Source organism: Arachis hypogaea, chromosome 20, assembly GCF_003086295.3.
Source record: "Arachis hypogaea cultivar Tifrunner chromosome 20, arahy.Tifrunner.gnm2.J5K5, whole genome shotgun sequence".
NCBI classification, from domain to species: Eukaryota; Viridiplantae; Streptophyta; class Magnoliopsida; order Fabales; family Fabaceae; genus Arachis; species Arachis hypogaea.
The window spans coordinates 33,465,520-33,609,698 of NC_092055.1; the positions used below are offsets into that span (position 1 = coordinate 33,465,520).

General features: G+C 37.9%; 2 long non-coding RNA genes and 4 other non-coding genes across 23 annotated transcripts; 3 read left to right on the forward strand and 3 right to left on the reverse strand.

The window, feature by feature from the left end:
* Positions 1–5,658: 5,658 nt before the first annotated feature.
* LOC112787838 (small nucleolar RNA R71) lies at positions 5,659–5,766 on the reverse strand. The gene has a single exon (XR_003195227.1). It is a non-coding gene; the product is annotated as a small nucleolar RNA R71 (small nucleolar RNA).
* A 33,945-nt stretch (positions 5,767–39,711) lies between these two features.
* On the forward strand, positions 39,712–45,817 carry LOC112783681 (uncharacterized). 18 transcript variants are annotated; one of them, XR_011878489.1, is made up of 11 exons: positions 39,712–40,074; positions 40,397–40,443; positions 40,533–40,664; positions 40,776–40,913; positions 41,064–41,108; positions 41,639–41,761; positions 41,852–42,003; positions 42,518–42,574; positions 42,707–42,886; positions 43,184–43,249; positions 44,053–44,261. It is a non-coding gene; the product is annotated as an uncharacterized lncRNA (long non-coding RNA). The 18 variants fall into 18 exon arrangements; XR_011878495.1 differs by lacking the exons at positions 41,064–41,108; positions 42,518–42,574 and adding an exon at positions 45,178–45,817 and having other exon boundaries at positions 44,053–44,125; XR_011878488.1 differs by lacking the exon at positions 42,518–42,574 and having other exon boundaries at positions 41,843–42,003.
* A 3,217-nt stretch (positions 45,818–49,034) lies between these two features.
* On the forward strand, positions 49,035–51,685 carry LOC140182623 (uncharacterized). Its single transcript, XR_011878575.1, has 3 exons — positions 49,035–49,152; positions 49,266–49,376; positions 51,501–51,685. It is a non-coding gene; the product is annotated as an uncharacterized lncRNA (long non-coding RNA).
* Positions 51,686–62,329: 10,644 nt separating this feature from the next.
* LOC112787200 (small nucleolar RNA R71) lies at positions 62,330–62,436 on the forward strand. Its single transcript, XR_003194626.1, has one exon. It is a non-coding gene; the product is annotated as a small nucleolar RNA R71 (small nucleolar RNA).
* Positions 62,437–64,718: 2,282 nt separating this feature from the next.
* LOC112787517 (small nucleolar RNA R71) lies at positions 64,719–64,826 on the reverse strand. The gene has a single exon (XR_003194927.1). It is a non-coding gene; the product is annotated as a small nucleolar RNA R71 (small nucleolar RNA).
* Positions 64,827–95,205: 30,379 nt separating this feature from the next.
* LOC112788328 (small nucleolar RNA R71) lies at positions 95,206–95,313 on the reverse strand. The gene has a single exon (XR_003195696.1). It is a non-coding gene; the product is annotated as a small nucleolar RNA R71 (small nucleolar RNA).
* Between the last annotated feature and the right edge of the window lie 48,866 nt (positions 95,314–144,179).

Sequence of the window (144,179 nt, forward strand, 5' to 3'; positions counted from 1 at the left end):
GGATTTTCTGTGCCTCTTCTCTAGGCACGCATCTACGGATCATTCCGTCTGCACACCTCTTAAAGAGATATGGTTCATCCCACAAGTAGTACTTTGCATCAATAACCAATTTTTTTGTTTGCTGCTTACTGTACTCCTTGGGTATGAATCTCACAGCTTTATAGTTTGCAATGTCTGCAAACCACAGTACTTCCTGAATGGCAAAGAGTTGCTCATCCGAAAAGGTTTCAGAGATCTCAGTAGGAGGGAGGGACGCTCCTACTACTGGTTCTATCTGGGACAGGTGATTAGCTACTTCGTTCTCTGTCCTTTTTCTGTCTCTGATTTCCATATCAAACTCTTGCAAAAGCAACACCCATCTTATGAGTCTGGGTTTTGAATCCTGCTTAGTGAAGAGATATTTTAGGGCAGCATGGTCAGTATACACAATTACTTTTGATCCTACAAAATAAGATCTGAACTTGTCAATGGCATAAACCACTGCAAGCAACTCCTTTTCGGTGGTTGTGTAATTCTTCTGCGTGTCTGATGAGCGGATAATTCATACGCTTTTTGGCATCGTTTTTAGTATGTTTTTAGTATATTTTAGTTAGTTTTATTATGTTTTTATTAGTTTTTAAGTAAAAATCACATTTCTGGACTTTACTATGAGTTTTTGTGTTTTTCTGTGATTTCAGGTATTTTCTGGCTGAAATTGAGGGACCTGAGCAAAAATCTGATTCAGAGGCTGAAAAAGGACTACAGATGCTGTTGGATTCTGACCTCCCTGCACTCGAAGTAGATTTTCTGGAGCTACCGAAGCCCAATTGGCGTGCTCTTATTTGCGTTGGAAAGTAGACATCCTGGGCTTTCCAGCAATATATAATAGTCCATACTTTGCCCAAGATTTGATGGCCCAAACATGCATTCCAAGTCAGCTCAAGAATTTTGGCGTTTAACGCCAGAACTGGCACAAAAGCTGGAGTTAAACGCCCAAACTGGCACAAAAGCTGGCGTTTAACTCCAAGAAAAGTCTCTACATGTGAAAGCTTCAATGCTCAGCCTAAGCACACACCAAGTGGGCCCAAAAGAAGATTTCTGCATTAATTACCTATTTCTGTAACCCTAGGCTACTAGTTTCTATAAATAGGACCTTTTGCTATTGTATTAAAAAAAAATCTTTTGATCATCCTGGAATCATGTTTTGATGATTGAACCCTCTTTGGGAGGCTGGCCATTCGGCCATGCCTAGACCTTTTGTTCTTATGTATTTTCAACGGTGGAGTTTCTACACACCATAGATTAAGGTGTGGAGCTCTGCTGTTCTTCATGAATTAATACAAAGTACTATTGTTTTTCTATTCAACTCAAGTCTATTTCTTCTCCAAGATATTCATTCGCACCTAAGAACATGATGAATGTGATGATTATGTGACACTCATCACCATTCTCACCTATGAATGCGTGACTGACAACCACTTCCGTTCTACATGCAAACAAGCTTGAATGTGTATCTCTTAGGTTTCTAATCTAAGATTGGAACCTTCATGGTATAGGCTAGAATTATTGGCGGCCATTCCTGAGATCTGGAACGTCTAAACCTTGTCTGTGGTATTCTGAGTAGGATCTGGGAAGGGATGACTGTGACAAGCTTCAAACTCGCGATTGTTGGGCGTGTGACAGACGCAAAAGGATTAATGGATCCTATTCCAACATGATCGAGAACCGACAGATGATTAGCCGTGCGGTGACAGCGTGCGTAGAACATTTTCACTGAGAGAACGGGAAGTAGCCATTGACAACGGTGATGTCCAACATAAAGCTTGCCATGGAAAGGAGTATGAATGATTGGAAAAAGGCAATAGGAAAGCAGAGGTTTAAGAGGAACAAAGCATCTTCATACGCTTATCTGAAATTCCTACCAATGAATTACATAAGTATCTCTATCTTTATCTTATTTTATGTTTTATTCATCTTTTAATTATCAATCCTCCATAACCATTTGAATCCGCCTGATTGAGATCTACAAGATGACCATAGCTTGCTTCAAGCCGACAATCTCCCTGGGATCGACCCTTACTCACATAAGGTTTATTACTTGGACGACCTAGTGCACTTGCTGGTTAGTTGTGCGGAATTGTGACAAAGTGTGATTCACGTTTGAGAGCTCCAAGTCTTTGGCGCCATTGTTGATGATCACAATTTCGTGCACCAAGTTTTTGGCACCGATGCCGGGGATTGTTCGAGTTTGGACAACTGACGGTTCATCTTGTTGCTTAGATTAGGTACTTTTCTTTTTAATTTTCAGAATTTTTAAGATTGGATTCTAGAGTTTTAAGGTGATGTTTTTATCATCACAAAAGCTGATTGATTCTCATCAATTTAGCTGCTGAATGTAATGTCCTGCTGAAGCTTTAGACTAACATTGCATGATTCCTGGAATTCTTATTAAAAGTTTTGAATCTCTTTATTCTCTTTTCCATATAATTTTCAAAAAATCACACAAAAAAAAATTATAAAATCATAAAAATAAAAAATATTTTATGTATGTTAGTATCAATTCTTAAGTTTGGTGCCTTGCATTCATTGTTTATTTGATCTTAGTTACATGTTTTATTGTTTCTCATCATTAAAAATTCAAAAATATTTTCAAAATTGTGTCTTTTCAAGTCAATAATATAGAGAATTGAAGATTCAGAACATTCAGAAGAAGAATTAAACAGAAAAAGCTGGGCGTTCAAAACGCCCAGTGAAGAAGGAAAACTGGCGTTTAAACGCCAGCCAGGGTACCTGGCTGGACGTTTAACGCCCAAAAAGGTAGGATTTTGGGCGTTAAACGCCAGAATGGATGCTATTCTGGGCGTTTAACGCCAGGAGGACACTAGAGGGAAGATTTTGTTTTTAATTCAAACTTTTTTCAAATCTTCATAATTTTTCAAAATCAAATCTTTTTCAAATTATATCTTTTCAATCATATCTCTTCAAAATCAAATTTTTTCCATTTTTTTATTTATTATTATTTTCGAAAATCCTTGCTACAATTAATGATTTACTTCAAAATTTTCAAGTTGTTACTTGCCTATTAAGAAAGGATCAAATTTTAATTCTAGAATCATATCTTTTAATTTCTTGTTAGTCAAGTAATCAACTTTAGTTTTGAAAACTTTCTTCTTTTTAATTTGATTTTCAATTATAACTTCTCAATCATATCTTTTCAAATCACGTCTCTTTCAAAATTAATTTTCAATCATATCTTTTTGATTTCTAATCTCAAAATCTTTTTCAAAAATCACTTAATTTCTTTCCCAATCTTAGTTTTCGAAAATCATCAATCAAATTTTCAAATTTTTTTTTAATTATTTCAAATCTTTTTACTTTAATTTCGAAAATTCTTCCCCTCTTCTCACATCCTTCTATTTAAGGGACTAACACTCCTCCTCAAGGTGCAATTCGAACTCTATCCTTCTTGATAAGTTCGAATTCTCTTCTATCTACCTTCTCCTTCTATTCTTCTTTTCCTCTGACACTTCAAGGAATCTCTATACTGTAACATAGAGGATTCCATACTTTCTTGTTCTGTTCTCTTTCATATGAGCAGGAGCAAGGACAAAAGCATTCTTGTTGAGGCTGATCCTGAACCTGAAAGGACCTTGAAGCGAAAGCTAAGAGAAGCTAAAGTACAACTCTCTGTAGAGGACCTAACAGAGCTTTTCAAACAAGAAGAAGCCATGGCAGCCGAAAACAACAACAATGCCAACAATGCAAGGAAGGTGTTTGGTGACTTTACTATACCTACTCCTGACTTCTATGGGAGAAGCATCTGGTGCACAAATTGTGAATCACACTTTTCACAACTCGTACCACTAACCAGCAAGTGCACTGGGTCGTCCAAGTAATACCTCACGTGAGTAAGGGTCGAATCCCACGGAGATTGTTGGTTTGAAGCAATCTATGGTTATCTTGTAAATCTTAGTTAGGAAGTCAATTATGTTTATCAGTTGAATTGCGAATAAATAAGAGAGCATGGATTAAAGGTTACTTGTTATGCAGTAATGGAGAATATGTTGGAGTTTTGGAGATGCTTTGTCTTCTGAATCTCTGCTTTCCTCTGTCTTCTTGTTCACGCACGCACGTCCTCCTATGGCAAGCTGTATGTAGGGGTTCACCGTCGTCAATGGCTACATCCCATCCTCTCAGTGAAGAATACGCTCACATGCTCTGTCCCAGCACGGCTAATCATCTGTCGGTTCTCGATCATACTGGAATAGGATTCTTCGTCCTTTTGCGTCTGTCACTAACGCCCAGCACTTGCGAGTTTGAAGCTCGTCACAGTCATTCGATCATTGAATCCTACTCGGAATACCACAGACAAGGTTTAGACTTTCTGGATTCTCATGAATGCCGCCATCAATTCTAGCTTATACCACGGAGATTCTGATTAAGGAATCTAAGAGATACTCATTCAATCGTATATAGAACGGAGGTGGTTGTCAGGCACACGTTCATGGTTTGAGGAAGGTGATGAGTATCACAGATCATCACCTCCATCACATTTAAGCGCGAATGAACATCTTAGATAGGAACAAGCGTGTTTGAATGGAAAACAGAAATACTTGCATTAATTCATCGAGACACAGCAGAGCTCCTCACCCCCAACAATGGAGTTTAGAGACTCATGCCGTCAAAGAGTACAAAGTTCAGATCTAAAATGTCATGAGATACAAAATAAGTCTCTAAAAGTTGTTTAAATACTAAACTAGTAGCCTAGGTTTACAGAAATTGAGTAAACTATAACAGATGGTATAGAGATCCACTTCTGGGGCCCACTTGGTGTGTGCTGGGGCTGAGACTTAAGCAATCCACGTGCATAAGGCCATTTTGGGCGTTCAACGCCAGGTTTGGATCCATTTCTGGCGTTGAACTCCAACTTTTAATCCTTTTCTGGCGCTGGACGCCAGAATTGGGCAGAAAACTGGCGTTGAACGCCAGTTTACGTCATCTATCCTTGAGCAAAGTATGGACTATTATATATTTCTGGAAAGCTCTGGATGTCTACTTTCCAACGCAATTGGAAGCACGCCATTTCGAGTTCTGTAGCTCCAGAAAATCCACTTTGAGTGCAGGAAGGTCAGAATCCAACAGCATCAGCAGTCCTTTTTCAGCCTGAATCAGATTTTTGCTCAGCTCCCTCAATTTCAGCCAGAAAAATACCTGAAATTACAAAAAAATACACAAATCATAGTAGAGTCCAGAAATATGAATTTTTCCTAAAAACTAATGAAAATAAACTAAAAACTAACTAAAACATACTAAAAACTATATGAAATTAACCCCAAAAAGCGTATAAAATATCCGCTCATCAGCATCTCAATCCCTACCATTGGAGCAAACAACTTTGAGCTTAAGCCTCAATTAGTTTCTTTGATGCAACAGAATTACAAGTTTCATGGACTTCCATTAGAAGATCCTCATCAGTTCTTAGCTGAATTCTTGCAAATCTGTGACACTGTCAAGACCAATGGGGTTGATCCCGAGGTCTATAAACTCGTGCTTTTTCCCTTTGTTGTAAGAGACAGAGCTAGAACATGGTTGGATTCACAACCTAAAGATAGCCTGAACTCTTGGGAAAAGCTAGTTAATGCCTTCTTGGCAAAGTTCTTTCCACGTCAAAAATTGAGCAAGCTTAGAGTGGAAGTCCAAACCTTCAGACAGAAGGAAGGTGAATCCCTCTATGAAGCTTGGGAAAGATACAAGCAATTGATCAGAAGGTGTCCTTCTGACATGCTTTCAGAATGGAGCATCATAGGCATCTTCTATGATGGTCTATCTGAACTATCCAAGATGTCATTGGACAACTCTACTGGAGGATCTCTTCATCTGAAGAAGATGCCTGCAGAAGCTCAGGAACTCATTGAGATGGTTGCAAATAACCAATTCATGTACACCTCTAAAAGGAATCCTGTGAATAATGGGACAAATCAGAAGAAAGGAGTTCTTGAAATTGATACTCTGAATGCCATACTAGCTCAGAACAAAATATTGACTCAACAAGTCAATATGATTTCTCAGAGTCTGTCTGGAATAAAAGCAGCAACAGGCAGTACCAAAGAAGCTTCATCTAAAGAAGAAGCTTATGATCCTGAGAACCCAGCAATGGAAGATGTGAGTTACATGGGAGAACCCTATGGAAACACCTATAATCCTTCATGGAGAAATCACCCAAACCTCTCATGGAAGGATCAACAGAGGCCTCAACAAGGATTCAACAACAATAATGGTGGAAGAAATAGGTTTAGCAATGGCAAACCTTTTCCATCATCTTCTCAGCAACAGACAGAGAATTCTAAGCAGAGCCACTCTGACTTAGCAACTATAGTCTCTGATCTAATTAAAACCACTCAAAGTTTCATGACTGAAACAAGGTCCTCTATTAGAAATTTGAAGGCACAAGTGGGTCAGCTGAGTAAGAAAATTACTGAACTCCCTCCTAGTACTCTTCCAAGTAATACAGAAGAGAATCCAAAGAGAGAGTGCAAGGCCATAAACACGTCTCACATGGCCAAACCTGGAGAGGAGGAAGAGGCAGTGATTTCCACTGAGGAAGACCTCAATGGACGTCCATTGACCTCCAAGGAGTTCCCTAATGAGGAACCATGGGAATCTGAGGCTCACACTGAGACCATAAAGATTCCATTGAATTTACTTTTCCCATTCATGAGCTCTGATGAGTATTCTTCCTCTGAAGAGGATGAAGATGTTAATGAAGAGCAAGTTGCTAAGTATCTTGGAGCAATCATGAAGCTAAATTCCAAGTTATTTGGTAATGAGACTTGGGAGGATGAACCCCCTTTGCTCATCAAAGAACTAGATGACTTGACTAGGCAGAGATTACCTCTGAAGAGACAAGATCCTGGAAAGTTCTCAATACCTTGTGCCATAGGCACCATGACCTTTGAGAAGGCTCTGTGTGACCTAGGGTCAAGCATAAACCTCATGCCTCTCTCTGTAATGGAGAAGCTAGGGATCATTGAGGTACAAGCTGCAATAATCTCACTGAAGATGGCAGACAATTCAAAGAAACAGGCTTATGGACTTGTAGAGGATGTCTTGGTAAAGGTTGAAGGCCACTACATCCCTGCTGATTTCATAATACTAGAGACTGGGAAGTGTGTGGATGAATCCATCATCCTTGGCAGATCCTTCCTAGCCACAGCAAAAGCTGTGATTGATGTTGGCAGAGGAGAATTGATCATTCAAGTGAATGAAGACTCCTTTGTATTTAAAGCTCAAGGATATCCCTCTGTAACCATGGAGAGGAAGCATCAAGAGCTTCTCTCAACACAGAGTCAGACAGAGCCCCCACAGTCAGACTCTAAGTTTGGTATTGGGAGGCCACAACCAAACTTTAAGTTTGGTGTTGAACCCCCACATTCAAACTCTAAAGTTTGGTGTTGGGAGGTTCCAACATCGCTCTGAACATCTGTGAGGCTCCATGAGGGCCCACTGTCAAGCTATTGACATTAAAGAAGCGCTTGTTGGGAGGCAACCCAATTTTTACTTATCTATGTTAAATTTCAATTTTCTTTTGTTAATTTATGTTTTCTGTAGGTTGATGACCATGTGAAGTCACAAAAACAATTGAAAAAGCAAAAACAGACTGAAAAACAGAATTAAAAATAGAAAACCCTAGAGGAGAAACTTACTGGCGTTTAAACGCCAGTAAGGGTAGCAGAATGGGCGTTAAACGCCCAGTCTGGCACTATTCTGGGTGTTTTAACGCTAGAAATGGGCAGCAGCCTGGCATTTAACGCCAGGATTGGCAGAAAGGGGCATTTTTGCACGCCACTTGGTGCAGGGATGAGATATCCTTGACACCTCAGGATCTGTGGACCCCACAGGATCCCCACCCACCCCACCTCTCTCTCTCTTCTTCACCCATTCACCAATCACCTCAATACCTCTTTCCCAAAAATCCCTCACCTATCAAATCCCACCATTCTCTTCACCACTCACATCCATCCTTCATAAAACCCCACCTACCTCACCATTCAAATTCAAACCACTTTCCCTCCCAAACCCACCCATAATGGCCGAACAATACCCCCCCTCTCCACTCCTATATAAGCCCATCTTCACTCCTTCATTTTCACACAACATATACACTACTTCTCCCCCTTGCCTGAAATACTAAGCCCCCTCTATCTCCTCTATTTCTTCTGCTACTCTCTTCTTTCTTCTTTTGCTCGAGGTCGAGCAACCTTCTAAGTTTGGTATGGTAAAAGCTAAAGCTTTTTTGTTTTTCCATAACTATTAACAGCACCTAAGGCCGGAGAAACCTCTAGAAAGAGGAAAGGGAAGGCAAAAGCTTCCACCTCCGAGTCATAGGAGATGGAGAGATTCAGCTCAAGGGTGCACCAAGACCACTTCTATGAAGTTGTGGCCAAGAAGAAGGTGATCCCCGAGGTTCATTTTAAACTCAAAAAGGGTGAATATCCAGAGATCCGACATGAGATTTGAAGAGGAGGTTGGGAAGTTCTCACCAACCCCATTCAACAAGTCGAAATCTTAATGGTTCAAGAGTTCTATGCCAATGCATGGATCACCAAGAACCATGATCAAAGTGTGAACCCGGACCCAAAGAATTAGCTTACAATGGTTCGGGGGAAATGCTTAGATTTTAGTCCGGAGAATGTAAGGTTGGCATTCAACTTGCCCATGATGCAAGGAGATGCACACCCATACACTAGAAGGGTCAACTTTGATCAAAGGTTGGACCAAGTCCTCATGGACATCTGTGAAGAAGGCGCTCAATGGAAAAGAGATGCAAGAGGGAAGCCGGTTCAACTAAGAAGGCATGACCTCAAACCCGTGGTTAGGGGATGGTTGGAGCTCATCCAACGCTCAATCATTCCCACTAGCAACCGGTCTGAAGTTACTATAGACCGAGCCATCATGATCCATAGCATCATGATTGGAGAGGAAGTAGAAGTTCATGAGGTTATCTCCCAAGAACTCTATAAGGTGGCGGACAAGCCCTCTACCTTGGCAAGGTTAGCCTTCCCTCACCTTATTTGTCAACTCTGTAATTCAGCTGGAATTGACATAGAGGAAGACATCCTCATTGACGAGGATAAGCCCATCACTAAGAAAAGGATGGAGCAAGTAAGAGAACCTCACCATGAGCATGAGGAAATTCCTCATCATGAAATCCCTGAGATGTCTCAAGGGATGCATTTTCTTCCACAAAACTATTGGGAGAAAATCAACACCTCCCTAGGAGAATTAAGTTCCAACATGGGACAACTAAGGGTGGAGCACCAAGAGCATTCTATCCTCCTCCATGAAATTAGAGAAGACCAAAGAACCATGAGAGAGGAGCAACAAAGGCAAGGAAGAGACATTGAGGGGCTCAAGCACTCCATTAGATCTTCAAGAGGAAGAACAAGCCGCCATCACTAAGGTGGACCCGTTCTTTAATCTCCTTGTTCTTTATTTTCTGTTTTTCAAATTTTTATGCTTTATGTGTATTTATGCTTGTGTCTTTATTACATGATCACTAGTGTCTAAGTGTCTATGCCTTAAAAAAATGAAAATGAATTCATCACCTTTCTTAAATGGAAAATATTTTTAATTGAAAAAGAAAAAGAAGTGCAGGAATTTCGAATTTTATAACAGATTAATTATTTTGATGTGGTGGCAATACTTTTGTCTTTCTGAATGAATGCTTGAATAGTGCATATTTTTTAATTTGATTTTTCATGAATGTTAAAATTGTTGGCTCTTGAAAGAATGATGGAAAAGGAGAAATGTTATTTGATAATCTGAAAAATCATAAAATTGATTCTTGAAGCAAGAAAAAGCAGTGAAAAGCTTGCAGAAAAATATATATATGCGAAAAAAAAGCAAGGGGAAAAAGCCAATAGCCCTTTAAACCAAAAGGCAAGGGTAAAATAAAAAGGATCCAAGGCTTTGAGCATCAGTGGATAGGAGGGCCCACAGGAATAAAATCCTGGCCTAAGCGGCTAAACCAAGTTGTCCCTAACCATGTACTTGTGGCATGAAGGTGTCAAGTAAAAACTTGAGACTGAGCGGTTAAAGTCGTGGTCCAAAGCAAAAAGAGTGTGCTTAAGAGCCCTGGACACCTCTCACTGGGGACTTTAGCAAAGCTGAGTCACAATCTGAAAAGGTTCACCCAGTCATGTGTCTGTGGCATTTATGTATCCGGTGGTAATACTGGAAAACAAAATACTTAGGGTCACGGCCAAGACTCATAAAGTAGATGTGTTCAAGAATCAACATACTTAACTAGGAGAATCAATAACACTATCTGGATTCTGTGTTCCTATAGATGCCAATCATTCTGAACTTCAAGGGATAAAGTGAGATGCCAAAACTGTTCAGAAGCAAAAAGCTAAAAGCCACGCTCATCTAATTAATACTGATCTTCATAGATGTTTTTGGAATTCATTGTATATTCTCTTTTTTTTATCCTATTTGATTTTCAGTTGCTTGGGGACAAGCAATAATTTATGTTTGGTGTTGTGATGAGCGAATAATTTATACGCTTTTTGGCATTGTTTTTAGTATGTTTTTAGTATATTTTAGTTAGTTTTTATTATGTTTTTATTAGTTTTTAAATAAAAACACATTTCTAGACTTTACTATGATTTTGTGTGTTTTTCTGTGATTTCAGGTATTTTCTGGCTGAAATTGAGGGACCTGAGCAAAAATCTTATTCAGAGGCTGAAAAAGGACTGCAGATGCTGTTGGATTCTGACCTCCCTGCACTCGAAGAGGATTTTCTGGAGCTAAAGAAACCCAATTGGCGCGATCTAAATTGAGTTGAAAAGTAGACATCCTGGGCTTTCCAGCAATATTTAATAGTCCATACTTTGTCCAAGATTTGATGGCCCAAATAGGCGTTCCAAGTCAGCTCAAGAATTCTGGCGTTTAACGCCAGAACTGGCACAAAAGCTGGAGTTAAACACCCAAACTGGCACAAAAGCTGGCGTTTAACTCCAAGAAAAGTATTTACATGTGAAAGCTTCAATGCTCAGCCCAAGCACACACCAAGTGGGCCTGGAAGAAGATTTCTGCATTAATTACCTATTTCTGTAACCCTAGGCTACTAGTTTTCTATAAATAGGACCTTTTGCTATTGTATTAAAAAAAATCTTTTGATCATCCTAAAATCATGTTTTGATGATTGAACCCTCTTTGGAAGGCTGGCCATTCGGCCATGCCTAGACCTTTTGTTCTTATATATTTTCAACGGTGGAGTTTCTACACACCATAGATTAAGGTGTGGAGCTTTGCTGTTCTTCATAAATTAATACAAAGTACTATTGTTTTTCTATTCAACTCAAGTCTATTTCTTCTCCAAGATATTCATTCGCACCTAAGAACATGATGAATGTGATGATTATGTGACACTCATCACCATTCTCACCTATGAACGCGTGACTGACAACCACTTCCGTTCTACATGCAAACAAGCTTGAATGTATATCTCTTGGGTTTCTAATCTAAGATTGGAACCTTCGTGGTATAGGCTAGAATTATTGGCGGCCATTCCTGAGATCCGGAATATCCAAACTTTGTCTGTGGTATTCTGAGTAGGATCTGGGAAGGGATGACTGTGACGAGCTTCAAACTCGCGATTGTTGGGTGTGTGACAGACGCAAAAGGATCAATAATGGATCCTATTCCAACATGATCGAGAACCGACAGATGATTAGCCGTGCAGTGACAGCATGCGTAGAACATTTTCACTGAGAGGACGGGAAGTAGCCATTGACAACGGTGATGCCCAACATAAAGCTTGCCATGGAAAGGAGTATGAATGATTGGAAGAAGGCAATAGGAAAGCAGAGGTTCAAGAGGAACAAAGCATCTTCATACGCTTATCTGAAATTCCTACCAATGAATTACATAAGTATCTCTATCTTTATCTTATTTTATGTTTTATTCATCTTTTAATTATCAATCCTCCATAACCATTTGAATCCGCCTGACTGAGATTTACAAGATGACCATAGCTTGCTCCAAGCCAACAATCTCCGTGGGATCGACCCTTACTCACGTAAGGTTTATTACTTGGATGACCCAGTGCACTTGCTAGTTAGTTGTGCAGAATTGTGACAAAGTGTGATTCACGTTTGAGAGCTCCAAGTCTTTGGCGCCATTGTTGATGATCACAATTTCGTGCACCAGCGTCATTCAGAACAGGCTAGCATAGTAAATAACGTGCAGAAGCTTGTTATGCCTCTGTCCCAATACTGCACCAATGGCATGCTCACTGGCATCACACATTAGTTCAAATGGTAATGTCTAGTCTGGTGCAGAAATGACTGGTGCTGTGACCAGCTTAGCTTTCAGATTTTTAAACGCCTGCAGATACTTTATGTCAAAAATAAATGCCGTGTCAGCAGCTAGCAGATTGCTCAGAGGTTTTTCAATTTTTGAAAAATCCTTTATAAACCTCCTATAGAATCCTGTATGCCCTAGAAAGCTTCTGATTGCCTTAATATTGGCAGGTGGTGGTAATTTTTGAATTACGTCTACCTTAGCTTGATCCACCTCTATTCCCTTGTTTGAAATTTTGTGCCCAAGGACAATTTCTTCAGTCACCATTAAGTGACATTTTTCCCAGTTTAAAACCAGGTTAGTCTCTTGGCACCTTTTCAGAACAAGTGCTAGATGGTCAAGATAGGAGCTGAATGAGTCTCCAAATACTGAAAAGTCATCCATGAAGACTTCCGAAAATTTCTCTACCATATCAAAGAAGATAGAGAGCATGCACCTCTGAATGGTTGTAGGTGCATTGCACAGACCAAATGGCATCCTTCTGTAGGCAAATACTCCAGAAGGGCATGTGAATGCTATTTTCTCTTGGTCCTGAGGATCTACTGCAATTTGGTTGTAACCTGAATAGCCATCCAAAAAGCAGTAATAATTATGACCTGCTAGTCTTTCTAACATCTGTTCTATGAATGGTAAAGGAAAATGATCCTTTCTGGTGGTTGTATTGAGTCTTCTGTAGTCAATACACATACGCCACCCTATAACTGTTCTTGTAGGAACTAGTTTATTTTTTTCATTATGAACCACTATCATGCCTCCCTTCTTGGGGATAATTTGGACAAGGCTCACCCAAGGGCTATCAGAAATAGGATAAATAATCCCAGCCTCTAGTAACTTAGTGACCTCTTTCTGCACTACCTCCTTCATGGCTGGATTCAGCCGCCTCTGTGGTTGAACCACTAGCTTAGCATCATCCTCCAATAGGATCTTATGCATGCATCTAGCTGGGCTAATGCCCTTAAGATCACTTATGGACCACCCAAGAGCTGTCTTGTGTGTCCTTAGCACCTGAATTAATGCTTTCTCTTCCTGTGGTTCTAAAGTAGAGCTGATGATCATAGAAAAGTGTCATCTTCTCCTAGAATTACATATTTCAGGGATGGTGGTAGTGGTTTGAGCTCGGGTTTAGGAGGCTTCTCCTCTTCCTGAGGAATTTTTAGAGGTTCTTCTGTTTTCTCTGGTTCCTCCATATCAGGCTGAACATCTTTAAAAATGTCCTCTAGCTCTGATTTGAGACTCTCAGTCATATTGACCTCTTCCACCAGGGAGTCAATAATATCAGTGCTCATGCAGTCTTTTGATGTGTCTGGATGCTGCATAGCTTTGACAGCATTCAACTTAAACTCATCCTTATTGACTCTCAGGGTTATCTCCCCTTTTTGGACGTCAATGAGGGTTCGTCCAGTTGCTAGGAAAGGTCTTCCTAGAATGAGAGTTGCACTCTTGTGCTCCTCCATTTCTAGTACTACAAAGTCAGTGGGAAAGGCAAATGGCCTAACCTTGATAATCATGTCCTCAATTACGCCTGATGGAATCTTAATGGAGCCATCAGCAAGTTGGAGGCATATCCAGGTTGGTTTAACCTCATCAGTCAAACCAAGATTTTTGATAGTTGATGCAGGTATTAGGTTGATACTTGCCCCAACATCACATAGAGCTGTCTTGGAACAAGCACCCTTTAATGTGCATGGTATTATAAAGCTTCCGGGATCTTTAAGCTTCTCTGGTAAGCTTTTCAGAATGACTGCACTGCATTCTTCAGTGAGGAAAACTTTTTCAGTTTCTCTCCAATCCTTCTTATGACTTAAGATCTCTTTCATGAACTTAGCATAAGAGGGTATTTGCTCAAGTGCCTCTGCAAACAGAATATTTATTTCAAGAGTCCTGAGATAGTCTGCAAAGCGGGCAAATTGTTTATCCTGTTCTGCTTGGCGGAGTTTCTAAGGATAAGACATCTTGGCCTTATATTCTTCAACCTTAGTTGCTACATGTTTATTTCCTACAGAAGTGGTTGGAGAAGCCTGCTTAAGGGGGTTGTTATCAGCACTTGCAAGTGTCTGATCCCTTATTGGCGTTTGAACGCTAGAATTGGATGCTGCATGGGCGTTTAACGCCAGATTGCCACCCTTTTCAGGCGTTTAGATGCCAGACCTTGCCATCCCTTGGGTGTTTAACGCTACTTTCTTACCCTTTTCTGGCGTTTGAACGCCAGAATCATTCCTCTCTGGGCTCTTACTGTCCTCAGAGGGATTTTGGGCAGTAGGTTGGTCATCCTCTGTCAGTTGTTCCTTTCTTGGCTTTCTGCTGCTTTGAGGTGAGACATTCAATGTCTTCCCACTCCTTAATTGAACAGCTTGGCATTCTTCTGTTATCTTTTTAGATAGTTGCTGTCTTGTCTGATCCAATTCTGCTTCTATATTCTGGTTAGCATTTTTAGTGTCTTGGAGCATCTCTTTGAATTCTACGAACTGTTTTGTTATAATAAGCAATTGCTGATTGAGTTCAGCAACTTGTTCTTGAGGACTAAGTTCAGTGGATACTGCTTTAGCTTCTTCTTTTATGGAGGACCCACTACTTAAGTATAGATATTGATTTCTAGCAACTGTATCAATGAGCTCTTGAGCCTCTTCAATTGTCTTTCTCATATGTATAGATCCACCAGCTGAGTGGTCTAGAGATATTTGGGCCTTTTCTGTAAGTCCATAGTAAAAGATGTCTAACTGCACCCATTCTGAAAACATTTCAGAGGGGTATTTCCTTAGCATCCCTCTGTACCTCTCCCAGGCATTATAAAGGGATTCATTATCCTCTTGTTTAAAGCCTTGGATGTCCAGCCTTAGCTGTGTCATCCTTTTTGGAGGAAAATATTGATTCAGGAATTTGTCTGATAACTGTTTCCATGTTCTTATGCTTGCTGTGGGTTGGTTATTTAACCATCTCTTAGCTTGATCTTTTACAGCAAATGGAAACAGTAATAAACTGTAGACATCCTGATCTACTTCCTAATCATGTACTGTGTCAGCAATTTGTAAGAACTGTACCAGAAACTCAGTAGGTTCTTCCTGTGGAAAACCGGAATACTGGCAATTTTGCTGCATGATAATGAGCTGAGGGTTTAGCTCAAAACTGCTGGCTCTGATGGGGGTATACAGATACTACTCCCATATGAGGCAATAGTGGGGTTAGCATATGACCCCAGAGTCCTTCTGGACTGTTCATTTCCACTTAGGTCCATGATGGAAAAAAAGGGAGATGATGTGGATTGTGAATAAAAATTTTATCCCCCCTTTTTTTAATTTAACGAAATTAAAAATAAAGTAAATAAATAAAAAGATGCAAGTTTCAAAAAAAAAAAAAAAAGAAAAACAAATAAACGAAATTAGAAAACTAAATTAATTAATTAATTAAAAAGATTTAAAAATTTTTGGGTGAGGATTTTCGAAAAATGAAGAGAGAGAAAGTGGTTAGGAAGTTTTGAAAAAGATATGTCTTAAAGTTAAAGATACTTGTAAGAAAATAAATAAGAGAAAAGATTTGAAAAAGATTTAATTTTAGGATTTGAGATTAGAAAAGATAAGATAAGTTAGGTAAGAGAACATAAGGAATTTAAGAGAAGATAGGTTTTTAAATTAAAAAGTTTTTAATTTTAAATTTTAAATTTGAAAATTAAATTTTGAATTTCAAATTTTGAATTTTGAATTTTGAAAAAGTCAACAATATAAGATAAAGATTTGAAAAAGATTTAAATTTTGAAAAATGTTTGATTTTTTAAAATTTTAAATTTAAATTTTGAAATTTGAATTTTGAATTTTGGATTTTAATTGAAATTTGAAATTTGAATTTGAAATAAGATAAGATAAGATTTTGAAAAAGATATGATTTTTGAAAAAGATTTGAATTTTGAAATTTAAAACTAAGATAAGATAAGATAAAAATTTTAAAATAAAAATCTGAATTTTTAAATGTAATTTTCGAAAATTCAATTAAAATTAAGAGAAAAGATATTTTTGAATTTAATGAGGAGAGAGAAAAATAAGTAAAAGACACCAAATTTAAAATTTTTAAGATTAAAACAGAAAGAGAAACAAGAACACTTTGAATGTCAAGATGAACACCAAGAACACTTTGAAGATCAAGATGAACACCAAGAACAAATTTTAAAAATCTTTAAATTTTTTTTTATATTTTGGACACTAATAATTCAAAAAATGTATAAGATAAACAGCAACAAACACCAAACAAGAAATTTTAAAGATCAAATAAGGAAAATTATCAAGAACAATTTGAAGATCAATACAGAACTAAGAACATGTAATTAAAAATATGAATAAAAATAAAAACATGCAATTAACACCAAACTTAAAACATGAAACTAAACTTAAATAGACGACTCAATTATTAGTTTATTGATTTTATCTATTTATTAAAAGTTTTCGAAAATTATCTAGAAAAAGAAAACAAGGATTTTAAAATTTTAACAAAAACAATAATAGAGGACGCAATTTTAGTGACTCTAAACCAAAAAGATAAATTTTTCCTAATCTAAGCAACAAGATAAACCGTCAGTTGTCTAAACTCGAACAATCCCCGGCAACGGCACCAAAAACTTGGTGTGGGAAATTGTGATAACACTTTTCATAACTCCGCACAACTAACCAGCAAGTGCACTGGGTCGTCCAAGTAATACCTTACGTGAGTAAGGGTCGATCCCACGGAGATTGTCGGCTTGAAGCAAGCTATGGTTATCTTGTAAATCTTAGTCAGGAGATTTAAATGAGATAATTGAATATGTTTACAAAAAGTGAATAACATGAAATAAATGGTACTCGTGATTCAGTAATGAGGAACAGGTTGAGGTTCTGGAGATGCTCTATCATCTGAATCTCTACTTTCCTACTATCTTCTTCTCCAAACACGCATGGCTTCCTTCAATGGCAAGCTGTATGATCCTCTCGGATTAAAAATACCAGGTACGATCTCTGCACGGCTAATCAACCTCGGATTTCTCGCCTCGGATGACAAATACTAGGTACAGCTACTGCACGGCTAATCATCTGTTGGTTCTCACTAGCGTCGGAATAGGATCTCTCTATCCTTTTGCACACTGTCACTGCGCCCAACATTCGTGAGTTTGAAGTTCGTCATAGTCATCCCTTCCCAGATCCTACTCGGAATACCACAGATAAGGTTTAGACTTTCTGGATCCCAGGAATGCTGCCAATTGGTTCTAGCCTCTACCACGAAGGTTCTAATCTCACGGACTCGGTCCGTGGATCAAAGACCCAAGAGATACGCACTCAAGCTATCGCCCAATGACTACGTTGAGCTCAGATAGAATGGAAGTGATTGTCAGGCACGCGTTCATAGAATTGAGAATAATGATGAGTGTCACGGATCACCACACTCTCTATATTGAAGTACAAGTGAGTATCTTAGAATAGAATCAAGCGTGATTGAATAGAAAACAGTAGTAATTGCATTAATCCATTGAAACACAGCAGAGCTCCTACTCCACCTATAGGGTCTAGAGACTCATGCCGTAGAAAATACAATATGAGATGTAAAAGGTCATGAGTTACAAAGTGAATCTCTAAAAGTAGTTTTTATACTAAACTAGTAACTTAGGTTTACAGAAAATGAGTAACTAAGTGTAGATAGTGCAGAAATCCACTTCCGGGACCGACTTGGTGCGTGTCTGGGCTGAGCTTTCAAGCTTTCATGTGGATATGCCCAAAGTTGGAGTTAAACGCCACCCTGGGTGCCAAAATGGGCGTTTAACGCCAAGAATTATGCCAGTTCTGGCGTTTTACGCCAGAAAGTTTTTGGCTGGCTTTTAACGCCAGTTTGGGCCATCGAATCTCGGGCAAAGTATGAACTATTATATATTTCTGGAAAGCTCAAGATGTCTATTTTTTAAGGATTTTGAGATCGCACCAATTGGGCTTCTGTAGCTCCAGAAAATCCATTTCGAGTGCAGGAGGGTCAGAATCCAACAGCATCTGCAGTCCTTTTTCAGCCTCTGAATCAGATTTTTGCTCAAGTCCCTCAATTTCAGCCAGAAAATACCTGAAATCACAGAAAAATACACAAACTCATAGTTGAGTCCAGAAATGTGATTTTTGAATAAAAACTAATAAAAATATAATAAAAAGTAATTAAATCATACTAAAAACTATGTAAAAACTATGCCAAAAAGGGTATAAATTATCCGCTCATCACAATCATAGAAAGAGAACAACACATACAAGAATGAAAATAGTGGTCATATGATGCAACCACACAATTAGGCTCAAACCTCACAAGGTTGTGTGTTCTTAGCTCTAAGACTATGTTCCACAAAATAATTCAAGCAAGATTGAAAAACAATATGTTGAATCTAATCAATGGAATGCCCTAAAAGAGATTTCTTGAAAATTTTTGTTGTTTTTGCCAAAATTATTTCCTATGTATGTATGTAGGCTGCGATGGATGCAATTTTAAAAATTTCTAGTTCTTTTCCTAATTTTCATTATCCAAAAATCATCATGAACATTTAGAACAAAATAAACTAGGTACTATACTATTCACAACATCCAATCACAACTTCTATCTATAGCATATATACCAAGCAAAAGCAAAAATACCAAATGCAATAGCTAGAAATAAACTATGAATAAGTTAAGGTATATGTACCAGAAGAAAATGCAATGCCATAGTCAAAATTACTCCAAATATCTACAAAAAATATAATAAAAGAAAACAAATTAGAGTGCAAAGTGTTTGGAAAAGAAAATTTACGCCCCAAAAGTCGTAAATCCTTCTCCACACTTAAGTGTTGCACAGTCCTCCGTGCATGTACACAATCCAGGGGGATAGAAGCTCCAAGTTCCTCCACCTTGAGCTGGTGGACGCAGGGGGGCTCGAGCTGCTGTATAAAACAAATAAACATGAATTGAGGAAGAGTTCATAGTAATGTGGTATGATAAAAGACAATGTATGTATTCGAAATGCGCACGATTAGAACACATACATTGGACGGTTAAAACGGGAACCCACACAAGAAAAAATTAAGCATGTGCTCCTCAATTAAGTGGCCTAAGTTGCAATCAAAAAATAAGCAAAGATTAAAGCACAAGCAAGCTTAGGCAGACACAACAAAAGTGAATCGAATTTTAGAGAATATTAGATATTGAGATTATGCAAGTGAAAGCGCAAAATTAATATAAAATACAACAAATAATAAACAATTCAATGGTGAAAAGAAAACTACTTATTCATCCTCAAGAATAAGGAAATAATCACACGGACAAGGTGCTTGTTGCAAAAAGGGAAGAATCAAGTCAAGTCACTTAAACAAATGCAAAGTATTGAGGAACAAGAACCTTGGTATGTGATTATATCGCTTTGAAAACCTTGATGACAAGTAATTTAATTCAATTCACTAATATTCAATGCACTTACTAAAAAAAATTTACTTAAGATGCAACAAAACATACATGTTCAAAGCCATTAGGTACTAGTAATTCAAAGCATAGTATAAGTGCACTAATTAATTTCAATCTAAAATAGCATCAATGATCATCTAATGTGCATAATTCACAAGTTAATTGCCAAACAAGGATATAGTTTAATGCATATGGTAGCTATAACATATAAATTAAACTCAAATTTCATTTAGGCAATTAAACAAACACTTGGTGCTCAGTGCACATATTCATCAAATTTAAGCCAAATTTCAGCAACAATCAACCAAATAAGCAGCAAACAAACACTTGCAACTCATTCTAATCAACAAACAACTAAACTAAACCTAATATAATTACTAAAATCAAAATAAAATACAATTAAAAATAACTAGAATAAATAGAAAACAAGGCAAAAGCAAGAACCTGACTTAAGAGAACAGAGAGATAGAGAGGGAACGGAAGTGTGTTCGGGCTTAATTCAAAATGCAATCAAAATTATGCCCAAAACTGCACTTATGCGTACACAAACTAGGTGGAAAGTGGAGAGTGTGCGTAACCATACGCATGTGCGCACGCATCCAGCAGGGAGGCAATTAAGAAGTGTGTGTACGCACAGCCTGGTGCGTATGCACAGAAAGCCTTTTTTTTAACAAAATAGGGTCATGTGTGTGCACGCATAGGTCTATGCGTGTGCACCCAGAAGGGAGCAAAAATTGGGGTGTGCGTATGCAACTATGCATGCATATGCACACATCAATGGAAATGGGACTTTTGTGCGTACACACAGGTGTGTGCGTATGCACACTGCCGTGTTTTTGCAAAATTTTGATGCTTCTAAGGCACCAAGCATGATATCAATCAAAGATTTTGAATCCTAAAATATATTATTCCTCAAAATCACATGATCAAAACTAAAATGCAACTAAACTAAGCCTAGAATCAAATTAAACTAAACTAGCCAAAAGAAACAAAATTTAATAAGCAAAAGCAAAAAGAAGAGAGGAGTTAGAAGGATGTTACCATGGTAGGGTATCTCTCCTCTAGAACTTTTGTTTATTGTCCTTAAGTTGGATAATTGAATGAAGCTTTAATATGGTGGCTTGTGCTTAAATCATTCCTTGAATCCCCACCAATGCTTGCATTTCCAATGTCCTCTGGTGCACAAAATTGTGATGTCAATGTTCACATTACTCTCTTACAATTTTGCACAACTAACCAGCAAGCGCACTGGGTCGTCCAAGTAATACCTTACGTGAGTAAGGGTCGATCCCACGGAGATTGTTGGCTTGAAGCAAGCTATGGTTATCTCGTAACTCTTAGTCAGGATATAATATCAATAATAATTCTTAATTTGAATTGTGAAAAGTAAGAAGGGCAGAACACAAATTATACTTGTATGCAATGATGGAGAATATGTTGGAGTTTTGGAGATGCTTTGTGTTTTGAAATTCTGCTTTCCTCTGTTTCTAATTCACGCACGCACGTCCTCCTATGGCAAGCTGTGTGTTGGTGGATCACCGTTGTCAATGGCTACCATACATCCTTCCAGTGAAAATGGTCCAGGTGCGTTGTCACCGCACGGCTAATCATCTGCAGGTTCTCGATCGTACCGGAATAGGATTTACTATCCTTTTGCGTCTGTCACTACGCCCAGCACTCGCAAGTTTGAAGCTTGTCACAGTCATTCAATCCCTGAATCCTACTCGGAATACCACAGACAAGGTTTAGACTTTCCGGATTCTCTTGAATGCTGCCATCAATTTAGGTTATACCACGAAGATTCTGATTAAGAGATCCAAGAGATATTCATTCATTCTACGGTGAACAGAAGTGGTTGTCAGGCACGCGTTCGTGGGGGAATTATGATAATTGTCACGTTCATCACATTCATGTTGAAGTGCGAATGGATATCTTAGATAGGAACACACATGTTTGAATAGAAAACAAAAATACTTGCATTAATTCATCAGGACACAGCAGAGCTCCTCACCCCCAACAATGGAGTTTAGAGACTCATGCCGTCAGAGATTACAAAGTTCAGATCTAAAATGTCATGAGATACAAAATAAATCTCTAATAGTTGTTTAAATACTAAACTAGTAACCTAGGTTTACAGAAAATGAGTAAACTATGATAGATAGTGCAGAAATCCACTTCTGGGACCCACTTGGTGTGTGCTGGGGCTGAGACTAAAGCTTCTCACGTGCCTGGGCTGTTTTGGGAGTTCAACGCCAGGTTGTAACATAATTCTGGCGTTGAACTCCAACTTGTAACGTGTTTCTGGCGCTGGACGCCAGACAACAACATGGAACTGGCGTTGAACGCCAGTTTACATCGTCTATCCTTGAGCAAAGTATAGATAATTATATATTTTTGGAAATCCCTGGATGTCTACTTTCCAACGCAATTGGAAGCGCATCAATTGGACTCCTGTAGCTCCAGAAATTCCATTCCAAGTGCAGAGAGGTCAGGATCTAACAGCATTAGCAGTCCTTTTTCAGCCTGAATCAGATTTTTGCTCAGCTCCCTCAATTTCAGCCAGAAAATACCTGAAATTATAGAAAAACACACAAACTCATAGTAAAGTCCAGAAATATGAATTTTGCCTAGAAACTAATGAAAATAAACTAAAAACTAACTAAAACATACTAAAAACTATATGAAATTAACCCCAAAAAGCGTATAAAATATCCGCTCATCACAACACCAAACTTAAACTGTTGCTTGTCCTCAAGCAACTAGATAAATAAATTAGAATACAAATGAGTCAAGAAACAATAATATCTCAGAGTTTTTGAGTGAAGCTCAGATTCTAATTAAATGAGCGGGGCTAGTAGCTTTTTGCCTCCAAACAGTTTTGGCATCTCACTTTATCCATTGAAGCTCAGAATGATTGGCATCTATAGGAACTCAAAATTCAGATAGTGTTATTGATTCTCCTAGTTCAGTATGTTGATTCTTGAACACAGCTACTTTTATGAGTCTTGGCCGTGGCCCTAAGCACTTTGTTTTCCAGTATTACCACCGGATACATAAATGCCACAGACACATAATTGGGTGAACCTTTTCAGATTGTGACTCAGCTTTGCTAAAGCCCCCAATTAGAGGTGTTCAGGGTTCTTAAGCACACTCTTCTCTTTGCTTTGGACCTTGACTTTAACCGCTCAGTCTCAAGTTTTCACTTGACACCTTCACGCCACAAGCACATGGTTAGGGACAGCTTGGTTTAGCCGCTTAGACCAAGATTTGATTTCCTTAGGCCCTCCTATCCACTGATGCTCAAAGCCTTGGATCCTTTTTATTACCCTTGCCTTTTGGTTTTAAGGGTTATTGGCTTTTTCTGCTTGCTTTTTTTTTTGCAAGCTTTGTATTCACAACTTTTTCTTGCTTCAAGAATCATTTTTATGATTTTTCAGATTGCCAATAACATGTCTCATGTTTATTATTCTTTCAAGAGCTAACATATTTAACATTCAAGAACATAAAATTCCAAAGACTTATGCACTGTTCAAGCATTCATTCAGAAGGCAGAAAGCATTGCCACCACATGTAAACAATTAGAATTTGTTTTATTAAAAACTCAAAAATTATTGCCTCCTTGTTCTAAAGAAAATCTTCTATTTTATTCATGTTTAATGATGATGAGAAAAATAAATTATAGCTTAATTGGGGATAAAATCAAAATATAAATACTTATTGCCATTATATGACTCCTAAGGTGAAACTCAAATAATAGAAAAGAAAGTTATCATAGGGTTAAGGTTAAGATCAGAACTCAACAACCTTGACTTTGGGAAGCGGATGCCTCTTTAGTCTGTGGGGTGCTTGGCCCTTCAAGAGATAGTTTCTGACGCTTTAGTTCTCTTAATTCACGCCCTTGCACCTCTTGTTCTCTGAGCAGTTTGCAAAGCATGCTATTTTGATTTTGCTGTTCTTCCTTCAATTGATCCATAGTTTCTTGCAACTTAGTGACAGATGCCTCAAGATGCTCCCAATATTCAAATTGAGGGAGTTCTGGTAGAAATTCTTGCGCTCTCCTCTTGATGGGGTCATCCTGCATTTGTTGTTTTTCCATTGTGATTTTTGTGATTGGTTGCTCCACTGAGATATACTCTGTTATTCCCATCTTTATTCCAGTATCTTTGCAGAGCATAGAGATTAGGCTTGGGTAAGCCAACCTGGCATCCTTGGAGTTCTTGTTGGCAAGTATGTAGAATTCGGATGGGATCAGTTGATGAACTTCTACTTCTTTTCCCAACATAATGCAATGGATCATCACTGCTCTTCTTATATTGACTTCAGAACGGTTGCTGGTGGGCAATATAGAACGCCCAATGAAGTCCAGCCATCCTCTGGCGACTGGTTTGAGATCTTCTCTCTTGAGTTGACTTGGGGTACCCTTCGTGCTGGTGGTCCACCTGGCTCCAGGGATGCATATATCCTCTAGAATCTTATCCAGGCCCTTGTTTGTTCTCATCATTCTCCTATTGAAGGAGTCTGGGTCATCTTTCAGCTGAGGTAGCTTAAAGATCTCCCTGATTTTGTCAGGGTGGATGTGAACAATCTTTCCTCTGACCACAGTCCTGTAGTCATAGAGGGCAGCTCCAGATATTCTCTGCCTGTTTGTTTGCCACAGATTAGCGTAGAATTCTTGAACCATATTCCTTCCCACTTTCATTTCAGGATTAGCTAGGACTTCCCAGTTCCTGTTTCGAATCTGCTCTTGGATCTCCGGATATTCATCTTCTTTCAGATCGAACTTGACTTCTGGGATCACAGATCTTAGACCCATTATTTTGTAGTAATGGTCTGAATGTTCTTTGGTTAAGAACCTCCCTTGATTCCAAAGTGGTTTTGGAATACTCTCTTTCTTGCCTCTTGGAGTGGGTTATTTTCCTTTAGGAGCCATGATCTTTAGTGGGTATAGTTTAGTGATCACGGATAAACACACCAAACTTAGAGGTTTGCTTGTCCTCAAGCAAAAGAAAAGAAAGGAGAGGGATAGAAGGAGAGCTAGTGTAGAATGGTGGATGAGAGGAAGGAGGCCGAATGGGTTTTTAAAAGGGAGGGGGGTTTTCGAAAATAGGGAGAAAGATAAGATAGAAGATATGATTTAAAAAAAAGATAAGTATGATAAGAAGAGATATGATTTAAAATTGAAAAGATATGAAAGATATTTGAAAAAGATAAAATTGGATTTTTGAAAAAGATATTGATTAGTTAAAAAGATTTTTGAATGAAAAGAGATAGATTTGTTTTGAAAATTTTGAAAAAGAGTTGAATTGGATTGAAAAAAGGATTTGTGCTTATGGATTAAGATACATTTAATATTTTTAAAGAATGGTTTTTAGAAATTAGGGATTTTAGAAATCAGGGTTTGTAACATGTTTATGCAAGAAATCATGAATTGAAACATGAAAATTAAGATTAAAATGAAAAATATGAAGAGAAAACGAATTTACCTCCTCCCCACCATCCTGGCGTTTGAACGCCCAAACGCTGCATGTTTTGGGCGTTCAACGCCCAACTGCTGCTTCTCCTGGGCGTTCAACGCCCAGCTGTTGCTTCTTTCTGGCGTTGAACGCCAGGAACTCCTTTGTCACTGGGCGTTTTTCTGAACGCCCAGGACGCTGTAAATCTGGCGTTAAACGCCCGGAAGGAGCTTCTTTCTGGCGTTCAACGCCCAGAAGATGCTTCTTTCTGGCGTTTAACGCCCAGTGAATGCTTCTTTTGGGCGTTAAATGCCCAAAATAGACTTTTACTGGCATTTTCTTGCCAGTGAGCTCTTTTTCTCTGTTTTGTGTGCAGAATCCTTCTGTAACCCTGTAAACTTATACAATTGACTATTTATCTTAGTATCAATGAACTTTATATAAACAAATAAAATCAAGAATAGGGCAAAATGCTTATAGGAAGTGATGCCCCATGGCTGGGTTGCCTCCCAGCAAGCGCTTCTTTATTGTCTTTAGCTGGACCTTGCTGAGTTCTTAATCTAGTCTCAGCCTTGAGTACTCTTGCTCAACATTGCCTTCAAGATAGTGCTTTATTCTCTGTCCATTAACAATGAACTTCTTATTAGAATCAATATCTTGAAGCTCCACATAACCATATGGTGATACACTTGTAATCACATATGGTCCTCTCCACCGGGACTTCAGTTTCCCAGGAAATAGCCTGAGCCTAGAGTTAAACAACAGAACCTTTTGTCCTGGTTCAAAGATTCTAGATGACAGCTTTCTGTCATGCCACCTTTTGGATTTCTCTTTGTAAAGCTTGGCATTTTCGAAAGCAGTAAATCTGAATTCCTCTAGCTCATTCAGCTGGAGCAATCTTTTCTCTCCAGCTAATTTGGCATCAAAGTTAAGGAATCTGGTTGCCCAGTAGGCCTTATGTTCTAGTTCCACGGGCAGGTGACAAGCCTTACCATACACAAGTTGGTATGGAGAGGTCCCTATAGGAGTCTTGAATGCTGTTCTGTAAGCCCACAGAACATTATCCAAGCTTCGTGCCCAATCTTTTCTACGGGTATTCACAGTCCATTCCAGGATTCTTTTTAGTTCTCTGTTAGAGACTTCAGCTTGTCCATTTGTCTGCGGATGATATGGAGTTGCCACCTTATGGCGAATCCCATACCGGACCATGGCAGAGTAAAGCTGTTTGTTGCAGAAGTGAGTGCCCCCATCACTGATTAGTACCCTAGGGACACCAAACCTGCTGAATATATGTTTCTGGAGGAACTTTAGTACTGTTTTAGTATCATTGGTGGGTGTGGCAATGGCCTCTACCCATTTTGATACATAGTAAACTGCCACCAGAATATAAGTGTTTGAGTATGATGGTGGAAAAGGCCCCATGAAATCAATTCCCCATACATCAAACAACTCAATCTCCAAGATTCCTTGTTGAGGCATGGCATAACTATGAGGCAAATTACTAGCTCTCTGACAACTGTCACAATTACGTACAAACTCTCGGGAATCTCTATAGAGTGTAGGCCAGTAGAATCCACATTGGAGGACCTTGGTGGCTGTTCGCTCACCTCTGAAATGGCCTCCATATTGTGATCCATGGCAATACCATAGGATCCTCTGCGCTTCTTCTCTAGGCACACACCTACGGATTATTCCGTCTGCACATCTCTTAAAGAGATAGGGTTCATCCCACAAGTAGTACTTTGCATCAGTAATTAATTTTTTCTTTTGTTGCCTGTTGTACTCCTTGGGAATGAACCTTGCAGCTTTGTAGTTTGCAATGTCTGCAAACCATGGTAATTCCTGAATGGCGAACAAATGCTCATCCAGAAAGGTTTCAGAGATCTCAATAGAGGGGGAGGACGCCCCTTCCACTGGTTCTATCCGGGACAGATGGTCAGCCACTTGGTTTTCTGTCCCTTTTCTGTCTCTTATTTCTATATCAAACTCTTGCAGAAGTAACACCCATCTTATGAGTCTGGGTTTTGAATCCTGCTTTGTAAGTAGATATTTAAGAGCAGCACGATCTGTGTACATAATCACTTTTGATCCTACTAAGTATGATCTAAACTTGTCATGGCATAAACCACTGCAAGCAATTCTTTTTCTGTGGTTGTGTAATTTTTCTGGGCATCATTCAAAACACGGCTAGCATAATAAATGACATGCAGAAGCTTGTCATGCCTCTGCCCCAGTACTGCACCAATGGCGTGATCACTGGCATCACACATTAATTCAAACGGTAATGTCTAGTCTGGTGCAGAGATAACTGGTGCTGTGACCAGCTTAGCTTTCAGAGTTTCAAATGCCTGCAGACACTCTGTGTCAAACACAAATGGCGTGTCCGCAGCTAGCAGGTTGCTTAGAGGTTTTTCAATTTTTGAAAAATCCTTTATAAACCTCCTATAGAATCCTGCATGCCCCAGAAAGCTTCTGATTGCCTTAACATTAGCAGGTGGTGGTAATTTTTCAATTACCTCTATTTTAGCTTGATCCACCTCTATTCCCTTGTTTGAAATTTTATGCCCAAGGACAATCCCTTCAGTCACCATAAAGTGACATTTTTCCCAGTTTAAAACCAGGTTGGTCTCTTGGCATCTTTTCAAAACCAGTGTCAGGTGATCAAGACAGGAGCTGAATGAGTCTCCATATACTGAGAAGTCATCCATGAAGACTTCCAGAAATTTTTCCACCATATCAGAGAAAATAGAGAGCATGCATCTCTGAAAGGTTGCAGGCGCATTACACAGCCCAAAAGGCATCCTTCTGTAAGCAAATACTCCAGATGGACATGTGAATGCTGTTTTCTCTTGATCCTGGGGATCTACTGCAATTTGGTTGTAGCCTGAATAGCCATCCAAAAAGCAGTAATAATTATGACCTGATAGTCTTTCTAACATCTGTTCTATGAATGGTAAAGGAAAATGATCCTTTCTGGTAGCTGTATTGAGCCTTCTGTAATCAATACACATGCGCCACCCTGTAACTGTTCTTGTAGGAACCAGTTCATTTTTTTCATTATGAACCACTGTCATGCCTCCCTTTTTAGGGACAACTTGAACAGGACTCACCCAGGGGCTATCTGAAATAGGATAAATAATCCCAGCCTCCAGTAATTTAGTGACCTCTTTCTGCACCACTTTCTTCATGGTTGGATTTAGCCGCCTCTGTGGTTGAACCACTGGCTTAGCATTGTCCTCCAATAAGATCTTGTGCATGTATCTAGTTGGGCTTATGTTCTTAAGGTCACTTATGGACCACCCAAGAGCTATCTTGTGTGTCCTTAGCACTTGAATTAGTGCTTCCTCTTCCTGTGGATTTAAAGCAGAGCTTATGATCACTGGAAAAGTATCACCTACTCCCAGAAATGCATATTTCAGGGATGGTGGTAATGGTTTGAGCTCGGGTTTAGGAGGTTTTTCCTCTTCCTGAGGAAATTTCAGAGACTCTTTCAATTCCTCTGAATCCTCTAGATCAGGTGGAACATCTTTAAAGATGTTTTCCAGCTCTGATTCGAGACTCTCAGCCATGTTGATCTTTTCTACCAAAGAGTCAATAAGATCAACTTTCATGCAGTCTTTTTGTGTGTCTGGATGCTGCATGGCATTGACAGCATTCAACTTAAACTCATCTTCATTGACTCTCAGGGTGACTTCTCCCTTTTGGACATCAATGAGAGTTCGTCCAGTTGCTAGAAAAGATCTTCCTAGAATGAGAGTAGCACTCTTGTGCTCCTCCATCTCTAGCATTACAAAGTCAGTGGGAAAGGCGAATGGCCCAACCCTGACAATCATGTCCTCAATCACGCCTGATGGGTATTTAATGGAGCCATCAGCAAGTTGGAGACATATCCGGGTTGGTTTAACTTCTTCAGTTAAACCAAGCTTTCTGATAGTGGATGCAGGTATTAGGTTGATGCTTGCCCCAAGATCGCATAAAGTTGTCCTGGTGCAATTTCCCTCTAATGTGCATGGTATTAGAAAGCTTCCGGGATCTTTAAGATTTTCAGGAAAGCTTTTCAGAATGACTGCACTGCATTCTTCAGTGAGGAGAACTCTTTCAGTTTCTCTCCAATCCTTCTTATGATTCAAGATCTCTTTCATGAACTTGGCATAAGAAGGTATTTTCTCAAGTGCCTCTGCAAACGGAATCTTAATTTCAAGAGTCCTGAGATAATCTGCAAAGTGAGCAAATTACTTATCCTGCTCCTCTTGGCGGAGTTTTTGAGGATAAGGTATCTTGGCTTTATATTCCTCAACCTTGGTTGCTGTAGGTTTATTTCCTATAGAAATAGTTGAAGAAGCCTTTTTAGAGGGGTTGTCATCAGCACTTGTGTGTGTCTGATCCCTCTCTGGCATTTGAGTGCCAGAGTTAGAAGCTGGAGTGACGTTAGATACCAATTCCTCATCTGTTCCTGGCATCTGAACGCCAGAACTGTGCTTCCTTTGGGCGTTCAACGCCAGTTCCTTGCTTGTTTCTGGCGTTGAACGCCAGTCCTGAGCATGGTCTGGGCGTTCAGCGCCAGCCTTCTACCCAATTTCTGGCGTTTTAATGCCAGAATTATTTTTTCCTAGGCTCTTACTGTCCTCAGATGGATTTTGGGTGGTTTGCTCATTTCTTGGCTTCCAGCTACCTTGAGGTGGGGTATTTAATATTTTCCCACTTCTTAATTGAACTACTTGGCATTCTTCTGTTATTTGTTTTGACAGCTGCTGTTTTGTCTGCTTCAATTGTTCTTCCATATTTATATTAGCCATCCTTGTCTCTTGTAGTCTATCTTTGAATTCGGCTAACTGTTGTGTTAGAAAGTCCAATTGCTGATTGAATTCAGCAGCTTGTTCTATAGGACTGAGTTCAGCAGTTACTATTTTAACCTCTTCTTTCATGGAAGGGTCACTGCTTAGTTACAGATGCTGATTTCTGGCAACTGTATCAATGAACTCTTGAGCTTCTTCAATTGTCTTTCTCATGTGGACAGATCCACCAACTGAGTAATCTAGAGAGATCTGAGCTCTTTCTGTAAGCCCATAATAGAAGATGTCTAACTGAACTCACTCTGAAAACATTTCAGAGGGGCATTTTCGTAGCATCTCTCTATATCTCTCCCAGGCATCATAAAGAGATTCATTATCTCCTTATTTAAAGCCTTGGATGTCCAGCCTTAGCTGTGTTATTCGTTTTGGAGGAAAGTATTGATTCAGGAATTTTTCTGTCAGCTATTTCCATGTCCTTATGCTAGCCTTAGGTTGGTTATTTAACCACCTCTTGGCTTGGTCTTTTACAACAAATGAAAATAGTAATAATCTGTAGACATCCTGATCTACTTCCTTATCATGTACTGTGTCAGCAATTTGTAAAAACTGTGCCAGAAACTCTGTAGGTTCTTCCTGTGGAAGACCGGAATACTGGCAGTAGAGGGTTCAACTCAAAGCTACTAACTCCAATGGAGGGTATGCAGATACTACTCCCATATGAAGCAGTAGAGGGGTTAGCATATGACCCCAGAGTCCTTCTGGACTGTTCATTTCCACTTAGATCCATGATGGAGAAAGGGAGATGATGTAATAAAAGAAATTATTTTTATTTATTTATTTATTTATTTCGAAAATAAAATAAATTAAAATAAAATAAATAAAAATGGGTGAAAATTTTTGAAAAAATATGAGGAGAGAGAAAGTGGTTAGGAAGTTTTGAAAAGGATATGATGATTTTTGAAAAAAGTTTTAAATTTTGAAACAAAAATCTGAATTTTAAAGGTAAGTTTCGAAAATTTGCTTTAAAATAGAGAGAAAAGATATTTTTGAATTTAAAGAGGAGAGAGAAAAATAATAAGATAGCACAAGATTTAAAATTTTTAGATCTAATGGTCCTTGTTTTCAAAAATTTTGGAGGGAAAACACCAAGGAACACCAAACTTAAAAATTTTAAGATCAAGACACAAGGAAAACTCAAGAACACTTTGAAGATTCACAAGAACACAAGAACATGAAGAAAGAACACCAAACTTAAAATTTTTAGAAAACCAAAATAAGATTTTTCGAAAACCAAAGAAAAATCAACAAGAAAACACCAAACTTAAAGTTTGGCACAAGATTTAATGTAAAAATTATTTTTGAAAAAGAATTTTAAAAAGAAGGTACCCAATTTACCAAGAACACAGACCAACGCTCTAGCCAAATGGGCAGTAAATGTAACACTTGTTTTGAAAAATATTTTTAATAACTAAGAAAAAATATTATTTTTATTTTTATTTTATTTTATTTTTTTTAAAAAGAATATAAAAGACTCTGACCCAAAAGACAAAATTTTCCTACTCTAAGCAACAGGATTCACCGTCAGTTATTCAAACTCAAACAATCCCCGGCAACGGCGCCAAAAACTTGGTGCACGAAATTGTGATGTCAATGTTCACATTACTCTCTTAAAATTTCGCACAACTAACTAGCAAGTGCACTGGGTCGTCCAAGTAATACCTTACGTGAGTAAGGGTCGATCCCACGGAGATTGTTGGCTTGAAGCAAGCTATGGTTATCTCGTAACTCTTAGTCAGGATATAATATCAATAATAATTCTTAATTTGAATTGTGAAAAGTAAGAAGGGCAGAACACAAATTATACTTGTATGCAATGATGGAGAATATGTTGGAGTTTTGGAGATGCTTTGTCTTTTGAAATTCTGCTTTCCTCTATTTCTGATTCACGCACGCACGTCCTCCTATGGCAAGCTGTGTGTTGGTGGATCACCGTTGTCAATGGCTACCATCCATCCTTCCAGTGAAAAGGGTCCAGGTGCGCTGTCACCGCACGGCTAATCATCTGCAGGTTCTCGATCGTACCGGAATAGGATTTACTATCCTTTTGCGTCTGTCACTATGCCCAGCACTCGCGAGTTTGAAGCTTGTCACAGTCATTCAATCCCTGAATCCTACTCGGAATACCACAGACAAGGTTTAGACTTTCCGGATTCTCTTGAATTCTGCCATCAATCTAGCTTATACCACGAAGATTCGGATTAAGAGATCCAAGAGATATTCATTCATTCTACGGTGAACAGAAGTGGTTGTCAGGCATGCGTTCGTGGGGGAATGATGATGATTGTCACGTTCATCACATTCATGTTGAAGTGCGAATGGATATCTTAGATAGGAACACACATGTTTAAATAGAAAACAGAAATATTTGCATTAATTCATCAGGACACAGCAGAGCTCCTCACCCCCAACAATGGAGTTTAGAGACTCATGCCGTCAGAGATTACAAAGTTCAGATCTAAAATGTCATGAGATACAAAATAAATCTCTAATAGTTGTTTAAATACTAAACTAGTAACCTAGGTTTACAGAAAATGAGTAAACTATGATAGATAGTGCAGAAATCCTCTTCTGGGGCCCACTTGGTGTGTGCTGGGGCTGAGACTAAAGCTTCTCACGTGCCTAGGCTGTTTTGGGCGTTCAACGCCAGGTTGTAACATAATTCTGGCGTTGAACTCCAACTTGTAACGTGTTTCTGGCGCTGGACGCCAGACAGCAACATGGAACTGGCGTTGAACGCCAGTTTACGTCATCTATCCTTGAGCAAAGTATAAACTATTATATATTGCTGGAAAGCCCTGGATGTCTACTTTCCAAGACAATTGGAAACGCGTCAATTGGACTTCTGTTGCTCCAGGAATTCCATTCCGAGTGCAGAGAGGTCAGGATCTAACAACATCAGCAGTCCTTTTTCAGCCTGAATAAGATTTTTGCTCAGCTCCCTCAATTTTAGCCAGAAAATACCTGAAATTACAGAAAAACACACAAAATCATAGTAAAGTCTAGAAATATGAATTTTTCCTAGAAACTAATAAAAATAAACTAAAAACTAACTAAAACATACTAAAAACTATATGAAATTAACCCCAAAAAGCGTATAAAATATCCGCTCATCATCCTCCGAGATCCCAAATCTTGTACACCCAATCTTCTTGTTGATTCTCATCGCTCCATCTGGGTGGCAAACACTTGAAATCCTCCCGTAAACACACAAACACTTTTGTAAATCCACTCAATTGAGCTCTACACCAACCATGAAGATTAAACCTTGAAAATTCAAGCTTAATGAGACTCAGATGGTGTTCTCTTTTGATTAACCCCACCTCGCATTCAATTCTTCCTTCATCAACTTCTTCTAGTTCTTCCCCATTACTCAAGTCATAATTTGGAGGTTGTATGGAGTCTACCTCCAAATCACTCTCAAACTCAATGGGAAAAGGTTCATCAAAATCATTGAGGAGATTGACCAAGGTGGACAAAAAAACATTAATGATAGAATCTACTTCTTGATTAATTTTCCTTAATTCTCCCTTTACCTCCTCCAGTTCAAATCATTCACTTTCCTCCTCTTGTTGCAATTCATGCTCTAACTCTTATTCTTTTCCTTGAGGCTCCATGTTCTCCTCTTCACTACACTCTTTAGATGATCCTCCACATTCCTCAAGGGAAGTGCTATGATTGCTTGAGTGGAGTAGAATTAAGCGGTTCACCGCTTCGGCTATGATAGCCATGGATTGCCCTTACCTACTGATGACATGTTATCATGTCATATTTTTCTATGCTTTTTTATACACGAAATTGATAATTAGTGCTTAAATATTGCATTCTTTTGTGCTTAAATGGTATACTTCTTTGATCTTTTGGTTTGATAAACTTTGTAGGAAATAAGAAGAAATGAAGTAAAAAAAAAGTATAAAATAAGCTAAAAAGGAAAAAAAAAAGAATTTTGGGGCACGCTTTGAAAATTGAGTACGCTCTGGAGCCTTAGGCCATGCTTTTAAAAGCGTGGCCCAAGACCATAAAGCCGTGGCATTTAGTTAATGCCTTAAGCATGCAAGTAATGCATTATTAATTAAAGTAAATGCATTGGCAAAAGAACTTTAACGTTAATACATTGGCTTTATTAATTAAAATGCAAGCATGCATGCATGAAACATTAAATCATTAATGCCAGGTGAATAAAATGCATGCATTATTAATTAAAGCCAATGGAAGAATGCATGCAATAAACGTTAATACATTGGTTTTATTAATTAAAGTAAAGCATGCATGCATTTAATTTATTAATACCATCATGCATTGGCATTATTTGGAAATGAATGGAATGAGAACTTAAATGAATGAACGCTAGCGTTCATTAAAGTAACGGAGCGCTACTTTAAAATTTAAAGGGAAGCCTAGCGTTCATTAACAATGAGCGCCACGTTACTTTTCTTACCTTTATCGTGACTATTGAGCTTGGAACCAAGGAAACAAGGCTAGGCAAGGAAGGTATGCATGTAACGTTCATTAAATGAACGCAGCGCACCATGAGGAACCACCCAAGAAAGGGAAGCCCATCAAGCCAAGGAGGTAGCGTTTAAAAATTGAGCGCTACGTTAACTTTGTTAACGTTTTCGGGCCTCCCCAAAGATAAAAGTGAAGCGAGACACTCATAAAGGGAGCCAGCAAGGCTTGAAGAGGGGAACAAAAGAAAAAGCAAGGGGCACTACGTTGGAATTTCCAACTGAGCGCTACTTTGGCCTGAGGCCTGGTTCGAAGGCTTGACACTAAGCATGGGAGCGCTACGTTTCCTTACCAAACTGAGCGCTCCCCTAGAAGGTTCCCATACACCAAACCAACTTGAACCAAGGCAATCCGGATCCATATTCATACAAAGCCAAATCCAAATCAACCCATTGAAGCCCCAAAGCAAGCAAAGCCCATGGACATCACTCAAAGGAACAAGAACAAGTTAGATTAAGAATTTCATTTAATTTGTAATTTGTTTTCAATTTCAATTTCATTTTCATTTTGTAAAGCCTATAAAAAGGCATCAGTTTTATTTCATTAAGGAGGTTGGCTCCATTAGAGAGCAGTAGGAGTAGGAGTAGAGTAGAGAACTCTCTTTTAATTTTCCTGTTTGAATTTGAGAATTGGAAATCAGATCTAAGTTCTCTTTTCTTCTCTGCTTCATTTTCTTTCCAATGCAATTTCGCTTATACACTTTCAATCTCTACAATTCTCTCTTCTGCAATTCCTTTTCTGCACTTTTACATTTTGCTTGAGCTGAGTCTGCTTTCTATGCAATTTAAATTCTCTACCTCCTTCCTAATTTACATTTGAGCTTGCTGTGATCTGAATTTAATTTTTCTGCAATTCAAATTTCTTGTTCTGAGTTCTGATTTACTGTTTCTTTAATTCCCAGCACCCAAATCCCTTTTATTCTTCAAGCAATTTAAGATTCCCAGCAATTTAGATTCAGCAATTTAATTTTCTTGCACTTTAAGTTTCATTCATTTACTTTTCTTACAATTTAAGTTTCAGTTATTTTACTTTCTTGCTCTTTAAGATTCTGCTCATTTACTTTCTGCAACTTTAAATTCACTGCTATTTACATTCTGTTGCTTTAAATTTCACCTCAATTCACCAATGTTAGCTTGACTAAACTAATCACCCACTAAAGTTGCATGATCCATCAATCCCTGTGGGATCGACCTCACTCTAAGTGAGTTTTACTACTTGATGCGACCCGGTACACTTGCCGGTGAGTTTTGGTGTGGAATCTGATTTCCAACCCATCAAGTTTTTGGCGCCGTTACTGGAGATTGATTAGATCGACAATGTTTAAGTGGGTGAGAAGTCTAGATCAAGCATTTTTTTATTTTTGTTCTCTGTTTTAAATTGAAACCAAGGTGTTTGTGTTTCTACCTCACTAAGAAATTCTTCTCTGAGATATGAATTTCAATTTTTATTGGTGTTGGATTTTACAAAATTCAAATGGAGTTTAACTCATCTTATTATCAAACAAATTTTATGGGATATTACCCACCATCACCAATTTCTAATGGTGGCTGGGAATGTCACCAAGAAATGATAGTTGATGAAGCAATTCACATGAGATATGATCCAGAACCACCAAATGATTCATGTCATTTTTCTCATGGTGTCGGTGCATATCAAAAAGAGTGTGAACAATCAAGTGAAAGGAATTTCCTCCCAGAGCCACAAAGTAAATCATACTGTTATGATGCTAACACTAACTATGGCTGGGAAGGAAATTCTGGTGCTCCATATGACACTCAGCAAGAGACATCATCTCTTGATTATGCCTCAACACACAGTTTCCTCTAAGATCCATACAACTCATCTCACCAACCACAAAATTCATTCCACAACTCACAAAATTCACTCCATAACCCTCAAAACAACTTCACTACAACACGTTCATGTTCAAAAAATTACTCTCAACCTTCAGAGGATCTCCTTCAAAAGTCCAGAGAATTTTTTGAAAAACAAGAACAATCCTGGAAAAGACAAGAAATCCTCAACAATAAGATGAATGGAGGTTTGGAGCAAGCAAGAAGAAACAGAGAATTGCTAAGCAAGGAAGGTGAAGATCAATTGGTGGATAAAAAGGAAGAAGTGGAGAAGGAAGATGAAGAGGCCCCTGTGTCAAGCAAAATGTTAATGAAGAATGAGTTGGAGGAGGCATTTGAACCTAAAACTCCATATCCACAGAGGCTGATTGAAGTGACAATGGAACATGAAAATTCACCTCCAAAGGATTTAATGGAAAATCATGAAGAAGGAATGGAGGAAGAGCTCATGGAACGAACAATTAAAAAGGCTCTTGATGAAGAAAATACTCCAACAATCACACAACCACCAACTCTTAACATCCAAGAAGTGAAGGCAACTAACAAGAGCACCAATCCTGTCCCTGATCCAACAAGCAAGCTCAATCAAGCCATTTACAAAAGGAAGCTTGCTGAGGAGAGACCAAAACAAGGGATAATAGCTGAATCTTCTCCCTCCTTTAGGTCATTCCTCTTAACAAACTGGAAGAAGAGGAACAAAGTAAAAAACATGTCAACTGTAGGTAACATTTCTTTGCTTTGTTTACTTTCTTTGTCTGATTTGTTTAATTTCAATAAATTGGCATCTAATTACATTCTAAGTTTGGTGTTGCCTTGCAACAATTTGTTTTCAATTCTTCTGGATGATTGCATCAAATCAAAAATGAAAGTGTCACACTAAGATTCTAAGTTTGGTGTGCCACTTAATTTTCTATGCACTTTATTCAGCAACACCACTTGTCTGCATAATCATAATGCCCTTTGCAGTGTTATTTTTCTTTTTAGTTTGACAATTTTAGTTTTTTCTTTGTTTTAGTCATTTACTTGTTTTTAATGCTTTCTTTTATTAACTATTTTTGTTAATACATCACCAAAACATCCTTATTCATGACAGATTCTTGGCTTGGTGACTGTATTTAACATATAACAGTTCCTTTTGCTTAGTTTTAATTCAAATAAATTGACATATGATTGCATTCTAAGTTTGCTATTGCTATGCAACAAAATTTAGTTCCAATCCTTACTAGATCTTGCATCAATCCCAAGTGAAAGTGTCACACTAAGTTTGGTGTGCCACTTATCTTTTATGCCATGTATCATGCACACTCTCTTATATTTGCAATCACAATGTCTCTGTCTCTTGTGCCTTGATTGTTATCTTTAATTTAGCTTGCTTAAAACACATGTACTGCTAACACTCCATTGTGTAAGACATTAATGATCCATCTTAGCCCCAAAGCCATTGTTCTAATTGTTGCTTGAGGATGAGCAAGCATTATGAGTTTGGCAAGGGAAGAAGGAAGAATAGATGGAAAATGACAGCAATAGAGAAGATGAATTACAAGATTGTAAAGTTCCTTTTCCTCTCATTTGTTTCCAGCACTTTAAATTGCATGATTGTCCTTATCTTATCTGTTTACATGTGTGTATGAATAAGCATAGCCTAAATTTTGATTTGCAACATGTTGCTGTGACATTATGACTACCAACTTGAGTTTTGTGAATTCAAAAGTAATAAAGTATCATGATCATAAACAAACAAGGTCATTAAAGAAGAATTTAGCATGTGCATACAAGTATTGGAAGGCTAGTATGGTTAATTTTTGCTCAATTGCATTGGAATGTATTTAATTGAAGTTTTTATCTAGGACATTTTATGAAATTTTTGAAATAATGAAAACCTTGAAAAAGAAATTGCAATTAAGACAAGAAAAGAAAAATGGAAAGAATGAGAAAGATGAAGGCTCTAAGTACCAATGATAATTCCATTGTTAAGTACATGTGGTGTTTCTGTATCAAGGCAAAAAGCTTGAAAACAAAACACTTAGAGTCAAGGCTAGGCTCAAGTGCAAAAGCACTCCCTCAAAGCTCAAGGCTCTGAGCATCAATGATTAGAGAGTCAAGAAAAGAAACAAATGAGCTTAATGAAGTCCTCTAATTAAATGCTTGTGGTGCTTATGTATCAAGTGGTAATGCTTCAAAACAAAACATTTAAAGTCGTAGCTTTGTTATCAACTCATGGGGCAAAGCACCCAAAAGGAGAAGCTAATAAGACAATCAAAAGCTTGTTTCAAGGAAGAAATATAAGAAAAAGATTTCATAAATTGAGCTAGATAGAAGCATCAATCATTTATATTTCTTTTGTGATTGTAGAATGCATAGAAAACTAGCCTACCATGAACATTGAGTTGCTATTCTTCTTACCTTGGATTGTCAATCTCTATTGCATGATTCTTTTCTTGCTTGGGGACAAGCAAGGTTTAAGTTTGGTGTTGTGATGACATGTCATTATGTCATATTTTTCTATGCTTTTTCATACAAGAAATTGATAATTAGTGCTTAAATATTGCATTCTTTTGTGCTTAAATGGTATACTTCTTTGATCTTTTGGTTTGATAAACTTTGTAGGAAATAAGAAAAAAAAAAGCAAAAAAAGCACAAAATAAGCTAAAATGGAGAAAAAAAGAATTTTGGGGCACGCTTTGAAAATTGAGCACGCTCTGGAGCCTTAGGCCACGCTTTTAAAAGCGTGGCCCATGACCATGAAGCCGTGGCATTTAGTTAATGCCTTAAGCATGCAAGTAATGCATTATTAATTAAAGTAAATGCATTGGCAAAAGAACTTCAACGTTAATGCATTCGCTTTATTAATTAAAATTCAAGCATGCATGCATGAAACATTAAATCATTAATGCCAGGTGAATGAAATGCATGCATTATTAATTAAAGCCAATAGAAGAATGCATGCAATAAATGTTAATACATTGGTTTTATTAATTAAAGTAAAGCATGCATGCATTTAATTGATTAATACCATCATGCATTGGCATTATTTGGAAATGAATGGAATGAGAACTTAAATGAATGAACGCTAGCGTTCATTAAAGTAACGGAGCGCTACTTTAAAATTTAAAGGAAAGCCTAGCGTTCATTAACAATGAGCGCCACGTTACTTTTCTTACTTTTATCGTGACTATTGAGCTTGGAACCAAGGAAACAAGGCTAGGCAAGGAAGGCATGCATGTAATGTTCATTAAATGAACAGAGCGCACACTACAAAAAAATATGATTAAAATGGCATTAATATTAAGGCGATTTAATATAACCGCCGTATTATCCCCTTATTTCAAGATTTTTCTCTTATGCCATAATGTCTATGTTAAAAGCGCTACATTTTGGCATTTGTTGTACCCGCCACCCTCTCCATTTGTTTTATTATTTTTTTTAATAAAACTAAAAGAGCAGATGAGAGTGAGTGAAGTGATGCTGACATATGAGAGTGAGAATACGAAACCTTAACAATCGTGTCACCGTTCATCTCCACAACGAAGTCATTGTTGCCTCCGATTGAGCTTTTGCGACTTGGTTCTTTGGTCTCGATCTGAAGTTTGCCACCACCATAAGCGATGTCGTTGTTGCTGGCCTCCGATTGTGCTTCTGCGATTTGGTTTTTCTTCTTTGTGAATCACTAATTACTAATTCGATCTACTTCATCTTCTTATTTGGATTTTTCTAATTAGATCTTCATATTTTTTGATCTGGTTCATGTCTATAAAGCTGACGAATTTGTTGCTAATATATTCCCAATTGCAGATTTTTAGTTTCGCAACTGATTTTTCATTTGATTATTAGATCTCTGTTTGTAACTGATATTTCGTAACTGATTGCTAATATTTTTCATTTGATTTTTAGTTTCGTAACTGATTGTGATATTTGAATTATTAGATCCATTTTCTGATTCTCAATTTTTGTTTCAATGTATCGATTAGCTTCCAAGCTAGCCTCCTCCATCACTTCGTTGACCTCAAGGAGCATTGTATGAACAATTATACTCTCCTTCTCCATTCTTGTTTCTTCCGTTTATACGAATTACAATCTTCATTTTTGTTTGTGTTGCTGGAACAGATACGCTACAGTGTTATTTCAAGTAGAAACTATACGAGCAAAGACATCAACTTTGGCGTTGGAGCTCCTGCTGCAATTCTTCAGGGTGCCACTAAGGTTGCTGATGCTGTCAAAGTTACCATGGGACCCAAGGTATTCTTGAGTTTGTTTGGGATTGAATAATAAAATTGACATGATTACTGTGAAAATTTGCTTTATTTAGTTATTTTTTGAATGTTTGTTGTTTTTGGTTGGTTGAATTAGGGTCGTAATGTGAATTAGGGTCAAGCAACAAGGATCATCATCATAGTCTAGGTTAGAATTGATCTGGAACTATTTAGAAGATGGAAGCTACTTAAATAAGAAGTACTTGAAAATAGACATCATCTTTTCATTCATCTGGTGAGTATTAACATCATGAACTTAAATAATCACTTTATTGAATCCAACAAGTAAAAATACATGTTGCGGGGGAAACTTGTATAATACATGTTACGTATGCCATAATCACTTTGTGGTCTAGTGATCTTTATGATTTGAGGATTTTACCAGATGCAGGCCAAGATTTGTACATTAGAGTGCCAGCTTTAGAGTTAGGTATGCCATTAATTTTAGCTTTTAATTTTATGGACTAACATCTTTGCTGTTTCTATTATATAAAATGCTTCTTTGATTATCTCCTTTGAAAGTTAGGTGCTTCCGTGCTTTAGTAAATGGTTGACTTGACTCTTGATAAGTAGTTACAATTTAAAATTTACAATTTACTGGTACTGCTTAGATATTTGAGTTGGCTTATGTTGTAGTTGGCTTCCTAAACTTTTTCTTAATCAAATCTTGCAATCAAAGTTTTTTTCTGAAATATCATTTGAGCTATGTGTACTTTATGATCCAGTTACATTTATACTTATGGTTATATATAATACATATTCTCATGTCTATTTACCTTACGTTTTGCAAGATCTTTGTACCCAACATAAATTATCTCACTGTTAGGACTAGGGTGTGTTTGATTTTATACAAACTGAGGTCCATGGTTTTAATTTTGAACTATGCCACATGGTTTCTGGAATTTTCACTGTCTCATGAATAAATGTTTGTGTTCTCTGCTGACATTAAACCATTGTAAGAGTCAAACAATGGACACAAGGTCAAGATAGGAGTTGGAGTTGGAGTCTCAGTTGGCATATTATGTGGCCTTCTCTTAGCATTCTGTTTGATATGGAAAAGACGAAAAAGGGCCACTCTGAAAGGTAAGAGTTCTCTGCTTTTCTTGAGCATAAAGTAACTTCTTGAATTATTATAATTAAGATTAATTAATAACTTGTCTTAAGATCATGTAGAGACTAATGCAGCATTAAAGGATCAGTCCAAGGAAGAACAAGAGGAAGATCCAGAGGTTCCATTATATGACCTATCAATTATAGCTTCTTCCACTGATAACTTTTCACACAAAAATAAGCTTGGAGAAGGTGGTTTTGGACTTGTGTTTCAGGTAATTAGACATATAAAGCCACTTTTCTTTTTAACAATCTTAGAATAACAAATGAAATTCTCGTGTCTCTTACAATAGTTGAAATTGATACTGTAATTGGTATTTTGTGGGAAGTATGAAGGGTTATCAGATTATTTCCAAGATCCTTTATTAACTTAGCTTTCTATTTTCTGCCATTGACTTGAGTTGTCAATTCTAAGCTGTAAGAAGTTTTGTTAGCTTAATTTAAGCCAAAGGGTTATTGCTGGGTAGAGAAAGCAGAGTCTCGTTTGTTCTTAAAGCCATGGCAGTTATCTTGCCATGGCAGTTATCTTTGCGTGCATGTGTGCGTGTGTGTATGTCTCTTGAATAATTTAGATTTCAATCACATAGGCTGATCTGCACATAGGCTGTAAGAAGTTTTTTAAATTATCACATAGGCTGATCTGCACATTTAGCTATTTATGACATTTAGCTCCGAGCCACCAGGTGCTCATATCCTTTTGTGAATTTACAGTGATACCATTCTTTGCAGGATGACATCAGTCCAGGAGCAAATTTATTAGCTTCAGTTGAAATCCTTGTGTCTGGAGTATGCTTCTTGAAATATTTTTTGAAAGATTTTTTGAAAATTTTTTTGAAAGATTTTGTGTTTCCATCGTTGTAAATTCCTTGATTCTTCATAAGCATTAAGTGGAGTTTTTGTGTGTGCATTTTTCTGCAGCCTATTGACAAACAATCTCTACTTGATTCTGGGATATTTTGTTGTCTCATTCATGTTCTAAATGGCCTTCTAAATCCTGATGTAACCAGTCAATGAGCAAATACTGCTATTGATGATGAAGAGCAGTTGGTATTACAAAAAGATTATAATGGTGATATTGGGGAAGGGCGCCAACTTGAGGTTCCTTTCTCTCCGTACTATGTATATTTTATGCGTGTTTTTGTGTTTCAATACACGAGTGGGTGGCATCTAATCATGTTTTAAATATTTGAATTTTCTTGTGTGTGACAAACTTAGGCCTAGCAGCCTTTGTTAATTTGAAAATATTAAACAATGATTTGGACACTAAATTCTAGTTGCTATTGCAGCACAAGGCATAATTATATTAAATGCAGACTTGCATTCATAAACAATGGTATTTGTTTCCATCTATATTGTGTCTCAAAAAGTGATTTTTGTGGTTTTATTATGTGGCAGTGGTCATGGAAAATGATACTAATGTGAATTTGCTTCTTGATGCTACTATTACTGGCAAGACACATTGTACGTTATTTAATTTCCCTCCTATTTTTATTTTTCTTTCTGCTATGTATTTCTACTGCCAGAAATTACTGTATGCTTACAAAATACATTTAAAGAAAAACTTCTCTCATACAATAACTTTTCCTTTACATAGTTAATTACAATTTGTGTTATTTATTTACAGCTTTTATTAATCAATTATACCATTAATTTATATTTAAATATTTTACTTGAAAAATGATTTTAAAATAATCCATTTGGTTTTAATTATATAAAAAAATGTTCATATTTATAATATAAGTACATGTTTTTGGGATATTTAATACTTTAGGTTTATTTGGTAACAGGATAGCACTTAAAGATATAACCTAAGTATTAGTTAAAAATTTCTCTCTGAAACATATGTAACTACCTTCAAGTCCAAGAGTAGCAATAAGACAAGGCCATTAAGACAACGTTAAAAGATGAAATCTTTATGGAAGGAGAAATCAAACACCTGTTTGCTCTTCACTTCAGAGTTCAGGCTTTAATTCCTGTGACCGAATTTAAACATGCCAGAGTGGGTTCAGAGTCACGGATTTCGTAGTAACCTCTTGAGTTCAATGCATTTGCACTTTTGTTCTCTTCTTGAAAAAAAATATTTAAATAAATTGGGCAATTTTTTACACCTTATCAGTAACTTTAATCATCTAAATGAATAGTTAGGTAAATAAAAAAATATAATTGGATGAGAATGTAAAATTTATTTGTACTGCACCTGAGTTTTGTAAATTTTTTTATAAAATTTTGATATTGAGATTTGAGTTTCTTCCATTTTGCAACAGCTTGAAGCATGAGCTGGACTTCATTGAGAGAGTTGAGGAGCTGAAAGGAAAGGGTTTGGATGAATCAATTTAGGTAAAAGAAACATTTGTCGTATATTATTTTTTATTCGTGGACAGTCTCACCTAATTTCAGTCTTGGTGGGATATCTTATATATAAACAAATATTGATGAATCAATTTAGGTTCTGATTCTTTTTAGTTATTTTTAATATTGAATTGTCATTACTAATTTTTTTTTAGTATTTTTCCTTGGCAAATTACTGATAACTTGGAACAAAGATTTTACAAGGATTTATGTAATGAAAACTTGGCTTCAATGAACGTTGTCTTGTGTATATATAAAAAATTGTTATAGTTGTATATTTATAGTTAAAAAATCTTGTTATATTTGATACTTTGTATATGAATTATTATTTTTTATTTCCAATACTAAAAAACATACATCATGTTTAATACTTTGTTTATGAGTTATATAATATTTTGTTTATGAACAATGATTTTTTGTTATTGTAAAATTTTAATAAAAAAATTTGTTTAACGCAATAAAAAAGACTGTAAAAATTGTCTTTTAAACGATAAAAATTGTCACTTTTATCCGGTAAAAAGGGCAGTTTGTAGTTGCCATTTTAAACATGAAATGTCATTTTAATTCGGTAAAAATGGCAGTTTCAAATGCCATTTTAACCAATAAAAATGTCTTGTCAGGGAAAAATGGCGGTTCAAAATGCCGTTTTAACCTGGTAAAAATGGTGGTTTCAAACGCCATTTTAACCAACCAAAAAAGTCACTCTACCAAGGTAAAAATGGCAGTTCATAAATGCCGTTTTAACCAACAAAAACTGCCGTTTTATCCTGGAAATAATGACGGTTTGAACCACCGATTTAACCAACAAAAAAATGCCATTTTATCTGGAAATAATGGCGGTTTGAACTGCCGTTTTAACCCAACTCAAAAACCGCCGTTTTAACCAGGTAATTGTGGCGGTTTTTCAAAAACCGCCGTAATAACCAAATGGCGCTTCAAATTATGGTAGTTTTTCTTGAGCGCCGTTCAAGGTAATAATGGCGGTTCAAACCGCCGTAATAACTCTAAAAAACCGCCGTAATTACCAAGTTTTTTTGTAGTGGCACCATGAGGAACCACACAAGCAAGAGAAGCCCATCAAGCCAAGGAGGTAACGTTTAAAAATTGAGCGCTACGTTAACTTTGTTAACATTTTCGGGCCTCCCCAAAGATAAAAGTGAAGCGAGACACTCATAAAGGGAGCCAGCAAGGCTCGAAGAGGGGAACAAAAGAAAAAGCAAGGGGCTCTACGTTGGAATTTCCAACTGAGCGCTACTTTGGCCTGAGGCCTAGTTCGAAGGCTTGACACTAAGCATGATAGCGCTACGTTTCCTTACCAAACTGAGTGCTCCCCTGGAAGGTTCCCACACACCAAACCAACTTGAACCAAGGCAATCCGGATCCATATTCATTCAAAGCCAAATCCAAATCAACCCATTGAAGCCCCAAAACAAGCAAAGCCCATGGACATCACTCAAAGGCACAAGAACAAGCTAGATTAGGAATTTTATTTAATTTGTAATTTGTTTTCAATTTCAATTTTATTTTTATTTTGTAAAGCCTATAAAAAGGCATCAGTTTCATTTCATTAAGGAGGCTGGCTCCATTAGGGAGCAGTAGGAGTAGGAGTAGAGTAGAGAACTCTCTTTTAATTTTCCTGTTTGAATTTGAGAATTGGAAATCAGATCTAAGTTCTCTTTTCTTCTCTGCTTCATTTTCTTTCCAATGCAATTTCGCTTATACACTTTCAATCTCTACAATTCTCTCTTCTGCAATCCTTTTCTGCACTTTTACATTTTGCTTGAGCTGAGTCTGCTTTCTATGCAATTTAAATTCTCTACCTCCTTCCTAATTTACATTTGAGCTTGTTGTGATCTGAATTTAATTTTCCTGCATTTCAAATTTCTTGTTCTGAGTTCTGATTTACTGTCTCTTTAATTCCCAGCACCCAAATCCCTTTTATTCTTCAAGCAATTTAAGATTCCCAGCAATTTAGATTCAGCAATTTAAGTTTCTTGCACTTTAAGTTTCAGTCATTTACTTTTCTTGCAATTTAAGTTTCAGCTATTTTACTTTCTTGCTCTTTAAGATTCTGCTCATTTACTTTCTGCAACTTTAAATTCACTGCTATTTACATTCTGTTGCTTCAAATTTCACCTCAATTCACCAATGTTAGCTTGACTAAACTAATCACCCACTAAAGTTGCTTGATCCATCAATCCCTGTGGGATCGACCTCACTCTAAGTGAGTTTTACTACTTGATGTGACTGATAAACCACTATTTTATGGTTTATATTGTGTTTAATTGTGTGGTTTTATCATGATCTTTACCCACTTATTCATATAATCAGCATGCATTTATATTTCCTTCCTAAAATTATTACACGATTGAAAACTTACTTCCTAGAGACTTTTGATTATGTATTTTAATTCTCCTTTATTCCATTCGATGTCGTGATCTGTGTGTTAAGTGTTTCAGGCTTTATAGGGCACGAATGAGTTGGAGATTGGAAAGGAAACTTGCAAAAATGGAAGGAACACAAGAAATTGAGGAGATGACCAGCGAGAAGTGACGCGGCCGCATGGATCACGCGACCGCGCGAAAGAGAGAAAATTGCATTGATGCGGCCGCATGGCTCACGCAACCGCGCGGATGGAATAGCACAAGCGACGTGGAGGCGTGGACGACGCGCTCGCGTGGAGAAGCAAAACGCGGAATGACGTGTTCGCATGAATGACGCGATCGCGTGACGTGCGCGATCTGCATAATCTGCAGAATTGCTGTGGGCGATTTTGGGCCCTGTTTTGACCCAGTTCTCGGCCCAGAAAAGCAGACTAGAGCCATGGAATTTGCAGAAACCAACAACAACATTCATTCCACATAGTTTTAGTTTTTCAGATCTAGTTTTCCTCTCCTCTAGGTTTTCTCTCTACACATTCATAGTTCTTAGGATTTTTAATTGCTTTTTGCATTGGGATATTGAGAAGAGTTGTTACCTCATCAAGACTTCGTCATTCTAGTTCATTTTCTTTACTTTTACTCTTCCATGTCCTTTAATTTATTTCAATCTTACTGTTGGATTATTTTAGAATTTATCAATACAAGAGTTATTTTTATTTTTAATTAATTCCTTTGAGGTTTTATTTATCATGTCTTCCTTTAATTCCCTTTTCTATGTTATGAATTCCACATTCACAATGAGCGAGTAGTTCCCTAACTTGATGGGGAGTTGATTGAAAGGAACCCTTGAGTTGGAGTGCTCAAGGGGAAAATTGTAATTGGGTTTATTATTGGTTTGCTCTCTAGTCACTAACGCCAATCCTTCCAAGTAAGCGGATTGGGACTTGTGAATAGAAACAGCATTCCAACTTGTTTGACTTTCCCTTACCTAGTAAGGGATAACTAAACAGAACAAACCCAATTATCAATTAATCTTGAAAGTACTGAAACAAGAATAGGGCTTCCAACTAATCTACTCCCAGTCAAGGCTTTTATTTAAATTACATTAATTATCTGATTTAATTTCCTGTCATTCAACTCAAATCTTTTTGAAAACCATCTGATTAATAAAATAGCACACTTTCCTGCAACTCGTTGGGAGACGACCTGGGATTCATACTCCCAGTATTTTAACTTTAATTTCTGTGACATCCTTTTAAATTGATAAGCGAATTTCTGGTTGGTTGAGAACTATACTTGCAACACATATCTTATAACAATTCTTAACTCGCCAATTTCTGCCACGTCAATTTTTGGCGCCGTTGCCCGGGAGTTGCAATAGAGTGCTAAAATTATTAATTGGAATTTATTTATTTGCATTTTTTTTTTATTTTGCTACTATGAGCTGCTTGTTTCTTTCGCTAGATGACGCATTCACTTCCTGATCCAAGCTTGCCAGTATTTGTAAGACCCAAGACTTTTGAAAAGTCCTATTTTGAACTAATCTCAAACCATATATTTATTTACAGTTTTATTTTCAAGAAATTATTTTATTGAAAATAATTTGTAAAATTGATGCACTATCATTGTTGGGTTAAAATTCATTTCTAATTACTGTATTATCCCTACTTTTATTTGGAATTACTAAAATGCCCATAACCCTAATTTTTGAAAATGAAACCCTAACCCTGAAACCCTAACCCAATAACTCGATTCCCTTTTAGCCACATCCAAACCCTCTCTTGCTCTCAGCAAGCATGCACACACACCTAGCTCCTTCAATTTGAAAGAAAGAAGGAAAGGAAAATAAAAAGAAGGGGAAACGAGGAGAGGGGCTGCAATCGTAAGAAGGGAAGGAAGGAGAAAATGTCGCCGCCGTTCAGCCTGTCCCTGCCGCCGTCGTGCTGCCACCGAACCGCCGAAGTGCCATCACCGTTCTCTCGTCGCCGCCGCGGTTGACAGAAGAAAGAGTGAGATCCGAGAGAGCTGTGAAGGAAGGGCATCGTCGGAGGAGAAGCCTGGCACCACCGCCGCCACTGTTTGTCACGCCGTCACCACTAGCCGCGCCGTCACCAGTCGCGAGAGAGAGAGATCGGGCAAAGAGAGAGAGGTGTCGTGAGGGAGAAGAGGCGCCGCTGCTGCTGCTGCCTTGCCGTCGCCGCTACCTGGGTCCTGTGGTCCAAGCCACCATTGATGGAGCTCCGTTTCTGCTTCTCTGGTCTGCTGCCACGGCTGGAGGTCTGCCCGACCTGATCGGAGGGAAAGGAGAGGTTCAGGCCGTCGCTGCTACTTGCGTGGTGAGCTGCTGCACCAGCCACCGCCGCAGGAATCGCTGCTGGAGAAGGGAGCTGCGCTTCTGTGTTTCTGGCCGCCGGAAAAACCTTGCCGCCGTCACCGGAAAATCTTGCCGGTAAGGGTTTAAGTTGATCTTCGTTTTCTTTGGGTTTCCGGAAGCTTTATTGTGGTTGTATGATTGGTTTCAGTTTTCATTGCTAGAGTCCGGGTCGCCGCTGCTGCTTGAGGTGGCTGCCGGGCTGCCGCCAAACCGGTTCAGAGACCGTCGCTGTATCGGTTCAGCCGTTCCTTCTTCGTTCGGTAAGCGTCTTCGATTTGAAAAGCCCTCTGGTTACTGTTCTGTTATCATACGCTGAGGTTTGTTACGTTAATTGCTATAAGATTGCGTTTTGGTTGTTATGTGTTGCGATTAGAGTTGCTATGGCTACTGCGAAAGTGACTTGGACCGATGTTTTGGTTGTTGATTTCGGGTTGAGGCGAAAAGGACTCTGTGACGCGTTTGGGTTATGGTTATGCGTTTTGAGGTAGGGGCTTTTGTACAAACTAGTTTTATTTAAATTAGAAATTGTTATAAATAGATATGCTGTACAAAATGTATTTTAGGTGGTTATGTGAGTCTTATGAATTGTCTGGTTTTATCTTGAATGAATATGGTTGCCTGTTTGATTGTAACAATGTATGATTTTGATAAATTGGAGATTTCTGGATTGGTTGATTTGAATGATTTTTGATAATTTGAAAGTTGAGTTTTGTTTTATTGGAAACTAATTTGGTCTTGAACCTGTTAGAAAGAGTTGATGATTGGTTTTGTTGGGACCCGAAAAGGGTGGCAAAGTCCAAGTTTTAGGGGAGATGCTGCCGAAATTTCTAGAAAATATGAAATTTTGATTGGAATTGTTATTTTGGAAAAGAATAAATTATGCTTTGACTTAAATGTTTGAAAAATAAATTATGTTTGAACTTGCCTTATTAGGAAAATCTCTATATTTTTGATGTAATTATTAAGAAAGGAATTATGCCTTAAAAATCAATTTAAATATGAAATTTTTTTATGTTTTGGAATTTGATTTACATAAACAGATTTTGGAGGGGTTTTAATGGATTTAAAATAAACCTAGTTTTCAATTAATCTATTTCACTTTACGACATTTAGGAAGAGCTTGAAGTATTTTCTGGAACTTTGATTTATTAAAATCGAAACACTTCCCGAGCCCTTGGAAACAGATTTAAGAATGAAACTGAAATTGGTTTTGGCTTAAGTTTGGTTGGTCTTAAAATTGGTTCGGCATAATTGGAAACATGATTTGGTTTTGGGTTTAAACCCTATTCTATTTATTCAACTCAAGAAGTTAAAGTTTCGGAGGTTTTCAAGGAATTTAAGAAATAAGTTAGGTTATTCTCCCCTGAAGTCTTGGGACTCTGCTGAGGAACCTTACGACCAAATCTTGATTTAGAAATAAATGATTGAGTCTTTCAAAGAGATTTTGAACTTGGCATGGTTTTGAGATTTTTGGAAGTGTTGGAAAGATGTGGAAAGTGGCTCCGTTTTGAAAAGTGATTCTTGGCTAGCTGTGATTTGACTACGTTTGTTATTTAAAAGTAAATGGGCCAAGAATGATTTTAAAATAAGGTATTGAGTCTAATTGATTGTGGATATCATCAAGATTGATGAGTTATTGTTTGGTAGGCGTAAGGGCCGGGTTCGTCCCGCTTATGCTGAGAGATTTGATAATTTGACGAGATTGTTGATAAGTCGCTTGCGCCTGGCAAGGACGGTGGTTAATCCGGCTTGTCGAGGTTGCGGCGCCCGCGTAAGGACGGTGGTTAGTCCCGCTTACGTGTAGATGTGAGGTCGGATGCAAAGTATCCCGCTCACATCCTTTCGGATCACAAGAGTGTGCAGGCACTGACATCCTGGACCGTGTGGCGGGCACGTTATCCCAGAGGGTTCCCATTTATATGTGACCGAAGGACAACATTCCCATGGGAATGTGTCGGGTTGGCAATTGAACCGACAATGTGATATCACAGCCAGTAGGACAGGCATTCATCATTTGCATCTATGTAATATTGTTTGGGTGTGCATATTGTATTTGGTTTGCTTATGTGAATACTTATGTTAACTGTTATACTTGTTGTAATTGCTCTTGATTGTGTTTGAACTACATTATTTGTTATTGTGTTTGATTGGTTGACTTGTGATGAATTGGTTGATGTTTGAGTTGTTTGGGCCGGGGGCCGTGTTGGATTGGATGGGCTTGAGGCCGTGATTGGTATATTGAGTCCTAGTTCTGTATAAAGTATCTGATCGGTTCAGCATAGACTTAATGAACCTATGCTTGGAACGAGATGATCATTTATACCGCGTAGGTAACTGCTTTCATGGTTGCAGTCTAGGAAAAACTTTTCAGACATTTTCTTTAAGAAAGGAAAAAGGTTTTGTTTTAGAATATTTGAGAAACTTAGCAAGTCTTCAAAAAGGAATTTTCTGGATTTCGAATGTGAACCTATGGTTTTTGGAAAGACTCATAAGACGAGCAATGATCACTGAACTCTAAGAATGATTTTATCTTTACGTATCTTGTTATTGCAATTTCTGTAATTCTATAGTGAGAACAAGCGAGGACGACGTTCTCACTCCCCTACAGGTTATTCCTTTTCAGGATATGGAAGATGAAGCTTCAGGAGAGTTATGTTTATTTTCTGTTTACTCGGTTTTTTTGTATTACCGTAGCTATTGTTTTTCCCTCACCTTTATCTTTATTAAGTTTGTAAGAGGGATAGGAAATTATGATATGTATATTTGTAAACTAGTGTTATGTATATATATAGCTTAAGGTTGTATCTGATTTGTATGTACATGTATGTTTATGTTTTCACGAAAAAGAGTTATCGAAAGGTTATGCGGTTTTAAGTTTTAAGCAGGCTCATATTTTTGTGTTAAATATTATAAGAGTCGTGGTAATACTCGAGCTATCAGAGTGGCGCAGCCGGAAGCGTGACATTTTGATAGTTAGGGTGCTACATTTGTGGACCGACTATGCTTCAATTGCATACTCTGAGCGTTTGTCATGTAATAGGTCTTGTTGAATGACGAAAATTAGAGCTTTATGCACATGACTGTCTATTGATTAATGCCATTAGTCTTGCGTTGCATAATTCCTGATATTAAGTTTGGCCGGCTTAATACTAGTGAATTATGTATATGAAAGCACTGATGGGTTATCATAGATGATATACGAGTTTTGAGTAAAGTAAATCGCGGGTTTTGGAAACGTTAGAAACTATTTCTCGAGGTTACTCAGTTATGTGCTTTGGATTCTGTTGGATGTCATGTGACTTATTATTTCTTAGCCTATTTTGATGTTCTTGTCAATTCTTTTGGGAAGCAGTTTGATGTTTTCAATCCTATTTTTCTGTTCATATGCATTCTTCTTGATTCTAAATTGCATATGCCGGTTTGAATTTCTTGGTGTATCCGTCTTTCTCTGTTTGAGCTCTTTTCTTGATTCATGTAATTTTTCGACATGATTTTGAACTTGTCTTGATGCAACGTGTCTTTTTATGTCCTTACTTCTAGTCTTTAAAAAAAATGGTGATTCAGTTTTTCTCTTAATTGACTATATTTATAACCAATTTTCAAACTTTTATAAAATCGCTTTTCATTTGATATACACCTATCTATATAAAACTTTGAAAATTCCTTATGCAATTTAAAAACTATTTATTTCTAATACCTCGCATGTTCTTTTACTAGTTTACGGAACTACACTTACTTTAAATACAATTTGACTTTTCAAAATAATTTTATTACGGTCCCTATACGTAACTCTATTTGATTACGTACTTAGGTATTTTTAAATTCTTAAAGGAAAGGCTTTTCACTTTATTTCCAGTTAGTTTTCGTTTGACAAATTGACTTTAATTTAGTATGATACATTATTTACGTAATTGTTGTTCTTTTGAAAATATTAGGTTCATACCTTTCCTCTCAAGTATGGGCTAATTCTTTAAGCTTGTGTTTCTATGGTCATGGTACTTGATTTTGTTTTTAACTACTCTTTTTCTTTTATGAACACCACTAGTAGTCGCAGTTTTCCTTCTCTTGTGAATTTCATGCTCCTCTAAGTCAACTTAAATTGTTTCTATCTAGTGTGTTGTTTGTCCTCCCAATTGTCCTTCTTTAGTCAAAGGTTCTTTCTTGAAAATTCACTGTTGATTGAGTTGTTTTTCCTGACGAGTGTTGCATCATTTTGAACTAATGGAAAGCTTGTTTGTTGTCCCATGCTTCATGGATCTTGTTTGAACTCCATTGACTTGAGATCCTTTCTTGTTTGGTCTAATTCCCTTTTAAGTACATCTTAATACTCTTGAATATTCTTATGTGATGGCAATTTCAAGTGTATTCTTAGAGTTTTGATGTGAACTTTTGAAGCAAGTTTTGGATTCTCTTAAGAAACTTAAATCAATTCTTCTCGCTTAAAAATTGCATCCATAGCTATCCTTTAAATTGGAAAAGTTATTTTGGAGTTGACATGCATTATTTTAAATAAAGTTTTGAAACCGACTGATAAGTAAATTTTTACCTCAGGGTTTCCTTTTCTAAATAGAGTTTAACTTGTTCCATATTTGCTATAAAATTTTATACACACTTGTTTGAATTTAGAGTTTGAGAGTTCTTGAACAAACGTTTGATTTTCTTACAACCCTGCCACAATATCAGTGTATACTTTTAGCTGATTGAGTACCTAAATGTCTTTCAGGATTTTCGAAAGATTGTTTTGGCCTTAACCCAATTGACTTTCAATTTTCAACCCTCACCTATTCTATCTTTTACTTGGAAACTATTTGGACAAAACGCAATTTAGTTTTCTTTTAACCATATTGCAGTTTTGATATATGTTTATGTTACCCTTTTGTGAACTGCGAGTTACATACTTTTCTTTTAGCACAGGAGGTGATCTTCTTTCAGTTTTTCATTCTTTATATTAAAATGTATTATGTGAACTTGATCAAAAATTTTAAATCTTGAGAGTGTCATCACTAGCTTTAGTTGACCTTCTTCTATGATTTTATACTTGTTAACTCAGCTTGATTTAGTTCCAAATTATTGTCTTGCTTATCCTTTTGTGTTCCTATCAGTTGTCTCTGATTCAGGAGTCATCTTTGAGGTTGTTAAACTGAATTTCTTTCCAATACTCTTCATCGATTGTACATCCTTGTTTACTTGTAGATTCAGCAGTTCTTTCAGAACTCTTGCGGAGATTATCCTTGTTGTTTGTCCTTCTTTTTTCAAAGTCTTTTATCTTTCTGGTAAACTCGAGAATTGTTTGATGTCACGTGCGATCTTTAGGTATAGTAATGCGATGCGTTAGTTCCTTAAAGCCTGTTTGTGGATCCGGAAGGTGAAGCGGCAAGTGTGCAACGTTATGAGACATTGTGAGAGTTTCGTTCCTTGCAGACAAGTTTGAAGATGTTATGCTTGCGAATGGTTATGGAGTTGTGAAGTGGTTGATGGAGTTAGGAAGTTGAAGCTTAGAGACGGGTACGAGATACATGAGTGAAAGCTATATCTGTTGTTAGATACCAACCTGCTTTGTAGCCTTTTTGCCATGAAAACTATATCCTTACTTTGTGACCGCCTATCTTGACTTGCACCTATTTGGTTCCTCCAAGCTTTTGTAGAATTTTGAAACCATATAAACTTTTTGCATTGAGCCTACCTTGTATCTTTCACCTAACACTATACCTTACCCTTATGTTTAAATCTTATGGTTATTCGGTATTTGAAATTTTATATGTGTTATGATTTCTTACCTTCTTAAAAAGTATTTAAAAAGTAGAGTGCTCAGCCTATGTATTATCTTATGTAATACTTCAATTTTCGAGGACGAAAATTTTTATAAGGTGGGTGGAATGTAAGACCCAAGACTTTTGAAAAGTCCTATTTTGAACTAATCTCAAACCATATATTTATTTACAGTTTTATTTTTAAGAAATTATTTTATTGAAAATAATTTGTAAAATTGATGCACAAATAGTATTTTTATATATTATCATTGTTGGGTTAAAATTCATTTCTAATTACTGTATTATCCCTACTTTTATTTGGAATTACTAAAATGCCCATAACCCTAATTTTTGAAAATGAAACCTTAACCCTGAAACCCTAACCCAATAACCCGATTCCCTTTCAGCCACATCCAAACCCTCTCTTGCTCTCAGCAAGCACGCAAACACACCTAGCTCCTTCAATTTGAAAGAAAAAAGGAAATGAAAATAAAAAGAAGGGGAAACGAGGAGAGGGGCTGCAATCGGAAGAAGGGAAGGGAGGAGAAAATGTCGCCGCCGTTCAGCCTGTCCCTGCCGCCGTCGTGCTGCCACCGAACCGCCGAAGTGCCATCACCGTTCTCTCGTCATCGCCGTGATTGACAGAAGAAAGAGTGAGATCCGAGAGAGCTGTGAAGGAAGGGCGTCGTCGGAGGTGAAGCCTGGCACCACCGCCGCCACTGTTCGTCACACCGTCACCACTAGCCGCGCCGTCACCAGTCGCGAGAGAGAGAGATCGGGCAAAGAGAGAGAGGTGTTGTGAGGGAGAAGAGGCGCCGCTGCTGCTGCTGCCTTGCCGTCACCGCTACCTGGGTCCTGTGGTCCAAGCCACCATTGATGGAGCTACGTTTCTGCTTCTCTGGTCCGCCGCCACGGCTGGAGGTCCGCCCGACCTGATCGGAGGGAAAGGAAAGGTTCAGGCCGTCGCTACTACTTGCGTGGTGAGCTGCTGCACCAGCCACCGCCGCAGGAATCGCTGCTGGAGAAGGGAGCTGCGCTTTTATGTTTCTGGTCACCGGAAAAACCTCGCCGCCATCACCGGAAAATCCTGTCAGTAAGGGTTTAAGTTGATCTTCGTTTTCTTTGGGTTTCTGGAAGCTTTATTGTGGTTGTATGATTGGTTTCAGTTTTCATTGCCGGAGTTCGGGTTGCCGCTGCTGCTTGAGGTGGCTACCGGGCTGCCGCCAAACCGGTTCAGAGACCGTCGCTGTATCGGTTCAGTCGTTCCTTCTTCGTTCGGTAAGCATCTTCGATTTGAAAAGCCCTCTGGTTACTGTTCTGTTATCATACGCTGAGGTTTGTGACGTTAATTGCTATAAGATTGAGTTTTGGTTGTTATGTGTTGCGATTAGAGTTGCTATGGCTACTGCGAAAGTGACTTGGAGCCGAGATTTTGGTTGTTGATTTTGGGTTGAGGCGAAAAGGACTCTGTGACGCGTTTGGGTTATGGTTATGCGTTTTGAGGTAGGGGCTTTTGTACAAACTAGTTTTATTTAAATTAGAAATTGTTATAAATAGATATGCTGTACAAAATGTATTTTAGGTAGTTATGTGAGTCTTATGAATTGTCTGGTTTTATCTTGAATGAATATGGTTGCCTGTTTGATTGTAACAATGTATGATTTTGATAAATTGGAGATTTCTGGATTGGTTGATTTGAATGATTTTTGATAATTTGAAAGTTGAAGTTTTGTTTTATTGGAAACTGATTTGGTCTTGAACCTGTTAGAAAGAGTTGATGATTGGTTTTGTTAGGACCCGAAAAGGGTGGCAAAGTCCAAGTTTTAGGAGAGATGCTGCCGAAATTTCTAGAAAATCTGAGATTTTGATTGGAATTGTTATTTTGGAAAAGAATAGATTATGCTTTGACTTAAATGTTTAAGAAATAAATTATGTTTGAACTTTCCTTATTAGGAAAATCTCTATATTTTTGATGTAATTATTAAGAAACGAATTATGCCTTAAAAATCAATTTAAATATGAAATTTTTTTATGTTTTGGAATTTGATTTACATAAACAGATTTTGGAGGGGTTTTAATGGATTTAAAATAAACCTAGTTTTCAATTAATCTATTTCACTTTACGACATTTAGGAAGAGCTTGAAGTATTTTCTGGAACTTTAATTTATTAAAATCGAAACACTTCCCGAGCCCTTGGAAACAGATTTAAGAATGAAACTGAAATTGGTTTTGGCTTAAGTTTGGTTGGTCTTGAAATTGGTTCGGCATAATTGGAAACACGATTTGGTTTTGGGTTTAAACCCTATTCTATTTATTCAACTCAAGAAGTTAAAGTTTTGGAGGTTTTCAAGGAATTTAAGAAATGAGTTAGGTTATTCTCCCTTGAAGTCTTGGTACTCTGCTGAGGAACCATACGACCTAATTTAGAAATGAATGATTGAGTCTTTCAAAGAGATTTTGAACTTGGCATGGTTTTGAGATTTTTGGAAGTGTTGGAAAGATGTGAAAAGTGGCTCCGTTTTGAAAAGTGATTCTTGGCTAGCTGTGATTTGACTACATTTGTTATTTAAAAGTAAATGGGCCAAGAATGATTTTGAAATAAGGTATTGAGCCTGATTGATTGTGGATATCATCAAGATTGATGAGTTATTGTTTGGTAGGCGTAAGGGCCGGGTTCATCCCGCTTATGCTGAGAGATTTGATAATTTGACGAGATTGTTGATAAGTCGCTTGTGCCTGGCAAGGACGGTGGTTAATCCTGCTTGTCGAGGTTGTGGCGCCCGCGTAAGGACGGTGGTTAATCCCGCTTACGTGTAGATGTGAGGTCGGAGACAAAGTATCCCGCTCACATCCTTTCGGATCACAAGAGTGTGCAGGCACTGACATCCTGGACCGTGTGGCGGGCACGTTATCCCAGAGGGTTCCCATTTATACGTGACCGAAGGGCAACATTCCCGTGGGAATGTATCAGGTTGGCAATTGAACCGACAATGTGATATCACAGCCAGTAGGACAGGCATTCATCATTTGCATCTATGTGATATTGTTTGGGTGTGCATATTGTATTTGGTTTGCTTATGTGAATACTTATGTTAACTGTTATACTTGTTGTAATTGCTCTTGATTGTATTTGAACTACATTATTTGTGATTGTGTTTGATTGGTTGTCATGTGATGAATTGGTTGATGTTTGAGTTGTTTGGGTCGGGGGCCGTGTTGGATTGGATGGGCTTGAGGCCGTGATTGGTATATTGAGTCCTAGTTCTGTATAAAGTATCTGATCGGTTCAACATAGACTTAATGAACCTATGCTTGGAACGGGATGATCATTTATACCGCGTAGGTAACTGCTTTCATGGTTGCAGTCTAGGAAAAACTTTTCAGACATTTTCTTTAAGAAAGGAAAAAGGTTTTGTTTTAGAATATTTGAGAAACTTAGCAAGTCTTCAAAAAGGAATTTTCTGGATTTCGAATGTGAACCTATGGTTTTTGGAAAGACTCATAAGACGAGCAATGATCACTGAACTCTAAGAATGATTTTATCTTTACGTATCTTGTTATAGTAATTTCTATAATTCTATAGTGAGAACAAGCGAGGACGATGTTCTCACTCCCCTACAGGTTATTCCTTTTCAGGATATGGAAGATGAAGCTTCAGGAGAGTTATGTTTATTTTCTGTTTACTCGGTTTTTTTGTATTGCCGTAGCTATTGTTTTTCCCTCGCCTTTATCTTTATTAAGTCTGTAAGAGGGATAGGAAATTATGATATGTATATTTGTAAACTAGTGTTATGTATATATATAGCTTAAGGTTGTATCTGATTTATATGTACATGTATGTTTATGTTTTCACAAAAAAGAGTTATCGAAAGGTTATGCGGTTTTAAGTTTTAAGCAGGCTCATATTTTAGTGTTAAATATTATAAAAGTCGTGGTAATACTCGAGCTATCAGAGTGGTGCAGCCGGAAGCGTGACATTTTTATAGTTAGGGTGTTACAGTATTCGATCCTGAGATTGAAAGAACTATTTCACGAATAAGGCAAGCTCGGCGTCGGTTAGTCCTCTCTCTGAGGGCGGATCTGAAACGTCATTTGAGGAAGAAACCAGCCCCCGTTCTACTGATTCTGTTGATTTACGTATAGGTGACATGGCAGCACCTAGGAGAGTTACTATCCAGGAGGCTGGAGCCCCTGATTTTACAATGCAACCGTTTCAAGCGCATCATCCAGCGGTGGCTACAGACTTTGAAATAAAGACCGCACTGCTCAATTTGATGCCCAAGTTTCATGGCTTACCTGCTCAAGAGCCTATTAAGCACCTGAGAGATTTTCAAGAAGCCTGTTCTACTGTCAGGCGTGATGGTGCAGATGAAACTTCAATTTTGCTGAAAGCCTTTGATGAGGCGCAGAAGTTGGTGAATTAAAAATTATTAAAATAGTTACGTTGCAAGTATAGTTCTTAACTCACCAAAAATCTGCCTATCAATTTAGAAATATGTCACAGAGAGTTTAAATTAAAAATTACTGGGAGTTGGAGTCCCAGGTCGTCTCCCAACGAGTTGCAGAAAAGTGTGCTATTTTATTAATCAGATGTTCCAAGAAGTTGAGTTAAGTAGAGGGAAAATTAAAAAGAGGAAATTTAAATAATATGAATAAAAGCCTTGACTGGGAGTTGATTAGTTGGAATCTCTATTATTGATGGGATGATTTCAAGATTAATTTATAATTAATGGTTGTTCCGTCTAGTTATCCTTTACTAGGTAAAGGAAAATCAAACAAATTGGAATGCTGGATCTGTTCACGAGTTGCAACCCACTTAGTTCAAAGGGATTGGTGTTAGTGATTAGATAACAATCCAATAGTTAACCCAATTACAATTTTTCTTTCAATCCTTCCAACTCAAGAGTTCCTTTCAATCAATTCCCCATCAAGTGAGGGAACTACTCACTCATTGTAAATAATAAATCCATAACACATGAAAGGGAATTAAAAGAAGACATGATTATTGGAATGGAAAAATAAATTAAAATGGAAGAAATAATCCTTGTATCAAATAATCATGAAAGTATTCAAATGACAAAATTGAACAAAGCAAAGAACATGGAAGAATAAAACCAAGTTAAGAGAACGAACTAGAATAACGAGGTCTTGATAATCCATCTAAGCAAAGGCTAAAAGAATCACCATAAACGCTAAAATCATCCATAAAAACTTCCATACAGTCCTCAATAAGATCATAGAAAAGACTCATCATGCACCTTTGGAAAGTAGCTGGTGCATTGCACAAGCCAAGGGGCATTCTCTTATAAGCATAAGTCCCAAAAGGACATGTAAAAGTAGTCTTTTCCTGATCCTCAGGAGCTATATGAATCTAGAAATAACCTGTGTAACCATCTAAAAAGCAATAATGTGATTTACCTGACAGGCGATCCAGTATTTGATCAATGAATGGAAGTGGGTAGTGATCCTTACGGGTAGCTTGGTTGAGACGCCTGTAATCAATGCAGACTCTCCAAACATTCTGAACTCTAGTTGCTATGAGCTCTCCATGCTCATTCTTCACTGTAGTGACTCCAGACTTCTTGGGCACCACTTGTACTGGGCTTACCCATTCACTGTCTGAAATGGGATATATGATACCTGCTTCCAACAGTCTGGTCACTTCCTTTTTGACAACTTCCAAGATGGTGGGATTCAATCTTCTTTGGGGTTGACGGACAGGTCTTGCTTCCTCTTCTAAAAATATTCTGTGCTCACATACTTGAGGGTTGATGCCTACTATATCTGCCAAGCTCCTCCCAATTGCCTTCTTATGCTTTCTCAGCACATCAAGTAACTGCTCTTCTTGTTGAGAAGTAAGTTCCCTTGCAATGATAACTGGAAACCTCTGCTCATCTTCGAGATAGGCATATTTGAGATGTGGAGGGAGGGGTTTCAATTCTAACTTTTGATCATGGGCAGGCTCTGGATTATTTGGAGCTTGTGAAAATGATGAAGTGCCCTCATTGTCAGTTAAAAGGGTCCCCACACTTGGACCTTGTCCAGTGTGCCTCTCTTCTAACTCTTCCTTGTGAACTTCAGCTACACTTTCATCTATGACATCACACTGGAAGATAGAACGATCTTCTGGGGGATTGTCAATGACTCCATTCAGATTGAAGATTATTATGCGGCCATCTATTTCAAAGGAGTATGTTCCTGAAAAAGCATCCTATTTGAATTTTGATGTCTTCAGGAATGGTCTTCCAAGTAGGATTGATGATGGCTTATCTGAATCATTATGGGGCATCTCCAAAATATAAAAATCAGTGGGAAATGTAAGTCCTTTAATGTTCACCAAAACATCTTCAGCAACTCCAGCCACTGTAATAATACTTTTATCTGCTAACACAAAACGAGCTGCCGACCTTTTTAAGGGAGGGAGCCTCAAAATATCATATATAGACAAAGGCATTATACTGACACATGCTCCTAAATCACACATGCAATCATAAATTACTACACCACCAATCAACCTTTTTGAATATTTCTACCATTTTGGGGTCGGGTTCCAGCTGCTTCCTAGGCTTCCTTGCAAGTTGTGGAAATGGAATAGGAGTGGTGTCTTCTGTGGTGTCTGCGCCTTTTGGTGCTTCCTTCTGTGGTTGAGCTATTTCTTCTTCAGCTATGTCCTGTATGTCCTCTTCCTCTTCAATATCTTCTATTTCTACTACCTCTTCAGCTGAGGTGTGTTCTGGTGGGCTTGGTTCCTCCTGACTCCTCTCTTGCAGTGTGGTTCCAGACCTTAGGGTGATGGCATTAATTCCTCCCTTTGGATTGGGTAATGGTTGAAAGGAGATTCCAGTGGAGCTTGAAGGTTGGTTACTGGAATTTTGCATTGATCCAAGCTGTGACATAAGAGCTTGCAAAGTAGAGGTGAGACCATTCAGACTGGCGTTAATACTATTCATGTTATTTTCCATGGTCTGTTGTCTTCGCTCAAAAGATTGTAGTAGCTCTTCATTAGGAGATAAAGAAGAATGAGTAAATTGAGATGTCTGCTGTTGATTGTTCTGTGGTCCTTGGTTTTGCCTTAGGTAAGGTGCTCTGTAAGGTTGATTCTGCTGCCTGTTGTTGTTATTATTCCACCTCTGATTTCCCTGATTATCTCTGCCTCCTCTGTTATTGTTGTTCCTCCAATTCTGGTTAGAATTGTCCTGCCATCCATGGTTATTATTTCCACTTTGATTGTACCCTTGGTTGGGGAGGTCATAGAAGTTATGAGTGGATGCCACCATGTTGTCTTCTTGTTGGAGCTGCGGGCATTCATCAGTGTAATGGCTGTAATCAGCACAGATTCCGCAAATTCTTTGCGGGACTAATTGTTGGCTTTGCTGTGGCGAAGGAGGTTGAGCTTGCTGAGCTTGTTGTTGATTCAATTGCATCTGCTTCAGCAAGTTGGTCATCTCACATATACTTTGAGTTAGTGCAGTAGTCTCTCTGTTAAAGGATACTTCTGCAACGGCTTTTGAACGGCCTTGCTTTTGCCTGTGGTTCCTAGTAGATTCAGCTAAATCACTGATCAATTGCCAAGCCTCATCAGTGGTCTTGTACTTCTTCATAGACTCATTGCTAGCACTTTCCAATGTAGTCTTATCTTGGGGCCTCATGCCCTGTGTGACATAGCTAAGTAGCACTATCTTGTCAATCCTGTGGTGGGGGCATGCTTCCAGAAGATTATTGAAGCGCTCCCAATATTCAAAGAGAGTCTCATTGTCATCCTGAACAATTGTGGAAATATCCTTCCTCAGTTTATCAGTAACTTCAGATGGAAAGAATTTCTCCAAAAACTCCTTTCTGAGTGTATCCCAGTTGGATATATTTGCCAGAGGTTTAGTGTAGTACCACTCTCTAGCTTTTCCCTCGAGAGAAAACGGGAAAGCTTTCAGCAAAATTGAAGTTTCATCAGTACCATCACGCCTGACAGTAGAACAGGCTGCCTGGAAATCTCTCAAGTGCTTGATAGGCTCTTGAGCAGGTAGGCCATGAAACTTGGGCATCAAATTTAGCAGTGCGGTCTTTATTTCAAAATCTGTAGCTACCGCTGGATGATGCGCTTGAAACGGTTGCATTGTAAAATCAGGGGCTCCTTCCTCCTGGATGGTAACTCTCCTAGCTGCCATGTCTTCTGCACGTAAAACAACCGAATCAGTAGAACGGGGGCTGGTTTCTTCCTCAAGTTCACTCTCAGATCCGCCCTCAGAGCGGACTCACCGATGCTGTTCTCGCCTTATTCGTGAAATAGTCCTTTCAATTTCAGGATCGAATATTAGCAAGCACGGATCAGGAAGTGAACGCGTCATTTGACGGAAGAAACATGCAGCTCATAGTAACAAAATAAAATAAAATGCAAATAAATAAATTCTAATTAATAACTTTAGCACTCTATTGCAACTCCCCGGCAACGGCGCCAAAAATTTGATGAGGCGCAGAAGTTGGTGAATTAAAAATTATTAAAATAGTTACGTTGCAAGTATAGTTCTTAACTCACCAAAAATCTGCCTATCAATTTAGAAATATGTCACAGAGAGTTTAAATTAAAAATTACTGGGAGTTGGAGTCCCAGGTCGTCTCCCAACGAGTTGCAGAAAAGTGTGCTATTTTATTAATCAGATGTTCCAAGAAGTTGAGTTAAGTAGAGGGAAAATTAAAAAGAGAAAATTTAAATAATATGAATAAAAGCCTTGACTGGGAGTTGATTAGTTGGAATCTCTATTATTGATGGGATGATTTCAAGATTAATTTATAATTAGTGGTTGTTCCGTCTAGTTATCCTTTACTAGGTAAAGGAAAATCAAACAAGTTGGAATGCTAGATCTGTTCACGAGTTGCAACCCACTTAGTTCAAAGGGATTGGTGTTAGTGATTAGATAACAATCCAATAGTTAACCCAATTACAATTTTTCTTTCAATCCTTCCAACTCAAGAGTTCCTTTCAATCAACTCCCCATCAAGTGAGGGAACTACTCACTCATTGTAAATAATAAATCCATAACACATGAAAGGGAATTAAAAGAAGACATGATTATTGGAATGGAAAAATAAATTAAAATGGAAGAAATAATCCTTGTATCAAATAATCATGAAAGTATTCAAATGACAAAATTGAACAAAGCAAAGAACATGGAAGAATAAAACCAAGTTAAGAGAACGAACTAGAATGACGAGGTCTTGATGAGGAAAAATAACTCTTCTCAATGTTCCAATGCTAAGATCAATTCCCAAAATTAAAATTCTAAAACCTAGAGAGAAAAACCTAGAGGAGGAAAAACTATATCTAAAACTGTAAACTGTGCAGAATGAATATTCTCCTCTGTTTCTACATATTCTCTGGCTCTAGTCTGTTGTTTCAGGCTGAAAACTGGGTCGAAATAAGATCCAAAATCGCCCCCAGCGAAGTCTGCAGATTATGCAGATCGCACATGTTACGCGATCGCGTCATCCATGCAGACGCGTCATTCGCGCTTTTCCTTGCCACACGTTCGCGTCGTCCACGCTATCGCGTCGCCTGAGCTTTTCCAATCCGCGCGGCCGCGTGAACCATGTGGCCACGTCACTGCGATTTGCTCTTCTTTCCGCGGTCGCGTGAGCCATGCGACCGCGTTACTTCTCGCTGGTTATCTCCTCAAATTCTTGTGTTCCTTCCATTTTTGCTAGCTTCCTTTCCAATCTCCAACTCATTCATGCCCTATAAAGTCTGAAACACTCAACACACAGATCACGGCATCGAATGGAATAAAGGGGAATTAAAAATACATAATTAAAGTTTCTAGGAAGCAGTTTTCAAACATGTTATAAATTCATGAAGGGATTATAATTTCATGCTAATTTAATGAATAAGTGGGTAAGGATCATGATAAAACCACACAATTAAACACAATATAAACCATAAAATAGTGGTTTATCAGCCTTCCCATTTTCTCTTGAGGAAAAGGCAAGAGAGTGGTACTACACTCAACCTGCTGCAACTGTATCCAACTGGGATACACTCAGAAGAGAATTTTTGGAAAAGTTCTTTCCAGATGAAGTTACTGATAAACTGAGGAAGGATATTTCCATGATTGTTCAGGATGAATCTGAAACTCTCTATGAGTACTGGGAGCGTTTCAATAATCTTCTGGAAGCTTGCCCCCACCATATGATTGACAAGATAGTGTTACTCGGCTACGTCACACAGGGCATGAGGCCCCAAGATAAGACCACATTGGAAAGTGCTAGCAATGGGTCTATAAAAAAGTACAAGACCACTGATGAGGCATGGCAATTGATTAGCAACTTAGCTAAATCTACTAGGAACCACAGGCAGAAACAAGGCCATACAAAAGCCATTGTAGAAGTATCCTCTAGCAGAGAGACTGCTGCTTTAACTCAGAGTATCTGTGAAATGACCAACTTGCTGAAGCAGATGCAATTGAACCAGGAATAAGTTCAGCAAGCTCAACCTTCTCCACCACAGCAAAACCAACAGTTAGTCCCACAGAGAGTTTGCGGAATCTGTACTGATTATAGCCACTATACTGATGAATGTCCGTAGCTCTAGCAGGAAGATAACACCGTGGCAGCCACTCATAACTTCTATGACCGCCCCAACCAAGGGTACAATCAAAGTGGCAATTACAACCATGTATGGCAGGACAATTCTAACCAGGATTGGAGGGACAACAACAACAGAGGAGGCAGAGATAATCAGGGAAATCAGAGGTGGAATAACAACAACAACAGGCAGCAGAACTAGTACCAGCCTTACAGAGCACCTCACCTGAGGCAATCCCAAGGACCACAGAATACCCAACAGCATACCTCTCAAATTACTTATCCTTCTTCTTCTGCTAATGATGACTTACTACAATCTATTGATCGGAGACAGCAGACTATAGAAAGTAATATTAATGCCACCCTGAATGGTCTGAACGCTACTTTGCAAGCTCTTGTCTCCCAGATTGGATCAATGAATAACTCCAATAACCAACCTTTGAGCTCTAGTGGAATTCCCTCTCAACCATTACCCAATCCCAAGGGCGGTATTAATGCCATCACCCTAAGGTCCAGAACCACACTGCAGGAGAGGAACCAGAAGGAGCCAAGCCCACCAGAACACGCCTCAGCTGAAGAGGTAGTGGAAATAGAAGATGTTGAAGAGGAAGAAGACATACAGGACATAGCTGAAAAAGAAGAAGCTCAACCATAGGAGGAAGCATCAAAAGGCGCAGACACTGCAGAAGACACCACTCCTATTCCATTTCTACAACTTGCAAGGAAGCCCAGGAAGCAGCTGGAACCTGATCCAAAAATGGTAGAGATATTCAAAAAGGTTGAGATAACTGTTCCTCTATTTGATGTTATTCAACAGGTACCTAAGTATGCAAAGTTTCTAAAAGATTTATGTATATATAAAGATAAAATTAATGAATTAGAAACTATTCCTTTAGGAAGTTCCATATCTGCTTTAATGGGTGGTTTACCTGAAAAGTGTAGTGACCCAGGTCCTTGTATGGTTAATTGTACTATTGTTGGTGTAGTATTTTCTGATTGCATATGTGATTTAGGAGCATGTGTGAGTATAATGCCTTTGTCTATATATGATGTTTTGAGGCTCCCTCCCTTAAAAAGGTCGGTAGCTCGTTTTGTGTTAGCAGATAAAAGTATTATTACAGTGGTTGGAGTTGCTGAAGATGTATTAGTGGGCATTAAGGGACTCACATTCCCCATTGATTTTTATATCCTGGAAATGCCCCAAAATGACTCAGAGAAGCCATCATCAATCCTACTGGGAAGGCCATTCCTGAAGACCTCAAAGTTTAAATTAGATGCATTTTTAGGAACATACTCTTTTGAAATAGATGGCAGAGTAGTAATCTTCAATCTGAATGGAGTTATGAAGCATCCTCCGGAGGATCACTCTATCCTCTAGTGTGACATTATAGATGAGACTATGGCTGAAGTTCACCATGAGGAATTTGAAGAGAAGTACATGGGACAAGGTCCAAGTGTGGGGATATTCTCGGAGGACAATGACAGTGCTTTGCCATTGTTACCAGCTCCAGACAACCCAGAGCCTGACCATGATTAGAAGTTAGAGCTAAAACCCCTTCCTCCACACCTCAAATATGCTTACCCTGAAGACAAGCAGATGTTTCCAGTTATCATTGCAAGGGAGCTCACTTCTCAACAAGAAGAGCAGTTACTTGGTGTGCTGAGGAGGCACAAGAAGGCAATTGGTTGGAGTTTGGCAGAAATAGTAGGCATAAACCCTCAAGTCTGTGAGCATAGAATATTTTTAGAAGATGGAGCAAGACCTGTCCGTCAACCCCAGAGGAGACTGAACCCCACTATCTTATAGGTTGTCAAAAAGGAAGTGACTAGACTACTAGAGGCAGATATCATCTATCCCATCTCAGACAGTGAATGGGTAAGCCCAGTACAAGTGGTGCCAAAGAAGTCTGGAGTCACTGTAGTGAAGAATGAGCATGGAGAGCTCCTGACAACCAGAGTTCAAAACGCCTGGAGGGTCTGCATTGACTACAGACGCCTCAACCAAGCAACCCGTAAGGATCACTATCCTCTTCCATTCATTGATCAAATGCTGGATCGCCTGTCAGGTAAATCACATTATTATTTTTTATATGGTTACACATGTTATTTCCAGATTCATATAGCTCCTGAGGATCAGGAAAAGACCACTTTTACGTGTCCTTTTGGGACTTATGCTTACAAGAGAATGCCCTTTGGCTTGTGCAATGCACCAGCTACTTTTCAAAGGTGTATGATGAGTCTTTTCTCTGATCTTATTGAGGACTGTATGGAAGTTTTTATGGATGATTTTAGTGTATACGGCGATTCCTTTAGCCTTTGCTTGGATGGATTATCTAGAGTATTAGATAGATGTGTCAGTACAAACTTTGTATTAAATTTTGAGAAATGTCACTTTATGGTAAAACAAGGTATTGTATTAGGACATGTTGTGTCTAATACCGGCATTTCTGTAGATCCAGCAAAGGTGGATGTCATTTCTAGTTTACCTTACCCCTCTTCTGTGAGGGAAGTCCGTTCGTTTCTTGGCCATGCAGGTTTCTACAGGAGATTCATTAAGGACTTTAGTAAGGTATCACTTCCCTTATCCAGACTACTACAGAAAGATATTGAGTTCGAGTTCAGTGAAAATTGCAAACAAGCATTTGATAAGCTGAAGACCGCCCTGACTCAAGCTCCAATTGTGAGAGGACCAGACTGGAGCCAACCATTTGAAATAATGTGTGATGCTTCCAACCATGCCTAGGAGCAGCACTAGCTCAGCGTGAAGGTAAGGATCCTTTTGTTATTGCTTATGCATCTAAAACTTTAGATGCCGCTCAGTCCAATTACGCTACTACTGAGAAAGAGCTTCTTGCTATTGTTTTTGCTCTGGATAAATTCCGAGCCTATTTACTTGGTACTAAAGTAATAGTATATTCAGACCACGCAGCTCTAAAGTATTTATTAGCTAAGAAGGAGTCCAAACCAAGGCTTATACGTTGGATACTGCTATTACAAGAATTTGATTTGGAAATTAAGGACAGGAGTGGTAACCAGAATTTAGTGGCCGACCACTTGAGTCGCCTTGAGCATATCACAGATGACTCCACTCCTATAGCTGATAATTTCCCATTTGATAACCTACAAGCAATATCTGAGATAGTCCCTTGGTATGCACCTGTAGCTAATTATCTAGTTAGCCGCACCTTTCCTCCAAACTTTTCTAAGCATCAAAGAGACAAGCTGAAAAGCGAGTCTAAATTTTATATATGGGATGACCCATATTTATGGAGATGTGGCACTGACCAGGTAATTAGACGGTATGTGCCTCAATCAGAATTCCAGTCCATCTTAGAGGCCTGTCACTCATCTGAGAGTGGAGGACATTTTGGCCCTCAAAGAACTGCTAGAAAAATCTTAGACTGTGGATTTTGGTGGCCTACTCTTTTTAGAGACGCTGCTGAATTTTGTAGATCTTGTTTCCCATGTCAGAAATTTGGTAATATATCCAGGAGGGATGAGATGCCTCAACAAATTATGCTTTTCTGTGAAATTTTTTATGTTTGGGGCATTGACTTCATGGTCCATTTCCAAATTCTAATGGTTATTTTTATATATTGTTAGCTGTAGATTATGTTTCCAAATGGGTGGAAGCAATTCCTACCCACACTGATGATGCTAACACTGTTGTTTTCTTTGTGAGAAACCACATTATTTGTCGCTTTGGATCACCACGAGCAATCGTGAGCAATCAAGGCACCCATTTTTGTAACAGGAGACTAACCGGATTAATGAAGAAGCATGGGATAATTCATAAGGTTGCAACAGCATACCACCCTCAGACTAATGGGCAAGCCGAGGTGTCAAACAGAGAAATAAAGCGTATCTTGCAGAAGATAGTCAAACCTCATAGAAGAGACTGGAGCACCAGGCTACAAGATGCACTCTGGGCATACAGAACAGCATACAAAGCACCCATTGGGATGAGTCCTTTCCACTTAGTTTATGAAAAAGCTTGTCATCTCCCTGTTGAAGTAGAGCACAAAGCCTTCTGAGCAGTAAAGGAGTGCAACATGGGAATTGAGAAAGCCGGAGTTGAAAAGAAATTGCAACTGCAAGAATTGAAAAGCCTTCGCCTGGAAGCTTATGAGAACTCAAGACTATACAAGGAGAAGATGAAGGCTGTACATGATCAGCACATCAGGAGGAAAGAGTTCCAACCTGGGGATTTAGTCCTCCTTTACAAATCTCGACTGGGGCTCATGCCGGGCAAGTTGAGATCAGGATGGGAAGGTCCATACAGAGTAGAGAAGGCTGAACCGTACGGAGTTTATCACCTAAGCCATCCTTCAAGCTCTGAACTTATCAAAGTTAATGGACATTGATAAACCACTATTTTATGGTTTATCTTGTGCTCAATTGAGTGGTTTTTATCAACTCTTTGCCCACTTATTCATACTATTTACATGGTTTTACATTTGCCTTCCTAATTATGTGCTTTGATTGAAAACATGCTTCTTTGGCCTTAAGTTCCCTATGTTTAAATCCTTTCTTATTACCATTAGATGTCTTGATATGTGTATTAAGTGATTTCAGAGATTATAGGGCAGGAATGGCTCAGAGGATGGAAAGGAAGCATGCAAAATTGGAAGGAATACAAGAAGTTGGGGAAATTGCTAAGTTGTCCAGCCTGACCTCTTTGCACTCAAACGGCTATAACATTAGCTACAGAGGTCTAAATGACACGGTTCCAGTTGCGTTGGAAGCTAACGTCCAGTCGCACGATCGTGTGAGAGGGGTAGGAGAGGGGGTGACGCAATCGTGTGGGTCGCGCGATCGCATGAAAGGGGTGGAAGAGGGGATGACGCGGTCGCATGGGACGCGCGATCGCGTCGCTGGACATTGTGCTAAACGCACGACTCCAGCACCGTTTCAGCGCAACTCTCTGTCTCGTCCTAGGGTGTTGTGCAATCCATGCAACGCGATCGCGTCGCTCATGCGGTCGCGTGGGATTGGTTTTGTGCAAGTGACGCGATCGCATGGGGCATGCAATCGCATGGGCCAATTTGTGCAAAACGCACAAGGGCCGCACGATTCCAGCCTAACTCTCTGGATGTTGTGCCATTTTGACGTTAGGATTTTTGACGCCGATCTCTAAGGCACGCGGCCGCGTGGATGACGCGGTCGCGTCGGTAGTGTATTCGCAGTATGACGCGATCGCATGGGGCATGCGGTCGCGTCATGCATCCCCCCCTTTTTTTTTTAACTGAATGCAGGATGCAATGCTTAATGTGAATGCTATGCATGATTCCAGGTTCAATAAAATAAAAATAAAATTCAAAAACAAACAAAATGAAATAAAATCAAAATTGCAAAAGGAACGATCATACCATGGTGGGTTGTCTCCCACCTAGCACTTTTAGTTAAAGTCCTTAAGTTGGACATTGTAGGAGCTTCCTGTTATGGCGGCTTATGTTTAAATTCGTCCAAAAATCTCCACCGGTGCTTGGAGTGCCAATAGCCTCCGGGGTCCCAAACTAGGCATGTAAAGCTTCTGAGCAGCTTCAGACAAATTTTCAGGCTCCGGGAGTGTCGAATGTCAGAATAGATTCCAGGATCCCAAGCTTTGCTATTAAATCCGCCTCCGTCTTGATCTACATATTTCCATCTGGGCGGTTTAAAGAGTAGAATCTCACCATGGTGACCAAACGTTCTCCGTGTTCCATGCAATTGAGCATGATACCAATCCGTGTACTTCGAGGTGAAGCGTGGAACCTTATTGAACCTTGTGCACCAGCTCTGAGTACGAGCCATTTCCCTCTTACTCTTAAAGCCGCAAAGAGCTCTAAGCTGGCCATCTGTTTCAAGTAAACCATATTCAAGTGAATAAGCAAAGTTAAAGGTTAATGATTGTACCCACTTGAAGCTTGTATTAGGTGGCAATGGCCTTGGGGTAGGTATTTCTGGTGGTTCTGTAAGTTCTACTCCCTTGTGCTCTTCTGTGAATTTCTCCACTTCCTTGCAAGGTTCTACAATTGTATCTGTGTCCTGGTCAAAGTCTTCTATGTCTTCTTCATCACTTGAGTCATAGATTGGAGGTTGAGAGAAATTTACCTCCGCATCATCTTCATATTCACTTAGGGAAGATTCTTCGATCTCAGAGAATTCACTTGCGGATGCAAGTTCATTACTAAGAGAATTTGACTTGTGACTATCATTATCAAGGGAATTTATGTCCTGGGTTATTCCATCTGATTTGTCATAAACAACTTTCCATGGAGATTGTACAATATCCTCCTTAGCATCAACTGTAGCGTCCTTGACGGAGTTCTCCTCAGTTCTGGATTCCCATGGAGGTTCAGCATCTCCTAGATCTTCAACCAACTCTTCTTCTTGAACAATGACAGCTTCTTCTACTTGTTCTAGTACGAATTCGTTCTCTGTCTTGTCCACTGGAGTTTCTGGTATCTCCTTTATGTTACGCTCTTTGTTAGACTGTTCACATGGGGCTGTGGCTGATCCTTTTGTATTTGAGCGTCTAGAAACCCATTGAATTACTACTTGCTCCAGTTGTCGAATGGTTGTTTGAAATTTATTTACTATTTCCGTTATGCGAACCTCTGTTTCTCGGGTTGCTGGACTTGGACATGATACAAAGGAAAGTGGTGGTGACTGGGAGTGATTGGATTGGTACTGGGGTAAGGAAGGATCATATGGTGGCGAATGGTGAAGAGAAGCTTGTGAATGTGGTGGTTCGAGGTTATGTTGAAAGGATGGTTTATATGCACGGGTGGGGCTTGTTGATAGTTACAAGGTTGTCCACCATATCTTTCAGCTGGGTATGCATGGTAGAATGGTCTTTGTCCAGGATATCTCGGAGGGTGTTGCTACCTAAAGGGTTGATTAGATCCTCTTGGCTCCATCCATCCTTGATTGGTCTGACCTTGATGCATATTCCTGCTATAACTTCTATTTCCTTCAACAAAGTTAGAACCAAACTCAAAGCGAGAGGGGTGAGAATTCATGGTAGCAAATAAAGATGAAAAGGAAAAACAAAAATAAATAAACAAGCAAAAGAAAAATATTTACAATAACCAATAATAAGGCACACGTTAGTAGTTCCCCGGCAACGGCGCCATTTTGACGTTAGGATTTTTGCCAGTAAAGAAGTTCATAAAAACAGTCGCATTGTAGATATAGTCTCTAAACCGACAGAAATCCCTTCGTACAAACGTTTTTGGGTGTCACAAGTAACAAACCCCTTTTAAAATTGTTAACCGAGTATTCAAACCTCGGGTCGTCTTCTCAAGGAACTGCAGGAAAGTATGTTCTTATTATTGGTTATGGAGGTTGTAAAATCGGGGTTGAGAGTGAAGAGTAGATATGACAAATAATTTAAATGGCAATTCAAATAAATAAATACTATAAAGCAACTTTTGGCAAGGTAAGAGAAATTGGAAGTCCAACTTAGTTATCTCTCTCAACAATAATGAAAGTTGAATCTAAATTCCACTTAGTTAACCTTTACTAAAGTAAAGGAAAGTCAAGGGACTAATTAGTTTGACCTTCGAATCCTATTTATTTCCTAAGAAAAAGTTGGGATTATTGAAGTTCAGTTCAATTAGCAAGATAACGATTATCAATTATGCTGAGTTTAATAATGTTGAGTTACTGATTTCTTAACCAAGACCAAAAAGGGAAAAGTAAAATTGTTGGAATAAAAATGTCCTTCGATGGAAAGCAATGGTAACACAGATTAAGGAGAAAGCAATCAATAACTGAAATACCTCAAATAATCATTAATTCAAATCATAACATGGAAAGGGTTCATAAGTCAAGTTGGCAACATTTATAGGTACGAATAAAAGCATTAAAATAAATATTAAACCTGGATAGAGAGTCACTCTTAAAAACTAAGAGAAGTCCTAAATCCTAATCCTAATCCTAAGTGAGAGAGAGAGGAGAGAACCTCTCTCAAACTAAATCTAAATCATGGAAAGTGAAAATTAGCGAGCTCTCTCTGAATGGATGCGTTCCCTCACTTTATAACCTCTGGTCTATGCCTTCTGGACTTGGATCTGGGCCAAAAAGGACTTCATAATTCGCTATGAGCGTTTTCTGCAATTTCTGGTGCGTGGCCTCTATCACGCGTCCGCGTGGGTCACGCGGTCGCATCATTCGGAGCATTTCCTTGCCACGCGGTCGCGTCAGTCATGCGACCGCGTCATGTGCGTTCTGTTTAAGGCGCGCGGTCGCGTCAGTCATGCAGCCGCGTCGCTGCTGATTCGCGCTTGGCACGCGATCGCTTCGTCCATGTGATCGCGTGGATACCAGTTTCTTCAGAAGCTCCGTTTTGTGCTTTCCTTTCATTTTTGTATGTTTCCTTTTCCATCCGTTAAGTCATTCTGCCTTAGAAAATCTGAAACTACTCAACACACTAATCACGGCATCGAATGGAAATAAAGGTAATTAAAATAATTAATTTTAAAGCTTAGGAAACATGTTTTTCACATGCATCACATAATAAGGAAGGGAAAGTAAAACCATGCAATTAATATGAATAAGTGGGTGAAGGATTGAATAATTCACTCAAATTAAGCACAAAATATATCATAAAATATGGGTTTATCATTGCCCTGACTCTAGACGACGCGGTCGCATGATCAACGTGGACGCGTCGCAGTGACAAAAAATCAGCGTGTTTGAATTCGCAACCAGCAAATTCTAGGCTGTTTCCGACCCAGTTTGCGGCCCAGAAAACACAGATTAGAGGCTATAAAGTGGGGGAATGCATCCATTCATCGAAAAAGCTCTCACAATTCACAATTTTAGGAGTAGATGTAGTTTTTAGAGAGAGAGGTTCTCTCCTCTCTCTTAGGATTTAGTTTTAGGATTTAGGATTATTTCTTCTTCATCACAAGTTCAATGTTCCTTTTATTTATTTTTCTAATTTAATTTATGAACTCTTCCATGTTACATTTGATATCTTTATTAGTGCTAATTGAGGTATTTCAGATTATGATTGTTCTCTCTTTTATTTATGATATAAATAATTTGAATTTTTCCTTTTGGCTTTGGTTAAATCATTGGAGACTCTTGAGTTATCAAACTCATTGTTAATTGAAAATTGGAATTCTTCAAGAATTAATTCAGGTTCCAATAACTCTAACTTTTCCCAAGGAAAGACTAGGACTTGAGGAATCAGAATTAATTCATCCACTTAACTTACCTTCATAGTTAGAGGTTAACAAAGTGGGAGAAAAATCCAATTCTCATTACAATTGATAAGGAAGATAGGACTTCCAGTTTTCATACCTTGCCAAAAGTTTTATTATCTATTTAATTTAATACAATTTACTTTTTTGCCATTTACTATTCTCGCTTTTTATCTTATACATTAAAAACCCCCCAATTTACAAACTCATAACCAATAATAAGAACATACCTCCCTGCAATTCCTTGAGAAGACGACCCGAGGTTTAAATACTCGGTTATCAATTTTAAAGGGGTTTGTTACTTGTGACAACCAAAACGTTTGTACGAAGGGATTTCTGTTGGTTTAGATACTATATCTACAACACGACTATTTTTATAAATTCTTTACTAGCAAAAATCTTAACGTCAGGCATCGTTTAAAGCTGTACCATGGCGAGTAGCTGAAGAAAAACAAGGAGCTCGAGAACTTCCTCTTGGAAGATCTCCACATAGCCGAAGACTGAGCTAGTGGAGCGTCCAACTTACGAACGTTAAAGCAAAGTGCTAGGTGGGAGACAACCCACCATGGTATGATCGTTCTCTTCTTTATTTTTAATTTTCTTATTCAATAACTCTTCTCCTTATTAGTACATTTCGTGCATCTGCATTTACATACCCTCAAAAAAAAAAAAGTTACGCGACGCGACCGCATCATTGACGCGTCCGCGTCGCAAGGAGATAGGAGAAAATAATAAACGAACAGAGAGTCACGCAGGAGCGTGGCTGGAGGCGTGCCAATGGCACAAACTGCCTCACGCGACCGCATTGCCGACGCGTCCGCGTCGAGTGGGAATACTGGCCTCCAACGCGACCGCATGCCCCACGCGGCCGCGTGACCTGGATTTCAACGTAACAAGGGTGCACGACCGAAAATTGTGCTAGAGTGGTGCTGGATTGGTGCTGAGCGCATAATCCTTCCCACGTGACAGCGTGAGCGACGCGACCGTGTCATATCCTTCTAAAAGCCCACTCACACGATTGCATACCCCACGCGATCGTGTCACCCAAAATTTGGCACTAATATGATTTTGAACAGAGAGTTGTGCGAGCGCGAGGCTGCCCTCGCGCCATTAGCCTAAAACGGGTCACGCGACTGCGTGACTGACGTGACCGCGTCAATAAGTTTAAGCGCAAGTCGTGCGATCGCTTGCCTCACGCGACCGCGTTGATTGCGCCGCACAGTTTTCCTGATTTGCCAATTATCTTATATTTTTCTACCCAAATCCTATTCTCTCTTTTCCCTCCTTATTTCTTTTTCTTCCCTTCCCCCATTCGTCCTTCTTTCTCACTTTTTACACTCTCTCTCTCTCACCCCCATTAACAAGGTTTTTCCTTTTCTCCTTCCCTCCTTACTTTTCTCTTATTCTTCTTATTTTTATATGTTATCTTCTTTTCTTTTCATTTTACCTTCACTATTCATATTTTCTTTTTCCTTTCTTTTTGGTGTTATAAATTTATGTGAGTCATTATATGCTTGTGGATTGTTATAAATTTGTTTGACAATTATATATTACTTTTTTAAGGGATGCTTGCATGTTCAAATTCATGCTTTCAATAACTTAACTATCATGCATGCTATGTGTTTGTGAAAAGGCCCATATGGCATTAAGCATTTTTTTTCTACTTTATTCTACTTTTCAATGCTTGCTTTTCACAAAACCCTTTTTATATTTTATTAATTTAATATAATTGTTATTACAAACAAATTGTTAGTTTGAAAGACTTGGTAATCTCACTTGGACATTGAATGCTTGATCTATGCTACTCATGTCTTTGCCTGCATGCCAATAAACCCCTTGCATTTAATTGTCCCCACATGCACTTGCTATATTTTCATTGATGAACTTTTCACATGTAGTCATGACCATGTGTTAACGTCGTTCTTCTTTATTGTGCATTGATTACCATTTTTCCCACCCTCTTCCTTGCTCTATCTCTTTGAATTTAATTTACTTTCTCTTTCCTTTTTCAGGATGACCACCAAAAAAGGAAAGGAGAAAGCTACTCCCAAACAACCAGCAAGAAGAGGAACAAAAAGAGCATTAGTGGCAGAACCCTCTTTAACTACGGTTAAGCCCTCAACAAAGAAAATTAAGAGGATTATAAAAGTTGTTGGTAAAGAAAGAGCCTTCCCAGCAAAGGACACTGCGCGATTCCCCAATCGCTACTGTGAGCAGATGTTCCCCATCCTGGCAGACAGGAGTTACAACAACGAATACCTTCTTCTCCTCCCAAACCACATTGCTACATTTGTTGAGTCGCAGATTGCACGAAGACAATGGGATTTCCTACAGAGACAGCCAAGGCAGGTCAATCTTTCTTGGGTAGTCGAGTTCTACTCCAACTTCTACCTACCAACCCTGCAGTCTGTCTACATCCGCCAAAAGCAAGTCCCCATTACAGAAGAGGCCATTCAAAAAGCTCTAGGTCTTCCTCCTGTTCCAGAAGAATTAGACGCCTTTCAAGAAGCCGCACTCAAGCGCCAGATATACTACTTTGACTGGGACACCGTTCTCAGAGTTATCGCACTACCTGGCAGTTGTTGGATCTACGGATACCATCGCACCCGCCCTAAGGGAATATCGGCTTCAGCACTTACCATGGAGGCTCGCGTATGGGCACAGATCATGTCCCATTACGTCTTTCCGAGCACTCACGAATCATCCTTCACTGCGGACATGGCCGTTCTTCTATGGTGCATCCTTACAGACCAACCTCTGAATCTACCTAGACATATCCGGAATGCCATGGGACACATACAAATTGCGGGCAACTTACCTTTCCCTGCCCTGGTCTTAAATCTTGTCTCAACAGCCAGAGTCTCCTACAGAGCTGGGGACACCAAAGCCATACTTCCACGGGATGATCAATACGTCCCTAATGGGAAATATATCAGACCTCCAGCCGCCACTATCAGCCAGCCTACTGAACCAGTTGAAGATATTCCTTCTTCAACACCACAAGCACCTACTACAGACCAACTGCTCCAGCAGATACTTGCAAGGTTGGATCGGCAGGAACAGAAAGCTAAGATGAGAGAGCGCCATAACAAGCGCCGATTCACATACCTCAAGGAGCTGGTTTTGGGAAAATTCAAGGACTCAGACACCTCGGACTCCACTTCCTTTACCAGCACAGGGAGCCATGATGGCCCCGACTATGGAGATACTGCTACCAGCCCACCTTTGTTCCTGACAGATGGCACCGAGGATGGTGCAAAGCCTTAAGTGTGGGGAGGTCGGTCAGTACCTGACTTCTGGAGGTAATTTCTCTTCCCTAAACACCAATAAATTAGGATATTTAGTTAGATTTTTCTTTTGTAGAATAGGATAAATTGCATAGTAATAGATTAGTTGCATGCATGTTTTGCTTGATTAAAAAGACAATAAGTTTCTTCTAAGACCCTATCTTTGGAACAAAATTTTACTAATTTTAATTAAAACTTTTATGTTAAATTTGCTTGAAGTTGTATTTGGAACATGATTTTTGAGCTAAAGAACACACAACCTGTGAGAATTGAGCCTTTATGAATGGTTACATTATTTAACCATAATTATTTTATTCTTGTGTGTTTACTTCTCTATGATTGTAATCTATATTTTGTTTCATCCTATATGTCCAATGTTTATTATATTTATATGTTTGCATATGATTGAGGCCATTATTTGTTTAGCCCACTTATCCAAATTAAGCCTACCTTCTCAATTACCTTTGTTAGCCACTTTGAGCCTTTAAATCCCATTTGTTCTATATTTTACCACATTACTAGCCTTAAGCGGAAAAACAATTATATATCCCAAATTGAATCTTTGGTTAGCTTAAGATAGAATTGTGTGAGTCAATCAAGTATGGGAAATTGTGGAAACAAAAGATAATAAGGGAATGTGTCATGATAATATAATGGAAATTTGGGTACCTACTCATGTGAAACTATAAGAATTAAAAATCTATGTGCATTGATAAGCTATGTTATTTTTATGTTTTTATGTTTATGAAAAAAAAATCCAAACATATTCAATAATTAAATAAGGGGACAAAATTACCCCAATGCTGAGTTAAGAATTCAAAGATCAATGCATGTATGATAAAATTAAAATAAAAAGTTGAAACATGAGTATGGAATGTGAAGGAGATTTCTGGGTAGCTAGGTATGAATTCTGAAGTCATATATAATATATATAGGTTATGTTAAAGCTTGGGTTAATTAAAGATTCAAGTTATAAGCTTACTTAGCCATATATGTATCCTTACCCTTACCTTGGCCCCATTACAACCTTGAAAAGACCTCATGACGTTTGCATTGGTATATTAAATGTTGTTGACTGGTCAGGAGAAGAACAAAAATTAGAAAGCATGATTAGAGAAGGATAGAGTGATGACCCTATACACTAGAGAGACTAGAGTGTACATACATCATCAGTGAGGATTCCATGCTTGAATTCCTATGTTCTCTGCTTTTATGAGCTATCTTCTTGCATTTTATCTGTTCTTACTGTATAAGAATTGAGTTAGTGGAATTTGGTTTGTAACTGTTTTGAAGAGCTTATTTACTTTTGATCAAGTAGACAAGAATCATATAGTTGCATTCACATATATAGGTTGCATTGCATTACATGAGTTCTACATGTTCCTACTCATTCATATTATCTCCTTCAACTAAGCATGAGGACATGCTAATGTTTAAGTGTGGGGAGGTTGATAAACCACTATTTTATGGTTTATATTGTGTTTAATTGTGTGGTTTTATCATGATCTTTACCCACTTATTCATATAATCAGCATGCATTTATATTTCCTTCCTAAAATTATTACACGATTGAAAACTTACTTCCTAGAGACTTTTGATTACGTATTTTAATTTTCCTTTATTCCATTCGATGCTGTGATCTGTGTGTTAAGTGTTTCAGGCTTTATAGGGCACAAATGAGTTGGAGATTGGAAAGGAAGCTTGCAAAAATGGAAGGAACACAAGAAATTGAGGAGATGACCAGCGAGAAGTGACGCGACCGCATTGATCACGCGACTGCGCGAAAGAGAGAAAATCGCATTGACGCGGCTGCATGGCTCACGCGACTGCGCGGATGGAATAGCACAAGCGATGCGGAGGCGTGGACGACGCGCCCACGTGGAGAAGCAAAACGCCGAATGACTCGTCCGCATGAATGACGCGATCGCGTGATGTGCGCGATCTGCATAATCTGCAGAATCGCTGGGGGCGATTTTGGGCCCTGTTTCGACCCAGTTTTCGGCCCAGAAAAGCAGACTAGAGCCAGGGAACATGCAGAAACCAACAACAACATTCATTCCACATAGTTTTAGTTTTTCAGATATAGTTTTCCTCTCCTCTAGGTTTTCTCTCTACACATTCATAGTTCTTAGGATTTTTAGTTGCTTTTTGCATTGGGATATTGAGAAGAGTTGTTACCTCATCAAGACTTCGTCATTCTAGTTCGTTTTCTTTACTTGGCTTTACCCTTCCATGTCCTTTAATTTATTTCAATCTTACTGTTGGATTATTTTAGAATTTATCAATACAAGAGTTATTTTTATTTTTAATTAATTCTTTTGAGGTTTTATTTATCATGTCTTCCTTTAATTCCCTTTCCTATGTTATGAATTCCACATTCACAATGAGCGAGTAGTTCCCTAACTTGATGGGGAGTTGATTGAAAGGAACCCTTGAGTTGGAGTGCTCAAGGGGGAAATTGTAATTGGGTTTATTATTGGTTTGCTCTCTAGTCACTAACGTCAGTCCTTCCAAGTAAGCGGATTGGGACTTGTGAATAGAAACAACATTCCAACTTGTTTGACTTTCCCTTACCTAGTAAGGGATAACTAAACAGAACAAACCCAATTATCAATTAATCTTGAAAGTACTGCAACAAGAATAGGGCTTCCAACTAATCTACTCCCAGTCAAGGCTTTTATTTAAATTACATTAATTCTCTGATTTAATTTCCTGTCATTCAACTCAAATCTTTTTGAAAACCATCTGATTAATAAAATAGCACACTTTCCTGCAACTCGTTAGGAGACGACCTGGGATTCATACTCTCAGTATTTTAACTTTAATTTCTGTGAAATCCTTTTAAATTGATAAGCGGATTTCTGGTTGGTTGAGAACTATACTTGCAACGCATATCTTATAACAATTCTTAACTCACCAATTTTCGCCACGTCAGTGACCCAGTACACTTACCGGTGAGTTTTGGTGTGGAATCTGATTTCCAACCCATCAAGTTTTTGCAAAAACTTGATGGGTTGAAAATGGATTCCAACACCAAAACTCACCGGCAAGTGTACCGGGTCGCATCAAGTAGTAATTACTCACATGAGTGAGGTCGATCCCACAGGAATTGGTGGATTGAGCAATTTTAGTTAGGTGTTGAATTTAGTTAAGCAAACAGTTGATGATTTGGGTGAAACTTAAATATTAGAAGCTAAATTGCATGAAAATAAAAGGGAGAGGGGAAATTGTCAGAAAAGTAAAGTGCAGAAGAGTAAATTGCATGAAACTTAAAGTGCAAGAAAGTAAAAGAGCTGAAACTTAAAGTGCAAGTAATGTAAATAACTGAAACTTAGATTGCAAGAAATGTAAATAGATGGTGATTAAAATGCAAGAAATGTAAATTGCTTGAATAGTAAAGGGATGTGAGAGCTGGGATTCAGAATTCAACAAGAGAATGTAAAGAGAAATTAATCAGAGAAATAGAAGATGAAATAAGTTGCAGGAAATCTAAATAGAAAGTAAACTTAGCTCAATTGTGAAGTCTAAAAGAGAAATTTGAGATCTCGGGGGATCAATGAGACTAGAAAGTAGATCTAGATCTCAATTCCTTCCTTGATCAAACAGAAAACAATTGCAAAGGAAAATGAAATTTAAAATAGCAGAAAAGATTAAAACCCAATCCTCAGATCAATTGAGAGGAAGAGTGGAAGATGATTCTCAGAATTTGAATCAATGAAGCTCTTCAATCTCAATTCAATATCTAAAACAGAAAAGCTAAAGTTGCAGAAGAAGGAAATTTAAAACAGCAAATGAAGTTAGAATTATGCAGAAGAAGAACAAAGATGAATTTCAGATCAAGAATTGAAACAGAACTTTTTCAATCTCAATCCAAAATTTATAAACAGAAATTAAGAAATGCAGGAGTAAAAACAAAGAGAAAGAGAACACAGATCTCAATCTCAATTCCCCAATTCAAAATTAAAACTAAAATTTAGCTAAAATTAAAATTGAGCAAAAGGTAAAACTAAAAATTCAAAAGAAGGTCCTCCCTAAATCAAACTAAGTCCTATTTATACACTTTCTAATTTTGATTTTAGAATTTTGGAGTGGAATTTTTCATTTGGTGAAGAATTGGATCCAATTTGGCCTTTGCTTGAAAAATGGAACCAGGGACACCTCCCAGGGAAGCGCTCAGTTAAATGCAACAACGTAGCGCTCAATTTTCTTGGTCCCAGGCTTGTGCATAGCTCAATTGTTCATGGTGCTACGTTGAGTGAGTGCACGTAGCGCCCTTTGTGCGCAAGGTGAGGCTCCCTCTTTCGAGCCTTGGTGAGTTCATTTTGCCAATTTTCTTTGTGAAGAGTAGCACTCAGTTTGTGCTTCTAACGTAGCGCCCCTTTGTTGTTTGCCTCCTTCCTCATTTCGAGCCCTGGTGGTTGCATTTGTGCCAGCAATTCCTTTGTAGTAGCGCTTCTCTTGGTTCCCTTATGTGCACGGTTTGATTCCTGGCTCCTTCACTAGCAATTGTCGCGCCTTGATTTTCCTTTTGGGGAGGCCACGAAAAAGGTGAAATAGTTAACGGAGCGCCCTTGCTTTCTTTGGTTCTTGTAGCGCTCAGGTGGAACACATAACGTAGCGCCATGCCTTTGCTTCTTTGGCCTTGTTACTTTGGTGCTGGGCACTTGGTTTGTGTGCTCAATTAGAGAGCGCAGCGCTCAATCTTTGAGTGATATGGCCTTGGTTGGCCTTTGCTCCTTTGGTGCGTGACGCTTTTGTGCCTTGGGTCACGCTTTCCAAAGCGTGGCCTAAGGTCTAAAGCGTGTTCTAAGGTTCCTTTTTCCTTTTTTTATCATTTCTTCACCTACAAATAATCAAAACAAACAATCAAAGTATCACCAAATTCACAAAATTTCTAAATCATTCAAAAACCAACTAATTATAGCTTAAACCATGTGATTTTGTGCCAAATGAATGATGGTTGATTGAATTGACATAACCATGCAAATCCACTCCAAATCACTTACTTATAATGCAAGAAAGTACATAAAACCTAATGAAACAAGTGAAAAATGCTTGAAAAGTTAACATAAGATGACTTGTCATCACAACACCAAACTTAAATCTTGCTTGTCCCCAGGCAAGCACTAAACATAAGAGAAAATGAAATGAAATAGAGAAGCATACATGTCCTTATTTAGCAGATAATTGAACTTGATTCATGGGGTTTTATGCAGACAAATGCAGCTCACTTATTACTTTGCTGATTGATAAGAAATGTTTCCTCAAAGGTTCACTAGAGTTGCTGCTATAATGCCTTACTTTTGATTGATCCCTCTTGGCTTTTTCTTTCTTTCCTTTGCTTAGAAAGCTTATTTTTTAATGAAGGCTTGGTGGCAAATGTTGCAGCAGCCTTTTGGCTAAATTTTGCTCAATATTTCTTCACTCCAGACACATGGCTCACAATTTCTTCCTAGGAACATTGATGCCCAGTATCTCTTTGGATCACTAAATGCTTTGTAACTAGGTTGCTCTTGATAGTGGACTTTTAGTTGGCAATCCTAGATTAGTTAATCCAAGTGGCCAAGTTTTAAAATGTTCCTTAGAACCTACTTGTCCAAGCATATCCTAGTACAAAAATACCACAGCCATATATCCTAGGGTCCAAGCTATTGGTGTCTATCCTTATTGTTTGTTTCTTTGCCAATTCTTGGCTTTTCTTTTTCTTTTTCTTTCTTATTTCGTTTCATTCTCAAAGGGTATTCATTGATAATAGACTTTATAGCAGTAAACTAATTCACACTTCAAAGAACATGTTATTATGCAGCTTTTGTTATTTGAGCTAATCATTAAATCAAACAAGTACCACCACTGAATTTTATTCTAGTTTCTACAACATTGGACAATCACTTTCTTGTTTCAAATATTTTTCTTTTATTTATGCAGAAGGGAAAAAAAACAAAATTCAAGCAAATGAGTTATGACTAGCATAATGCAGGCTAGCATTTTTAGCAAACATTTACACTTGCACCTAATTGAACACTTCAGCAAGACATATAGGAATCCCAAGTTAAAATACTTCAAAGCAACAAGGATTAAGTGTCAATACAACCTGTTGGGAATGTCTCTCAGCTTTTCCTTCTGTCATCATTATTTCTCTTTGTTGTATTTCCTTTGGCCAATGATGCAGACTCCCTCCACAGGTTGAATATTTTCCTGCATAATCTTTAAAAGTTGCTTGTTTCTCAAGCCCTTAGGCAACTGGTTAGTATGCAAGATTTGCTTGTATGCTTTTGAACTTATTTTTGGTGTGTGAACACCAAACTTAGTTTCTTGCCAATGTTTCTTATGCAACCAATCAACCACACACACACACACACACACACACACACACACACACACACACACACACACACACACACATATATATATATGAAACCTTTTGCCTTTACTGAAGGTCATAAATTTAAAAACTAGAAAAAAAACAATGGCTGAGTAGTTTTTCTGATTGCTTGGAGCTAGCAACTAATAATGCAGAAGGTGAAAATGCATTTTCAAATGAGATTTTGGTGGAACACCAAACTTAGCATTCTTCATTCTCCCTTGAATTATTTTGGTGTGCAACACCAAACTTAGCTCCTTGCAATACAGATAAGACTACTCAACCTATTTATTGAAATAGTTGGAAAAGAAAACTACCTCTAGTTGGGTTGCCTCCCAACAAGTGCTCTTTTAATGTCACTAGCTTGACATTCTTCATTTTTCTCAGCTCAGGTTCTGAACTTCCTCTTTTTTGTCCCATTGGCCTCCCAAGTAGTGCTTTGTCGTGTGACCGTTTGCTGTGAAATGGCTGTTTGTTGCTTCATCTAGCAATTCAAGGCTTCCATAAGGGAAAACTTTTGTCACCAAGTAAGGACCAGTCCATTTGGATTTGAGCTTGCCAGGAAAGACTTTGAGCCTGGAGTTATATAAGAGTACTTGCTGTCCTGGTTTGAACTCCTTCCTTGAGATCTTCTTGTCATGCCACCTCTTAGCTTTTTCCTTGTATATCTTGGCATTTTCATAGGCTTCTAGTCTAAACTCATCCAACTCATTTAGTTGCAGTAGCCTCTTCTCTCCTGCTGCTTGAGAATCAAGGTTGATGAGTTTAGTGGCCCAGAAAGCTTTATGCTCAAGCTCTACAGGGAGGTGACAAGATTTTTCATATAACAGCTGAAAAGGAGACTTTCCAATAGGAGTTTTGAATGCTGTCCTATATGCCCAGAGTGCATCTTCTAGCTGTCTGGCCCAATCTATTCTGGTGGCTCCCACAGTCTTCTCTAAAATCCTTTTCAACTCCCTATTTGCAAGTTCTGCTTGGCCATTGGTCTGTGGGTGATAAGGTGTGGCTACTTTATGCATTACTCCATATTTATGAAGTAGTTTCTCCATCTGTTTGTTGCAGAAATGACTGCCACCATCACTGACAAGTCCCTTAGGCACTCCATATCTAGTGAAAATGTGCTTCTTCAGGAATTGAAGGACAATTTGTGCATCACATGTGGTTGTGGCTATTGCTTCCACCTACTTTGAGACATACTCTACTGCTACCAAAATGTATTTGAAAGAGTAAGAAGGAGGAAACGGGCCCATGAAATCAATGCCCCAAAGATCAAATAACTCCACTTCTAAAATGTAGTTTTGAGGCATTTCATTCCTTCTTGTCAATCCTCCAGCTCTTTGGCATTCATTACATTGGTGGACAAACTCTCTAGCATCCTTGAAGATGGTTGGCCAATAAAATCTACTCTGCAGTATTTTAGCAGCTGTACTCTCTGATCCAAAGTGTCCACCATAGGCTGAACCATGACAGTGCCACAATATGTCTCTCATCTCAGTTTCAAGGACACACCTCCTAATCATTCCATCCGGACATCTTTTGAACAAAAATGGTTCATCCCACAAAAACTTCCTTGCTTCATTGAGTAGCTTTTTCACTTGTTGCTTGGAAAATTCTTGAGGTACCTTCCTTCCCACCTTGTAGTTTACTATGTTAGCAAACCAAGGTGCTTGCTGAACTTGGAAAAGATGCTCATCAGGGAATTTTTCATTCACTTGCTGTATTGTATCTTGATTGGCCTCTTGTGGCACTATTGACAAATGATCTGCTACTTTATTCTCACTCCCCTTTCGATTTCTCACTTCAATGTCGAATTCTTGTAGCAGCAGCACCCACCTAATAAGCCTTGGCTTTGAATCTTGTTTAGACATTAGATACCTGAGAGCAGCATGGTCAGTATACACTATAACCTTTGAACCAATCAAGTGTTGTCTAAATTTATCAAATATATATACAATTGCCAAAAGCTCTTTCTCAGTGGTGGTATAATTTTTCTGTGCTTCATTTAACACCTTGCTAGCATAATATATGACATGGTGCAACTTGTCTCTCTTTTGCCCCAACACAGCACCAATTGCAAAGTTACTTGCATCACACATAAATTCAAAAGGTAATTTCCAATCAGGGGGTGTGATAATTGGTGCTGTAATGAGTTTTCTCTTTAAAGTTTCAAAGGCATGCTTGCAACTGTCATCAAAGATAAAAGGGCTATCAATCATTAGTAAATTGCTCAATGGTTTTGCTATTTTTGAAAAATCTTTGATGAACCTCCTGTAAAAACTAGCATGCCCAAGAAAACTCCTTACTGCTTTCACATTAACAGGTATAGGAAGCTTTTCAATGATTTTTATTTTAGCTTTATCAACTTCTATACCTTTGTTTGACACTTTATGCCCAAGAACTATCCCTTCAGGAACCATGAAATGGCATTTCTCCCAGTTCAATACTAGGTTAGTTTTTTGGCATCTTTTCAAAACAAGAGTTAAATGATGCAAGCAAGTGTTAAATCCATAAAAACTTTTAAAAACTTTTCCACCATATCAGAGAAAATAGAAAGCATACACCTTTGAAAGGTGGCAGGGGCATTGCACAAACCAAAGGGCATCCTTCTGTAAGCAAAAACTCCAAATGGATAGGTGAAGGAAGTCTTTTCTTGATCCTTGGGATCCACCACTATTTGATTGTATCCAGAGTACCCATCCAAGAAGCAGTAATAGGCATGCCCAGCCAATCTTTCCAGCATTTGGTCAATGAATGGGAGAGGAAAGTGATCTTTTCTTGTAGCATCATTCAATCTTCTATAATCTATGCACATCCTCTATCCAGTCACTGTCCTGGTGGGGATTAACTCATTCTTCTCATTGGTGATGACTGTCATTCCTCCCTTTTTTGGTATAACTTGAACCGGACTCACACATGGGCTGTCAGAGATTGGAAAGATTATCCCAGCATTCCATAGCTTCATGACTTCTTTTTGAACCACCTCTTTCATGGCTGGGTTGAGCCTTCTTTGGGGTTGAACTACAGGTTTTGACTCTTCTTCCAATAGAATTTTATGCATACAAATGGCAGGGCTGATGCCTTTGATATCCTCAATTGTCCAACCCAAGGCTGTCTTGTGAGCTTTTAACACTTCAATCAACTTTGTTTCTTCTTCCATGTTCAAGGAGGAGTTTATGATCACCGGCAGGGCCTCTGCTTCTCTAAGAAACACGTATTTGAGGTGAGGGGGGAGAGGCTTCAACTCCTATTTTGGCTTCTCCTTTTCCTTGTCTTCAATGGAGATCTCTACCACTTCCTCTCCTTGTTCCTCCAGGTTGTTATCTTCCAGTAACTCCTCCTCCACTTCTTCCTCATGTTGCTCATGACAATTGGCTTTTAACATTTCTTCTACCAGACTTTCTATCATATCCACCTTCATATAGTTCTTTTGCTCAGTGGGATGTTGCATTGATTTGAAAACATTGATGACCATTTCCTCATTGTGCACCCTGAAGATCATTTCTCCCTTTTCTACATCGATAACAGCTCTTGCTGTAGCTAGAAATGGCCTTCCCAGGATAATTGAGTTGTTTCCTTCCTCTTCTGTGTCCAGGATCACAAAGTCTACAGGGAAGATAAACTCTCCAACTTTCACCAATAGATTTTCTACAACTCCATTGGGTGTCTTGATTGATCTATCCGGCATCACCAATGACATCCTGGTAGGTTTGATTTCTTCTATGGCAAGCTTTCTCATCATTGAGAGGGGCATCAAGTTGATGCTAGCACCTAGATCACAGAGAGCTTTTTCTAACGTCATCTTGCCTATGGTGCATGAAACCACAAAGCTCCCTGGATCTTTGAGCTTTGGTAGGATACCTCTTTGGATCACAGCACTACATTCTTCAGTGAGCATAATGGTTTCCTTCTTATGCCAGTTTCTCTTTTTGTTGATAAGATCTTTCAAGAATTTAGCATATAGAGGCATCTGCTCTAATGCTTCAGCCAGGGGAATGTTTATTTCCAGCTTCTTGAAGACTTCAAGGAATTTGGGAAAATGTTATTCCTTGGTTTCTTTTTTGACCCTTTGAGGATATGACAGAGGAGGTGTGAAAGTCTTCTCCACCTGCTTCTTTCCTTGAGATGGTTCCTCCATTATTTGCTTCATTTTTCTTGAATTTTGTGGTAGGTCATCTTCCTCTTTAAGCTTCTCTTGATCTTGCTTGCTTACTGTCATCTCTTCCTTGTTGTTAGCCTCATTATGCTTGCTGATGATCTTGTTATTGTCCACAGGTTTCTTGTTGTCCACCAAGGTTCTTCCACTCCTTAATTGAATAGCTTTGTATTCTTCTTTAGGATTTGGAATGGTATCACTTGGGAGTGAGCTTGTTGGCTTTTCAATCACTGTTTTCTTAGACAGTTATCCAATCTGCCTTTCTAAGTTTCTCATTGAAGCTTCATGATTCTTGCTTGTCATTTCCTGATGCTTCATCATCTTTTCCATCAGTATCTCTAAGTTTGAGATTCTTTGAGTGTCTTGTGGTATTTATGGCTGGTTATGGGGTGTTGAAGGTGGCTGATAGGTGTTTTGGTTAGTGGTTGGGTTATTGGGTGGATAATAGCTAGAATTGGGGTAGTTGTTTTGAGGTTCTCTATATGGATTGGGGTTAGTATTTTGCTAGTTGTGGTTGTTTGTGTAGGTTGTGTTTTTTGAGTTGTTTTGGGTTGAATTTTTCTGCCAGGGCTGTTGGTTTTGAGTGTGGTTATCTCCCCATCTTAGATTTGGATGGTTCTTCCAAGAGGGATTGTATGTATCTCCATGAAATTCATTCTGGCTGGATCCTTGGTTGTGCATGTAGTTCACTTGTTCTTGCTGCTGATCTTCACCATTTTCCTCATTTTGTCCCCACCCAGTTAGTGGTTGATTGGTGACATTCACTAATGCAACTTGTAAGCTATCAATCCTCTCGGCCATCTGCATAAATTGTTGCTGGATTTGCTGCTGCATCACCTTGTGTTGAGCTAGGATAGTATCCACTCCTTCCAACTCCACACTCCCTTTCTTTGAGCTGGTTGGCATTGCCTTTGATAAGCAAAGAAGTATTAATTATTTACCACCATATCAATGAGGTTTTGGGCTTTCTCTACTGTCTTCATTAATTGCAATGAGCCTCCTGCTAAATGGTCTAGTGCTTCCTGAGCTTTCAGAGTTAATCCTTCATAGAAGTTTTGAAGGATGTCCCATTCATTGAACATTTCAGGGGGGGCATTTTCTAATCAGGGCCTTGTATCTTTCCCATGCCTCATAGAGAGATTCTACATCCATTTGTGTGAAGGTTTGGACCTCTGTCTTGAGCCTGATGATCCTTTGAGGTGGGTAGAACTTGGCTAGAAACTTATTCACTAGATCCTCCCAGCTAGTGATGCTTCCTTGTGGGAAGGCTTCAAGCCATTGAGCAGCCTTGTCCCTCAATAAAAATGGGAACAGTAACAGTTTGTATATGTCTGGATGTACACCATTGGACTTCACTGTGTCACAGATCCTCAAGAAAGTGGATAGATGCTGGTTTGGATCTTCCAAAGGGCTTCCTCCATATGAGCAGTTGTTTTGTACCAAAGTGATGAGTTGGGGCTTTAATTCAAAATTGTTTATATTGACATTTGGGGTAAGGATGCTACTCCCACAATGCCTTGGATTAGATAACGTATATGAAGCCAAAACTCTCCTCTGGGGCTGACCATTGTTGTTGGCCACTCCCACTGTTGGATTTGTTGAATTTTTCTCCATTTCTGGGATCTCTTCTTCAAAAGGTTCTTCTTCTCCAACAATTCCCTTCCCTCTTGCTTCTCTTCTTAGTCTTCTAAGAGTTCTCTCGTTTTGATCATAAAAGGTAGGGATCTCTCTCCTTGCCTCTGACATACAACAGCAAGAAAAATAAACACAGAACCAGAAAACAAAAATAGTTCACTATACTGATAGAGCAAAGTTAATGTTAGCTTAAGCAAAAATTCAAACAGTTAATGTGCTTAGTAAAAAAAAAAAGAAAAAGTGCTTAATCTAGACCACCACCTTACTTAATCATTGTCAATCTAGATCAATCCCCGGTAACGGCGCCAAAAACTTGATGGGTTGAAAATGAATTCCAACACCAAAATTCACCGGCAAGTATACCGGTCGCATCAAGTAGTAATTACTCACACGAGTAAGGTCGATCCCACAGGGATTGATGGATTGAGCAATTTTAGTTAGGTGATGAATTTAGTTAAGCAAACAGTTGATGATTTGGGTAAAACTTGAATAGCAGAAGCTAAATTGCATGAAAATAAAAGGGAGAGGGGAAATTGATAGAAAAGTAAAGTGCAGAAGAGTAAATTGCATGAAACTTAAAGTGCAAGAAAGTAAAAGAGCTAAAACTTAAAGTGCAAGTAATGTAAATGACTGAAACTTAGATTGCAAGAAATATAAATAGCTGAAGATTAGAATGCAAGAAATGTAAATTGCTTGAATAGTAAAGGGATGTGGGAGCTGAGATTCAGAATTCAACAAGAGAATGTAAAGAGAAATTAATCAGAGAAATAGAAGATGAAATAAGTTGCAGGAAATCTAAATAGAAAGTTAAAATTGCTTGAATAACAAAACAGAAAGTAAACTTAGCTCAATTGTGAAGTCTAAAAGAGAAATTTGAGATCTTGGGGGATCAATGAGACTAGAAAGTAGATCTAGATCTCAATTCCTTCCTTAATCAAACATAAAACAATTGCAAAGGAAAATGAAATTTAAAACAGCAGAAAAGATTAAAACCCAATCCTCAGATCAATTGAGAGGAAGAGTGGAAGATGATTCTCAGAATTTGAATCAATGAAGCTCTTCAATCTCAATTCAATATCTAAAACAGAAAAGCTAAAGTTGCAGAAGAAGGAAATTTAAAACAGCAAATGAAGTTAGAATTATGCAGAAGAAGAACAAAGATGAATTTCAGATCAAGAATTGAAACAGAACTTTTTCAATCTCAATCCAAAATTCATAAACAGAAATTAAGAAATGCAGGAGTAAAAACAAAGAGAAAGAGAACACAGATCTCAATCTCAATTCCCCAATTCAAAATTAAAACTAAAATTTAGCTAAAATTAAAATTGAGCAAAAGATAAAACTAAAAATTCAAAAGAAGGTCCTCCCTAAATCAAACTAAGTCCTATTTATACACTTTCTAATTTTGATTTTAGAATTTTGGAGTGGGCTTTTTCAATTGGTGAAGAATTGGATACAATTTGGTCTTTGCTTGAAAAATGGAACCAGGAACACCTCCTAGGGAAGCGCTCAGTTAAATGCAACAACGCAGCACTCAATTTGCTTGGTCCCAGGCTTGTGCATAGCTCAATTGTTCATGGTGCTACGTTGAGTGAGTGAACGTAGCGCCCTTTGTGCGCAAGGTGAGTGATGAGCGGATAATTTATACGCTTTTTGGCATTATTTTTAGGTAGTTTTTAGTTTGTTTTAGTTAGTTTTTATTATATTTTTATTAGTTTTTAAATAAAAATCACATTTCTGGACTTTACTATGAGTTTGTGTGTTTTTCTGTGATTTTAGGTATTTTTTGGCTGAAATTGAGGGACCTGAGCAAAAATCTTATTTAGAGGCTAAAAAAGGACTGCAGATGCTGTTGGATTCTGACCTCTCTGCACTCTAAGTAGATTTTATGGAGCTACAGAAGTCCAATTGGTGCGCTCTCAATTGTGTTAGAAAGTAGACATCCTGGGCTTTCTAGCAATATATAATAGTCCATACTTTGCTCAATATTTGATGGCCCAAACCGGCGTTCCAAGTCAGCATAAAATTTCTGGCGTCAAAACGCTAGAACTAGCATAAAAGCTGGAGTTAAACGCCCAAACTGGCACAAAAGCTGGCGTTTAACTCCAAGAGAAGCCTCTAGACGTGAGAGCTTCAATACTCAGCCCAAACACACACCAAGTGGGCCCGGAAGTAGATTTCTGCATTATTTACTTATTTCTATAAACCGTAGGCTACTAATTCTCTATAAATAGGACCTTTTGCTATTGTATTTTCATCTTTCAATCAATCTTTTAATCATACTTTGATGATTGAACCCTCTTTAGGAGGCTGGCCATTCAGCCATTCCTAGACCTTCTTTTATTTATGTATTTTCAAAAGTGGAGTTTCTAGACACCATAGATTAAGGTGTGGAGCTCTGTTGTTCTTCATGAATTAATGCAAAGTACTATTGTTTTTCTATTCAACTCAAGCCTATTTCTTCTCTAAGATATTCATTCGCACTCAAGAACATGATGAATGTGATGATTATGTGACACTCATCACCATTCTCACCTATGAACGTGTGCCTGATAACCACTACCGTCTACATGCAAACAAGCTTGAATGTGTATCTCTTGGGTTTCTAATCTAAGATTGAAACCTTCGTGGTATAGGCTAGAATTATTGGCGGCCATTCCTGAGATCCGGAAAGTCTAAACCTTGTCTGTGGTATTCCGAGTAGGATCTAGGAAGGGATGACTGTGACGAGCTTCAAACTCGCGAGTGTTGGGCGTAGTGACAGACGCAAAAGGATCAATGGATCCTATTCCAACATGATCGAGAGCCGACAGATGATTAGCCGTGCGGTAACAGCGCATTTGGACTATTTTCACTGAGAGGACGGGAGGTAGCCATTGACAACAATGAAACCCAACATACAGCTTGCCATGGCAAGGAGTATGAATGATTGGATGAAGACATTAGGAAAGCAGAAGTTTAGGAGGAACAAAGCATCTTCATACGCTTATCTGAAATTCTCACCAATGAATTACATAAGTATCTCTATCTTAATTTATATTTTATTCATCTTTTAATTATCAAAATCCCATAACCATTTGAATCTGCCCGACAATCTCCGTGGGATCAACCCTTACTCACGTAAGGTTTATTAGTTGGACGACCCAGTGCAATTGCTGGTTAGTTGTGTGGAGTTGTGACAAAGAGTTGAGAATACAATTGTGCGTACCGAGTTATTGGTGCCATTGATGATCACAATTTCGTGCACCAAGTTTTTGGCGCCATTGCCAGGGATTGTTCGAGTTTGGACAACTGACGGTTCATCTTGTTGCTTAGATTAGGTAACTTTATTTTATTTTTATTCTTCAGAATTTTTAAGAATGAATTCTAGAGTTTAGATGATGTTTTTATCATCACAAAAGCTGATTGATTCTCATCAATTTGGCTGTTGTATGTAATGTCCTGCTGAAGCTTGGCTAGCCATGTCTAATCTTTTTAGACTGAAGCTTTAGACTAACATTGCATGATTCCTGGAATTCTTATTAAGAATTTTGAAATCTTTATTTTATTTTCCAAATAATTTTTGAAAAATTACAAAATATTTTAAAATCATAAAAACCAAAAATAATTTATGTTTCTTGTTTGAGTCTAGTGTCTAATTTTAAGTTTGATGTCAATTGCATTTTTCTAAATTTCAAAAATTACATGCATTATGTTCTCCACTAATCTTCAAGTTGTTCTTGATGATTTCCTTGCTCTGATCTTTGAATTCTCTTGTTCTGTGTGTTTTGTTGTTTTTCATATGCATTCTCAATTTGTCAATGTCTCTAATATAAAAATTTCTAAGTTTGGTGTCTTGCATGCATTGTTTATTTGATCTTAGTTTTCCATGATTAGTTGCATTTTGATTTTTGTCATCATTGAAAAATTCAAAAAAAAAATTTTCAAATTATGTCTTTTCAAGTCAATAATACAGAGAATTGGGGATTCAGAACATGCAGCAGAGGAATTACACAGAAAAAGCTGGGCGTTTAAAACGCTAAGTGAGGAAGGAAAACTGGCATTTAAATGCCAGCCAGGGTACCTGGCTGGGCGTTAAACGCCCAAAAGGGTAGTATTTTGGGCGTTAAACGCAAGGATGGCACAAGAGGGAAGATTTTGTTTCCAATTCAAATCTTTTTCAAATTTTCATAATTTTTCAAAATCAAATCTTTTTCAGATCATATCTTTTCAATCATATCTTTTCAAAATCAAATCCTTTCCATTTTTTTAGTATTTTCGAAAATCCTTGCTATAATTAATGATTTAATTCAAAATTTTCAAGTTGTTACTTGCCTATTAAGAAAGGATCAAATTTTAAATTCTAGAATCATGTCTTTTAATTTCTTGTTAGTCAAGTAATCAACTTTAATTTTAAAAATTTCTTTTAAATTGATTTTCAATCATATCTTCTCAATCATATCTTCTCAATCACATCTTTTTCAAAATAATTTTCAATCATATCTTTTTTATTTCTGATTTCAAAATCTTTTTCAAAATCACTTAATTACTTTCTCAATTTTAATTTTCGAAAATCATCAATCAATTTTTTTTTCAAAATTTCTTTTAATTATTTCAAAATCTTTCAAAATTTAATTTCGAAAATTCTTTTCCCCCCTCTCACCTTCTTCTATTTAAGGGACTAGCACTCTTTCTCAATGTGCAATTCGGACTCCCTCTCTCTATAAGTTCGAATTCTCTCCTTTCTACCTCCTCCTTCTATTCTTCTTTTCCTCTGACACCTCAAGAAATCTCTATACTGTGACATAGAGGATTCCATACTTTCTTCTCTCTTTCATATGAGCAGGAGCAAAGAGAAAGGCATTCTTGTTGAAGCTGATCCTGAACCTGAAAGGACCTTGAAGAGAAAGCTAAGAGAAGCTAAAGCACAACTCTCTGTAGAGGACCTAACAGAAATTTTCAAACAAGAAGAAGACATGGCAGCCGAAAATAACAACAATGCCAACAATGCAAGGAAGGTGCTTGGTGACTTTACTGCACCTACTCCCGACTTCTATGGGAGAAGCATCTCTATCCCTACCATTGGAGCAAACAACTTTGAGCTGAAACCTCAATTAGTTTCTCTAATGCAACAGAATTGCAAGTTTCATGGACTTTCATTGGAAGATCCTCATCAGTTCTTAGCTGAATTCTTGCAAATCTGTGACACTGTCAAGACTAATGGGGTTGACCCTGAGGTCTACAGACTTATGCTCTTCCCTTTTGCTGTGAGAGACAAAGCTAGGATATGGTTGGATTCACAACCTCAGGAAAGCCTGAACTCTTGGAAAAAGCTGGTCAGTGCTTTTCTGGCCAAATTCTTTCCACCTCAAAAATTGAGTAAGCTAAGAGTGGAGGTCCAGACCTTCAGACAAAAGGAAGGTGAATCCCTCTATGAAGCTTGGAAAAGATACAAGCAATTGATCAGAAGGTGTCCTTATGACATGCTTTCTAAATGGAGCATCATATGTATCTTCTATGATGGTCTGTCTGAACTGTCCAAGATGTCATTGGACAGCTCTGCTAGAGGATCTCTTCATCTGAAGAAGACGTCTGCAGAAGCTTAGGAACTCATTGAGACGGTTGTAAATAACCAATTCATGTACACTTCTGAAAGGAACCCTGTGAATAATGGGACAAATTAGAAGAAAGGAGTTCTTGAGATTGATACTCTGAATGCCATAATGGCTCAGAATAAAATATTGACTCAGCAAGTCAATATGATTTCTCAGACTCTGTCTAGCATCAAGCAGCAACAGGCAGTACCAAAGAAACTTCATCTGAAGGAGAAGCTTATGATCCTGAGAACCCAGCAATGGAAGAGGTGAATTACATGGGAGAACCCTATGGAAACACCTATAATCCTTCATGGAGAAATCATCAAAATATCTCATGGAAGGACCAACAAAGGCCTCAACAAGGCTTCAACAACAGTAATGGTGGAAGAAATAGGTTTAGTAATAGCAAGCCTTTTCCATCATCTTCTCAGCAATAGACAGAGAATTCTAAGCAGAGCCACTCTGACTTAGCAACTGTAGTCTCTGATCTATCTAAGACCACTCAAAGTTTCATGACTGAAACAAGGTCCTCTATTAGAAATTTGGAGGCACAAGTGGGTCAGCTGAGTAAGAACATTACTGAACTCCCTCCTAGTACTCTCCCAAGCAATACAAAAGAAAACCCAAAGAGAGAATGCAAGGCCATAAACACGTCCCACATGGCCGAATGCATAGAGGAGGGAAAGGCAGTAATTTCCACTGAGGAAGACCTCAATGGACGTCCACTGGCCTCCAAGGAGTTCCCTAATGAGGAACCATGGGAATCTGAGGCTCATACAGAGACCATAGAGGTTCCATTAAATTTACTTCTGCTATTCATGAACTCTGATGAGTATTCTTCCTTTGAAGAGGATGAAGATGTTACTGAAGAGCAAGTTGCTAAGTACCTTGGAGCAATCATGAAGCTAAATGCCAAGTTATTTGGTAATGAGACTTGGGAGATTGAACCCCCCTTGCTCACCAAAGAACTGGATGACTTGACTAGGCAGAGATTACCTCAGAAGAGACAGGATCCTGGAAAGTTCTCAATACCTTGTACCATAGGCACCATGACCTTTGAGAAGGCTCTGTGTGACCTGGAGTCAAGTATAAACCTCATGCCACTCTATGTGATGGAGAAGCTAGGGATCCGTGAGGTACAAGTTGCAATAATCTCACTAGAGATGGCAGACAATTCAAGGAAACAGGCTTATGGACTTGTAGAGGATGTCTTGGTAAAGGTTGAAGGTCACTACATCCCTGCTGATTTTATAATCCTAGACACTGGGAAGTGTATGGATGAATCCATCATCCTTGGCAGACCCTTCCTAGCCACAGCAAAAGCTGTGATTGATGTTGATAGAGGAGAATTGGTCCTTCAAGTGAATGAGGACTCCCTTGTGTTTAAAGCTCAAGGATCTCCCTCTGTAACCATGGAGAGGAAGCATGAAAAGCTTCTCTCAATGCAGAGTCAATTAGAGCCCCCACATTCAAACTCTAAGTTTAGTGTTGGGAGGCCATCATCATGCTCTGAGTATCTGTGAGGCTCCTTGAGAGCCCACTGTCAAGCTATTGACATTAAAGAAGCGCTTGTTGGGAGGCAACCCAATTTTATTTAATCATATCTATTTATTTTCCATTGTTATTTTATGTTTTCTGTAGGTTGATGATCATGTAAAGTCACAAAAATAACTGAAAAAGCAAAAACAGAATGAAAAACAGTATTAAAAATAGCACACCCTGGAGAAGAAGCTTATTGGCGTTTAAACGCCAGTAAGGGTAGCAGAATGGGCGTTAAACACCCAATCTGGCACTATTCTGGGCGTTTAACGCCAGAGAGGGGCACAAAGATGGCATTTAACGCCAGGAATGGGCTCAGAGCTGGCGTTTAAATGCCAGAAAGGGGAGAAAAGCTGGCGTTAAACGCCAGAAATGGGCAGCAACCTGGCGTTTAACGCCAGGATTGGCAATCAAGGGGGCGTTCACACGCCAACATGGTGCAGGGATGAGAAATCCTTGACACCTCAAGATCTGTGGACCCCACAGGATCCCTACCTACCTCCTCTCTCTCTCTCTCTTCTTCACACCTTTCCATAACACCCTTCCCCAAATACCCTTCACCAATCACCTCAGTACCTTTTTCCCAAAAATCCCTCACCTATTAAATCCTACCCTCTTCTCCATAATCTCTTCACCAATCCACATTCATCCACCATAGATCCCTACCTACCTCAACATTCAAATTCAAACCACTTTCCCTCCCAAACCCACCCATACATGGCCGAACCCTACCCCTCTCTCCACTCCTATATAAACCTATCTTCACTCATTCATTTTCACACATCATACACACTACTTCTCCCCCTTGGCTGAACCACAAAACCCCCTCCATCTCCTCTATTTTCTTTTTCTACTCTTTTCTTTCTTCTTTTGCTCGAGGATGAGCAAACCTTCTAAGTTTGGTGTGGTAAAAGCTAAAGCTTTTTGTTTTTCTATAACCATTTATGGCACCTAAGGCCGGAGAAACCTCTAGAAAGAGGAAAGGGAAGGCAAAAGCTTTCGCCTCCGAGTCATAGGAGATGGAGAGATTCATCTCAAAGATCCATCAAGACCACTTCTACAAAGTTGTGGCCAAGAAGAAGGTGATCCCCGAGGTCCCTTTCAAACTCAAAAAGGGTGAATATCCGGAGATCCGACATGAGATTCGAAGAAGAGGTTGGGAAGTTCTCACCAACCCCATTCAACAAGTCAGAATCTTAATGATTCAAGAGTTTTATGCCAATGCATGGATCACCAAGAACTATGATCAAAGTGTGAACCTAGACCCAAAGAATTGGCTTACAATGGTCCAGGGAAAATGCTTAGATTTTAGTCCAGAAAATGTAAGGTTGGCATTCAACTTGCCCATGATGCAAGGAGATGCACGCCCCTACACTAGAAGGGTCAACTTTGATCAAAGGTTGGACCAAGTCCTCATAGACATTTGTGAAGAGGGCACTCAATGGAAGAGAGATTCAAGAGGGAAGCCGGTTTAACTAAGAAGGCATGACCTCAAGCCCGTGGCTAGAGGATGGTTGGAGTTCATCCAACGCTCAATCATTCCTACTAGCAACCGGTCTGAAGTTACTATAGACCGGGCTATCATGATCCATAGCATCATGATTGGAGAGGAAGTAGAAGTTCATGAGGTTATATCCTTAGAACTCTACAAGGTGGCAGACAAGTCCTCTACTTTGGCAAGGTTAGCCTTCCCTCATCTCATTTGTCACCTCTACAATTCAGCTGGAATTGACATAGAGGAAGACATCCTCATTGATGAGGACAAGCCCATCACTAAGAAAAGGATGGAGCAAACAAGAGAGCCCACTCATGGACAAGAGCATGAGGAAATTCCTCATCATGAAATTCCTGAGATGCCTCAAGGGATGCATTTTCCTCCACAAAACTATTGGGAGTAAATCAACACATCCCTAGGAGAATTAAGTTCCAACATGGGACAACTAAGGGTAGAGCACCAAGAGCATTCCATCCTCCTCCATGAAATTAGAGAAGACCAAAGAGTCATGAGGGAGGAGCAACAAAGGCAAGGAAGAGACATTGAGGAGCTTAAGGACTCCATAAGATCTTCAAGAGGAAGAACAAGCCGCCATCACTAAGGTGGACCCGTTCTTTAATTTTCTTGTTTTTATTTTTCTGTTTTTCAAAAATTATGCTTTATGTTTTATTTATGTTGGTGTCTTATTACATGATCACTAGTGTCTAAGTGTCTATGCCTTAAAGCTATGAATGTCCTATGAATCCATCACCTTTCTTAAATAAAAAGTGTTTTTAATTGCAAAAAGAAAAAGAAGTACATGAATTTCGAATTTTAAAATAGATTAATTATTTTGATGTGGTGGCAATACTTTTTGTTTTTCTGAATGAATGCTTGAACAGTGCATATTTTTTAATTTGTTGTTCATGAATGTTAAAATTGTTGGCTCTTGAAAGAATGATGAAAAAAGGAGAAATGCTATTGATAATCTGAAAAATCATAAAATTGATTCTTGATGCAAGAAAAAGCAGTGAAAAGCTTGCAGAAAAAAATATATGCGAAAAAAAAGAGGCGAAAAATAAAGAAAAAAAAGAGAGAAAGAAAAAGAGAAAGAAAAAGCAAGCAGAAAAAGCCAATAGCCCTTTAAACCAAAAGGCAAGGGTAAAATAAAAAGGATCCATGGCTTTGAGCATCAGTAGATAGGAGGGCCCACAGGAATAAAATCCTTGCCTAAGCGGCTAAACCAAGCTGTCCCTAACCATGTGCTTGTGGCGTGAAGGTGACAAAGTGAAAAGCTTGAGACTGAGCAGTTAAAGTCGTGGTCCAAAACAATAAGAGTGTGCTTAAGAGCTCTGGACACCTCTAATTGGGGACTCTAGCAAAGCTGAGTCACAATCTGAAAAGGTTCACCCAGTTATGTGTCTGTGGCATTTATGTATCCGGTAGTAATACTGGAAAATAAAATGCTTAGGGTCACGGCCAAGACTCATAAAGTAACTGTGTTCAAGAATCAACATACTGAACTAGGAGAATCAATAACACTATCTAAATTCTGAGTTCCTATAGATGCCAATCATTCTAAACTTCAAAGGATAAAGTGAGATGCCAAAACTGTTCAGAAGCAAAAAGCTAATAGCCCCGCTCATCTAATTAAGACTGATCTTCATAGATGTTTTTAGAATTCATTGTATATTCTCTTCTTTTTATCCTATTTGATTTTCAGTTTCTTGGGAACAAGCAACAATTTAAGTTTGGTGTTGTGATGAGCGGATAATTTATACGCTTTCTGGCATTGTTTTTAGCTAGTTTTTACTATGTTTTAGTTAGTTTTTATTATATTTTTATTAGTTTTTAAATAAAAATCATATTTCTGGACTTTACTATGAGTTTTTGTGTTTTTCTGTGATTTCAGGTATTTTTTGGCTGAAATTGAGGGACCTAAGCAAAAATCTGATTCAGAGGTTGAAAAAGGACTGCAGATGTTGTTAGATTCTGACCTCCCTGCACTCGGAGTGGATTTTCTGGAGCTACAGAAGTCCAATTGGCGCGCTCTCAATTGCGTTGGAAAGTAGACATCCTGAGCTTTCCAGAAAAATATAATCGTCCATATTTTGCTCAAGATTCGATGGCCCAAACTGGCGTTCCAAGTCAGCCTAAAATTTCTGGCGTCAAAACGCCAGAACTGGCATAAAAGCTGGAGTTAAATGCCCAAACTGGCACAAAAGCTGGCGTTTAACTCCAAGAGAAGCCTCTACACGTGAAAGCTTCAATGCTCAGACCAAGCACACACCAAGTGGGCCAGGAAGTGGATTTCTGCATCATTTACTTATTTCTGTAAACCCTAGGCTACTAGTTCTCTATAAATACGACCTTTTGCTATTGTATTTTCATCTTTCAATCAATCTTTTAATCATACTTTGATAATTGAACCCTCTTTGGGAGGCTGGCCATTCGGCCATGCCTAGACCTTCTTTTATTTATGTATTTTCAACGGTGGAGTTTCTACACACCATAGATTAAAGTGTGGAGCTCTGCTATTCTTCATGAATTAATGCAAAGTACTATTGTTTTTCTATTCAACTCAAGCCTATTTCTTCTCTAAGATATTCATTCACACTCAAGAACATGATGAATGTGATGATTATGTGACACTCATCACCATTCTCACCTATGAACGCGTGCCTGACAACCACTTCCGTTCTACATGCAAACAAGCTTGAATGTGTATCTCTTGGGTTTCTAATCTAAGATTAAAACCTTCGTGGTATAGGCTAAAATTATTGGCGGCCATTCCTGAGATCCGAAAGTCTAAACCTTGTCTGTGGTATTCCGAGTAGGATCTGGGAAGGGATGACTGTGACGAGCTTCAAACTCGCGAGTGTTGGGCGTAGTGACAGACGCAAAAGGATCAATGAATCATATTCCAACATGATCGAGAACCGACAGATGATTAGCTGTGCAGTGATAGCGCATTTGGACCATTTTCACTGAGAGGACGGGAGGTAGCCATTGACAACGGTGAAACCCAACATACAGCTTGCCATGGAAAGGAGTATGAATGATTGGATGAAGACAATAGGAAAGCAAAAGTTCAAGAGGAACAAAGCATCTTCATACGCTTATCTGAAATTCTCACCAATGAATTACATAAGTATCTCTATCTTATTTTATATTTTATTCATCTTTTAACTATCAAAATCCCATAACCATTTGAATATGCCTGACTGAGATTTACAAGATGACCATAGCTTGCTTCAAGCCGACAATCTCCGTAGAATCGACCCTTACTCACGTAAGGTTTATTACTTGGATGACCCAATGCACTTGCTGGTTAGTTGTGCGGAGTTGTGACAAAGAGTTGAGATTACAATTGTGCGTACCGAGTTGTTGGCGCCATTGATGATCACAATTTCGTGCACCAGTGAGGCTCCCTCTTTCGAGCCTTGGTGAGTTCATTTTGCCAATTTCCTTTGTGAAGAGTAGCTCTCAGTTAGTGCTTCTAACGTAGCGCCCCTTTGTTGTTTGCCTCCTTCCCCATTTCGAGCCCTGGTGGTTGTATTTGTGCCAGCAATTCCTTTGTAGTAGCGCTTCTCTTGGTTCCCTTATGTTCACGGTTCGATTCCTGGCTCCTTCACTAGCAATTGTCGCGCCTTGATTTTCCTTTTGGGGAGGCCACAAAAAAGGTGAAATAGTTAACGGTGCGCCCTTTCTTTCTTTGGTTATTGTAGCGCTCAAGTGGAACACATAACGTAGCGCCATGCCTTTGCTTCTTTGGCATTGTCACTTTGGTGCTGGGCACTTAGTTTGGGCGCTCAATTAGAGAGCGCATCGCTCAATCTTTAAGTGCTATGGCCTTGGTTGGCCCTTGCTCCTTTGGTGCGTGACGCTTTTGTGCTTTGGGTCACGCTTTCCAAAGCGTGGCCTAAGGTCTAAAGCGTGCTCTAAGGTTCCTTTTTCCTTTTTTTTTCATCATTTCTTCACCTACAAGTAATCAAAACAAACAATCAAAGCATCACTAAATTCAAAAAATTTCTAAATCATTCAAAAACCAACTAATTATAGCTTAAACCGTGTGATTTTGTGCCAAATGAATGATGGTTGATTGTATTGACATAACCATGCAAATCCACTCTAAATCACTTACTTATAATGCAAGAAAGTACATAAAACCTAATGAAACAAGTGAAAAATACTTGAAAAGCTAGCATAAGATGACTTGTCATCACCTACTCCGGAATTCTTCTTGCTTTTGGAGAAAAGCTTGAAGCTCTTGTTGTTCTTGGATCAAGGGTTGGGGAATTTCATATTGAGGTGAAAAAGAAGATGCGTTGTTTGGTAAAAAGGTTTCATAGTCGGAAGGTAGGTCACGTTGGTGATTGTATTGAGATGGTAGTTTTAAGTATGGGTTGCATGGCTCATATTGTGGTTCTTGAGGTGTGCATGGTTGGTGATATGGTGGATATGCAATTGGATTATATGGAAGTGTTTGGTAGTAGTGTGGTATGGCTTGTGAGTAAGGTTGATCATAATGTTGAGGGTTTGATTTGTATTGGTGTGCATCAAGAGGTGGATAGTAGCTATAAGAATATGTAGGAGGTTGTTGGCAAGAAGGTTGCCTAGAAGCATATGGCTCCTCACTCAATTGATCCCACAATCCATGATGCATTCCATCATTAAAGTTCTTCCTTCCTACAACATGATTGTGACCAAACTCAGAACTCCTAAAACCAGCAAGGACTACCAAACAAACAAACAAAACAAAATATTCATAATATAAACATAGAAACAATAGCCAATAACATGACACACATTGTAACTCCCTGATAACGGTGCTAAAAACTTGATGGAGGGATTAATGCCGGTCTAGAATTTCTCAATAGAAAAGAACTTCGTTGCAAGCATAGTCTCAATCAAAGTTTAAATAAAGATTTTCACAATATAAACCAAAATAATTGGGAGTAGAATCCTAGGTCGTTCTCCCTAGGAATTACAATCAAGTGCTCAATTATTAGCTATGTGTGCAAAAAATCGGGGGTTGATAGCAATAATAAGGAATGTAAATAGCAAGGAATTAAAGAAACAAACAACAACTAAATATCAAAAGTAATTAGCTCAAAGCAAGTAAAGCAATGAAAAGGGAATTCAAATGCTAAAAGAAGGTCTTGGCAAAGGTTGAGAGTCAAGGGTTTCTATCTTAGTCATTGACCATAAGCATGGCAATTGTGAAGAATTAATCCCATTTCATCAACCTTAACATCAAGGATAAGTCAAATAGGTATAATTGATCTCAATCCACAAGTCCTAGCCAACTTACTAATTAACTTAGTGAAAGACTAGTGTTTGTGAAAACCAAACCAACTAACAACCCTAAATCACAATCAAGCTTGGACATCTATGACTCAAGGTCACCTAATTACCCAATTCCAAGCCAAAAGTATGAAAAAACTATACAAAAACTAACCCAAGTATTTTATCAAACACTTAGTGTGCATAAAAATAAAAGCATATTAAATTGCAATAAAAATAAAATCTAAACTACTAATTGCAAGAAAATAATAACAATAACTCAACAAGCATCCCAAAAACATAAAATATCAAAATTGCATTAATGGAATCAAAATTGACAAGAGTATATATAACTAAAAGTGGCAAAACTGAGAATTTGACAAGAGAAACTAAAATAAGTAAAGCAATTAAATAAGGGAAAATAGATGAAACTAAATTAAAAGAAGATCAAAATCTAAATCTATCAAGAAAAGTAAAACTAAAATCCTAAATTCTGGAGAGAGGAGAAAGCCTCTCTCTAGAATTTCTAACCTAAAAACATGCTAAAAACTAACTAAAAATTAATGTATGTGTGTTGTCTCCCTTTCCTCAAGTGTTGCCCTTCAATTTCAGCTTCAGAACTTCCAAAATTAGGCCAAGAGGCCCCCAAAATCGCGAGCCACGTGCTTCATTAATAAAGTCACGTGTCAGGACTTGTGCGTACGTACAGGTGTGTGCGTACACACACTTGCTGAATTCTTCATTTTGCATACGCACAGAAGGTTGTGCGTACGCACACATCAATGTGCTTTTCTCCTTCGTTTCTTCATGTGTTCTTCGAATTTGCATGCTTTTTTTCCACTTCTCCCAAGCTATTCTTGCCTAATTGACCTGAAAACACTCAACAAAATATATCACGGCATCGAATGGAATAAAAGTGGAATAAAATTGCTCAATTTAGGCGTGAAAAAAGCATGTTTTCATATTTAGGTGCAATTTAGAGAGAAAACACAAAAGTATGCTATTTAAGTGAATAAATGCGGGTTTATGTGATGAAATCCACTCAATTCAATCCAAAATTTACCATCAAATATGGATTCATCACCATGACTAGGCAATTTCTTGATGGGTGATGTTGTGCATTTATCTTAATGCATTGTGTTGCTTGATCATATGCATCCATATTATTTTTGGCTTAATGACAAGGTTATGCTTATGCCTTAATGACATGCTGACCCTTAATTGCCCAACTATGTGCTCTACACATATTTGAAACTAGTTATTTTTGCATAATGCTTCATTTGTGAAATTAGATTGTAAGATCACTTAGGGACATCTTTTTGAAATTCTCAAGCTATATGGACCATGCTTACTATGTGATTGATTTTAACTTCTATCTTTCTTTTTCTAAGTTGCATAGTAACCATGTTTCCTACTTTGTGTCAATTAGGTGATGCAAACAAAAATTTGAGGTGTGTCATTATTTGATGTGCGAGTTCCATATTTCATTTGGTTCGTTGAATTCTCTTGCACATCAAGCAATGTCTATTCATTATCCATTTCATAATTGTGTGATTATTGCTTGAGTACTTTCATGCTTCTTTATTACTTGTTTGTTTATCTGAACCTGCAAGTTTTTTAGAGTATCTCAAGCACACTAGAATGAGTGAAGTGCATACTTCTTTTATGTAATCGTGACACACTATTTTCTTTAATGTCACAGACTTATTAACTCACTTCATTTTAGTGATCATTACCTCATTTCAACAATCTATGCTTCCTTACTTTTGTATTTACTCGTCTTACTATCTTATTTTCTATCTTTTAGGATGATTCACCATAAGCAAAAAGGAAAGCAGAAGAAAGATCATACAGTAGCCAGTTGATCTACCAACTGAAGGTGGCAATCCGTATAGTCGCCGTACCCCCTTGCTCATATTTGAATGCACCGAGGACGGTGCAAACTTTTAAGTATGGGGAGGTCGTCCAACCCATCGGCCAATCTTGGGTGAAAAATTCTAATCTAAACACTTTCACATTTCATTTATTTTTCTTCTATTACTAGGTCTTTTAGAATTCTTAGTTGCATTTTCCTTAGTTTATTGCATTTCTTTTCATGTATGTATATATAATAAGCTTAGTCAAAATAATGAAATATTCCAAGGATTTTATCTATAGGGCATTCCAAAATTGATTTGAGTTAAGATATTTTTCATAAAACTTGCTTGAATTATATATTGTGAAACATGATTTTTGAGCTAAAAATACACAACCGTGTGAGTTTTGAGCCTAATTGTGTGGTTATATCATATTAACTACTACTTTTATTCTTGTGTGTGTTATTCTCTTTCTATGATTGTAATCTTTGATTTGTTTGATTTTTTATGTCCATTATTTTGTGTATGAATGCATTTATATCATTGAGGCCTTTATTTCAATTGATCTCACTTACCCAAATGGCCTTACCCTGTTATCCACTTTTGTTAGCCAATTTTGAGCCTATTTTAATCTCCATTTGTTATTTATTTTAGCAAATCACTACCCTAAGTGAAAAATAATAAATGTCCTTAATTTGGATCTTTGATTAGCTTAGGCTAGTGAGAGTATGTATCATTCAAGTGTGGAAAAGTTTGGGAACATTGGTAGAGATAAAAGTGTATTTTTGTATTTTTGTTAAAAATCTTAGAAATTGGATACATACTCATGCATTAAATATTTAAACCATATGCGTTGATACTTTTGTATATATTTTATCTTGAAAAGAAAAAGGAAAAGAAAAAAAAAAAGAGAAAAGAAACAGAAAGCAATAAAAAGAGGACAAATGTTAACCCCGAAGGAAAGTAATAAGAATAATGCATATGGGTTGTAAATTGAAAAGAATGCATGAGTGTGTGAAAAAGTGAATAATGGGTAGTTAGGTTTTGTATTAGAGTTAAATAGGTTGTCATAGGTTAGGTGAGAACTTAAGTTAATCAAAGATTCAAATTTCAAGATCACTAAACCATATATAATCTTACCTTGACCCTAGCCCCATTACAACCTTTGGATAAGTCCTTATGATATTTGTATGCATGCATTGAATAATTGTTGGTTGTTAGATGAAAAACAAATTTTAGAAAGCATGATTAGAGGAGAATTGAGTGAATTAACCTTAAACACTTGAGCGATTAGAGCGTATACACATCCGTTGAGGGGTTTGATTGCTCAATTATATGTTTCCACCTATGATTATCCTTTATCTTGCAAGCTATAAATTCTTCTCAATAACTCAATTCAATTGTGAATTTGATTGGATTATGATTGTTTTAGCCCTTATGTTTATACATGTATTCTTGGGAATTGATTTATTTTGACTAAGTAGTTGCATGCATGTAGATAGATTACATATAGGTAGTTTACTTCGAATAAATGTTAATCCCCCTTTCTTGTCTTTCTTGGCTTTAGCATGAGGATATGCTATTGTTCAACTGTGGAAAGATTGATAAACCAAAATTTTATGGTTTATCTTGTATTGAATTTGGTGGATTTTATCAACTTTTTCCATATTTATTTAATGAAATAGTATAGTTTTATGAATTTTTCCTAATTTGCAGTTAAGATTGAAAACATGCTTTTTAGTCCCTTAATTTGTCAAATTTAATTCACATTAATTCCATTCGATGTCTTGATGTGTTTGTTTAGTGATTTCAGACTTAGAAGGTAAAGATTAGATTAAATAAGTGAAGAAAGAGCATGCAAAGTGGAGAATTCATAAAAAAAGGATTGGAGTACCTCATGGCTGCACGTACGCATGCCTTGTGCATATGCGTGCATTGGGTTTTTGTCAGGCCACGCGTACGTGTGACCTTACGCGTACGCATGACACGAGGCACGTGACTCACTTAAAGAAAATGTGGCTGGCGATTTCTGGACCTCTTCAAGCCCAGATCCAACTCATTTTTGAAGTATTTGAGGCCAAATTCAACAAGGGATAAGGGGAGAGAAGTTAAGTTTAGTTTAGTAACATGTTTTAGGTTATATTCTAAAGAGAGAAGATCTCTCTTCTCTCTAGAATTAGGGTAGATTTATGTTAATTTCATCTTAGATTTAGGTTTTGATCTTGCCTTGATTTAGTTTTCGTTATAATTTCTTGTTATTACATCTTTGTTCTCTTAGTTTTACATGTTATTTCTTTTATTTGGTCTCTTTTATGTTTATGAACTCTTGTTGATTTTGATTTCTAGTAATAGAATTTGATGTTTTTATATTTATTGTTACTTAATTGAGTTGTTGTTATTGTTATCTTGCATTTGGTAGTTGTAGATTTTATTATTCTTGCAATTTTACTATGCTTTATGTTTATGAACCCCAAGGGTTTGATAAAATGCTTGGTTGGATTTTAGAGTAGATTTTAACACTCTTGGCTTGAAATTGAGGACTTAGGTGCCTTGATATTATTGATGTCCAGTGTGATTGGTAATTTAGGGTTGTTAGTTAGTTTTAGGATCAATTATGTCTACTTGACTTCATCTTCCGATGTTAGAGGATAACTAAGTGGAATTAACCTTTTGTAATTACCATGTTGTGGTCAATGTTCTAGGATAGAAAACCATGACTCTTAATCCTTGATTTGAATGTCTTTTAGCATTTATATTATTCGTGCGGAATTTATAACCCATAAACTAACCGGCAAGTGCACCGGGTCGTACCAAGTAATACCTCAGGTGAGTGAGGGTCGATCCCACGAGGATTAATGGATCAAGCAACAATAGTTAATTGATTTTTCTAGTCAGACAATCAAAATTTAGGTTTTTAATATCAAAAAACATAAAAACAGAGAATTAAATAAAAATAAACTAAATTTGGTTAAGAAAATAATATGATAAAGATAGTTAAGGTGTCAGAGATATTTGAATTTCCGGATTAATATTCAATGTTAACTACCTTGATCATGCAAAGATTATGTTAATGGCAAACTATATGTGACTAAACCCTAATTCTTTAGACCTTTTTAGTCTCCTCTAACCTTCATCAACCGTCAATTCCTTGGTCACTAGATTTCGATTAGAGGGTTAAGTTTAAAACTAGTTTATGAGCCACACAAACTCTAGATACCCAAAAATAAGACGATTATATGTCATGTATTGCATTAAATCTAGATAAATAGAGAGTTGTGAGGAATTGATTTCAAGATGTAATTCTAATGATATAACTTTTCCAAGATTCAAATAGAATTCAAATTGAATTAGAGTTATTTCCCAATAATCAATAATTCTTAGGATGAAGAACGAAACCAATTCTTAAACAATAATCAAAACATTAATCAAGAGTAAAAGAACAAATAATCATTAATCCATCAAAGTAAATAGAGCTCCTAACCTTAACAATGGAGGCTTAGTTCCTCATGGAGAAAATAAACCCTAGTAGAGAAAAGTATGAAAGTGTGGAATGAAAATTAAGAGGGTCCCTAGGTCAAGATTTATTCTCCTTTTATATCTAATCCTATTTAATGTAAAATATATTTTCTAAAACTAAATAATATCTTTTTCAATTTGTAAGTAAAATAAAAGATTTAATGAAAAAAAAAAAGAGATCTTCGTGCAGCTTCCTTTGGCGCCTAACTTGGGCTGCTTGTACTTCAATTGGTGCCTAACTTGGGATTCCAAGTTAGGCGCCACACTTCCCGTATGCAATTGGCAAGCTAGTCTTCATTCGGCGCCTAACTTGGAAAATCCCAAGTTAGGCGCCAATGTGGCCATACAGTTTGGGAGAGAAATATATACTATTATATATTTTTGGAAAGCTCTAGAAGTTAGCTTTCCAATGCCACTAGAATCGCGTTAATTGGACCTCTATAGCTCAAGGTATTCTTGTTGGAGTGCAAGGAGATCAGGGTTGACAGCACCATTCACTTTCTCCCTTTTCTACTACAAAAGCTTGTCAAATCCGTCCAAATGCTACCTAAAATAAACAAAATTGTGCACAACTTAAAGTAGCATTCATAGTGGCTAAAGAGCATTTAAATCTTGATTAAACTTGACAATTCAATTGCAAATTCACTAGGAAAAGATAGAAAAGATGCTCACGTATCATAACACCAAATTTAAACTTTTCTTGTCCTCAAGCAAACAAAGAATCATGCAATATAAATTGACAATCCAAGGTGAGAAGAATAGCAATTTTAATGTTCATGGTTAGCTAGTTTACTATGCATGCAACACTCACAAAAGAATTTCAAATGATTGATGATTTTATCTTGATCACTTTATGGAATCTTTTCTTATATTCCTTCCTTGAAACAAGATTTTCAATTGTTTCTTTTCCTAGCTTCTTGGGTGCTTTACACCATTTGTTTTTATAGCTTCGACTCCAAATGCTTTGTTTTCAAGTATTACCACCTGATACATAAGCAGCTCAAGCATATAGCTAGAGAACTTTTTAAGCTTTGCTTTTTGTTTCTTTTCTTTACTCTCTAATCATTGATGCTCAGAGCGTTGAGCTTTGAGGGAGTGCTTTACACTTGGGCCTAGCGTTGACTCTAAGTGTTTTGTTTTTAAGCTTTTTGCTTGATACATAAACACCACAAGTACTTGACTAATGAGTTGTCATTGGTACTCAGAGTCTTCAGCTTTCTCATTCCCCTTTCTTTACTTGATCATTTATGGACAAGCTTCTTCAAAGTTTTCAAAATTTCAAAGATTTTATAAAGTGGTCTAGATAAAAATTTCAATCAAATAAAATTCAAATGTGTTTGAGCAAAAATAGTCATGTGCTAGCCTTCCAATACTCATGCTCATGCTGGTTTCTTCTTTAATGACCCTGTTTGTTGATGATCATGATGCTTAGATGCTTTGACTTACAAATTGCAAGATGATAGTTATGATGTAAAGACAATATGTTACAATTCAAAACTAGGCTATGCTTACCTAAAAGGAAGGACACACATGCATATAATCAAAAAGGAATGAAACAACCTTAGTTCTCTCTGCCTTTCTCTTCATCATCTTCTTATTTATCCCCTTTTAAGCTATGTAGAGTATAGCCTCTAATACCAAACATAGAATGGTTGCTTGTCCTCAAGCAACAAAGAAAAACCGTGCTAATAGAAATCGAAATAATCATGATGTCTAGTGGATATAAGGAAGTAAGGCAGAAGCTCATTCAAATCAAACAAACAAAATTCAAAATAAAATGAAAGGTAAAATAAAATAAAGCAAAATAAACATGTTGCTAATGTATTGGCATGGAGGGAGTGGATCTTGCATAGGTGAGGTGTGGCAACACCAAACTTGGTGTGAGAACACCAAACTTTGTGTGACACTATCAATGAAAGTTTGGGCCAAGTACCTAGTGAAATGCAAGTATCATGTTCATAAAACAACACCAAACTTGATCCATGAAATACATATGCAACATGAAGCAAAGCAAAAAGATAAATGAAAAGAAATTACCAAACATTGGGTTGCCTCCCAAGAAGCGCTTCTTTAACGTCACTAGCTTGACGGTTGGTTCTTGAATTTCTTCCACTTCTTCCAGTTGGTTAAGAGAAATGACTTCAGTGGACATGAGGAGAAAAATGATACCTACCAAAAAGGAACTCCCATACAACTCTCTAATTCACTAGGACCAAAGAAAGAATATTCAAGTGTTGGGGGAGAAGGTTTCAACTCAAATGTGGGCGGTGCATTTAGATTTTTCTTCTTAGGAGCTTGCATGCATAGAATTGAAGGGACTTGTATGACTTTCTCCTGAATTATTGGAATGTCCAAGCATGGAGTGTGCATGGCTTCCTCCTTTGTTTGTTCATCTTCCTCATTTATTTGTACATCTTCCTCTTCTTCCATGTGTGACGGTGAAGAGTTCTCTAATTCGCTGGAGTATGAACTTTTTTTATTGATTCTTCACTTTCTTCCATAGGATCTTACATTGTATCTCTTGGAAAGGAATTTGCTTGTATGTTGTATAGGTGCTTGATAATCAACTCTGCATGTTTCTCTATATCTTTTACACTCATCCTCATGTCATGTATGCATTCTTTCATAAGAAGCTCAAGAGGTGATGGTTCTTGATATGAATAAGGATATGATGGCTCTTGATATGAGTAAAAAGAAGATGATTCTTCATATGAATAAGGAGATGGTGGCTCTTGATATGAATAAAAAGAGGAGGATGGTTCTTGGTATGAATATGGAGATGGTGGTTCTTGATATGAATATAGAGATGGTGGTTCTTGATAGATGGAACATGGAGCACTAAAGTTTCTTTGATCTTGACTTTCCCAACCAAAATATGGGTAGTTCCTCCATCCACAATAATATGAATCACTCCTTAGGTGTGAGTAGTAACCCATATGATCTCTCTCCATTATTTTTCTTAGCACAAAACACCAAACAGAATTAAACGCACCATGTGGTAAACAGAGAAGCTAAGTCGAAATAACAAAAAGAAATATTAAATGTTTTTTTTATTTTTGTTTTTATTATTATTTTTTTATATAAAAATAAATTTCGGAAAATAAAAAAATATAATGTAAAAATCAAATAAGAAAATTAAACAAAGAAAAAGTCTAATCTAGGTAATCAATCAACTGGTAGTTGTTAATCACAATTAATCCCCGACAATGGCGCCAAAAAATTGGTGCAGAATTTATAACCCACAAACTAACCGGCAAGTGCACCGGGTCGTACCAAGTAATATCTCAGGTGAGTGAGAGTCGATCCCACGAGGATTAATGGATCAAGCAACAATAGTTAATTGATTTTTCTAGTCAGACAATCAAAATTTAGGGTTTTAATAGCAAATAACATAAAAATAGAGAATTAAATAAAAATAAACTAAATTTGGCTAAGAAAATAATATGATAAAGATAGTTAAGGTGTCAGAGATATTTAAATTTTCGGATTAATATTCAATGTTAACTACCTTGATCATGCAAAGATTATGTTCATGGCAAATTATATGTGACTAAACCCTAATTCCTTAGACCTTTTTAGTCTCCTCTAACCTTTATCAACCGCCAATTCCTTGGTCACTTGATTTCGATTATAGGGTTAACTTCAAAACTAGTTTATAAGCCACACAAACCGTAGATACCCAAAAATAAGACGATTATATGTCATGTATCGCATTAAATCCAGATAAATAAAGAGTTGCGAGAATTGATCTCAAGATGTAATTCTAATGATATAACTTTTCTAAGATTCAAATAGAATTCAAGTTGAATTAGAGTTATTTTTCAATAATCACGAATTCTTAGGATGAAGAACAAAACCAATTCTTAAACAACAATCAAAACATTAATCAAGAGTAGAAGAACAAATAATCATTAATCCATCAAAGTAAATAGAGCTCCTAACCTTAACAATGGAGGCTTAGTTCCTCATGGAGAAAATAAACCCTAGTAGAGAAAAGTATGAAAGTGTAGAATGAAAATTAGGAGGGTCCCTAGGTTAAGATTTCTTCTCTTTTTATATCTAATCCTAATTAATGTAAAATATATTTTCTAAAACTAAATAATATCTTTTTCTATTTGTAAATAAAATAAAAGATTTAATGAAAATAAAAGAAGATCTTCGTGCAGCTTCCTTTGGCGCCTAACTTGGGCTGCTTATGCTTCAATTGGCGCCTAACTTGGGATTCTAATGAGCGGATATTTTATACGCTTTTTGGCATTATTTTCATATAGTTTTCATCATGTTTTGTTTAAGTTTTATTTAGTTTTTATAGGTTTTAGTGCAAAATTCACATTTTTGGATTTTACTTTGACTTTGTGTGTTTTCATGCAATTTCAGGTATTTTCTGGCTGAAATTGAGGAGTTGGAGCAAAAGTCTGATTCAGAGACAGAGAAAGCACTGTATATGCTGTCAGGGTCTGACCTCCATGCACTCGAAAGAGATTTTCTAGAGCTATAGACATTTAAATGATGCGCTCTCAACGGCTATAGAAAGCTAACATCCAGCGCTTTCCCGAAATATATAATAATCCATACTTTGCTTCAGAATTTGAGGCCCAAAACTGGCGTTCAACTCCAGCCACCAACCCTATTCTGGCATCCAACTCCCACAAGGAGGTGACCAGCGTCCAACGCCCAAAAGGGGGGCCCTAGCCAGCGTTCAACACCTCTAGGAAGTCCTAGCACGTGGCTTACTCTTTTGCTCAGCCCAAACAATCACCAAGTGGGTCCCATAAGTGGATTTTCACACTAATAGAGTAGTTTATCATATTTCTGTATTCTTTAGTCATTAGGTTAGTATAAAAGGAGAAGATCACCTTTGTTTAGGATTGCTGCTGACATTTTTTGAACCTTTCATTGTATTTTCTTTTAATATGAGTCTCTAAACCTCCTAGGTTAAGGGGAGGAGTTCTGCTGAGTTTTATAGATTAATAAAAGTATCACTGTACTATCTCAATCCGTGTTTGATTCTCTATTCTAAGATGTATCTTCATTCTTCAACCTTATGAAAGAGTTGAACCGGCACAACGTTATCTCTATTCTACATGGGTTCAGCAAGCGTCTTTCATCGGATATCAATGAACCACTAGCTTAATTATACATCTCTTAGATGGCTAATCCACGACTTCATTGGGGACTTCTTGAGACACCAGTTCAGCCGAGGTATGGGGGAATAGGGTCTTTGTGGTAAAGGCTAGAATCAAAGGTGCAGCATTCTCTGATCCGGAAGATTCGACCTTGTCTGTGGTATTTTGAGTAGGATCATCAAGGGGAATGGACTGCAAGAGCTTCACCCTCAATCAGACTGGATGTGCACTAACCCTAGTGTTCAGCCTGGAGGAGAATCGGTGATTTCTCAAGAAAGGCGTTGATCACACACAACCTGGCATAGAAGAAATCATTCACAGTTGGCATAGACAGTGAGACCGAATTAATCCAGAAGAATAAAGCATCTCAAAAGCCTTAACCATCTTCTTATCATTGCATTCACCTTCAATTGAGTAACGTTATCTTTATTTTACTTTTATGCACTTTAAACAAACAAACAACTTTTCTATCTGCCTGACTAAGATCTACAAGATAACCACAGCTTGATTCAAGCCAACAATGCTCATGGGATCGACCCTGACTCACTCAGGTATTACTTGGATAACCCAGTGCACTTACTGGTTCAGTTGTGCGAAGTGTAATTCCACGCACTAGATTCCAAGTTAGGCGCCACACTTCCCGTATGCAATTTGCAAGCTAGTCTTCATCCGACGCCACTTGGAAAATTGTAAGTTAGGTGCCAATGTGGCCGTACATTTTGGGAGAGAAATATATACTATTATATATTATTGGAAAGCTCTAGAAGTTAGCTTTCCAATGCCACTGAAATCACATTAATTGCACCTCTGTAGCTCAAGTTATTTTTGTTGGAGTGCAAGGAGGTCAGGCTTGACAGCACCATTCACTTTCTCCCTTTTCTGCTACAAAAGCTTGTCAATTCCGTCCGAATGCTACCTGAAATAAAAAAAATTGCGCACAACTCAAAGTAGCATTCATAGTGGCTAAAGAGCATTTAAATCTTCATTAAACTTGACAATTCAATTGCAAATTCACTAGAAAAAGATGCTCATGCATCAATTATCTTAGTTGTTAGCATTACTTTCTTGCAATTTACATTTCCCATTCATCATTCTAAAAACCCCCCAAAAAATATCTCATAACCAGTAATATGTACACTTTCCTGCAACTTTTTTAAGAAGACCCGAGGTTTACATACTCTCGGTTTTTATTGGTTTGACTTTAGTGACAAACAAATTAAATTTTGATTGAGGGTTGATTGTTGGTTTGGATCTATACTTCAACGAAATTATTTTGTGAAAATTTCAAACTAACAATTTTCCTCACATCAATGTGTCTTCTCAGTTAGGACGTTGATGTGTCTTTTTACTTTTGTTAAACACTTGTTTGGTTTTAACCAGTTAATGCTTGGATGTGTCTTTTGTTATAAGAGAAGGAAATTGCGCTGCTCACACTAATTATGAGAAGTTGGAAGAGGAGATGAAGGAAGCTATGACTAATTTGGTCTCTCAAATAAGTCAGATAGAAGAACTGAAGCTCCATCTCAGGGAGCATGATCAAGAGGTTGCTAGCATGAAGAGTAACTTAGGAAAGAAGATTGAATAAGCAACACTTATTGATACTAACCTTAAAAAAAAAACTTAACTTTTGTTTTTATACATATTTTGGACCAAATGATGCATTAACTATATTGGATTTAGCTTATTTAAAGTATAGTACATGATGCATCTCAATCATTAATAGAGAAAAGAAAAATCAATAATTTATAATATTTTTAAGATAACAATTACCATAACTACATATACATACAAGATGTCTAGGGTGTCCTATCAAAGTAATTATGTGTGCACCAAAAATGCATATCCTTGTACATAAAGAAGTGTGCTCTCCAACCAGAGAAAAGAAAACATATGGCCTGTGCAAAATAGGCACCTCCCAAATAAAACTTTACACAAATTGCACCTAAAAAGTATTAGTTCTGTTCAGGCATAGGAACTAGCTTATGTTGTAATGAAGTCCCTTAAAAGATCATCATGCGATTAAATTTCTTATAGTTGTGTATCTGTAAAGTGAGTGAGGAAGTTAGTCTAATAAGTAGCAACCAACAAAATCCCAAAGTAAACAAGACAACTAGTTACAAACCTCGTTTTGTTCTAGTTTTGTAAACCCAAATTTTACTTGTCCTTATTGATTTGGCTTCTTCCGCAACAGGAAAGACAAGGTGTTTCACATTCAAAGATGCAAGAAAATAGGCACTAAAAGTAACCCTATACAGAGAGTAAATTCATCTTTGATTACAACATTTACTGAGTTTAACCCAATCAATAATTAACTTAAAAAATTATCATGATATACAATATAAAAACAACAATACCCAAGCAAAACAAACACCATAATCAGGCATCTTTCAAGTCAAATATACAATATAGGTAAACAAAATTACATCCTCATCCTTACTTGTCAGTAAGCATTGCACAGTACATTCCACCAAAGTCCTGACCCCAGATGTTCCTTTTATGATAATGAACCATTATAAGGGAAAATTGCTTCACATTCATATATGCAAAGAAAATCAAGAACACCAGAAGAAACACAAGATGCTTACCCAAATAGTGTGGTTGGAATAAAATCATGGCCAAAATTATAATTGAATATAGGATCAAACCTCTCCTAGAAAATCAAATATTCGAAATTAGAATAAAAATCTCACCCCACAAGCTTGGCACTCTCAAAAAAATTAAAAACAAAAAGCAAAAGTAAACAAAAAAAAAAAGACTAGGTCACAATCCATCCCTAACAACAAATAACTTGACAAAATAGAAACTACACACAAGATACACACATGGAAGATGGCAACAGCCTTTGAAAGCAATTTTCCAATGACAACAGAAGCAGCACGCTTCCAGTTTAGAAGCCTCCATTTAATATCGAATCCAATAAGAAAAAACAACCACTATAGTTGCCATATCCTTTACTTGACTCCTTGAATTCATAAAACCAGTATTTTGTAAGACCCAGAAAAATAATAAATAATTAACTAATTAATAAACTAATTAGGAGCAAAAGGGGGTTAGAAATTGGATATTTCCAATTTAGGGAATCGTTGATGAGAATATAACTTAGGAAATAATTTTGAACGTAAAAATATGATAACTTGCGAAAAATGTGTACCGGCATTAAAATTAACTATACTGGCTTAAATTTGTCTGGTACTGCGAGTAAGAAAGCTAAAACTGTAAAAATGATAAGAAAAATATTTAAAATGAAAGCCCAAACACTTATCTTAAAGGTTTTGGCCTAAGGTTGGGCCAAACAGGCCCATGTTGAGTCCAAATCCCAAGCTCACACATATATAACACTCATAACTTAGTGAATTCAGCCGAGAGAGGGAAGAGCTTGCCCTAAGCTTTCACTATGCATCACCATCTTCAATTACTCATAACTTAAAAACTGTAGCTCCGATTGACGATCCGTTTGTGGCCATGCGTCGCTCTTTTTATCCTCTTCAATTCTATCTAATTAGTTTGGTAAGTAACTCAAAATCTAAGCTCCAATTTCTCATCCAAATCTTAATTTGTATTTTGAGCTTGAGTATTGAGGATTTTTAGTGATTTTGATGTTATAAAGTTCTCTAGCTTGTGTTCTTGGTGGGTTCCATCCTACTTTTGGGTGGACTGAGGTAAGGAAGCTTAATCCCTTCAATTATCCCTAATCTTAAGTAAAACTTACTATGAATATTAAATTGATGTTGTGATTAGATTATATGGATTGGCTTGGCTTGTTGAGTTGATTTAGTGCAGGATTGAGTTGCAGATCAAATAGTGAGATTTGGTGACCGCTGGAGTTGCCTTGAGGAAAGCCAAGTGTTGGAGGAACCGCCGTCTAGAGGTATGAGTTTTGGTTTCCGGTAGGTAGTATGTAACATTATGTAAATTCCTAAGTTAGTTGTCCCTAGGATAAGATTGAATGGAAAATGGTGTATGTTGATGATAAATTATGTGCTAATCTGATTTCGTACATTAAATGCTTGGTGTGTAATATGTGTTAGTTTGAATAAAATTGGATATGAGATTGTGAATTTATTGCCTATTAAAGATAATTAATGTTGACTGATTATGGTCTGAATGACTGAAATGGCAAGGACGGAGGTTTATTCTGCTTGTGCATTTATGAGTAATAATGATTATATTTGATGTTTGGAGTAGATATGATGAATGTAATAGGTCATTCCCCGATAATGACTTGAATTGTGAGACACCTGCACCTGGGTAGATGGAAGGATTGTGGTTAGTCCCACTTGCTCTGAGTTGAGATTTTAAACACTTACCTGGGTAGATGTAAGGATTGTGGCATTGTCCCACTTGCATCCAAGATTATTGTGAAAGGCACCTGCTTGGGTAGAAGTAAAGGTTTAGGGCTATATGCTCTTTGAGCTAATTGCTTTATCTGTTCTCTCTATTTGTATATTCTTTGCATTATTTTGTATATGTTTGAATAACTGAGAGATTTCTTATGCTGATGATGACGTTGAGGATTGTTCTTGATGCGATTTGGTTTACTAATTGTGGTTAAATTGCTTTACTTGTGGTTGCTACTACTAAACTAATCATTGGACATGAATTGTAAATTTAAAAGGCTAAGGTTAAACATTGAGAATAAATTGATACCATTGGGACTGAGTTTTGATATAGAATTACAGAATTTGGATAATTACGATATTGGTGTGCGAAATTGAACTCCGCATAACTGAACCGGCAAGTGCACCAGGTCGTCCAAGTAATACCTCAGGTGAGTGAAGGTCGAATCCCATGAAGATCATCGGATTGAACAAGCAATGGCTACCTTGTAGATCTTAGTTAGGCGATTAGAAAAGATGATTATTTGTTTGAAAGCATAAACAAAATAGTAAAGAACGAAATTCCAGATTAGTGTAAAAGCAATGACGGATATTCAATTAAGGCTTTGGAGATGCGTATTCTTTCCAGATTAACTTTTCTTATTGTCTACTTCAATAACAAATGACTCATTCAATGGTAGCCGTAATTGACTAACTCATGTAGCATCCTCATCAAGTTAACTCATGACTTCCCACTATAGTCGAAGGTGAAGACCTAAGTAATCCACTCCCCTTCGCGATCCTACTCAAAACGCCACAGATAAGGTTGGATCTTCCGGATCAGGGAACTTTGCTTCTCATACTCTAGCCTTGATGCCCTAGAAATCCTAGTAACCCACGGTCAACGGGATTATATGTCACATATCCAAAGTCGCCCAGGCATGCTTTTGGAATCCGCAGTGCGCTCTCTAGCTGTGGTTCAATGCTATCCAGGTCAGGACTCACACGGAACCGATGTAGAACAAGGATGAGTGTCATTGGTCATCCTCAATTCATGAGATGAAGAACGAAATTGCACAAGAAAATGGAATCAAATGTGTATTGAAATGGAACAGTAATATTATTAATCCATGGGAATCAGCAGAGCTCCTAACCCTATCTTAGGAAGTTTAGTTGCTCATGCTTTACAGAAAGTAATGTAAAACGTGAAGAAGGTAAAGATGAGGCAGAAGATCCTAAACATGGGTGATCTTCTCCTTTAAAATACTAATCTAATAACTATGAAGTACAAAAAGTATGACAGACTAGACTAGAGGTGCAAAAATCCATCCTTGGGCCCACTTTGGTTGAGTAGTTAGGCTGAGCTTGGCGTCCAACTCTGAGAAATGGGTGTTGAACGCCCATTAGAGGGTTATTGGCGCTGCCTTGCTTCTTGGTGGGCATTGAACGCCCCAAAAGGGGTGGTTCTTGGGCGTTCAATGCTGGCTTGTCTCCTTGGGGTGTTGAACGCTAGCCAGGGGGTAGCTCCTTGGCGTTCAATGCCCAATATGGGCAGGCTCCTTCGAAGACAAGTGTAGACTATTATATATTTCTGGAAAGATCTAGATGTTAGCTTTCCAACGCCATTAAGAACGCATCATATGGACCTCTGTAGCTCTAGAAATGCTCATTTGAGTGCACAAAGGTCAAATTCTGACAGCATCTGCTACGCTTTCCTTGCCTCTAAATTAGACTTTGCCAAAGCTCCTCAATTTTAGTCAGAAATTACCTGAAATTACCATAAAACACAACAACTCAATGTAGAATCCAAAAATATGAATTTTTCACTAAAACCTATGAAAACATAATAAAACTTAAACAAAACATAACTAAAACAATATGAAAATGATGCCAAAAAGCGTATAAAATATCCGCTCATCAGAACACCAAACTTAAACTGTTGCTTGTCCCCAACCAACCAAAAACAAAGTAGGATCAGGAAGAGGAGAAGGATACAATGGATCTCAGAGTTTTTCAATGAAGCTTAGTTCCAATTAATGAGCGGGGCTAGTAACCATTTACTTCTGAACAGTTTTGGCATCTCACTATCCTTTGAAGTTCAGAAGTGTTGGTGTCTTTAGGAATTCAGAATCCAGATGATATTATTGACTCTCTTAGTTTAGTTCTTTTTTATTCTTGAAAATAGCTTCTTTTAGAGCCTGGCCATGACCCTAAGCATTTTGTTTTCTCGTATTACCACCAGATACATAAATGCCACACACACTTAACTGGGTGAATCCAATTGGATTGTGATTCAGCTTTGCTAGAATCCCCAGCCAGTGGTATCCAGAGTTCTTAGGCACACTCTTTTGCTTTTGAAATCACAAATTTCACTGCTCAGTGTCAAACTTTTCACGTGACACCTTCACACCACAAGCATTTAGTTAGGGGGAGGAGCTCAGTTGAACTTTTTAGGCCAAGATTTTGTTTCTTTTAGGCCCTCATAACCATTGATGCTCAAAGACTTGGACCCCTTGCTCTTGCCTTTTGGATTAAACAGCTATTGGCTTTTTCTTTTTCTCTCTTACTCTTGCCTTTTGGTTTAAAGAGCTATTGAATTTTTTTCTTTTTCTCTCTTTTTTTTCATTTCTTTCTCTTTTTCTTTCTTTTTATTGCTTTTTCTTGCTTCGAGAATCAATAATTAGATTTTTCGGATTACCAATAATACTTCTCCTTTTCCATCATTCTTTCAAGAACCAACACACTTTATTCCAACATCAAATATGCACTGTTGATTCATACATTCAGAAGGTAAAAGTAATGCTACCACATCAAAAAATTTGACCATTCTTATTATATAACTTGAGTTCATGCATCATACTTCTTTTTTTCAAATAAGATTTTTCTTTTAAGTATGGTGAGGGATGCATGGAATATTTTATAGCTTAAGACAAAACAAAGGATGATCATGCACTTAGAAATAGGAAATAGACAATGAAATACAATGGAAAACAAAAAAATAACATAAGCAAAAAAGGGGGGAAATGGAACGTGACCACCTTAGTGACGGCGGCTACTGCTTCCTCTAGAGAATCCAATGGAGCACTTGATTTCTTCTATGTAACGTCCCTGTCTTTGTTGCTCTTCCCTCATAGCTCTTTGATCTTCTCTTATTTCATGGAGGATGGTGGAATGCTCTTGGTGTCCCATCCTCAGCTGATTCATGTTGGAGCTTAATTCTCCTAGAGAAGTATTCAGTTGATCCCAATATCCTTGGGGAGGAAAATGCATCCCTTGAAGCATCTCAAGAATTTCTTGTTAAGGCAGCTCCACATGCTCTTGCTGTGGTTCATGTGCTGGCTCTCTAACATGCTTTATCCTTCTTTTAGTGATGAGCTTATCCTCTTCAATGGGGATATCTCCTTCTATGACAATTCTAGCTGAATTGTATAAGTGACATATGAGGTGAGGGAATGCCAACCTTGCTTGGGTGGAGGGCTTTTCTGCCACCTTGTACAGCTCTTGAGGTATCGCCTCATGTAAACCCCACTAAATTAGTGAATAATTAGTCGATAAATTAAATTTTAATAAAGAAAATTAAAAATGTAAATCTAATATTAAAATAGGATAGAGCTAATTAAAACGAGAATTTTGACACCAATTTTAAAGAATTTGGCCCAAAATTGGGCTGAACGGGCTGAACCGGGAAAACCGGGCCCAAAATGGGCCCAAGGCCAAAAACCTACTCACCAACTATGAGCTTCAGCTCCTGACATTTCCATTCATTCCTTGTTTTCATTCCAAAGCCAGGGGAGAAGAAGGTGAGAAGAAAAACCCTCAATCCTCATTCAAACCACCATAACTCCTCCATTCGAGCTCTGATTAACGAACCGTTGGCGGCCACGCGTTCACCGCGTCGAGCTCTATGATTTCATCAGAACAATTTCTTAGGTAAGTCATTCTATGATTCCAGTTCTTCTACCCCTAATTTTCAAAATTTAAGAGTGTCTAACTTGAGGAATTTGTCGATTTTGGTTCTATAGGTTCGAATTAGCCTACGGAATTCGTTGAACGTAACTCACCGAATCTGCGAGTACGGTGAGGATTATTAACCCTATTTTAATTCATTAAATTAGTGTGTGAGAATTGAATTTTAAATGTGGGTATGTGAAACTAGGTGTGTGTACATATATTCGAGTTTGATTTTGGGCATTGAAAGGCTTGGTAGAGGATTAGTGTTGATGCTTTGGTGATTTTGGACCTTGGAGCTGTGTATGGCTTAAGTGTTGCCTTGGACCAAACACAAAAATCGGCCAAGGTATGGTTTAGGTTTCGCGTATTTAATATATAATGTTGTGTGAATACTTAGGCTAGAGAACCATAAGATAAGTTGGAATGTAGGTGTATATTTGATTTTTAGTATCTTGTTGCTGAACATGATTGGTTTAATGTTTGTTGACTAGTTAAAGATGATTGATGGATTGTTGTTAATGAATTGAAGAATATAAGCAAATAATTTTAAAGTTGTAGCTTATAGTTTGAATGATGAATTTTGGGAAATGCATGACTTTTATTGATTGGTATGAAGCATAATTGTGATGGTGGTTGGTGTGTTAATGAAGAGGGATATATTTTGTGTTGTATAGTGCAGGTTGGTAATTAATGGCATGGAAATTGTTTGGTTGAAAACGAGATTTTGGTAAAAATGGAGGTTTGGTATATTTTGGTAAGAATTGATTTTTGATTTGGTACTCCATAACTTGCTCCTCAAATTTTGGATGAAAGTGAGGTTTGTTTCGAATTAAAGAGAGTTTTATAAGATTGAGAACGATATAAAGTTTGCGGAAAACTGAATTCTGTAGAGGAAGTTATGGACGCCGGAAATCTGTTGCTAAAAACTGAAATTTTAAAAGATGCAGCAGAATCCGGATTTCTGGTGTGTGCCCACGCACACTGTTGTGCGCACGTACCCAGCAGTAGCAAAAGCTTTACCTTTGCATACGCATGCCTTTGTGCGCACGCACACCTGGTGTTTTTCAGAAAGTGTTCGTACGCACGCCATTGTGCGCACGCACGCACCATGATATGCTTTCTGCTGGTGGCGCTCGTACAGTGAGGTGCACGCATGCCAAGTAATTCTGGGTTGGCATTTGCACGCACGCACTCGTGCACACGTACATGCCCTGTTTTTCACAAGGTGTGCGCACGCACACTTATGTGCGTTCGCACACACTCTATTTTTCCAACACCTGTATTTTCACAATTCAAACATGATTTCGAACCTCTAAACCTCTATTTTTGTCCTTTTAACCCTAGATCTTATTAGTAAGCTTAGTAATTAGTTGAAGCTAGGAAATAGACGTGACTTGAGGATGAAGTAAAGGTTAAAAATGATGAAGTGTATAAGAAGGAGGTGTATATATGAACTTAATTATGATGCTAAGCCTTGAATGATTGATTTTCTACATTATGAAATGTTTGAGACAAGTAAGAGAATAATGTAAAAAATTGAGAATTGATGATGTTAATCAATCAAGAATATCAAAATGTATGATCAATGGGTTAAGTAAAAGTGAAAATGATGAGATGAGATATGAATTAGTATCGAGAAATAAAAGCGATGATTATGAGAAATGATTGAATATTTTGAGCTTGGGGTATTGTTCTCCCCATGTCAGCTTGAGGTGTTGTCTCTTCTCCCCATGTCAGCTTGGGGCTCGTCCAACGGATATTATTGAGCTTGGGGGCATTCTCTTCCCCATGTCAGCTTGGGGATTCTTCCCATGGTATATTTTTGAGCATGAGAGCATGTCGGGATGGCTACGTAACCGACAGTTGATATCAACAGCCATAGGACAGGCATACATCATGTACATTTGTTTGTTTTGTCTGCTATGCATTACCTAGGATTGCCTAACTAAATTTATATCATGCTACCTGTTATATTTGCTATTTGTATTATCTGTTTCCTACTTGTGCGTGACATTGTGTGATTACTTTTCTTTGCTGGATAAATGGTGAAGGAGGAGCAGAGGAAAGGGTGGATTTATTTGATGTTAATGTTAGGAGTTAGAGTAAGCAAGTTTAGAACCTTATAGGTTACCTACCCCCTCTTATGGCTTCTGCTTAGAGTTTAAGTTTTATAATTGTACGATGGAGTTCTAGGATTGCCTCTAGCATTTCCAGGACCTTATATATTATGTGCGTGGCACCTTTACGATACTGAAAACCTTTGGTTCTCACCCCCATACTGTGTTATTTTCAGATGCAGGTCGAGAGGCTCTTCGCTAGGCGTTTGGATTCTTGAAGCGGAGTAGTCCCTGGGTTATTTTAGGTTTTCAGCTTGTATATATATGTACATATGTACTTAGCTTGCTCTCCAAGAAACTTAATTATTTTGTTCCTCATAAAGGTTGAGGGAGAGTTAGGGTCTTATTTCTGTATTTTGAGTATTTTGGGATACACGTATATGTATGTATATATATTCTCCGGCTAGCCTTGGCTTCGCAGGTTGAGTCAGGAGCTAGTTATGCTGTATTCTTGACTCTCTATTCACTCTTTTGCTTTATCATATCTATAACCTTAAGGTTTCTTAGCACGCAAGTAATTCTATTTCCTGAGCGTTGCGCTTTTTATTTTGCGATTTTGTTTTACCCATTTTTCAAGGCTCCTAGTATATTATCTTTCCACTATTAAATGTAAATATTTTTTGATTAGAGGTCTGTAACACCACACTACCTCTGTTCTATGACTTAAGCGTAAAACTCTATGTTGTAGGGTGTTACATTATGGTATCAGAACAGTTCGTTCCTATAGAGCTTGAGGACGGATTGACTGTGCTTCTGTGCATTCTCTGTGTGTCTGTGTGCTATTAGGATATCTAACTGATATACGTGGCATAAATGTTCATGAGCATGCATTTAGAACTTAAAGCACTAGACTTGCGATATTGAGACTGATCAACTTGATATCACTTGTTTGGTGTGTATAGGGACCAGATGTCGACTTGCAGACGCGGAAGCGGGTGAGGTAGAGGCAGAATTGTGAATGCTATGCCGGAAGCAACAGGGAATAATCCTAACCCTGTAGGCTTCATGGCTGCCCTAGAAAATATGGTCGCGGCTATGTAGGCGACAGCCGAAGCTTTGGGAAACCAAATAAACAATAGGAACCATGGGAATAACCATGAAGATGGCCCTATGATGCTTTCCTCTCTCCTGAAGGTTCATCCTCCGACATTCAGAGGAACCTCAAATCCCACCAATGTAGACAGTTGGGTTCAGGCTATAGAACGAGCATTACAGGCTCAACAGGTTCCTGAAGAGCGGTGGGTTGAGATTGGAACTTATCAACTACAAGGTGAGGCCCAGCACTGGTGGCAGGGGACACGGCGAATCCTGCAGCCGGATGGTGTCATGATTTCTTGGGAATTGTTCCAAACAGAGTTCTATAATAAATACTTTTCTAGTTCAATCAGGAATGCTAAAGAACTTGAATTGCTTCATTTGAAATAAGGCCAGATGACTGTCATGGAGTATACAAGTAAGTTTGAAGAGCTGTGCCAATTCTCCAGCATCTGTCAAGGTGCCCCAGAGGATTTTACTGAATGAAAGTGCATCAAATACGAGGGAGGCCTTAGGAGTGATATTCTAAGCTCCGTTGCACCGATGGAGATCCGAACCTTCTCTGAACTGGTAAACAAAACTAGAGTTGCTGAAAAATGTCTGAGAAAGCTGGCATTAGATAAAAGTGACCACCAAGGCTCTATTAGGGAAGATCCCAGAAGAAATTTTTCTCCTAGAGGTCAAGATTTCAAGCGAGGCGGCCATATTCCACAACAACATCAAGGCCAAAATAGCTTCCAGAGGTTCAATAATAACAATAACCAGGGAAACGGATGCGGAAAACAGGCTCAGTTTCCGCAGGACGACTTGACTTGCAGGAGGTGTGGAAGGTACCACCTGAACACTCTGTGTAGTGCCGGTTGGGATGTCCATTATTACTGTGGAAGAGCCAGGCACATGTCCTAGAATTGCACAAAAAATAAGCGTCAGGATGCTAGGAGAGCTCCGCAGGCAGGACGAATGTACACTATGATGGCGAATGGTGCTGAGGGCACAGATGCTCCGATTAGAGGTAATGATGAATTAGTAATTAAAATTTTGACTGCCTTGCATGATGATGACCCATAACACTTATCATAATCCACTACCGGGCTGTGAGAATTGTGACTTCCAAGAGAATGATCGAAAGATGACTTTTAATTATTAAGACAAAACTGCATTTGGTTGACTTTGAGGGAGTGACTAGGTTCTTAAAGAATAATAACTAGAGTTATGTAGTAAAAGAGGATTGGAAGGGTAAGCATACAACTTGAGTCATAGGTTAGGGATCGAGAGTGTTGAGAGTGGTGCGACGACACTATTAGAATCGATGGGACTCAGAAGCTTGAAGGATTATAAAATAGAGGACGAGATCTGTTCAATCAAGTGTTCCCGGTTTGAAATACCAATTAGACCGGAGAGCGCGTTAATGAATCCTTCCGAGTCGACTTAACCTTCTTTTGTAGCTTCCTTCTTTTGTAGCTTACACTAGAATTCTACCCCGAACTTCTTCTTAAATAATGAATGGATCAACTCCTAATCCTATCCCTGACTTGCACGAATCTTGCTCCTTCCAAATGAACCTGACATTGTCTTGTCATAATAATGTAAATTCATGAATCTTAGGAACTTGCCGTGAGTGGAATTGCTCTATTTTGTAAAAATGGTAATCCGTCAACATCAGCTAAGGTTTATTTAACTTAGTGCACTATATCTTCACCTCAAACAGCTTGAATTTCAATTCCACTTTGAGAGTGCACCTTAACTCCTTCTTGTATATCTTGTTAATCTCTAGAACTTGATGTATCCACCATATTGATCATCCCTTTATTTTACAACAAACACCGTTCCAGTAATTTAATCACATCTGGTTTTATTATCTTTTCAAGCTTGAGTTAGCATCACGTACAACGCCTAACCATAACCATTAAGAAACTTCGGTCCCTTAATAATCTTCCATACCTTAGAAAACATTATTGTTTAGACGCTTGAGAGCAGAACGGTTTTTAACTTCCTCGAGAAAAACTAGTTATGCAATATTAAATATTACTTTGACAGTCGGTGCACAATTAAGACTAAAGAATTAAAACTGGGATGTATTGATCCATTCAATGTTAATACAGATTAAGAATTGGAATGGGAGAACACACCTAAGAACTTGAACCCGAGAAGAGAAATGACCAATGTGCCTATCTCAAATTACCAAACTTGAATTTTGAGGGCAAAATTCCTAATTTGGTGGGTAGGATGTAAATCCCGCTAAATTAGCGAATAATTAGCCAATAAATTAAATTTTAATAAAGGAAATTAAAAATATAAATCTAATATTAAAATAGGATAGAGCTAATTAAAAGGAGAATTTTGACACCAATTTTAAAGAATTTGGCCCAAAATTAGGCCAAACGGGCCGAACCGGGCGAATCGGGCCCAAAATGGGCCCAAGGCCCAAAACTCACTCACCAACTATGGCCTTCAGCTCTTGACATTTCCATTCATTCATTGTTTTCATCCCAAAGCCAGGGGAGAAGATGATGAGAAGCAAAACCCTAAATCCTCATTCAAACCACCATAACTCCTCCATCCGAGCTACGATTGACGAACCGTTGGCGGCCACACGTTCACCGCGTCAAGGTCTAGGATTCCATTAGAACAATTTCTTAGGTAAGTCACTCTATAATTCTAGTTCTTCTACCCCTAATTTTTGAAAATTAGGAGTGTCTAACTTGAGGAATTTGTTGATTTTGGTTCTCTAGGTTCGAATTAGCATGCGGAATTCGTTGAACATAACTCATTGAATCTGTGAGTACGGTGAGAATTATTAACCCTATTTTAATTCATTAAGTTAGTGTGTGAGAGTTGAATTTTAAATGAGGGTATGTGAAATTAGGTGTGTGTACATATATTGGAGTTTGATTTTGGGCATTGAAAAGCTTGGTAAAGGATTAGTGTTGATGCTTTGGTGATTTTGGACCTTGGAGCTATGTATGGCTTAAATGTTGCCCTGGACCAAACGCGAAAATCGGCAAAGGTATGGTTTAGCTTTTGCGTATTTAATATATAATATTATGTGAATACATAGGCTAGAGAACCATAGGATAAGTTGGAATGTAGGTGTGTATTTGATGTTTAGTATCTTGTTGATGAACATGTTTGGTTTGATGTTTGTTGATTGGTTAAGGATGATTGATGGATTGTTGTTAATGAATTGAGGAATATAAGCAAATGAATTTTATAGTTGTAGCTTATAGTTTGAATGATGGATTTTCAGAAATGCATGAGTTTTATCGAATGGTATGAAGCATAATTATGATGGTGGTTGGTGTGTTAATGAAGAGGGATATATTTTGTGTTTGATAGGGCGGGTTGGTAATTAATGGCATGGGAATTGTTTGGTTGAAAATGAGATTTTGGTAAAAATGGAGGTTTGGTATATTTTAGTAAGAAATGATTTTTTATGAACTTTGGTAGTCCATAACTTGCTCCTCAAATTTTGGATGAAAGTGAGATTTGTTTCGATTTTTTATAAGCTTGAGAACGATATAAGGTTTGCGGAAAACTGAATTTTCTAGAGGAAATTATGGACGCCGGAAATCTGGTGCTAAAAACTGAAATATTTAAAGATGCACCTGAATCAGAATTTCTTGTGTGTGTCCACGCACACTATTGTACGCATGCACCCAGCAGTAGCAAAAACTTTACCTTTGCATACGCACGCCTTTGTGCACACGCACTCCTGGAGTTTTTCAGAAAGTGTGCGTACGCACGCCATTGTGCGCACGCACGCACCATGATATGCTTTCTGCTGGTGGCGCTCGCACAGGTGAGGCGCACGCATTCTAAGTAATTTTGGGTTGGCATTTGCAAGCACGCACACTTATGTACGTTCGGACACACTCTGTTTTTCCAGCACCTGTATTTTCATAATTCAAATATGGTTTTGAACCTCTAAACCTCTATTTTTATCCTTTTAACCCTAGATCTTATTAGTAAGTTTAGTAATTAGTTGAAGCTAGGAAATAGAGGTGACTTGGGAATGAAGTAAAGGTTAAAAATGATGAAGTGTATAAGAAGGAGGTGTATATATAAACTTAATTATGATGCTAAGGCTTGAATGATTGAATTTCTACATTATGAAATATATGAGACAAGTAAGAGAATAATGTAAGAAATTGAGAATTGATGATGTTAATCAATCAAGAATATTAAAATGTATGATCAATGGGTTAAGTAAAAGTGAAAATGATGAGATGAGATTTGAATTAGTAACGAGAAATGAAAGCAATGATTATGAGAAATGATTGAATATTTTGAGCTTGGGATATCGTTCTCCCCATGTCAGCTTGGGGTGTTGTCTCTTCTCCCTATGTCAGCTTGGGGCTCGTCCCACGGATATTATTGAGCTTGGGGGCATTCTCTTCCCCACATCAGCTTGGGGGTTCTCCCCATGGTGTATTTTTTAGCTTGAGAGCATGTCGAGATGGCTACGTAACCGGCAGTTGATATCAACAGCCATAGGACAGGCATACATCATGTGCATTTGTTTGTTTTGTCTGCTATGCATTACCTGGGATTGCCTAACTAAATTTATATCATGCTACCTGTTATATTTGCTATTTGTATTATCTGTTTCCTACTTGTGTGTGACATTGTGTGATTACTTTTCTTTGCTGGATAAATGGTGAAGGAGGAGTGGAGGAAAGGGTGGATTTGTTTGATGTTAATGTTAGGAGTTAGAGTAAGCAAGTTTAGAACCTTATAGGTTACCTACCCCCTCTTATGGCTTCTGCTTAGAGTTTAAGTTTTATAATTGTACGATGGAGTTCTAGGATTGCCTCTGGCATTCCCAGGACCTTATATATTATGTGCGTGGCACCTTTACGATACTGAAAACCTTTAGTTCTCACCCTCATACTGTGTTGTTTTCAGATGCAGGTCGAGAGGCTCCTCGCTAGGCGTCTGGATTCCTGAAGCGGGGTAGTTCCTGGGTTATTTTGGGTTTTCAGCTTGTATATATATGTACATATATACTTAGCTTTCTCTCCAAGAAACTTAATTATTTTGTTCCTCATAGAGGTTGAGGGAGAGTTAGGGTCTTATTTCTGTATTTTGAGTATTTTGGGATACCTGTATATGTATGTATATATATATTCTCCGGCTAGCCTTGGCTTCACAGGTTGAGTCAGGAGCTAGTTATGCTATATTCTTGACTCTCTATTCACTCTTTCGCTTTATCATATCTATAACCTTTAGGTTTCTTATGAGGCAAGTAATTCTGTTTCCTGAGCGTTACGCTTTTTATTTTGTGATTTTATTTTACCCGTTTTTCAAGGCTCCTAGTATATTATATCTTTCCACTATTAAATGTAAATATTTTCTGATTAGAGGTCCGTAACACCACACTACCTCTGTTCTATGACTTAAGTGTAAAACTGTGTGTTGTAGGGTGTTACATTATGGTATCAGAACAGTTCGTTCCTATAGAGCCTGAGGACGGATTGACTGTGCTTCTGTGCATTCTCTGTGTGTCTGTGTGCTATTAGGATATCTAACTGATATACGTGGTATAAACGTTCGTGAGCATGCATTTAGGACTTAAAGCACTAGACTTGCGATATTGAGACTGATCAACTTGATATCACTTGTTTGGTGTGTATAGGGACCAAATGTCGACTTGCAGATACGGACGTGGGCGAAGTAGAGCAGAATAGGGAATGTTATACCGGAAACAATAGGGAATAATCCTAACCATGAAGATGGCCCTATGATGCTTTCTTTTTTCCTGAAGGTTCATCCTCCGACTTTCAGAGGAACCTCAAACCCCACCAATGCAGACAATTGGGTTCAGGCTGTAGAATGAGCATTACAGGCTCAACAGGTTCCTGAAGAGCAGTGGGTTGAGTTTGGAACTTATCAACTACAAGGTGAGGCTCAACACTGGTGGCCGGGGACACGGTGAATCATGCAGCCAGATGGTGTCGTGATTTCTTAGGAATTGTTTCGAACAGAGTTCTATAAGAAATACTTCTCTAGTTTAGTCAGGAATGCTAAAGAACTTGAACTACTTCAGTTGAAATAAGGCCAGATGACTATCACGACGTATACAAGTAAGTTTGAAGAGCTGTGCCAATTCTCCAGCATCTGTCAAGGTGCCCCAGAGGATTTTGCTGAGTGAAAGTGTATCAAATACGAGGGAGGCCTTAGGAGCGATATTTTAAGCTCCGTTGCACCGATGGATATCCGAACCTTCTTTGAACTGGTAAACAAAACTAGAGTTGCTGAAGAATGTCTGAGAAAGGTGGCATTAGATAAGAGTGACCACCGAGGCTCTGTTAGGGAAGATCATGGAAGAAATTTTGCTCCTAGAGGTCAAGATTTCAAGCGAGGCGGCCATATTCCACAACAACATCAAGGTCAATGAGCTTCCGGAGGTTCAATAATAACAATAACCAGGGAAAAGGATGCGGAAAATAGGCTCAGTTTTTGCAGGACGACTTGACTTGCAGGAGGTGTGGAAGGTACCACCAGAACACTCCGTGTAGGGCCGGTTGGGATGTCTGTTATTACTGTGGAAGAGCCAGGCACATGTCCTGGAATTTCCCAAAAAAGAAGCGTCAGGATGCTAGGAGAGCTCTATAGGCAGGACGAATGTACACTATAATGGCTGATGGTGTTGAGGGCATAGATGCTCCGATTAGAGGTAATGATGAATTAGTAATTAAAATTTTGAATGCCTTGCATGATGATGACCTGTAACACTTATCATAATCCACTACTGGGCTGTGAGAATTGTGACTTTCAAGGGAATGATCGAAAGATGACTTTTAATTATTAAGACAAAACGGAATTTGGTTGATTTTGAGGGACTGACTAGGTTCTTAAAGAATAATAACTAGAGTTATATAGTAAAAGAGGATTGGAAGGGAGAGCATACAACTTGAGTCGTAGGTTAGGGATCGAGAGTGTTGAGAGTGGTGCGACGACACTATTAGAATCGATGGGACTCAAAAGCTTGAAGGATTATAAAATAGAGGACAAGATCCGTTCAATCAAGTGTTCCCGGTTTGAAATACCAATTAGACTGGAGAGCGCGTTAATGAATCCTTCCGAGTCGACTTAACCTTCTTTTGTAGCTTACACTAGAATTCTACCCTGAACTTCTTCTTAAATAATGAATGGATCAACTCCTAATCCTATCCCTGACTTGCATGAATCTTGCTCCTTCCAAATGAAGCCGACTTTGTCTTGTCATAATAATGTAAATTCGTGAATCTTAGGAACTTGCCATGAGTGGAATTGCTCTCTTTTGTAAAACTGGTAATCCGTCAACATCAGCTAAGGTTTATTTAACTTAGTGCACTATATCTTCTCCTCAACCATCTTGAATTTCAATTCCTCTCTGAGAGTGCACCTTAACTCCTTCTTGTATATCTTGTTAATCTCTAGAACTTGATGTATCCACCATATAAAGCATCCCTTTATTTTACAACAAACACCGTTCTAGTAATTCAATCACATCTGGTTTTATTATCTTTCCAAGCTTGAGTTAGCATCACGTATAACGCCTAACCATAACCATTAAGAAATGTCGGTCCCTTAATAATCTTCCATACCTTAGAAAACATTACTGTTTAGACGCTTGAGAGGGAAAACAGTTTTTAACTTCCTCGAGAAAAACTAGTTACGCATTATTAAATATTACTTTGACAGTCGGTGCACAATTAGGACTAAAGAATTAAAACTGGGATGTATTGCTCCATTCAATGTTAATACAGATTCAGAATTGGAATGGGAGAACACACCTTAGAACTTGAACCCGAGAAGAGAAATGACCAATGTGCCTATCTCAGATTACCAAACTTGAATTTTGAGGGCAAAATTCCTAATTTGGTGGGTAGGATGTAAACCCCGCTAAATTAGCGAATAATTAATCGATAAATTAAATTTTAATAAAGGAAATTAAAAATATAAATCTAATATTAAAATAGGATAGAGCTAATTAAAAGGAGAATTTTGACACCAATTTTAAAGAATTTGGCCCAAAATTAGGCCGAACCGGGCGAACCGGGTCCAAAATGGGCCCAAGGCCCAAAACCTACTCACCAACTATGGCCTTCAGCTCTTGACATTTCCATTCATTCCTTGTTTTTGTTCCAAAGCTTGGGGAGAAGAAGGTGAGAAGCAAAACCCTCAATCCTCATTCAAACCACCATAACTCCTCAATCCGAGTATTGATTGGCAAACCGTTAGCGGCCACGCGTTCACCGCGTTGAGCTCTACAATTCTATCGGAACAATTTCTTAGGTAAGTCACTTTATAATTCCAGTTCTTCTACCCCTAATTTTTGAAAATTAAGAGTGTTTAACTTGAGGAATTTGTCGATTTTGGTTCTCTAGGTTCGAATTAGCCTGCGAAATTCGTTGAACTTAACTCACCGAATCTATGAGTACGGTGAGAATTATTAACCCTATTTTAATTCATTAAATTATTGTGTGAGAATTGAATTTTTAATGTGGGTATGTGAAATTAGGTGTGTGTACATATATTGGAGTTTGATTTTAGGCATTGAAAAGCTTGGTAGAGGATTAGTGTTGATGCTTTGGTGATTTTGGACCTTGGAGCTGTGTATGGCTTAAATGTTGCCTTGGACCAAACGTGAAAATCGGCCAAGGTATGGTTTAGCTTTCGCGTATTTAATATATAATGTTATGTGAATACATAGGCTAGAGAACCATAGGATAAGTTAGAATGTAGGTGTGTATTTGATGTTTAATATCTTGTCAATGAACATGTTTGGTTTGATGTTTGTTGATTGGTTCAGGATGATTGATGGATTGTTGTTAATGAATTGAGGAATATAAGCAAATGAATTTTAAAGTTGTAGCTTATAGTTTGAATGATAGATATTGGGAAATGCATGAGTTTTATCGAATGGTATGAAGCATAATTGTGATGGTGGTTGGTGTGTTAATGAAGAGGGATATATTTTGTGTTGGATAGGGCAGGTTGATAATCAATGGCATGGGAATTGTTTGGTTGAAAATGAGATTATGGTAAAAATGGAGGTTGGTATATTTTGGGAAGAAATTATTTTTGATGAACTTTGATAGTCCATAACTTTCTCCTCAAATTTTGGATGAAAGTGATATTTATTTCGAATTAAAGAGAGTTTTATAAGCTTGAGAACGATATAAGGTTTGTGTAAAACCGAATTCTGTAGAGGAAGTTATGGACGCCGGAAATCTGGTGCTAAAAACTAAAATTTTTAAAGATGCAGTAGAATCAAGATTTCGGGTGTGTGCCCACGCACACTGTTGTGTGCACGCACCCAGCAGTAGCAAAAACTTTACTTGTGCATACGCACACCTTTGTGCACATGCACACCTGGTGCTTTTCAAAAAGTGTGCGTACGTACGCCATTGTGCGCATGGACGCACCAGGATATGCTTTCTGCTGGTGGCGCTCGCACAGGTGAGGCGTACGCATTCCAAGAAATTCTGGATTGGCATGTGCATGCACACACTCGTGCGCACGTACACGCTCTATTTCTCACAAGGTGTGCGCACGCACACTTGTGTGCGTCCGCACACACTCTATTTTTCCAGCACCTTTATTTTCACAATTCAAACATGGTTTCGAACCTCTAAACTTCTATTTTTGTCCTTTTAACCCTAGATCTTATTAGTACGCTTTGTAATTAGTTGAAGCTAGGAAATAGAGGTGACTTGGGAATGAAGTAAAGGTTAAAAATGATGAAGTGTATAAGAAGGAGGTGTATATATGAACTTAATTATAATGCTAAAGCTTGAATGATTGATTTTCTACATTATGAAATGTATGAGGCAGGTAAGAAAATAATGTAAGAAATTGAGAATTGATGATGTTAATCAATCAAGAATATCAAAATGTATTATCATTGGGTTAAGTAAAAGTGAAAATGATGAGATGAGATATGAATTAGTATCGAGAAACGAAAGCGATGATTATGAGAAATGATTCAATATTTTGAGCTTGGGATATTGTTCTCCCCATGTCAGCTTAGGATGTTGTCTCTTTGATGAGAGAAAACGATTCCACACAAACTCACCGGCAAGTATACCGGGTCGCATCAAGTAGTAATAACTCACAAGAGTGAGGTCAATCCCACAGGAATTGATGGATCAAGCAACTTTAGTGAGGTGCTTAGCCTAGTTAAGCTAACAGCGATGAATTGGGTGAAATTGAATCAGCAGAAAGTAAATTGCAGTGAATTTAAAGTGCATAATGTAAATCAGCAGAAGCTTAAAGAGAATGAAAAGTAAACTGCAGAAAATGTAAAGGGAATTGGGTGCAGGGAAATCAAAGAAAGCAGTAGATCTAGCAATCAAAAAGAATTGGAGAACAAGTAATAGGAAATTTCAATTGCAGGAAAATTAAATCAGACTGAATCATGACAGAAATGTAAAGTTGCAGAGAAAAGGAAATTGTAGCAGAGGATTGCAGAAATTGAAATTTCATAAACTTGACAACGCTGTCGCACGCGTACGTGTCATTCATGCGTATGCGTGGTCTTCCGAAATGCCACTTCCACGCGTACGCGTCATGCATGCGTACACGTGGCCTTCCAAAGCTGCAAATTCGACGCGTGCGCGTCATGTACGCGTGCGCGTCATGTACGCGTGCGCGTCGATACCAATTCTTCAATCTCAAATTCAGATATGCCCGAAAACGCTCATTAAGCTAACATAGTGCTCTCTTTGCAAATGAACGCTCTCCTTGTTTAAATCATGGGCCACGCTTTTGAAAGCGTGGCCTAAGGCTCCAAAGCGTCCCCAAAATTCTTCTTCTCTTTTTTTGAGCTTATTTTGTGCTTTTTTGCTTCTTTTTCTTCTTGTTTCCTACAAAATTTATAAAATCAAAAGATCAAAGAAACATACCATTTAAGCACTAATCATCAATTTCTTGTATGAAAAAGCATAGAAAACATGCACAAGATGACATGTCATCACAACACCAAACTTAAACCTTGCTTGTCCCCAAGCAAGAAAAGAATCATGTAGTAAGTTTTGACAAACCAAGGTGAGAAGAGTAGCAAGTTGATGTTCATGGTTGGCTAGTTTTCTATGTATACTACAATCACAAAAGAAATGTAAATGATTGATGCTTCTATCTAGCTCATTTTATGAAATCTTTTCCTTATATTTCTTCCTTGAAACAAGCTTTTCATTCTCTTATTAGATTCTCCTTTTGGGTGCTTTGCCCCATGAGTTGATAACAAAGCTACGACTCTAAATGCTTTGTTTTCAAGTATTACCTCTTGATACATAAGCACCACAAGCATTTAATTAGAGGACTTCTTTAAGCATCATTTGTTTCTTTTCTTTACTCTCTAATCATTGATGCTCAGAGCCCTGAGCTTTGAGGGAGTGCTTTTGCACTTGAGCCTAGCCTTGACTCTAAGTGTTTTATTTTCAATCTTTTTGCCTGATACATAAACACCACAAGTACTTAACAATTGAATTGTCATTGGTACTCAGAGCCTTCATCTTTCTCATTATTTTCCTTTTTCTTTTCTTGCCTTAATTTCATTTGCTTCTTCAAGGTTTTCATGATTTCAAAAATTTCATAAAATGTCCTAGATGAAAACTTCAATTAAATAAATTCAAATACAATTGAGCAACAGTTAATCATACTAGCCTTCCAATACTTGTGTGCTCATGCTATATTCTTCTTTAATTCCTTTTTTGTTTATGATCATGATACTTTATTGCTTTTGAACTCACAAAATTCAAGATGGTAGTCATAATGTCACAGCAAGATGTTACAATTTAGCAATCAAACTATGATTATTCACAACACACATGTATACAGAGAAGATAAAGACAATCATGTAATTTACAGTGCTGGAAATAAGTAGAAGGGAAAAAGAACGTTACCACCTTGTAGTTCATCTTCACTGTTGTTGTCCTTTTCCTCCCATTCTTCCCCTTCCCATACCAACTTAGAGTGTTTGCTTATCCTCAAGCAACAATTGGTACAGTGATGATGGGATTTATGATGGATCATGAGTGTCTTACACAATTAAATGTTAGTAGCACATGTACTTAAGCAAGCAAAATGAAAAATAACAATGAAGGCACAGGAAACATAGACATTGTGATTGCAAAAATAAGAGGGTATGCATGATACATTGCATAAAGAATAAGTGGCACACCAAACTTAGTGTGACACTTCATTTGAAATTGATGCAAGTATCCAGTATAGAGTGGAAACAAATTTTGTTGCATAGCAACACCAAACTTAGAATGCAATCATATGTCAATTTATTTGAACTAAAACTAAACAAAGGAAACTGTTATATGTTAAATACAATCACCAAGCGAAGAATCTGTCATGAATAAGGATTTCTTGGTGAGGTATTAACAAAAACAGTTACGGAGCAAAATAAATTAAAGCATTAAAAACAAGGAAATGACTAAAACAAAGAGAATAAAAAAATGTCAAACCAAAAGAAAGATAACACCGCAAAGGCATTATGATTATGCAGACAAGTGGTGTTGCTAGATTTATTGCATAAAAAATTAAGTGGCACACCAAACTTAGAAACTTAGAGTGACACTTTCAATTTAGATTTGATGCAATCATCCATAAAGATTGAAAATAGATTGTTACAGGGCAACACCAAACTTAGAATGTAATCATATGCCAATTTATTGAATTTAAACAGAGCAAATAGATAAAATAAACAAAGCAGAGAAATGAAATGTTACCTAAGGTTGGGTTGCCTCCCAACAAGCACTTTTTTAGTGTCATTAGCTTGACATGTTGTTCTCAACTTTCTTCCTCTTCTTCCAATTTGTTAAGAGGAATGACCTCAAGGAGGGAGAAGATTTAGCTATTGTCCCCTGTCTTGGTCTCTTTCCAGCAAGCTTTCTTTTGTAAATGGCTTTATTGAGCCTGCTTGCTGGATTAGGGGTAGGATTGCTTGCAGTTGACCTTTTCTTCTTCATGGATATGATCAATTGTGGCTTGGTCACAATCCTCTTCTCGGTGTTGTTGTTGGTTGCCTTCACTTCTTGTATATTAAGACTTGGTGGTTGTGTGATTGTTGGAGTGTTCTCTTCATCAAGAGCTTCTTGAATTGGTGGTTCAATGAGCCCTTCTTCTATGCAAATTTCTACCCCACTTGAGTATGGACTTCCTTGATTGTCTTCCCTCACTTTCTTGTTCTTCCACTTCCTCTTTTGCACTCAACATTTGATTTAATAGCACTTTCATGGAGGAGGTTTGTTGTTCTTCCCAAGATTTCTTCATCTCTTCTTCATATCTTTCAATTACAGATTCAAGTGTTGAGAGTCTTCGGTTCAGGGAAGTTTGTGGGGGTTGTGAGTTTTCATGTTCCCTTGTCATCTCAAGTGGCTTCTGTAAATATGCAGTTTCAGGTTCAAGTAACTCCACCACCTCATTCTTCATTGAAATTTTGCTTGACACAAGGACCTCTTTATCTTGCTTCTCCACTTCCTCCTTCACATCCACCAATTGGTCTTCATCTTCCTTGCTTAGCAATTCTTTGTTTTTCCTTGCATGCTCTAAATATCCATCCATTTTATTGCATAGGGTTTCTTATTTTTTCCAAGAGTCTATGGATGTTTGTAGGTATTGTTCAAATGCTAGCTCAAGGGATGAAGGTTGAGAATGAGTTTCTGGATATGTGGGCATTGTGGTGAAGTTATTTTGAGGAGTATGGAGAGAGTCTTGTGCTGAGGTATGCTCAAGTGGTGAGGAGTTTTCAAATGAAAAACTAGGGGGGTGAGATTGGACAATTTTGCATGAATGAATTGAAGGTATTCTCAAGTGATTATAGCTCTTGATAAGTGGAGTATGAACTATTGAATGCTCTCTGATTTTAATCCTCCCAAGCACAACTTGGGTAATTGTTGAATTCATCACAGTGTGGACCACTTTCTGGCATTGGGGAGAAATCTTCCATGTATGTATTGACAGCATAGTCAAGTGATAATGTCTCTGAATGATTAGAATATGAATCATTGAAATTCCCTTCCCAGCCATAGTTTGTATAACTGTCATAACAATATGAGTTACTTTGTGGCTCTGGGAGGTAGCTCATTTCACTTGATTGTTCATACTCCCTCATTCCTTGTTGATATTCCCAGTCACCGTGAGGATAATGATATGAATCATTTTGTGGTGGTGGGCAATATCTCATGAAATTGTCTTGCTCATCTTGTGGCTCTGAAGCATATCTCCATTGATTGGATTGCTCAGAATCTGTGATTTCTTGGTGATACTCCCAGCCACCATTAGAATAATGACTTGAATCACATTGTGATGGTGGGTAATATCTCATCAAATTTGTTCGATCAAAAGATGAGTTGAACTCCATTTGAATTTTGTAAAACACAATCACCAATAAAAATCAAAATTCATGTCACAGATGAGAATTTCTTAGTGAGGTGATGACATGTCACCATGTCATGTTTTTCTATGCTTTTTCATACAAGAAATTGATGATTTGTGCTTAAATATTGAATGCTTTTGTGCTTAATTGGTATATTTATTTGATCTTTTAATTTTATAAATCTTGTAGGAAATAAGAAGAAAAAGAAGCAAAGAAGCACAAAATAAGCTAAAAAGGAGAAAAAAAGAGCTTTGGGACACACTTTGAAGTTGGAGCACACTTTGGAGGCTTAGGCCACGCTTTTAAAAGCGTGGCCCATGACCAAATTAAAGGAGATTGGCAATTAGCACACAATGCTCTGCTCTTGCCAAGAGCAGAGCATTATCGTGATGCAAAAATGAGCTTGGAAGCAAAATTTTCGCTAAGTTAAATTCTGGGCGCTCATAGCATGACCATGCCTCTTTCAAAGGACTATAACTTGAGCTACAGATGTCCGATTGATGTGCTTTCAGTTGCGTTGGAAAGCTGACATTCAGAGCTTTCCAACGATATATGGCAATCTATATTTGGCATGAAATTAAGGCATGAGAGAAACGCATCTTTAAGGGCCAAAAACAAGCAAAAAATCAGCCAATGCTTCCACCAAGGTTCGAAGTTGGAGCCTCACTCCAAAGCAAAGAAGCGCTCTCAAGGAGAGCACAGCACTCTCCTGGAGAGCATTGTCATGCTTCACTAAGAAAAAATGAGGAACATAGCATGGAGAAGTACTCCCACTAAGGTTCGAACTTGAGGCTTCACTAAAGACAAGGAGGAAACTAAGCTCTTGCCAAGAGCTGAGCACTACTCCCTTGTTTTGCCAAGCATTTTCACGCACCAATTGAATGCTGCGCTCTTGGGGAGAGCTGAGCATTGCCCTGGGAGTGTCACCCATGGGCCAAAATTCAATAAAAATTTTATTTTAATTCAATTCTTCACCAATTGAACCAAGGCCATCCAGATCCACTCTTCCTCATATCCAAAGCAAGCTAAGCCCATTATCATCACTCAAAGGCACAAGGATTAGTTAGCTTAGGAATTTATTTTAATTGTAATTTATTTTCAATTTCATTTTTATTTTCATTTTGTAAAGCCTATATAAGGCATCATTTTCATCTTTGTAAGGGAGGTTGGCTCTAATAGAGAACATTTGAGGCTGGCTCCAATAGAGAGCAAGGAGAATAGAGAGCTCAGTTTTACATCTTAACTTGATTTGGAGAATTGAAGGAATTCTGTTTCAATTTTCACTCTGAAATCTCTTTGTTCTTCTTCTAGATAATTCAAATTTTATTTGCTGTTTTAAATATTCTTCTTCTGCAACTTCAATTTCTCTTCTGCTACAATTTCCTTTTGCTGCAAGTTTATAATTCAATTTACATTGAGCTTGATTTTGATCTTTGGTTCCCATTGCTTTCTGTTCTCATTTGCCTTCAATTTACTTTCAAGCAATTTGATCCTTTTGTAATTGTTCTGCATTTTATATTTCTGTCCATGATCTGATTTACTTTTCCTGCAAGTTTAATTTCTCTGCAATTGTTCTAAGCTTTGATCTATTGCTTCCTTTAATTACCAGCACCCAGCCTCCTTTACTTTTCATGCAATTTATCTTTCTTGTCATTTAAGTTCATGCAATTTACTTCTCTTGCAATTTAAGTTTCAGCTATTTTACTTTCCTGTTCTTTAAGTTACTTGCAATTTTACTTTTTGCATCTTTAAGATTCCTACAATTTACATTCTGTTGGCTATATTTCATCAAATTTCACTTCAATGTTAGCTTGACTAAACTAATCACCCACTAAAGTTGCTTGATCCATCAATTCCTGTGGGATCGACCTCACTCTAAGTGAGTTTTACTACTTGATGCGACCCGGTATACTTGACGGTGAGTTTTAGGTGTTTGGAATTTGTTTTCCAAAAAAACCCATCAAGTTTTTGGCGCCGTTGCCGGGGATTGATTTAGATCAACAATGATTAAGTGGGTGAGAAGTCTAGATCAAGCATTTTCTTTGTTTTTGTTCTTTGTTTTAAGTTGATAGCAAGGTGTTTGAGCTATTGCCTCACTAAGAAATTCTTTCTCTGTGACATGAATTTCAATTTTCATTAATGTTGCATTTTACAAAATACAAATGGAGTTCAACTCATCTTATGGTCAAACAAAATTTTATGGGATATCACCCACCATCATCAATCTCTAATGGTGGCTGGGAATATCACCAAGAGAATACACATTTTGAGCACTCCAATTCATGGAGATTTGCTTCAGAGACACAAGATGAGCAAGAGAATCATATGGGATACTTCCCACCACCACAAAATGATTCAAGTCATTATTCTAATGGTGGCTGGGAGTATCACCAAGGAATGAAAGAGCATCCACCCTCACGTCCCAGTTTCTCATTTGAAAGTTCTTCATCACTTGATTATGCCTCAACACAAAGTTTCCTCCAAAATCCATACAAGTCATCCCATCAATCACACAACTCATTCCACACCCCTCAACACAACTTCACCAAAACACATCCATATCATCAAAATTACTCTCAACCTTCATCTCTTGAACCAGCAGATGAGGATTACCTTCAATGGTCCAAAGAACCCTTAGAAAGCCGATGCCAAGCCATTGAAATACACAGAAAACTCGTGGAAAGATACACACAATCCCAATCCTGGAAAGAAATCATCTTCAAGAAGATGAATAGGCCCTTAGAGCAAACAAGGAGGAACTTATAACCATCAAACAGTGAGGATGAAGACAAATTTATGGGTGAGAAAGTGGAAAAACAAGAACAAAAGGTCCCTGTATCAAGTGAAATTGCAATGAAGGATGAGGGACATGAGCCAAGGATTTTACATTCACAAAAGCTACTTGAGGTGACAATGAAACATAAAGACTCCCTCCCAAAGGAATTAATAGAAAATCAGGAAGAAGAAATGGAGGAAGATACTCAAGAGAAATCATACTCAAGTGAGGCTGAGAAGTACATGAAGGAAGAGCTTATTGAGCCACCAATTCAAAAGGCTCTGGATGAAGACAAAACTCCAATAATCACACAGCAACCAAGTCTTCAATCCAAAGAAGTGAAGGCAACTAGCAATAGCACCAATTCTGTCCCTAATCCAGCAAGCAAGCTCAATCAAGCTATTTACAAAATGAAGCTTGCTGAGGAAAGGCCAAGACAAGGGACACTAGCTGAATCTTCTCCCCAATTCAGGTCATTCCTCTTAACAAATTGGAAGAAGAGGAAGAAAGTGAACAACATGTCAACCGTAGGTATAATTTCTCTTCTCTGCTTTGTTTTCGTTCTTTGCTTTGTTTCAATTCAATAAATTGGCATATGGTTACATTCTAAGTTTGGTGTTACCCTGCAACAATTTGTTTTCAATCCCTTTGAATGATTGCATCAATTCTACATGGAAGTGTCACACTAAGATTCTAAGTTTGGTGTGCCACTTATTTTTCTATGCAATTTATTCAGCAACACCACTTGTTTGCATAATCATAATGTTCTTTGCATTGTTATCTTTCTTTTAGTTAGAAAATTTTAGTTTTCTTTTTGTTTTTAGTCATTTCCTTGTTTTAAATGCTTTCTTTTATTTACTGTGTTTGTTAATACATTACCAAGAGAGCTTTATTCATGACAGATTCTTGGCTTGGTGATTGTATTTAACATATAACAGTTTCATTTGCTTAGTTTTTATTCAAATAAATTGACATAGGATTGCATTCTAAGTTTGGTGTTGCTATGCAACAAAATTTGTTTCCAATCTTTACTGGATACTTGCATCAATTCCAAGTGAAAGTGTCACACTAAGTTTGGTGTGCCACTTATTCTTTATGCAAAGTATTGTGCACACCTTCTTAAGTTTGTAATCACAATGTCTCTGTCTCTTGTGCCTTGATTATTATCTTTAATTTTGCTTGCTTGAAACACATGTACCACTAACATTTTATTGTGTAAGACATTCATGATCCATCTTAGTCCCAAAGCCATTGTTTTAATTGTTACTTGAGGATGAGCAAGCATTCTGAGTTTGGCAAGGGAAAGGGAAGAATGGGAGAAAAATGACAACAATAGAGAAGATGAACTACAAGGTTGTAAAGTTCCTTTTCCTCTCATTTATTTCCAGCACT